This window comes from Onychomys torridus, chromosome 23 (genome assembly GCF_903995425.1).
Source record: "Onychomys torridus chromosome 23, mOncTor1.1, whole genome shotgun sequence".
Classification (NCBI taxonomy): Eukaryota; Metazoa; Chordata; class Mammalia; order Rodentia; family Cricetidae; genus Onychomys; species Onychomys torridus.
Window position 1 is genome coordinate 6537711 of NC_050465.1, and position 104227 is coordinate 6641937.

Here is a 104227-nt window from a genome sequence, read left to right on the forward strand (position 1 = left end):
TATTAATTATTTAAATAATACATTGGTTTTTCTGGCATTTAGAGTGTCCATGCTTTCTCTAGAGCTCCCCTCTGCACCACGTGGTTGCTTGTCTGCCGCATGTCTGCCGCACATCTGCCCGCTATGCCAGCCTCAATGGCGTGGATTTCTTCCTTCTCTCCTCCATTATCCTCCTCTGGGTGGCAGCTCAAATTTATAGCTGGCCTGCCCCAGGGTTTCCTTTAAACTCTAATAAAATTGTCCTTGGGCTTCCGTTTGAATGCATTCTTAAATTGTTTTATTAATGATTCATAGAACCCCAAGAAGAGACCCTGATTTCTCCTGTATCCAGAGGAAGGAAGGAAAGAAGGGAGGGAGAGAGGGAGGGAGGGAGGGAGGGAGGGAGGGAGGGAGGGAGGGAAGCCAATAGCATGGACTTCCCAAGACTTCTGAAATTTGCACAGCCTTTCATAGACATTACCTCATGTCACTCTTCAGAAAGCCCTCAGGGGACCATTCTGGACCAGAACCACAGCTATCAGAGAAGCTGGACAGTGTGTCTAGTGCAACAGAGCAAAGCGGGGGCGTGGAGCCAGGCTAGAGGCTCTCTCCTCTGCTAGATGCTAACGTCAGGCTGAGCCAATACCCCCTGTACCACAATCTCCCTTTTCCCTTCTGCCTTGCACCAGGGCCTGAAGCTCTAAGCCTGAAGGTTCTTCTGGTGCTCAAGACCACACGGCTGGTACACTGGGCAGACAAAGATGTAGGGGATTGAAGTCCCCTGAGCATTTCTATCAATAACAGGCCAGAGCTAGGAAATGAACAACCCACTGTCTTAGCCCTTGACACCACCACAGAATACCTAAGCAGCCACCAAGAGGCCCCCAGTAAGGAAGGCCACAGTGGCCATCTGCATATTTACTGTGGTGGTTTGAATGTAGTGGCCTCCATAATCTCATAGGGAGTGGCACTATTAGGAGGTGGGGTCTTGTTGGAGGAAGTATATCACTGGGGGTGTGGGCTTTGAGGTCTCTTGCTCCAGCTTTGCTTAGTGTGACAGGGTCCACTTTCTGGTGCCTTCTGATGAAGATGAGCCAGCGCCATGTCTGCCTGCTCCCCACCATGATAATAATGGACTGAACCTCTGAACTGTAAGGGAGCCACCTCAATTGTTTCCTTCACAAGAGTGGCTGTGGTCATGGTGTCTCTTCACAGCAATAAAAATCCTAAGACACACACCCTGCCTTACTGCTCCAGCCCCATTCTTCCTGAGACCACCTCCCAAATAAGTAACTTAAACTCCCTTTTTCTCTAAGTCCAGCTCTGAGGAATCCCAAGTTGGATTGCCCGTACATACTAGTAAACTGCTCATTCAAGGGCTGGGGATGTAGTTCCTTTGATGGAGCGCTTGCCTAGCAGACACCAAGCTCTGGTTCCATCCGCAGTGCTGCGTGCACATCTGCAATCCCAACACTCAGGAGGTTGGATCAGGGGGACCAGATGGTCAAAGTTATTGAGGTTAGCCTGGGATACATGAGACCTTATTTCAAAAAAGGAGGAAGGAGAGGGATGAGGAAGAGGAGGAAGAAGAGGGGGAGGAGGAAGAAGGGGAGGGTAGGGAGGAGGGGAAAGGAAGAGGTAACAACTGAGGCCAATCAAGCCGATGTGAGTAAATTTTCACATGCAAATACTAAGCAGGCCTGACATTGCTTCAGCTTCAGGAGATCTGGCACATTTGAGGCAATATGGCCATAGACAGATCTAACAAATTTTCTATAACAGGTAAATCATATGTGATGCCTATCAAGCCAGGACATCAGAGAGCAGTGCACAGCCACCCTGACCTCCCTTTCCCCTCCTCACACAGTTTCAGAGACAGATGTGGCTAGTAACCACAGACCCTTTCTCTGCAGCAGTGTCCCAGCTCCTGGGAGCGTGCCGAGACCTACGAGCCATGTCTATCCCCAGCAAAGTACACTGGGCATAGTGACAGGCGTGATTCTGGTTGCCATCTCCAGCCCATGGGCTCAACAGGCTCAAAAAGCCATCGGCAGATGTCCCTGTCATAAGTTCCCCAGGTCCCCAAAGGCTAATTTTCCCCTTTGCCAGAGCCACGTGTGTTGAAATGCACGCTCCAAAGCCCCTAGGTCGCTCAGCTACTCCGTGTAAGAGACAGAGATGCAGAATTCTGAGCCGTTAGCGTGGAACCTGGCCCACCTGGCTGAGTGGTAAGCTAAAAATAGGCATGACTCACTCTGGGCTGGGAGGGTGGACCACAGTTCCAGCAAGAGCACACCCTGCCCCCACCCCAGCACCACTTAAGGCAGCCAAGGAGCAGAAGCCCATGTGTACCCTATGTGCAGCCCAGCATGGGCAGGACACACAATGCACGTCTCTGGCACCGATCTTCTGTGAGTCACATGGTCAGGGAGGGCCCTGGGGCCGGCGCCTCACATTCTGCTGAGCATATCTGAATCCATCTGGCCAGGCGCTGGATCCTGCTTGGAGTCCCTGGATAAACACATCCCGTCACTTAGGAAAACAGAATTCGATTTTCCTTACTTGATGAAACAAACCTCTAGGGGGTAGTTATAAAATGTATGTTGGGTTAGGGGAGTGTGGGTTTGCTGGTTAACCGAAACAGGAAGCCTAGGGTCTTGGCACCACACAATACAGAGAAAGGTGTGTGAGGCAAAGCAAGAGGGAGAGAAAAGAGCCTCAGTGAATGTATGTTCACAATGGCCAGATACTACAGTTACAGATGCTCAGGCTTACTTGCTGGCTCAATTCCAAGGCTGTCTCCAAGGTGACTGTTTGGAGTTTGGGATGGATTTTCCCGTAGAAACTGCTCATTGACAGTAAAGTTAACCCCCTGATGGCTTTCGCCAACAGCCAAGGAACTGAATACACCATTGCTTCACTTTCCCAGGCCCTCTCACATCTACGTATCATCACTTCTGTGAGAAACTGATGCTCATGAATACAGCAAGGGATTCTCTCTTGTTCCTCTACAGCCCCAGCTCAATGGGCAGGTCATGGGTTCCCAGGGACAGGTGGTGGAGGAAGATGGCCTGAGCTAAGTGTGAAGGCCAGGCCACATCAAGCTCTGCTAAGACAGTGTTCCTGAGACTCTTCACCTGCACACAGTGCCGACTTGTGCTACTGTCCTTGGAATTATTAAGTGATAGAAAGTATACAGTGCCCAGGCAACAGTGCTTGACAAGTGCTGACCGTCAACTCTACTTTTTCCACAGAGGAGAGAATTCAAGGGGAGTTTCAACATGTCCCTAACTAAGGGATGAACCATTTTGTTCTTAATCTGATCATCATGCCTGATTTATGGCATTCTCTAACAAGGATCTAATGGTGGATGGAAGGGTGGATGGATGGATGAGTGAGAGGGTAGGTGGGTGGATGGATGAATGAATGAATGAGTGAGTGGGTGGGTAGATGAATGGGCAGATAAAAAGATGGACACATGGATGAAGATTATACACATCCAGTCTCCTGAGAGTTTAGTACCCTTCTCTTAGACCCATATCTTGTCTCCCTGCTGTGACAAAATATCTACCAATAATGACTTAAGGAATGAAGAGTAGATTTTGGATCACCATTGGGGGTGTACTCCATCATAGTAGGGAGTTATGGCTGCAGAGCTTGGACTGGTCACACTGGACCAGTCCCATTGCATCCGTAGTGAGGAAGCAGCAACTTACGAAGACTCAGGCTCAGCTCACTTTCTCCTTTTTGTTCAGTCTTTGACTCTGGCCCTACAGAACAGTGCTGTCCACTCCTAGGGTAGAGCTTCCCTCCTCATTAACCTGAGGCAGCTAGGATTATCTAATCCTTCACAGATGTGCTCAGGGGCTTGTTTCCATGGTGATTTTAGAGCCTGTCAAGCTGGAGATACTAGCCATCCCAGACTGCCTCCCAACTCCGCCAAGGGCCTTGAAGCAATTGAATCCCATCTACTGATCACAATTGTCTGACCTCTGGCTCTGTGGAGTCACCATTCTGCTCCAGCCCTTCTCTAGGTCTTTGCCTCACCACTGGTCCCCAGGGCCATGTCCATGGAGGTGGTTTCCATGGCTATCCCTCAATCCAATTATCTTTCCCCTCTAGTGTCCCTCTGAATGTCATTCTCCCATGAAGTTAGCTCTCATTTCCCCCGCATACCTCCAGCCTTGGTCTCTTATCTGAGAGGCAAAGTCAAGTTGAGTCTTCCTGAGGATTATTGTCATGCTCAGATCCCATCGGTACCTTAAGTCCAACCCCAGATGCCCTCTTGTTCGTGTTTACTGCCTCAGGCATTTCTGCTACTGCCCCTCCTTGGTCTGATATTGGTGACATTATTAAAGCCACTCCATGTAGTTAAAAGGGAGGTTTATTTTGTGGGGTAACTTACAAATGAAGGGATAGGTTGCAGGGTCTGGGAAAGGTATAGCGCAGTCCGGCGGTGTTCTCTGGAGAACTCTGCTCGGTCTACCTCCAGCGTCCCGGATCCCAGAACCAAGAGAAGCCTCTCCTCTGGATCCTGGGTCTTCTGCATCCTCTCTCAGCCCCGCCTTGTGGGCGTGACCATTACCAAAGCCTCAGTGGGGGTTGGAACTTCCAGGCCAAGGCTGGGATGGCTACCCACTACATCCTCCATTCCCTAATAACTGTCGTTCCCTCTCAATGGCAGGTTTGCAGGAGCCAAAGTCCCACCCCTTCCTTTCCTCTGATTCTCCCACCTAGTTAGTCAGGAAATGGAGGTGGCCATATTGTCCTGCCAGCCAGGGAATTCAAGTCTGTCCCCTGATGGCTCTAACTCACTAATCTCTTTATATGAAAAACAAAACAAGCAAAAAAACATTAACAGCATCACTGACAAGCTCCCCAGTCACAGCAGCCAACACATTGTTAGTGTCTCTTTCATGGTGCTGGTTGTCTATTGCGGCTGAAAACCACATCCATATTGAGTGGCTGAGAGCAGCCCTCACTCCGTCCCCTCCTGCGGTTCAGCTGGGAGGTATTCTGCTGCTTTTGGGTGTTGGCTGGAACAGTCATCCTGGGGACTTAGCAGAGCATCCGAGATGTCTCACACACATTTGAAAGCCTCCCATTGGGATCACTAAGCAGAGCATCAGTCCTCTCCTTGTTGTCTGGGCTTCTCTCTTCCCTGTGTGGTAGGTCAGAGCTTCCAAATAACGGAACAGCATCAGCTATAAACTCTGTGTCCGTAACTGAAACAGCGTCATTCCAGCCACATTCTATTGGTTCAAGGGGATAACTGAACAAGAGGAAGTTTCACAAGGCTGTGAGCATCAGGAGGTGTGGTTCATGGGGGCCACGCTTCAAGACTAGTTTCCATACTGTCTATACAGTCTTGAGCAGTCAGTAGCCTCTGCCATCCGTAGCCATCAATATTTCTAAATTGTGGTATTCAGAGTCATCCTGACGGAAGAAAGGAGAAGAGGGAAAGGGAGGGAGGGAGGGAGAGAAAGACAGAGACAGAGACAGAGAGAGAGTTAGTTTAAGTGTCTATTGAGAAGTAAAACATCACTTACACTCATTCCATTGGCCAAGACAAGTCACTTGACTACAGGAAGCCTTAGAGGTGAGACTGTGTTTACTCCTAGGTTGGCCTAAACTGTCTCTTGTCTGCTTCCTATTTCCCACACAGAAGTACAGCCAATATCAGTGAGCACAAGCAAGACCTTCACACCCTGTGAGTGAGTGTGGGCACTGGGCACCCTCTCCTGGAAGACAGTGTGCTTGACAGTTCTGTCAACTTGATACAACCTGAAGTCACCTGGGAAGAAAGTCCTGATGAGAAATTGTCAAGCCGTCCTGTGGGAGTGTCCGTGGAGAGTTGCCTGGATTGTTAAATGGTGTAGTAGGAAGAGCCAGTCCATTGTGGGTGGCACCATTCCCTAGGTAGGTTATCCTGAACAGTGTAAGAGAGGAGAAAGCTAGCTGAACATAACAAGTAGGCAAGCAAAGATGCATGCATTTTTCCTTCAGCTCTTGCCTGTTGGTTTGATGTGATCTGATGTCACTGCTCTACAGTGACAGACTAAAACTTGGAATTGCAAGCTTCTCCTAAGTTGCTTTCTGTCAGGATATTTCATCCCAGCAACAGAAATGAAGCTAGAACAGGCAGGATGGGCTCCCACCTTTGTGCTTGCCAGACTGAGCATGGGGACCACAAATGCCCAGGGACCTTCTGACTCTAAGATTCAGTAAGTATTACTCAGCCAGAGAAAAATAAAGGCTTAGTAACCTCTGGATACCAACTTCCCATCTTCGTTCCCAAGTTCTGTGGTGTTGGCTGAAGGGGAAGGAATTCATTCCAATCAAGGGTGGAGGCTGCTTGTGTGAGGGTGACTTGTATGAGGGCCACAGTTCCCACCTAGTTAAGGAGAACACACAGCGTCATTGTGGGTGGCATATTTGGTCACTGCAGGCAGGTTGATTGGCCACTCAGGGCAGGTCAATTGGTGCACTCTTTTTACAACATGGGGCCATATTAGAGCAAAGGCAGAGAAGCCACAGGCAAATCCAAGAACAACAAGACACTTGACATATAAGTGAAGGTGGAAAAGAGGAGGATTAACAGGCCAAAGGCACAGGAAATGACTCAGGATCAGATGCCCCAGGCCATCTAGGGCAAGGACATAGGAGTCCAATATGCCTGGATTTGGGCACTGACTCCATCATTTCCCAACCCTGGGCCTTCGTCATGTTTCTCTGAATATCACTTTTCTCATCTATAAAATCAGTCACATTAGCTTTCTCATGGGGCTCTTATGACCAAGAAAGAGGAGGTGCCAGGCTACCCGGAGATACTTAGTCAATATCTACATGGTGGCTGTTATGTGGGATGCTGAGGAAGTTGTGAGCAGATGTGTCCAGAGCGGATTAAGTCCTGAGTGAATGTGTACTGCTGAAATGGGAACAGACATGTTAAGGACCCCATGCCTCCAATCCATGGGAAATTGGCAAAGCCATATGGATCAGGCTCAAAAATTGGCAAAGCCTTCCTCTGGTCCAAGTATGAGTGCTTATAAATGATTGACTGGTGTGTGCAAAAGCTAGCAACTGCAGCTTCCTCCTCCCTGGGGGCTTACAGCCTGAAACTGCACCCACAGACACCTCCTACTGAGAATGGCTAAGTTCTTCCACATATGCTGTGCATAATAAACATGGCGAGGTGTTGGATCCCACCGAAGTTTCCTAGTGCCTTTACCCAGCAGGGCTGCATAAGAGGGTGATTGGGCCACAGGCCTGGGTACCAAGTGTTTGGAAGGTCTACACTTGGCTGTGTCTTGCAAAGGGGACGTCGTTTGCCCCTCCCCTTGGCATTATTATAAAAGCCCTTTTGAATGAAGTTCTGGGCTGGTGGGTTTTGACCCAGGCCCTCCCGAGGCTGTCCTGTGTTTCTGTCTTTCCTCTCGTTGTCTAGGCATCTCTTTCTATCTAAGTATTTCCCACTTCTCCCTGCTCAAGAGGACTCTGGATGTAAAAGTGGGGGGTTGGTCCCCCACAATGAAGTTCTATGTTATTATGCAGTATTGGGGTTGCTCTATCAAAGTCTGCGCAGCCCACCTAAACCCAGATTTTCCATAGGCATCTGTCTGTCTTTTCTTCATTCCCTCCCCATTCCCAGTCAGGTTTCTAGACCCAAGCAACAAAAAACACAGTCAACCTGTCAAATTATTCCCATGCCGTCCTCTGTTGGAAATCATAGTTAATGACGCAACAGCTCAATCCCGATGTATCATGGAACAGCCTCTTAGCTTTAGCCACGCCATTCTCTTCCATCATGTACCTGCCTCAAACCACATACCCCATCTAGATGCATGCCTTTGAGTTTGGCTGATTATGGGATGTTTATACAATCAACAAAGGAACTTGAGCAAGCTGAAGCCACCCCAGGAAGTACTGAGTCCAAGGAAATGGGAAGAGCTGAGACCAGAAGAGCAAGAGCCAAGAAGTTCCTGCAGAGGTGGGCTCAGTGGGGGTCATGCTTCATGTTCTGAGCGTCCCCAAGTCACTTAGAAGACAGCCTGGCTCAGCAGAGTGTGTGATCTGGGATTGTTGGAAGGCGGACAAGATTCGTACCTCTGATAATCGTCCTAAGCACCAGTGAGTTAGCGTTGTGTGGAACGGGAATGTATTTAATCTCTGAGGCTGTAGGTAGAGCCTGTTTGGTTTTGTGTCCAATGAAGCTTTGCTGAGCACACTGAAAACACTTGACTTTGCAGCTGCTACTGGAGAAACACAATAGGACCTCACTTCTAAAGAATCCATATTAAGCCAGCTAGTGGTGGCACGTACCTTTAATCCTCGGGAGACAGAGCCAGGCAGATCTCTGTGAGTTTGAGGCCAGCCTGGTCTGCAGAGAGAGATCCAGGACAGGCACCAAAACTACATGGAGAAATGTTGTCTCAAAAACCAAAAAAAAAAAAAAAAATCCATATTAAAGTTTTAGGCAAATAGATGTGGCCCTCAGATAAGGCAAATTGCAAACTGGATCATGGGTTAGCCTGTCCTGAGGAACACAGCTGTGAGATATCCAGAGGTAAGTGGATGAGTTCAGCATTCCAAGTCCAGATGTTCCCAGAAACCAGGAGGGAACAGTGAAGGATTCAGGACAATGTGGAGGGCACAGTGAACTAGGTCATGGTCACCCAACCACAGCAAGGAAGTTACAATGCCCCAAGCCTGTCATGCTAAATAATACATAATATACAAATAAAAGATGGACTTTTGTATTTTATGATGTGTTTCTCCCCACTCCTTCTCTCCCTCCCTCATCCCCCCTATCCACAACTTTTCCCAGGGTCTCATTATGTTCCCAGACTGTGCTTACACTTTTGGGCTCAAGCAATCCTCCTACCTCTGCCAGCCAAGTAGGTGGGTCTCTTACATACCACTATGCCCAGAGTCAGCTGTTTAAGCCTGAGTCGCTCACTAGGGAGTTGTAAGACAGTGGATGAGCCACACAGAATAGATCATGAATGGAAGCCTGCCATGGACACGGACCTCCAGTCCCATCATGATGGCAGACTGAGCAGAGGCGCTGTAGATGGGGTCCCATCACCCTAACTGCTGACGCTGTAAGGATAAAGAGGAGGCTGTTTGGTTGTGCTCCAGAGAAGAGAGGCAGGCAGACTCCTGCCCGTGTCCTCCGCGAAAGAGGAACATTCTAGTTATAGGTTTGGGTTTCACCGTTTTGAAATGTTTATCATGAAAATGTTCAAACTTATAGCCTTCAAGGAACCCTGCCTCTCCTCCGCTGGATTCGGCATGGACATTTCAGAGGCTTTTCTCTATCTCATGACCTTTCTCCAGCCTGCAGGCCAGGCACTAACCTATGCAGAATCCTGGGAGGTTCTAGTATATTAGTAGGATGAGAAACTGGGTGGTATCCTGGGATTCCCTCAGATTCACATTTGAGCTTTACTTCCCATGCTTGGCAGTGAAGGGAAAGCATTTCCAAACCATTGTCTTCTAGCTTCTGGGTGGGCTCAGACACACAGGCACTACGGGAGGTCTGGGGAAGACCAGTGAGGAAGACACTCTGACACACACACACACACACACACACACACACACACACACACAAGCACGCGCGCGCGCGCATATACACACACTCCCGCTCTCTCTTGTGTGTGTGGCTGGCTGGCTGTTTATCTGTCTGTCTCTCCCTCCCCCCCCCCCCCCTGCCTTCCCCCACTTTAGACAGCACTTCCTTCCACGGAAACACCTCTGCATCTTGGGCCTGTAGGTGACCTTCTGGGTCCTGACCTGTTGTCCCCCAGGCCTTGGCTACAATGAGTATCTAAGTGGCAGATGGTTTGGGTCCTTTGGGAAGCATGGCAGAGGCAGATCACTTGGGCAGAGATGTGTAGTGGACAGAGCCCATGAAAGAAGAAAGGGGAGCTGGTGTAGGGAGAGAGAAGGCTTCTGGTGGCACAGAGTCTCCCCTGGAGAGAGAGCCCCAGCCCATGATGCTGAGTGAGACAAGCAAGCAGCCCGGAGGAGCAGCTGCACCGGACAGAAGCCACCAGGCTCTGTCTGGCCCTTCTAGAGAAGCACTCTTGTGGAGCTGTCTGCAGAGAGGGCTGAGGCTCCCACATGGCAGCAGATGCTGAAGGCGCTGAAGCAGAGGCTGCCAGCCAACTCCCGCCTCCAGCTTTCCAGCATGTTCTTTTGGAAGAAAGATCTAAGTGGTGTTCCGCCATATCCGCCTCAGCAGACTCATCCTGGGGGGGAAGAAAACGCTGAAGTCACACATCTTGATTCCATCCTGAAGGAACTCCATGTGAGTGAGAAGTGAACAAGGGGGAGAGCGCTCGCCTTGGGATACTGATGTATATAATTTCAGTGCCAAAAGCCTCTTTGCTGTGGAAGTTTTTAAATAGCTGATGAGCCGCACGAGACCACAGCGGATGGGATCATTAGGGCCCAGCTGGGATGAGTTAAATTATCTACACAGGACAGGGAAATACTTAAAACAATAAATCTCCAGCGGTCGTCAGTGGAACATGGGAAAGTTTCCTCTAAAACTGCCATCAGTTACCTGCTCCCACACCGGGCCAAAACCTCCCACTTGGATTTTGGATAAACTATTCTTCCCAACTGGATGTGATTTACAAACAGTAAGATGCACTTGTTTGAAATGCCTAGCTCCTGACACTCTTGTATATCTGAGACTGCAAATGCTCTAAAATGCAAACCACCAAGACACTTCCTTCAGCCTAAGAGGTATTTGCAAATTCTGTGGCAGCCCTTCTTGACCCTAACCCCAGGCAGCCACACATCTAAACTGAAGATCAGATTCGCCCCTCTAGAGACTCATAAACACACAGCCATACTCTCTGACATCTTGTGTCTCCTTCACATGGGGCGATGTCTGTGGGGCTCACTCATCTGCTCTGCTAGCCCTCCTTTTGCTTTCTCTATTGCAACATAGCCTCCACTATAAACACGTGTGACAACGTGTTTGCCTGCTTACTCATTGACAGTCACTTGCTGGGTTTACACAAACACTGTGTACAAGTTTCATCTCTCCCAGAACCCACTTATATTTTAAGTTTTTTACTTTGTGGCAATTGTTAACTCATGTGTGGTAAATAACAGAGGAATCTACAAGCCTTTGGCCTGGTTTCTCTCAATGGCAATGTCTTACATAATACACAGCTGTGTGGTGTGTGTGTGTGTGTGTGTGTGTGTGTGTGTGTGTGCCTGTGTGCAACTATGTACCTGTGTGTGTGCCTGTGTGAAACTATGTACCTGTGTGTGTGTGACTGGGTGTCCAGGTATGTGTATGTGTGTGTGTGGGTGTGGATACGTCTGAGTGTCTGTATGCCTGGATGCATGTCTGTGTGTCTGTGTGTGTGTTTGGGTATGTGTCTGTGTGTGTGGTGTAAGTGTATGTGCCTGTATGTATGTGTCTCTGTGTGTGTGTCTGTGTGTGCTTGTTAGCAGTTTTATTGCAGGTGTAATTCATGTGAATACCACCTAAGTAAAGATAGTCACAAAGATCCTTTAAGGAACTTTATAGCTACTGCCACCTCTATCCTTGCTCATTAGTGGCCGGGAAGCTCTGTAAACCTCTGTGTCTTAGTTAGGTTACTATTGCTGGGATGAAACACTATGACCAAAATCAACTTGGGGAGGAAAGGGTTTATTTCACCCACAGTTCCATATAACAGCTTATCATCAAAAGTAGGGAAGGCAGGAACTCAGGCAGGGCAGGAACCTGGAGGCAGGGGCTGATGCAGAGGCCACAAAGGGATGCTACTTGCTCCCCATGGCTTGCCAGTCTGCTTTCTTATAGAACCCAGGACCACCAGCCCAGGGATGACACCACCCACAGTGGGCTGGGCCCTCCATATCAATCACTAATTAAGAAAAGTGCCTTGTAGACTTGCCTACAAGTCAGATCTTACGGAGGCATTTTCTTAATTGAGGTTCCCACCTCTCAGATGACTTTAGGGTTGTCAAGTTGACATAAAACAACCCAGGATGCTCTGTAAACTTTTCACTCCCTGAATGGAATCGTGAGCCATCTGTCTATCATGCCATCAAGCCCATCATTTTGATTGCTGTGGCCCTCGAGTAATTACTGCAGTTGCGTGGCACCCTAGGTCTCTTGGGCCCTTAAAGCCCATGCAGTAACTGAGCCAGCCAGAAGAGGGCACCAGATGCCTGAAGAAACCACCATCTAGCCTGTGGAGAACTGGCAGTTAAAGCCTGCATTCAGAAGAGGAGAAAACGGAATAGGCAGGAATCAGCAAGGTTGTTGACCCTGAGTCACTGGCTCTTCCGGTCTCCTTCCCCTAAGGATAAGCAGGCACCTGGTGAGAGTGGAGGGGGATGTTTGGTTGCAGGGAAGAAAACAGAAGTGAAGGGTGGCCTGGGCCAGGAGTGGAAAGAGCATCTCAAAAGACAGAATATTAGAGGTCCAAGGGACATGTCCTGATACCTGAAGGAGTCAAATGACTCTACTGAGAACCTAGCCCAGCATCACTAAATCAATGGCCTCCAGCCTCTCGGAGACCTCAGTATCCCGGCGGCCTTTGAGGGAAATCTGTGAAGGAAAGAGGCACGGAAGTCATACTTGCCTCAGACTAGCCTGGGGGGGGCGGGGGGGAGTCCTGCTCCACCACGTTCTGTCATAGGTTCTCTGGAAGGTCACAGCCTCCCTGAGCCTCAGGCCCTCCTCCATCAGTAAAGTACAATGTCAGAAGCGCCGGCTGCCCACAGGCCTGTTGTAGAGCTGAGGAGTCACAGAGGGGATGGCTAGTGCAGGGCCTCAGTGTGGGCCTGACAGCATCTCTGTATCATTGGAAGCCACTGTGAGCATCACAAGGTGGGGAACAACTCTCAGCTGGGACTGTAATACAGAGAGTGGGCTTTGCCTGATGAGGGGTGACTTCCCCACTCAAGGTTCTGGTTACTGCCCCTTGAGGCTCACTATCTCCTAGAGTCCAAGGTTCCTTCTCCACTCCTGAGGAGGCCTTTCTCTTAGGATTAACAACTGCCCATGTCTACAGTGTCTACCCCGAACTCACCTGATCTAGAATTAACAGTAGAGGCTCAGGACTCTTTATGTAATGGCAATTGCTGAGGCCAGACACGGGTGCTGAAAGCTTGACTGTAACCACGTGGTGCTGGGAAACCCTGATTCCCCCCACCCCCCGCCCCCAGACTCACTTTCTCCCCAAAATGCCAAGAGCCCAGATGGCCTATGGAGTGGCAGATGGCCTGGGGTGTAGTTGACAGCTCACACCATTGCTACTCTATAGAGCTTTTAGATGGCAGCCCTAACAAGCTAGGTCCTACCACCTCTGTCAATTGGCTATTTCAAAAGATACATGATAATGAAAGGCAGAAAATAAGATTCACTCGGTGTGGCTGGGGGGAGGAACAGATAAAGAGGTCTAGTGACCCCTAAAAGTCCATCTTCAGGCACTGTCGTGAGATTTAGGTTTAACCAGAGAGCAAGAAGCACACAGAAATAAGCAGTCCCGACCAAGGACAGTCGTCATTATCTGGGCTCCGGTCTCTCGAAGGGTGAGCTGACTAACTGCTCAAACTGAAGTCTCTTCCTAGGAAGTAATGTCCTCCCTCTGGCTGGCACTGGGGTCCCAGCCTTTTGCTTTTCCCAGCAAGTTCCTGGGAAATTCCTATTTCTTGGGGTTTTGTTTTAATAATCTGATAGCAGGGTGGCGGGGTAGGGGAGCATGAGTGTCTCTCTCTAGAATATCTACCCCCCCCTGCCAGGATGCGTACATGGCCAGCTGCTTTCTAATTAGGGACACATATAAAACCCCAAAGTCCCAAGAAATCCCAGGCCAGAAGTGCTCCTGCAGCCAGAAACTTCTGTTTACCTTTCTCTTCTCTCTTCTGCCTCCCTGACTCCAGCTGCCGGGGGGGCAATATCATCACCACCGGCCTTGGCCTCTGTCTTCTTACTGGGCTCAGCCAAAAGAAAGCCATGGTAGCCACCAGGTGTGGATGCACTGTGCCCCACAGCTCTATGGCAGCAGCCTCAGGGATACATTGTCCTGCCTCAGAACCTACGCCCTCCTCTGTTTTTCTGGCTTTAAGGTAGGTGGGTTTTGCTGTGGCCAGATGAACGGAGGGATCACCTCCCTCGCTTAGCCTTGCTATACCAAACCTTTGTCAGGAGTCCCAGGCTATGACTGGGATGCACAGACCAACCCCACCCCCACCCCAGGAGTCAAGCAGTGAACAGTCTTGGGCTCTGTCCTGCCGTGCGCTCTCTTCTGTGAGGGCTTGACTCCATCCTGCTCCATCAAGCTGGATACCAGAAAAGGAGGAAATCTCAGGGCATTCAGAAGGATGCCCCATTGGAAAACCCCTACGGTGGCTCTACCTCCCTCACAGCACCTACCCTCAACATCAACCTCCCTGCAGTGATGTACCTGCCATAGCATTGCCCGCAGTGACGCCCCTAGAGGCTGGCCTGTAGGGGCAGGACTTTCCCAGGGTCCAAGGCCCAGCCTTCCCAGCAGTAGCAGCTTAATGGTGAGATGGGGGCTTTCCTAGCCTTAGGTCCCCAGGGGCTGTATGTGGGTGGGTCCCTGCAGGCCTAGAGGTCCCATAGGAAGTGGGCTAGGGATCCTGGTGATGGGAAATCCCAGCATTCCACCCCTACAAGGGACTCCCCAAGCAAAGCTGGAATGGAACCAATGACTCAACAGTTCCTAGGCTCTGCAAAGCAGTCCCCTAGGCTGGCCAACAGCCAAGGCCAGGACATCAGGAGCGGAGTTTGTCTGTCTGTTTAATTTAGTATAGGGAGGAGGAGGAGAGGGAGAAGGGGGGAGGGGTGGAGGAAAGCAGCAGGGAGAGGAACAGAAGGGAATGGGGACAGAAGGGCAGGGGAACAGGGAGAACAAAACTGAGCACTAAGAAGTTTAGGGATGAGAACTGCTGAGTGGTAGCCCCAAGCTAGTAACCTGCTTATGACTTAGCGTGGCTTCATTTTGAAGCGCAGGGCAGAGACAAGGATGGGCCACCAGAACATAGGAACTAGGTTCCCCGATGAAGGTCTCCTAACAAAAGGCAACAGTGTCCCAGGAGTGGGTGGCCTGAACCCCAGTGTCTTCCCCCACCCTCCTGGGTGGGCTCCAGGCCACCACCGCGGGGACAGACAGGGCGGGCGCCCTGCACAGAAGCCGCAGCCCTGCCCTTCAGGCCTCGTGAGTCACTGTGGCTGGCTGCACACCAAGAGGCTTCCAGGGAAGCCAGGATGGGAAGGAGGGGGACACAGATATAGGGGGCCCTGGGAGAAGAGGGAGGCGGAGGGTGAGAGGCTAAAACATGACTTTGCTAAGAAAAGGTGTGTGTGTGGTTGAGGGGAAGGGGGTCCCTGAATTAAACACAGGAGACTGCACGGGGCTGGTTCCGGTCAGCTGACTGTGACAGGTGCCCGCCCTCCTGCCTGTGGGTGATGGTTTGGCACTGTGCCCCAGGTCCACCAGCTGTGATTCTGTCGCCCTCTCTGGGTATGAAGGAGTCCCAGCAGCTTTCATCCTGCCCAGGACTGGGTCCCTGAGGCCAGCCTGGGAAGAATCCCCTCTGTACAATCCCAGGAGGGCCCTGCCGATAAAAGGATGTCAATGGAGCCTGGTACTGGCTTACCTTCCTTGTAGGGAATGTCGGGGACCAGTCCTGCAGGGTGTCCCAGACCTTCATCTCTGTCACACAGGGAATGAAAGACTTTCAGGAAGGACTCAGGGATGGAGAGAAGAAAGTAAGCAAGAGAGAAGGGTAAGGATGCAATTGCAGCCTTCGGGAGGCTGAGGCAGGAGAATCACAAAAAGTATCTACAAGACAAATATCAATCCCTTGTGTCTTAGGCCAGGCGGGCAGGGGGAAGTTCTGTCTTCACACCTTTGCTTCCTGGGGACCGTTTTGGAAGAAACCACCTTACTTGACAGTTGTGAGCCTGACAAAACACAAAGGTCCACCTTCCTCCTACTCATCTCCATGGAGTCGGCTGCATTCACCTCCATGCCCACCTGACAGCGGCTTACACCGGCTGTTAATTTTATTCCCACAGCAAGGGGTTTAGAGATGGACTGTCTACTGAGAAGTCAGCTCGGTGATATAAGAGATGAGATGTTCAAACCTGTCTTTCCATTCAAGATCCTTAACTCGTTCTCCTGAGGGAGCCTTACACTTGTCTCCTCCTGGTTGCCAGACCCTTTCCAGAGCTCCAGACCCTATATGGTAATATATTGTGCACTCCAATAAAGCTTATCTGGGGATCAGAGGACAAAGCCAGCCACTAGATTAGACATAGAGGCCAGTGCACACATTTTTAATCCTATCACTCGGGAGGCAGAGATCTGTTTGGATCTCTGTGAGTTCAAGGCCACACTGAAAACAGAGTCAGGCAGTGGTGGCACACCTTTAATTCCAGGACTTGAGATCTCATGTCTTTGCTTCTTTACTTGGGAAAGACACACACCTTTAATCCCAAGAAGTAATATGGCAGGACACAGAAAGGTATATATAAGACATGAGGAAACAGGAAGTCGCTCTCTTGAGCCAAGGTTTTGTTAGAGGTAAGACATGGCTGGCTTTCTCTCTGATCTCTCATCTTTCACCCCAGTATCTGTCTCTGGGTTGTTTTTTTTTTAATTAATAAGACCATTTAGCAATTCAAGTTACACCCCTATCTCAGTTCTAGGCCAGAAGAAGCGAAAGAAACAGAATGGCAGAGAACTTTCTCCTAGTGAAGGGACTCTGTCCCCAGGGGCCTCTCTCCCCCACACCTTCACTATACAGAAATGGGTCCCATGTATCCCACTACAAGAGCAATGGAAACACCCAGATTTTCCTCCACTTGTATCCCTCTCCTGCATGGAACCGGGACTTGTTAGCTCAGAAGGGACATTGGTGGATGCTGCATGGTGCTATCCTGTGCTATGCCTTGCCTCCAAGGTAAAGCCTGAGATTTCTACTATGTAGACAGAGTAATTGAGGCACAGTATGACTGAAATTCTTCCCCAAGATGGCACAGCTAACAGGTGACACTTTGGCCTCCTGGCTTTAGGGGTTAATGATTGATTGCTTGATGGTTTGAAATTGGCTGTTGGGCTATTTTATGATATAGGTTTGTGAGGTGCATTCATGATAACTGCCATAAAGTCTGTGTTGGTGAGACCTTTCGCCACTATGACAAGAGCTGAGGAAATAATGTAAATAAGGGAAGATTTAGTTAGTGTGGCTCCAAGTTCCAGAAGTTTCTGTCCAGCCCCTTGACTCCATTGCTCCATGAGGCTGAGCTCTGTGGTGGGGAGAATGTTTTAAAGCCATTCACCTCGTAGACAGGAAACAGGGAGGCAGATGAACAGTGGCACCAGGTACCACTTTCCTCTGCTAGGCTCCGCCTCCTGACATTTCCCGAACCTCCTAGAATGGTGCCACCAGTTTGGGGCCAAGCTTTCAACAGATTGACATTTCATAGTCAAACTATGAGAAAATCTCTGTCATGATTCCAACATCTGGTGCATCTAAGCACTAGATCCTACTGACTGCCCCTTTTTGTCCAAATGTTGTCCTGCCTCTGGATACAACCAGTAACTTTGCCCTGTCTCCTGGTCATTGGGCTGTTGCATCAGAAGACTCGAGCTGAATAAATCTTCTGTACTAGCAGTCAGTTACCCTGTGTAGTGGTAGGTTAGGTTCTGATGTGTGCCTCACATCAATGACAACTTTCCCTTTGAGGATCTTGCCATGTTGTCTGTGTCTACTCTCTTACCTTATTCTCTTCCTTCTGGTGTTTTCTGAGGGGACAGAGGATACTCCCCTGGGCCACATATTGTCATTAGGTGAGTTTCTGGGGAGGGTCAGAAACCACTAGACCCTAGTCCTTTATGCCACTAAATGGAAGGCAGGGGGGCATATGGATTCCCCCATCTGTGAAGAGAGGAAACTGGACCCCCAAGCCAGGGTCTGAAGCAGGGCTAAGGTAGCCTGTTGCGGTCGCTGCCCATCATAGTCCCTCCCAAGTGGCTGAGGGACGTGGGGAATTCTTTGTGTCGCTTTCTATTGAGGTTGCTTCTAATTTTAAAATATTCTCTTAAAAACCACATAAACTCTTTGACTCAGATCACAATTCCAAATTTCAATTTTATTTTAGAGATACTACTCTAAGTGTGTAAGTAGAGGTGTGATTACATCTGTACCATATAAATCAGCATAAATACAGAATGTTGATAGGATGATATTTGTGGAAGAAGTATCTTAAAAATCATCTGTCCATCAGTAGACAGCTAGCAGTCATGCTGTGCATGTCCTGTAGTCATCCGACAGGATGACACAGATCTCTGCTGGCTATAGTGAATGTTGCCCAGGAGCTCACCACACGGCAGACTCCACTGTGTACTGCGTGTGCTGAATCCAAAGAACTCACCGCATTGATTTTGATGCCCCTCCACCAGGTGTGGACGAGCACTGAGCCTGACGGAGGCAGCCTGCCCAGGGTGAGGCAGCCAGAAAGTCACGCTTCTCCCAGGACCCCCAGTCAGACAGCTGCTTAACCACACACACACACACACACACACACACACACACACACACACTCACTGTGTGTGTGTCATACATTCAGTCCTGTGCACACATACACACAGAGTCATATACTCAGTCATACACACAGAGAGAGAGAGAGTCATATACTCAATCATGTGCACACAGAGAGAGTCACACTCAGTCATATGCACACACACCAAGAGAGTCACACTCAATCATATGCACACACAAGGGAGAGTCACACTCAATCATATGCACACACAGTCACACTCAGTCATATGCACACACACCAAGAGAGTCACACTCAATCATATGCACACACAAGGGAGAGTCACACTCAGTCATATGCACACACACCAAGAGAGTCACATTCAGTCATATGCACACACAAGGGAGAGTCACACTCAATCATATGCACACACAGTCACACTCAGTCATATGCACACACACCAAGAGAGTCAAACACTCAGTCATATGCACACAGAGAGAGTCACACTCAGTCATATGCACACAGAGAGAGTCACACTCAGTCATATGCACACACAGTCACACTCAGTCATATGCACACACAGTCACACTCAGTCATATGCACACACACCAAGAGAGTCACACTCAGTCATATGCACACACACAGAGTCAAACACTCAGCCATACACAGTCATATAATCAGCCATGCACACATGCACACAGTCATATACACAATCATATGCACACAGAGAGTCATACACTAAGTCATATGCAAACATACAGAGTCATATACTTAAGTCATGCACACACAGAGTCATATACTCAATCATATACACACATACATGCACACTCGTACACACAGAACAAGTCAGAAACGTCACATAAATCATCAATGACCATTGCTTTTAGAGACGGCTTGAGAGCAGAAGGAATTTGACCTTTTATTCTTCATATTCGGTGCCATAGATCTCCACTTTAATGTATACCACCTCGAATCCATCTAAAAGTTTTTAAGGTCTTTAATTTTTTAAAGATTTATATTATTGGTTATGAGCCTAGCCTTTAATGGCTGAGCCATCTACACAGAGAAACCCTGTCTCAAAAAAACAAAACAAAAAAAAAAAAAGATTTGTTTATTTATTTGTATTGTGTGTGTGGTGTTTTTCCTGCATGTGTATACATGTACCTCCTGCACGACCAGTGCCTGCAGAGACCAGAAGGGGGCGCCAGACAGATCCCAGATGACTGTGAGTTGTTGCCACGTGAGTGCTGGGAATGGAATCTGTGTCCTCTGTAAGAGCAACAAGTGCTCCTAAACACTGAGCCATCTCTCCAGCCTTGTTAATACTTTAAAAATCTAGTTCATGTAAGTGAACACGAAAGTAGAAAGAAACCTAAGTCTTCACAATCGTAATCCTAATGAAAGTATTAAGTTTTCACACAACAGCAAGGTGTACAGTAAGGACATTAGGACACAGGGACACTGCCTCTGCTGTGAAGGCTGCTGAGCGTGTGAGGTTCTGGGATCACACACACCAGCTGATAGTCATCGATAACAGCTCCACTCTTTTTTTTTTTTTTGGTTTTTCGAGACAGGGTTTCTCTGTGTAGCTTTGTGCCTTTCCTGGAACTCGCTCTGTAGACCAGGCTGGCCTCGAACTCACAAAGATCTGCCTGCCTCTGCCTCCCGAGTGCTGGGATTAAAGGCGTGCGCCACCACCCTGCTACAGCTCCACTCTTAACTTCAACCAACCCTCTGGAACACTGCCATCCCCACTACGCGCGCGCATGCACACACACACACACACACACACACACACACACACACACACACTATGTAGCTTTTGAAAGCTCTCTGCAGATGACCTCTATGACCTCTAAGGTTCCCTTTCCTCTCCTGCTGAGGGACAACAGACGATACTATCACATCTGTCCACCCTGCAGCTGTCTATTTTTTATGGCCCCGTCTCTATTTTTGCGGACACCGGAACTGAGTTGGAAAAGTTGTCCCTAAAGAACAGAGGTCACTGTTTGTTTGAGACAGGGTCTCTCTCTCTCTCTGTAGCTCAAGCTGGCCTGGCTGGAACTCAATCCTAGCACAGGTTGATCTGAAACTCTCAGCAATCCTCCTGCCTCTGCCTCCCAAGAGTTGGGTTTTGTGTGTGAAACACCACACACCTGACCAAGCATATTTCTTGTCTGATTGTTTCTAAATAGAGCCATGGAGAGCCAGGATAGAATGCTTAGATGCTGGGGGTGTGAGTCCTCTCAACATCCAGGGCAGTTCAGAAGGACTAGCTGGGCTAACCCCCTAAGGGCTAGGGAGGGCCGCTGGGCTAAAGAGAAGCTGGCTGGCCTTGAAGCTGCCAGAAGAGTACAAAATGCATTGGCTCTCATCCTCATCCTCATCTGGAGACCTTTTCCATTACCATGCCTCTCTACTCTTCTTGCAGATCTCTGGGTAGAGAGCAGCCGACCAGAGACCTACCTGACTTACTTCAGTAATTAAAGCCCACCTCCTTTCCTGATGGCTGGACTGCCATCACTGAGGGGTTTTCTGGGTCCATTTGCACCTGCAATCTGAGGCCCTGGGGGATGCCCAACTCTGCCTGGAAACGGTGAGCTCACGGTCTCACTGACTAGTTGGTGACTCTGGGTAGGGCGCTTTTCTGAGCCTCAGTGTCCTTATCTGTGGCGCCATCTCCTTGAAGAGTTAGAATGGGTATTGGAGGAACTGCAGGCTCCCCGAGGACGAGGACCCCTGCCTGCAGGTCCCTCCTCTGAGGGACCTGGGTGGAGTGGTAGAACTGTGCACAGGACTCTAAGGTGTGTGCTGGCTCTTCCCATCCTTCCCGCCCTGTCTCCCCCAGCCAGTTTGGGGGACAAGGAGGCTCTGTCCTCCACACTGCACTGGCGCCTCTTAGGAGGTCCCCTGGCTTCGGCTCTGGGCTCTGCGATTGGCCTGCCAGAGCACCCAGGGATGCACAACTCGGAGATCCCAGAGCTGGGCGGGACGGGGCAGTAGCCATGTGATCTGAGCTGGCGGCGAGCTGGGCAGGTCCTGTGCATAGCTGCCTGGCTCCTTGCACTTCGCTCACCCTGACCCAACACAGGCCTTGGTGCTTGGGGTTTATCTCCCAGGACCTAAGAGCAAGGAGCCAAAGCCAGAGGCTGAGAGTTCCCAGGAGAGGGGCTGGTGAGTGCACGGAACCTGGGGCTTGCAAGACACCTCCCCCCACCCCCCACCGCCCCTTCGTGAGAGGGAACCTGGCTCAGGGTGTAGCCCCACCCTCCAGCTTAGGACTGTGCTGGGGAGGAGAGAGCTCTTATTCAGCAAACCCCAATCTCTAGGCTTCTTCGGGATGCCTGGATCACAGTGGGCTAAATCCTTAGGGAGCCCTTTTGGTGCTTAACAGTTGGGTTTAATCAAAAGCCTCGTTTGAGGTAAAAAGCTGGCGTCCTGGGAGACTTGGACTGGAGCCCAGGGTGAGAGGCTGTTTGGAGAGAGACTTCCTCCTGGCTGCCCAGCTGGTCTTGATGGAGCAAGAGGAAAGAAAAAGATCTGAGTATGAAGGAGGCACCTGCCCTCCTCCAGACCACTGACAGCACCAGATTTAGTGGCATCTCCTCCCCCCCTCCCCAAGATGTGGAAAGAAAGGTGAGTGGGCTGTAGGCGTGGCTGTCATCTCCACCGTTTCCAAGCCTGAGGGAGCTGAGTCTCAGAGACCCAGGGAGATTTCACAGAGGGCACACCTGTATCCTACTGACTTGAACTAAAAACGCGGCTCTTGGCTTTCATCTGAAATGGGTTGGCAAGTTTACCTGTCCTGTTTCCGTGCTGTGTGGTTGTTCAAGTGTCTTTAGGAGGGCTTTGTGTGATAATGAGGGTTCAAGACTTCAGTAGATGCCCAGGCTATAAATTCTCAGGAAAAGGTTTGAGCTGAAAAGATCAGGAGTAGCTGGGCAGTGGGGCCGCTGGACCCCAGGCCTGATGGCTCCCTGCCGGGATGCATCATTTGACACCCATGCCCCAATTGATTACTGGGCCTTAGCAATACACAGCTTTCCTGGCCATGAGCACCGCCCCTGCCCAAGTCTCCAAGGTGTCACTTTATAGAATCAAGCAGCACCAGGCAGGGGAAGGGGAGATACACTCCTCCATCTCATCAGTGTCCCATCTCCATACCAGGGACCGCGGTAGCAGGTGCCTCATGGAACTGAGAACTTGATCCAGGTCTTCCTGATTGAAGCTTTAAAGGCTCTGAGAAGCTGCTGAGTACTGACGGGGGTGGTGAGGAAGCTGGAGAGAGGCAAAGAGGTGTGTGTGCCCTGGTCAAGTGTTTGAAGCACCTTTCAGGGCTCACTAGCATGTTCTTTTCAAAAGCAACTTCTGCAAGAAGATGCCTCCCACACACACATGTATGTACCCTGTACCCTATCGCCTTGGTGCCTCTTAAATCTAAGCTCCCAGCATCATGCTGGGTTAGAGATGACCAGAGAGGCCATGGAGCCCAGCCTTTCACGGTCGAGACAGGGAGCCTGAGATCTCGAGAAGAGGGACCAGTCTGCAGCAAAACGTGCTATGACTGAACTGGGCTGGAAGCCCCAGTGCAGACCCTGCAGTTGTACTTGGTTTAGCTCTTGCCACAGCCTGGACCAGAGGCTTTGCGTGTAGGTCAGACTCGATGGCCATGGGTAAGAAACCACTGAGAGCAGAGAGATCGAGCTAGAAGTGATGGTCAGAGCCTTCCCAGGGCTTTAACGGCATCTGGCACTTCTGAGGGGAAGCAAGGGCTTCTGGGGGGCAGAATGCTCATCCTATTTATGGAGGCTGGAGTCCCCAGGACCCGTGTGGTGTGAGCCCTGTCCACACACATAACCACACCCAGAAGCTCTGGAGACAGCCCCCAAGGGGTCATAGCTGGCACATCTGCTTACACTTTTATCAACAGGACCTGCCTGGCCCACACAACGGGTATCCCTGCCCCTGTCAGCTGGCATCTGCTGAGTTGTTTCCAGATTGTTTGCTCACAGTCACTGGTGTGCCAGCTTCTGGGCAGATGGCCCTAGAAGTAGATAAGCCAGGCCTTTGTCTACAAGTTCCCTTTCAATGTGACCGAAGCGTTAATTCAAATCTTTAATAGCTAAAGACATTCCCTTGAAACTCTGCGGTTGGCTCTGAGTGGTCCCCTTAGCTTTTATCTCTCCTTCCTGCTGGTCGCTCTTTCTGATGCCTCCCTGTCCCCCAATATAATCATTAAGTAACTGGGGACAGCTGGCATCTGGGTGACTTGAAATAGGATTAAAGCCACCACTGAGCATTGGAGCAGAGAGAACTTCAGAGTGTTTTGTGGCTCAGGAAGCTCGTGACTGGGTTATCAGCACAGACAAGGAACAGTCAGAGCCAGAGGCATCGTCCTGCCTTAACACACACCCATCCCCCCGCTGCCTAGCCAGACACAGGGCAGCCTGGCTCCTCCATGGGTCTGGCACATTCTCTGCCCCTCACTATTGCAAGTACAGATGTAGGAGCAGACTCATTCCTGAGGAGCAAGCCAAGCAGGGATGATAGATCACTGGCTTGCTGGAGACTGCAGACCATGCCTGACCAAGGGGCTGCCCTTTCACCTGCTTCAAGCGAGCATGTCCTATGCTGGCCTGGGCTGGGTGAAGCTCTCAGTGTGTCCTCAAAATGCCACTGACTTAGTTTGTGCAATTTGAAAATACTGGCATCCAACAAATTCTTCATTTGATTTTAGATTAATTTCTAGAAATAGTTATTTTAATCAAGCTTTATGCCCTGGCCTTGTATCAACTCACTAAATGGAGGGTCTTATTGTGGTAGGTAAAGACACATACCATGCTGGGGACACTGGCTCTCAGCCTCTAACTGTCCAATGATACACTCAACAAGTGTCGTCCTGTAGTAGTACCACCCTCCGAAGTTTCCATCAGACAGACTCGAAAATGCTCTCCCTAGAGCCTCCTGCACTCAGGGACATGGGACTCGATCCAAAAAAGGGCATCAGAGGAGAACTTCATAGGGCTTCCAAGCCGTAAGGTGCCAACACATTGTTCTTAGCTTAGCAATGGGTGTGTGTGTGTGTGTGTGTGTGTGTGTGTGTGTGTGTGTGTGTGTGTGCGCTTTCCAAACACTGAATTCCGCCCTTCCTGGATCTTGTAAGCAGAGCAAAGGGAACTCGGGATCATTCATAGCTCTTCCAAGATGTGCTTTGTTGAGACAGATTTCCCAACTCGGTGTGGGGCTCAGAGCTCCTGCCCCTCCACACGGCTTCCCTACATGTCTAGCAAGGATCTACCCTTGGCTTCACTGCTGATGGCCAGCCATGCTGTCCGAGCACCTATCTGGACCCTGCTCCTGCCTCATCCTGGCAGCATCCTAAGCAACAGGCGTTCAGACTTCTCTCAGGCTCAGCAAGCTCCTTTTCTGCCTCCTGGCTTCAGGCATCATTGGCATGTGACTAAGAAACCAAGTGACTCTCATTATGAAAAGCAAGCATCATAGGAAGAGAAATAGCCTCCACCTGGGCTGGAGGGGTGCATGTGGTAAGCTGTGGCCTCTGGATTTGGTACTGACATGTGTCAATATTGTTGTCCATCCACTTACTGGCACTGAGCATCCTCTGAGAAAATATAATGGCAAATATTATGAGGATTCCTTGATGATACCCATTACTTTGTATGCTAACCTGAAAAATTAATTTTTAAAAAAGAATTCAAGCTATGAGGATGAGAAAGAGGTGGCTTCTCCTCTGGCTTTCCCTTCACACTCAGGAGTTAAGTGCCCATGGTCTTTGACTTCTACTTCAGGAGGTGAGGGGGTGAGAGCCTTCAGCTGAGGGTCATGCTGCTCATCTGCTCCAAGAATAGAACTTGAGTGAATACGGTCCCGTAAGATGCTTGCTTTAAAATGATGAGAATTCAGAATGAATGAGCCCCAGTCACCCGTCCACTAAGAACTTCTTGTTCTGTTCTTTAGAAGCCAGACACCACGTGTTCTGAGGGGGGGGCGCCTGAAAAATGCACTGGCTCCGTGCGGCACTTTCTAGCCCATGCCAACCAGGCACCCTCTAAATACATTCCTCAAAATCACCACTGTGCTGGAGAGTGGGAATATTGAGGAGTGAGTGAAAAAATATTGAGACATTATCTTTCACCAATGTGAAGACCCAGAATGTCAGGGGGCTATTCTGGTTGGCAACCACACAGAAAGTTAGGGGGATTACTCTGCTTGGCAGTGGTGGACTCTGGAAATTCAGTTTAATAACATCTGCCTTCTTGTTATTAACCTGTTATTGCTCACTTTTCTCCTTGCTGTGGAAAAAATACCTGAACAAAGGCCACTCAAAGAAAGGTTTAGTTTCGTTCACAGTTTGAGGATGGCTTGGGGGGGAGGGGCATGTCAGTGACAGTGATTCCAGCTGTGGCAAGTGTGTGAGACAACTGGTCACATTGCACCCACAGCCAGGAAGCAGAGATGGATGCTCACACTGAGCTCAATTTCTCCTTTTGATTCAGTCCAGGACCCCAGCACGTGGGATGGTGCTGCCCACATTCAGGGTGGGTCTTCCTTCCTCCATTAACCCTCTCTAGAAATGCACCCACAGACATGCCCAGAGGTGTGTCTCCTAGGGGATTCCAAATCCAGTCAGGTTGACAATGAAGATTAATCGTCAGAGCCTTTTTTGTTGCTAGTTTTGAGGGTTGTTTTTTTTTTTTTTGTGAGACATACATATCTCACTATGTAGCCCAGACTAACCTCCAACCAGAGGTCCTCCTGCCTCAGCCAACTGCGTGCTGAGGCTATGGGCCATAATTAACCTCTGTGTGGCCAAATTAAAGTACTTCTCTGGCATAGAACCAGTTCTTCTCAAATGTTCATACTGACTGCTTCTGATGGTTTGGTGGCTCTGAAGGAGGGTGTATCTCAGAATTTGAAAGCAAGATGGAGACTTTCAGGTGGTTTGCAGGTTCCCCATGAGAGCACCTGATTGGTCCCTTTCTCTATCATTTCCAAGAAAATAGGTCAAATCCTTAAGGAGGACTTGCGAGGCTCTCCCATGCTATTCAACTCTCAGTCACCCAAAACAGGTCTTTCTGACATCTAAACACAGCCCTCTCAAGGACTATTTGGTTTCTGGAGCCAGCTGGACTAAGGGTTCCCCGGCATGACCTGCTGCAAACAGAGTTACTGTCCCCATGGAGCTTAACAGTCACATGACCTCACTGACCACTAGGAAGTATGAAGACACCTCAGAAGGGTGGAAGCAGGGAGTGACTAGCAAAGGAGTGGAGCCCACCGTGTGGTCAGAGACATCCTTGCCAGTTGTGCGCTCAGTGGAGACCCTTGAGGGAGGGTCCTCCACTGTCAGTGATGCCCAGATAGAGTGTCACATTGATATGACCTGTGAGAACCATGTGGCATCTCTATCCAAAAAGCCAGTATGAGAGCATCACTTCTCTGCTCATCAACACCATCCCCATCATTGGCCTGCCTCACAACCATTGCCCACCCTACAGTGATCCTATCACAGAGCACACAGACTGAATCTGTTAGTAACTACTAAATGAATCACACACACACACACACACACACACACACACACACACACACACACAGAGTATTGCCACCCACAGGGATCTGTGGACTATCTCAGTCCACTCTAATATGCTCACAACTGCCTGAGGAGCTAGCCAAAATGCAGCTTCCTGGACTGCAGGTCTGGGCAGAGCCTGAGAACCTTCATCCTACCCAACTTCTAAAGCAGGCTGCCAGTGTGAACCACACTAGGGTAATATCTCCAGGTTCTGCCATCTTTCGGTCTGACGTCTGAATTTTTCTTTCTGTGTCCATTGACACTGATATTAACAAGGATATAGGGTTTGGAGAACTTCAAAATCTGAAGTCTGAGTCTGTGTGAAGGTACATACATAATACATAATGTCAAAATCTGAAGTCTGAGTCTGAGTGAAGGTACATACATAATGCATAATGTCAAAACTCAGGAGGTTGAGGCAGGAGGATTGAGAGTTCATTCCAGTGTGGGTCACACAGCAAGACTTAAGCAAAATTAATTTATTTTATTTTGATTAATTTTGTTTCAATTAATTAATTAATCAAAACGCTGGTTTGACTTCCACTCCCTTGGGTCATCTAGAAACACAGCACACCAGTACACTCAAGGGCTTGCTTCTCTGACTGCAAGGGAACCATCCAGAATCCCGGGAGTTCTGGCTGTTGCCATTGTCAGGTGACCCTAACATGCACTGGGCACAAGAATTCCCACTGGGCAGTCCCTCAGCTGACCTCTTCCAGTGAGCAAAGTTGGCAGGCCCTAACCATCTTGCCCATTCAGGTGTTCTTCCTTTAGTCTCACTGTGAGCCCTGCATTAATATTTCTGGAGCAAGCACATTTGGCGTCATACTAGTATGACATTCCTATGGGGGTCTCTCTGCCATGTGACAACCCTAAGCAAGCAGGTCCCACCCCAGAAGACACAAATCTTTCAGATAATGAGGAATCATCTCACCTTTCCTATGGTGTTTGTTACTTGTTGTTATGAAAAAAGCAACTTAAGGAAGGAAAAAATTTATTGTTGGCTCAGAGTTGGAGGACACAGTCCATCATGTCTGGTGGCAGAAGTATGAAGCAGGTGGTCACAATGAGTCCACAGTCGTGATGAGGACAGAGATGAATGCTGTCAGCTCTCTTTCTCCTTTGTTTTTTCTTCAATGGGGGACCCCAACCTATGGGATGCTGCTGCCTACATCCAGGGTGGGTCTTTCCTCCTCAGCTAAACCTCTTGTAGATATACCCAGAGGTGTGTCTTCTAGATAATTTTAAATCCAGTCACATTGACAGTGGAAGTTAGCCATCATGCCTACATGGGGAGCCAGTCTGCAAAGCACCCCTGCCCTCGGAGACCAGCATTGTCAGCTCTGAAGGTCGTGGGTAATGGCCCTAGGGACTCAGAGATGGGCCAGACTTGACTTGCTTTCATCTTTTCTGAGCAAATGTAATGGGGAACCATTGGCACTCACCTCACGGTAGGGACAGTGAGGGTGGCTATCTATCAGCAAGAACTAATTCCCTTACACATCTTACTCCATTCCTTTAACTGTGCAAAATTTATTAAATGGCCCTAGCCCCAGACAGATATTCATCCATTTTTTTAAAACTCAGTGTACATACATCCTGAGGAATCCACGGGTGTTTTTATGATCTGCCTCATACTCTGTGACTTATTTGGTGTCCCTGGGACCTCCTAGAGTTGATTGGTTGTGATCCTGTGACTTTCCAGGTGTGGCCTGGATGAGGCGCAGAGATGGGGAAGAAACTGGACCTCTCCAAGCTCACAGATGAGGAGGCCAAGCATGTATGGGCCGTGCTGCAGCGGGATTTTGACCTCAGGAGAAGAGAAGAAGAAAGACTTGAGTAAGTGCCTGACTAAGCCACAGAGTTCAGACCCTCTGATGTCCCGAGCCGCTGTCACCTCAGGCGTCCTTGGTGGGTACATAGCCAGAGGTACAGGGTGAGCAGAATGGATGGCAAGCTATGATCTGGGAACTGACTTCCCTTTCAAGCTTGTGTTCCTCATCATGAAAACGAGGCTTTCTGTTCTCTGAAGAGATCCTTTGAGCTTGACTGGGCTTCTGGGTGCTGTCTCATGAGCCACGTGGTCCCGAGGCCCCACCCTGAAGAGAGAAAAGGAGCTAATGGGCTATGTGGACAATGTGGTCTGGCTCCGAATCACTGGACAGTAAGATGGAAGAGATTTCAGGCAGAGGCTGGCTACCATCCTGTTCAGTGATGTGAGGGGCACCCTTCTTCTTGGGTGACCCCAGCTTGTGTCCCTCATTCTCCCACCAACTGAGCCAAAATTTACTTCATTGCCTATACCTCCCTTGCCTCACTTCTGCCTCTGCCCACAAGGAAAGGTTATCAGTCTGCCTGGCAACTATTCTCTTCCTTCTGTGTCTTTTGTGGTCAGCTTACTGAGAAGAGGGGAGGAGACCCGGAGCAAAGACTGAGCAGAAGCAAAGGAAGGCAGCTAAGGGCCAGCCTGAAAAATTCAAGGGAAGGAGCAGACCACACAGGCTCTCGGGATTGTCACATAGAGGTCTTGGGGTTGGGGGACATGGCTCATCTGACCCCAGTGTTTAAAGCCAGGAGGAAAGAGTGTTGTAGAATGTTCCTGGGGTGGGAACTCAGATAAAGCCCAGAGAAATGGCTATCAGGCAAGGAAGAGCCTCTGGGTCCCAAAACAGAGCAAATCCAGGACAGATTGCCAAAGGCAAGCCCAGTTCAAGGCCGGCACACAGGAAGAGGCTCCAGTATTATGGTAAGGGGCCAATCAGCTCCATCATCTCTCCCTCCTGCCTTGCCCTGCCTGTCACCCCGGGGTCTTCATCGTGAATCAGTCCCATCTTGAGCCAGTTCCTTCACTACCACCCCTGCTTGGCTTGGGGCAAAGCCCATCTCTAGCACAGGCCTGATGCACACAACAGCCTGGACCCACTTTCCAAGCAACTGACATCCAAAACTAGCTCTCTTTCTGCCCAAGAGCAGGACTGGTACTTTGCCCGTCTCCAGAGCAGACCTGGTTGTGGCCAGCCTTTGTTTTAAATGAATGGAAACGTATGCCCTCATTCACACTGACATGCAAGGGAGAGGACTTGATTTTGCAGGGGGCAAAGTACAGGGTGCCAGGCAGGCACTACCTTCCCAGGGACTTGGGAGAGGGCAGGCCCCGCCTCCATCCCAAGTTTAGTGAAATTCGGAGAATTTTGCATGCCTCTGGATCACTCCCTTCTAACATCTGGCTCTCCTTATTCCACGCTCCTTTGGTCATTTCTCCCTGTGCGTGGGGGGGGGAAAAACACACTTCCCCTAGGGATTTTTGTTTTTCCTAAGCACTATTAAGTACTTCTAAGTACTCTTGGGATAGGAAGCATCTTGAGAGGATCTCCCCAGCTGGTGAGCTAGCCACAGTCGGGGTACCTGCCATTTGCACAGAATGAGCCAGCAGGGGTAGATGTAGCTGCCCCAGGATGCTGTGTCTCACAGCAGCTGTGGGACTAGGGAATTGGGTTTATTAAAATCCCAAATGCCTATCAGGTGAGGAGAGGCTGTGCACAGCGCTCACATCATAAAGGACAGGGCTGACATCTGCAAATAGACAGCGGTGGAAAGCCAGCTGCAAAATCACTGAGGCCTGAGTGGCTGCTCACTGGCTTTCACTGTGCAAACAGCCAGTTATAGCTGGCTACAGACCTGGTGGACAGTCATGTGGCAGAGAGTTGACGGAAAGATTTCTCATGGTTCTTCTTGAGGGTGGTGTTCGGTCATGTGTTCGCTGTCCTGGGAAGTCTACCGCTGCAGGGTAGCCCTGCTTTTCCCTGTGACTAGCCTGTTTGCAAGTCCAACCTGACCCCAGGAAGTAGCAGGGTACAGGGCATAGGTCCTGAGGAAGGTTGTGGGGAGCACAGTGAGGTCACAACAGGAGGCTTAGCTCTGCTCATACTGGGTGGGGCTGACTCTTTGAAAAGGCAAGATTGAAACAGGCCCAAAATCAAAACCAGGTTCTTGGTGGCAAAACTGGTTCAGCAAAGTGAGCTGGCTAAGATAAGAGTCACAATCCTTATGTCCCCCTGTTCTCTCCAGTAGTGTCTGTCATGCAGCAGCTGTGGCCAAAATCCATCTTGCAATTCACAGGCACAGCATACCTGTGATGTGCACTGTGATACTCACTTCTGGTCGGTGCTTGGGTGTAGCAGAGATCACCCTTCAGAGTAGAGGGACCCATGAGTAGTGTTCTTCCCTGCTTGTTCATGGGATAAAATACCCATCAGGTCTCCCTCACTGGCTGGTGTCAGGTGCTTTTGTGAGCAATCTGTCAATCACTCGAAGAACAAATTCATCCTGCACTGTTTAAATTTCTGCAAACCAGAGTGTGTTTGCAAACCTCACCCTGGTGCCTTCCACTGATGAAGAAGAAAGAAAGTACAGCCTGATGACATCACCATATTGCCCTCCCAGAGGCAGGTGACAGAAGCCACCACCCACATGTGGCTATTTGAATTCACGGAAGTTAAATAAGTAAGAATGTCAGGTCCTGGGTCTCCCTAGCCATTTTTCAAGTGTCCCCAAGCCATGAGCACACATTGTGGCTGCTTTTAACAATGAGCTTCATGATGGATTTCTTGGCATCCACTAAAAATAACTGTAAAAATAAACTGACACCTGACATGAGCAGCTCACAAGGCACTGTTGAGCAGAAAGAGCAAGTTGTGGAAGTGTAGTTTTTATCTTTAAATATATTATACATAATAATGGCAGGCTTCACACTCCCAGAGCCCTGTCTTGGGAGATTTTGTGTATTGATATCTGGCCTCTTCCGTTTCTGGCTCCTTTGCTGTTGATGTCTAGACTTGTCATATAGTCACCTTTGGAGGGTCCAGTACCCTGAGTTCAACCCTTCTCTGTTTTTGTTTTTTTTTTTTTTTTTTTTTGCCAGAGCTGAGGACCAAACCCAGGGCCTTACACTTGCTAGGCAAGTGCTCTACCACTGAGCTAAATCCCCAACCCCTCAACCCTTCTCTTTCTTCTCTGTGTATTCACTCCTCTGTGGCCATGTTCAGCCTTAAGGGGTTTGGTTTATTGTTTTGTTTGGGGGAAGGGTATTGTGTTGCACTGCTAAGGACTGGACCCAGGGCCTTACTCAGGCTACTTGACCACTGAAGTACATACCTGGCTATGCCCAAGGTCAAATGGCACTGCCCAGCCTGCAGTGGAGGGAATGTTGTGCAGACTAATTCCCAATGTGACAGCCATTCCTCCACTTCCATGGCTGTGAGTACTTGACAGGACTAATTCTTTGCCTGATTTTATTCTATATTTCTTAAATTTGTATGAATATGAGTGTTCCAGATGGATATGTGTACGTGTACCACCTGTGTGCAGTACCCATGGAGACCAGAAGAGGGCATTAGATCCCCTGGAATTGGAGTTGCGGACAGTTGTGAGCTGCTATGTGGGTGCTGGGAACAGAACCTGGGTCCTCTGCAAGTGCTCTTAATCACCAAGCTGTTTCTCCTGCCCATTTTATTTTATTTGGAACTTAAATAGCACCTATGGCCAGTGGTCAGTGGGTGTCACAGTAGGCCTCCACAGCAAGCCAAGACCCTTCTAAATTGTTGACTCAATGAACCCCTGTTTAGCCCTCAGATTGGACATCTGGTCAACAACTCATGATTTGTCTCCACCAAGACCTATCCCCATCTTAGTTACTGAAGTCAAGCTTCCAGGAGTCACATTTGTTCATCTCCCTTCTCATTCATGCACCCACAAGCCCATTAGAATACGGTACAACACCAGTTTACCGCCTTCAGTGCTAGCCCCAAGTCAGGCCACACCAACTGAGAGAGACTCCTGCCCCTCAGTCCTCCTCCTCCTGCTGCCCTCTTGTCCACCCCCCACAGACCCCAGTGTCGTGGCTTAAAAACTGGACTCCGGGTCATGTCACACTCTTTTTCTCTAAAGAACATTCCATCGTGCTTAACAAAGCAGCTGCCTTCTCACTGTGGCTCATGGGCCTCACTTCTGCCCACCGTGAGGTCCCACAGCCTCATGTGACAGCAGCTGCGTGGCTGGCTTGTTAGCCTCTTCTGTCCTGACTGCACAAGCTTGCTGTGTGTCACCAGTGTCTGTCACGGTTACTAGTGGGCTCTGCAGCCAGCAGGGTCACACAATGACACTTAAGCTCCAGCTGTGTAACCCCACTTCACCCCCAGGGGACCCTGTGATGTGGCTGCTGTTGTTCTGATTTGCAGAGGGGGAAGGGTGAGAAGGAGACAGGTTCCCCAGATGTGAGGAATGCCCCTTGAATGCTCATGAGGGGTCAACTAGCTGTGCTGCTTTATAGTATGATCCTCATCCCTTTTCCTCCAGCTAGAATAACTCCCAGCAATGTCTTGTAAAGTGGTCCACAGTGGCAGTGTCCAACCTGTTCAAGCTTCTCCGCCTACCTTCAAATAAGATCCAGACTTTGCATGTGGTGACTAGTTTTCTCTTTCTTCCTCCTCCTCTTCCTCCTCTTCCTCTCCTGCACCCTCTGTTCCTCTTTTCCCTTCTCTTACTTCTGATGGTGAACTCACTCTGTAGCTCAGGCTGGCCTCAAACTCAGGATCCTCCTGCCTCAGCCTCCTCAGTGCTGGGTTTATAGGAGTACGATACCATGCCCAGCTCAGTTTTCTGTCTTTTCAGTCATGTTTAATCTATTAGCTACACACACACACACACACACACACACACACACACACACACACACTGAATACGTACACACACACACCACACACACACACACACACGCCATACTCTGAGTTTTCCTGGCTATGTCCCGCTGACCTTTGGATCAAGGTTCCTTTCTCCTGTTTCCCTGAGTTGAGAGAGAATTCCAGAGAAGTGTTTCTTATCTTCCATGCATCCCAGATTCACGTGTGTCACCTGGGGCTTTAAAAAGCTTTAAGGACAGAAAATATAATCACATGTTTTTATTTTTATGCTATACAAACACAGTATTGCCAGAGCAAACCTTGGAGGGTACACCCAGTTACCCTCCACGTGTTAGCCCCTCCCTCCTGGCACACCCCCATCTGGACCTCAATGGCCTGGTGTACAAAGAAAGAAAATTGAGAGCTTGTGCCCTGGTCTTGCCTCATGCGCGAATATTTAGAATCCTCTCAACATCTGTCTCTCCATGTGTAAGGCTCCGATGCTCAGCTGAGGCTGTGGTGGAAAGCGTGGATGGTCCTAAACCCAGGAAGAGCAGCCAGCTGATGAACTGCCAGCCTCAGTGACTCATGTCCTTGAGAAGGGAGTAACTGAAGTATGCTTAAATGCCACATCCTGTCCAAAGGACACAGCCCACTGATCAAATATTAGACCTGCTAACCTTCCCAAAGGCAAATAGGTGGTAGTGTGGCAGTTTTGATCTCTGCAAATACACAGGAATTCCTGAGATAATCCGTGAAAGACCTGTGGCACACACGGGCTCATTTAAAAATCAGCAGAACGAACTGGAGAGACAGCTGAGCAGTTAGGAGCACTTGTTGCTCTTCTAGAGGAACTGGGTTTGATTCCCAGCACCCACATGGTGGCTCACAACCATCTATAACTCCAGATCCAGGGGATCCGATGCCCTCTTTTGGCCTCTGTGGGCACCAAGCATGCATAATGGTACACAGACATACACAGAGGTAAAACATCCATACATACAAAATAAAGCTAAAATTAAAAACCAGGAGACAAATAAGGAGACTGAAGTCACCCTTAGCTGGTTCGTCATCCCTGAAGACAAGCAGATCCAAGGCTGCAAAGAACAATGGCTGAAACCGGAAGTGAGCTGCATGTGCCGGGGCTGGAGGGTAGCTCTGGTGTGGGATGGCCAGTGGGATTCTCCGCTGCTCTGCTGTCTCTTGCGCTCACGCATCACCCCCTGCATCGTCCCCAGTGTGTTCCTTACCACCTTGGCTGTTCCCTTCCCAGAGCCTCAGGAAGGCTGCCACACTCATTCCCACACATTCCTGACCCTGGTTCCTACCTCCTCCTCAGGTCTCTGCTTCCACCATTTACCCTTTCGTTTCCCATGCGTCCAGCAGCAGTCTCTGATGGTCATGCTGCCTTTGAGCGACACATTACCATCATCAGGTCCTGCTTTGGGTTACCTCTTCATTCACCGAGGCTGGGGTAAGGGGCATGTCTTCATGCTGCTTACAGAAGTGGTAAGCAGTCTGCGTTTTGCTCTTGAGACTCAGTTCCACTTGGCTGGGAGTTCTCTATGACCCTTCCAGTGTGCAGACCCAGCTCTTTTTCTGATTCTTTTCTCTGGCTGGGAGGGTTTTCTGTGTATGTCCTTGTGACCTTGTGGTCACCATCACAGTGTGCAAAGGAAAGGCTGGTCTCATGCTTTTCATCTAATCTTAGGCCTGAGTCCTCAACTCTTACACCAGAAAACTGAATTCTGGTGGCTTCTGGTCTCCCAGCCTCTTGCATGACCTCCTCTCCTGGCACCATCTTCTCCTCACGAGTCTCCTTCCCTAGCTTAGACCAGACCAACAATGGGGACTCTAAGGAAGTTTGGGTCATATGTCCTTCACAGTAACACAGGCCACGAGACCTAGATACCATACACTGTCCACTGGCTTCTGTGCCAATGGTCCTGGCTGGATGTGGGGTTGTGGATAGTGTCTGCCATGAAGATCCCTACCATGAAGATCTCACACCAGCCCTACATCTTTGCTAGTCAGTACCCTGGCCACTCAGTACCTTTCATGGGTCTGATAGGTATTCTCTAAGGACCACGGGGATACCAGATACCAGAGCCCATCCCCCTGATGTCTGGACACAAGTGCCAGTGTCCCCCCTCTCCTTGCACTGTTGGACCCGTAGCCATGGCCCCAGCAAGGCAGATCCTCAGTGTGGTGCAGGGTAGACCCCACACCCTCTCTTTGGCCCTCCCTTCTTTGGTTACTCTTGGCATCCTTGCCTCTTCTTGCCTGGGTTCCCCCAACACAACCCCTAGGTCTGACTCCACAACCCATCCTCTTCACTCCACCCTATTCCCTGTCTGAGAAGCTGCTCTTCCCTCATTCCCATCTTCTCCCCAGTGACTGAGCCTTCCTGACAGCAGGCTCTCCCGTCCCCCCCCCCGCTCCCCGCCCACCAGCCCCGACTTTAATTGCCCACGCTGCAGAGACACCCAGGATCCACATCCCTCTCCTACTCCATCATCTCCTCTCCCCAGCCTCCGCTCTGCAGCTGAAGCCTTGTTCTCTGTGCTCTGCCTCCATCTTCTCCCTCAGCCATTGCTTCGCTCAGCATTCTGGGAGAGAGCGAGCACCTGGAAAATCAGCTGTCACTCAGTCTCTGGCATGGGGATCCCTTTCCATGCTTACATTATTGAGAGCCCCCAAAGTTATTTTTTATGAGCCTCATATCATAACACTTGGCATTCTAGAGCACAAAACTGGTTTTTGTAAAATGTTTGTTCATTTAAAAATAATAGCTAGGCGTCGTGGCACACACCTTTAATCCCAGAACTCCAGTAGCAAAGACAGGTGAATCTCCATGAGTTCAGGGCCACCCTGGTCTACATAATGAGTTCCAGAGCCACATAGTGAAAACTTGTCTCTAAAATTAATAATTAATAGCAATAAACCACTTATATTCTAATACATTTATAATTTTTAATAACTTTTTTTTTTTCAAAACAAAACCACACGTGAGAATGGTGTTGGTCTATAGATTTGAAAATTGATCCAATGCTGGCTATAACAGAAGATAAAGGCGGCCTCATCTTGCCTCTGTACGCTGGGTGCTATGGTAGGTGTTTGGGGAGACACAGAAGAAAATCCACCCTTGTGTATATCAGTGTCTGCAAAATGGAAGAGCAGGTTTTTGTTTTTATTCTCTCTCTCTCTCTCTCTCTCTCTCTCTCTCTCTCTCTCTCTCTCTCTCTCTCTGTGTGTGTGTGTGTGTGTGTGTGTCTGTCTGTCTGTCTGTCTGTCTGTCTCTGCTCTGCCTCTCTCTCTGTCTCTGCTCTACCTTTCTCTGTGTGTCTCTCTGTCTGTGTGTGTGTGTGTGTGTGTGTGTGTGTGTGTGTCTGTCTGTCTGTCTGTCTCTGCTCTACCTCTCTCTGTGTGTCTCTCTCTGTCTCTCTCTCTCTCTTTCTCTCTCTGTCTCTCTCTCTGTCTCTCTCTCTCTGTCTCTCTCTCTCTCTGTCTCTCTCTCTCTCTCTGTGTGTGTGTGTGTGTGTGTGTGTGTGTGTGTGTGTGTGTGTGTAAGGTCTTTCTATGTAATCTAGGATGGTCTCCAGCCACAGAGATCTGGGATTACTGGTGTGTGCCACTACATACAGTTGGAGGAAATGACTTGCTTTTGGGGGGATTTTTTTTTTTTTTTTGGTAAATCTGGACATTAAATTTGGCCACTCCTTATAGTTTCTTGAGGGTTGGTTGTGATGTGGGCTCTAAAACCTTATTGATGAGCTTTTCATTCTGACATCCAGTCTGTCCTGGAGAGAGTCTTCTAACTGTAATTTTTAAAACATAGCCTTTGAAAAACATGGCTTCCCTGAGTTGTTCAGATCTTCAAATGGTACCGTGTCCCTTCGACAGAAGGAAACTGAGTCACACTGCCCTACTATTCTTAGAAGTGTGAAAGCTAGAAACTGTCGCTCTTGTGGGAGAGGACAAGAGTTTTCTAAAGTTCTTCTTTGTGTTTGAAACCTTCATTTTTCTTGTGGTCAGTAATCAGTCTTTTTTCTTGAAGTTGCTGGTTTGCGTCATTCATTTTGGAGAAAATATCTGGCCCCAGACACCTCCCCAGACGATTGATGCTCCAGCTTAGGTGATATGCCCAGCAGCTGACACGTGTCTCCTGATCCCCCAGCATGGCATCTCTTTGGTTCTCTCTTCCTGTTCTCCAGCTAGAAACTGAAATGGGAATAGTGCATTTTCCCAAATTCAACACCTGAAATACATCTGTTTCCAGCTCCCTCCCCAAGTCCAGGCTGTCTTCACATTCTGGTTACCACTTGCTTCAAATATCTGCACCTTCTTCCTGCTGAGCTGACCCCAGGATTCTATTTCCCTTTGGGAGGGAGATGGAGGGGTCTGAAGGAGGGGTGGCCCATAGCTTCCCTGGTTGGTATAGATAGGCAATAGCAGCAGTAGAGGGGGCCCTTCCCAGCTGGCTCCAGAGGTCCTATGGCTCTGTTTGAAGCAAGGTGCCTTGTGGGCATGGCTTTATCCTCACTGTGCTGTGGATCAATACCAGTATTGCTCCAAGTTTCTGGCCACTGCTTGCCCTCTTTTTCTTGGCTTTCAGAGTATGACCACAAGTCTTGAGTGTAACAACAACTCTAGCTTGGGTTAAATTTGACATAAAACTAGCCAGCACAATTGACCCCTTGTCAACTTGACAAACACATCACTGTTAAGCCATAACCTTTCCTTTCTTGTCCTTCCCCAAGATCAAGCATTAATATCAACATTACAATAAAACATTTCAAATTTTAAAAGTCCCACTGTCTTTAAAAATTCAAACACTTAAAAAAAATCAATATTTTTAACATAGCCTGTCCCTTTCAAGATCCGGTCTTTTAAAGGTCTCTCAATCCTGGGTTCCTGTAAAATCAAAAATACTTCCTTACTTCATGAAGAAAGAACCAGGACACAATCAAAATCTGAACAAAGTAAAACCAACTCCAAAAAGTATCAATAGCTCAATGTCCAGTTATTTGGGATTCATTCATGATCTGGGCTCCTCCACTAGGCCTGGGTCACTTCTCCAGCTCTGCCTCTGCAGCACACATGGCTTGCCTTCCAGGCTCTGCCTAGCTCCACTGCTGCTGCTCATGGTGTTTGTCCCATGGTCCTAGCATCTCCAAAACGCTGGGGACTCTGCTGCCACTGGGCTGCACTTTCACCAATAGCCTCCCCTGGGCTCTCTTCATGATTCCAAGCCTCAGTTTCTCTATGTGACCCCTTTGATCCTGGGCCTTCAACTGCTACTGAGGCTGTACCTCCACCAATGGCCTCTCCTGACCTCTCACAGTGCCAAGCCTCAGCTGCTCTCCACGACCCCTTCATGCCTTCAAAACCAGTACTGCCTGGGCGACTCTTACACTACCAAGTTCATCTGCCAGTGCAAGGTAAAACCTTGGCTGCCTCCGAAACCAGCTTTTGTGTGCTGACTCTCAGGAAACACTTCCCAGAAGATTTCACCTCAACAATGTTGGTCTCTTCTTAAATCACTGCTAATTTACCAGTTCTAGCTGATTGGCATCGAGTATCCCAGCAAAGCAAAGGTTCCACTTTAGTAGTTTTGGTGTAGCTGATTCCTAAGCCCCAACTAACCAGAACTACATAGTCTTATTTCAAAAAACTAATTCCCCACCCCCATAGTCTTTAAACTTCCCTCTGAACTTCCCTCCACAATCCAGGCCTCCATCTTTTGCATTTTCCTCTCCATTCTTATCTTCCAAGTGCCTACAGAACGGCTCACTGAGCTCTCAAGACTCGATGGCTTTTCTAGTCCAAAGTTCCAAAGTCCTTCCACAATCCTCCCCAAAACATGGTCAGGTCTGTCACAACAATGCATTCCCCCACTCCTGGTACCAACTTGTCTTTGTTAGGGTTACTCTTTCTGTGATGAAACACCATGACCAAAGAAACTTGGGGAGGAAAGGGTTTATTTGGCTTACACTTCCACAGCACTGTTCATGATCGAAGGAAGTCAGGACAGGAACTCAAGCATGGCAGGATCCTTGATGCAGGAGCTGATGCAGAAACCATGGATGGGCGCTGCTTACTGGCTTGCTCCCCATGGCTTTCTCAGCCTGCTTCCTTGTAGAACTCAAAACCACCAGCCCAGGGGAAGCATCACCCACAATGGGCTGGGCCCTTCCCTATCAATCACTAATTAAGAAAATGCCTTAGAGCTGGATCTTATGAATCCTTATGGATCTTAAGGTTTCCTCCTCTAGGATAACTCAAGCATGTGTCAAGTTGACATAAAACTAGCCAGCACAAGCAGCTAGTCACTCTTGTTCAGAAATGATGTATTCCAATGTCTGAAATGGTGGATGGAGCCAGGCCTGTGGACACTGTGTCTCTTCCCATAGGTCCATACCTGAGACACAGTTGAGCTTATAGACTAGGTACAGGAAGAGAGTAACAGCAATGTAGATGAACAGTCTTATTGAATAAGAAACACAGAGCCAATTGCAGAGTTAAAAGCCCAGGAGGTCAGAGCAATAGCTGAGAGCTAAAAATCCCTTTCTCACCCTTCACTGCCACTGCCGTCCTTCCCCTCAGCAAGAGACCTACTTCCTGGGTCTGTCCTTTTATTGACTTTCTGTTCTGCCTTCTCATTGGCTGTAAACCCAACCACATGACCTCCTCGTCACTGCCTGTCTGTACAGACCTCCAGGTCTTCTATGGTTGGTATTGAGATTAAAGGCGTGTGTCTCCATGCTGGCTGTGTCCTTGAACACACAGAGATCCGCCTAGCTCTGCCTCCCAAGTGCGGGGATCCACCACCACCCAGCTTCTGCTGTGGCTTGCTGTTAGCTCTGACCCCCAGGCAACTTTATTTATTAACATACAAATAAAATCACATTTCAGTACAAATAAAATGTCACCATACAGCACAGCTAAAAATAGAATAGAATGATTATAAAAACACATCACAAGAACTATAAAAATTAAATATGAAAAAAATCAGCGATCAGTAAGTAGGCAAATGAACTCAATAGAGATCTCTCAGAAGAACTACCAACACAGTAGATACTTGAAAAGGGTGATCAGCATCGCCTGAGGGGGGAATAGAGGGGAGGGAGCCAGTTGAGAACAAAGTATGACACATGTATGAGGATGCCATGATGAAGCCCAGTGCTTTGTAGTCTAATTTAAAATGTATAATCTCTCTCTCTCTCTCTCTCTCTCTCTCTCTCTCTCTCTCTCTCTCTCTCTCTCTCTCTCTCTCCCCCATACACACACTTCTTCCACTTCAAGCCAGATGTAACCTCCCAGCACCCCTCACACACACACCCATACTGGGGTGTCCCCACAGAAACTGAAAACTTGAAAGTCCTCAGAAGACAGTGGACCCAGTGTCTCGCTAATTTTTCTCACTAAGGACAGATTACTGTTAAACTAAAAATTTTGTTTGGCAGGTAGTCTGTGAAACTCAGAACAAAAGGGGTACATTCATTAGGAGCTGGGGTACATCTTCCAGTCCATTGCAGCTGGTTCCACTTGGCAGGCTTGCCAGGAAGCTGTGTTATTTTTAATCAGATGGTCTTGAAGAACGGGTTCCTCTCCTGGGACTTCCGGGTGGGTGCAGGGTGATTCCTGTCTGGAGACTTTCCAAGCCAAGCACCTTGGTCAGGCTCTGCAGGAACAATCCTGGGACCTTATCTTGGGTCTTTCTGGAAGACACCCAAAACCACTTGTTGAGAAAATGTCACCTGGCCTGGCCTTGGGATTCTCTGATCCACAAGAGAGGGGATAGGGTACAATCATAATGCCACAGCAACGCTTAAGGGCAGTGCCATTTCTGTGAAAATCACAGGTTTCGACTCTAGCCTACCAAAATTGTGTATGATTAAGCCCGACCTATTCGTCCCCTCCAGAAAGAAGGCAAGCGGGCGCTCTGCTGATGGTCAGGATGCCCAAGAGTGCCCTCCATCAGCTTGGGCCACTATCTCCTGCATATGAAAGTGCCCCGTGTGTGTGTGTGTGTGTGTGTGTGTGTGTGTGTGTGTGTGTGTCTTTGCACACACTGTGTGCACTCACGCATCTGATGTAGAAACAGGCATCTGATGTATTTCTTGTTCCTGCATTTCCCCCAGGGGACTGAAGGGCAAGATACAGAAGGAGAGCTCGAAGAGAGAGCTGCTGTCCGACACAGCCCACCTGAACGAGACCCACTGTGCCCGCTGCCTGCAGCCCTATCGGCTCCTGGTGAACAGCAGACGCCAGTGCCGAGAGTGTGGCCTCTTCGTCTGCAAAAGCTGCAGCCACGTCCACCCAGAAGAGCAGGGCTGGCTCTGTGACCCCTGCCGCTTGGCCAGGTGAGCCTGGAGGCAGAGCGTCCCTCCTGGTGTCTGAGCCTGGTGTGTCCCTTTGGTGGGGCTGGCCGGGGACGGGGGAAGACACTGCCTCAGGCCTGCACTCTTCTCCCTGCAGAGTGGTGAAGATTGGCTCGCTGGAGTGGTACTACCAGCACGTGAGGACTCGGTTCAAGCGCTTCGGGAGTGCCAAAGTGATCCGGTCCCTCTGTGGGCGGCTGCAGGGCGGAGGTAAGGGGAGGACTTGGCCTGGGGATGTGCCAGGCATGCTTTAATGGTGATGAACCCTTAAGAGTGTGGCTTCTGTGCGAGAGAGACTTCTGGAGCATTCGGTCATGTTCCAGGCCCCTGGGGTTTCCAGCTTGCTGTAAACATCCCCAATATTTGAAGTCATTGTTTTATGTGAATCTTATCTTTCTAAAATGTCACACCATGTTGAGGACTCATAGCTAGGGAGCTGTCTGTCACTTAGAAGTTGACAGCGGTTCGCCTTAGCCATCTTGAGAGCTGTGGGAATGAAGGCTTCCTGCCTGCAAAAACCTGCCACTCTCAAAACTGTGCCTATAAGCGCCAGGAGGTGGCGCTGTGGGACAACAAAAACAACATAGAGGCCCTTGCTTGCAGGAAGTCCCAGCAACCCAGCTGAGGCAGATGTCTGCTGGTGATCCCAAAGCTTCCTTCTCCCCTGCTGGGCTCCTGTAAACAGAGCAGGGCAAGGCGCAGTCAGAAGAGGGCACGCTCTCCTATTTTATTCTTTTTAAGATTTTTATTTTATTTTATGTACCTCGCTGTTTTGCCTGTATGTATGTCTGTGAAGGTGCCAGATCCCCTAGAACTGGAGTTACAGACAGTTGTGAGCTGCCATGTGGGTGCTCGGAATTGAACCCCGGGTCCTCTGCAAGAGCAGTCAGTCAGTCAATCCTCTTAACCCCTGAGCCCCCTCTCTAGCCCCCAGTATTTTAAAACTAACCGTGTGTGTGTGTGTGTGTGTGTGTGTGTGTGTGTGTGTGTGTGTCCATGGATGTTAGAGAAGCTTGTCTGAACACCTGGAACTAGAGTTACAGGTGCCTGGGGATCCCACACCACCACCCAGTGTAGGTGTTGGGAACTGAACCCAGATCCTCTGCATGAACAGTACGATGACACCAACCTACCGGAGGGGACTTCTTAAAAGAAAAAACCAACTGAAGGAGCAAAGTTACTGTTCTGAGAGCTGACCCAGCCCTGCCATGGTGTCATTGCAGACCTCCCCAGTGAGGCTTGTTTCCAGGCCCCATGGGCTCTTCAGGAGCAGCCTCCATGTGAGAAAGGGAAGGACAATCACTTGTTGCTGGGTACCCAGACATCCCCTCCTTCCCAAAGCCCTGTGTTTGCACGCAGGTTTTCCTGGCAGATGGCAGGGTTTACTTGCTGTAACAGTGAGGCCTCAGCTGTCTTCCTTTTTGTTTTCTTCTCCCAGTCAAGTGAGGTTAGGCCATCCCTGATCTGTGGCAGGACCATGGGAACCCTTTAGACTTGTGTAACATGATTGATCAGACAGGTGACTAAGTATCGCTGGGACCTGTGTCCTCAGTGTAGAGAGAAGTCAGAAGCCATATCTAAAAGGATCTTGAAGGCTGGAGGGGGGTGCTTAGCTTTTATGTCACCCCAAGAAGTCAGCTTATACCTCTACACCCTGCATGCTTGCTTCTGCTTACATAGACCCCTCCCCTTCTGCCGCCCTGCAAAGGCGTCTCTGCCCACCAAAGGTGTCTCTGCCCACCATACTCCCTGCAGGCTCAGATTGAGACTGAGCAGGCATGGATGGTAGAGGAAAGAGAAAATCAAATTGTGAGCCTCCCCAGGCCCATGATGCTGGAGCCCAGCAAGTACAAGGCAGGAAGCTGGTCCCTCCAGGATCTTCATAGGCAGCAGAGCCACAGGCAGGATGAAGGATAAAAGTATTTGGTAAACTGACCAGGGGTCACTGTGAATTAGGACACACCCTGGGGAACCAGAGCCATTCGGGAGAACTCGGCCTCACTTTTAAACAGGTCCCATTGTGTTCGAAATACCCAAAAGGGATGGTATACAGGGTTCCTGGATGGAATGAAGGATGGATGGATGATGGGTGGATGGATGGATGGATGGATGGAGTGGATGGAATGGATGGAAGGATGGTCCAATGGGACAGATAAATGGGTACGTGGCAGTGAACAGGTGCTTGGCTGGGTGGATGGGGTAGGTGGATATAAACAGAAAGAAAGAAAAGGAGAGAGGGAGGGTGTCTAGTGACTTTTCTATTACTGCAAAGACACCATCTTATAGAAGAGTTTATTGGGGGTTATAATTTCAGAGGTTTGAGCCTATGACCATCATGGGTGGGAAACCATGACAGCAGGCAGGCAGGCAGGCATGGCGCTGGAGCAGTAGCTGAGAACTCACATCTGGAGATACAATCACGAGGGCCAAGAAGGGATGGCACTCATTTCTGAAGACCCCAAAGCCCACCCCAGTGACACACCTCCTCCACTGAGGCCACGCCTCCTAATCCTTCCCAAATAGTTCCACCCACTAGAGACCAAGTGTTCAAATATATGAGCTTATGGGGGCCGTTCTCATTCAAACCACCACAGATAGGCAGTTGGCAGGTAAGTGGAAGGATGAATAGAGACACAGTTAAGTGCTCTCCCTCCCTGTCCAGCCCTCCAAGGGTGGAGCCATGCACCTGTGTATTGCAGGTGGATCTGAGCCAAGCTTGGGGGAAGGCAGTGGAGACAGTGAACAGACAGATGAGGATGGAGACCTGGATGTGGAGGCCCAGGCACAGCCCCTCAACAGCAAAGTAAGTCTTCCCCTGGCACTGTCTCTCTTCCCAAATCCCATACCTCTCCTGCCCATCCTCATGCCTCTGAGCTCACTTATACCTCCTCCTAGCCAGCCCATAACTCAAGGGCCTGCATTTCTCCCCTACTCCCACCCCATACCTACCTGGGAACCTCTGTGCCCTCAATGGCTCCTCATCCCCAGCGAGGGACTCCCTCCTTCCTGAGCTCCTCCGTTCTTGAGCCCCCCCCCTCCTGACGCCCTCCCTCCTAAGCACGGGAGCCCAGCGTTCACTTCAGAGCTGCAAAACTCCAAGGAACAGATGGACAAATCCCACTGCCAGGCCTGACCTAACTAACTGGAGTTCTGGGGCACCCGGGTGCTGTGACAGAGGGTGCGCAGGAAGACACCTGTGTTCCGATAGCTCAAGGCACCCGCGTGAGAGTGGCCCTTGCACCTTGCAGACTGTGGGACTTGTCTTTATAAGTGGTTGTTTCTCTTCTCATGTATCTTTTCAATTATTTTTGGTGGTGGAGGCGGGCCAGGCAGCGCCTTGGTTTGGGGACTGGATGGCAGTGATGAGTCAGAGGGAGAAGGAAGTGGGCTGGAGAGTGTGAGCTTGGCCTTGAACCCTTTGAAGGTGACAGGGCTGTAGAATCAGATCTGAGAAATGCTCCAGGGACACACGATCATCTTTTGCACAAGATATGACTCACACCATTTGCTGCGCTGACAGAATACAACCCAGCCAGTGTCTAGAACATTCTACATAAAACATAGATTTAAAGGGTCAGAGTAATTGTATTGAGGGGTGGTAGTTGTAAAGAAATGTTTATATAATGGTTTAATGGCATGGTCCCCTTTCTCCACCCCACAGTCAGTGAGCTACATATACCCAGAGTCCCAGGAAGCCTTCGGTGTGGGGTGCCGTCAGCGCTGCAGTAGCCCCCACCCGAGGAGTACCTGGCAGGCCAAGAACCCTCTTTCCTTACAGCACAGCTAGGCCATGGGTACCGTGTTACTGCTGATGGGGTAGACAGTGAGGACTCCTCGGCCCCTTGCCACCTCAGGGCTCCTTTGGGTCAGTTTCTAGCTAGAGGTGGGTGCCCTTGCGGGAGGCTGCTGACTGTCTGGAGGCTGAGTGTAAGGTGGGGGTCTGACCAGTCTTGCTCATCCTTACTCCCGAGAAGAAAAAGCCGCCTGCTCTCCTTCAGTGACGTGGACTTTGAGGAAGACCCAGAACACTCGATGCAGCCCTGCAGCCATACTCTGGGCCTGTCCTCAGTCCCGGAGTCTGCACACAGCCTGCAGGTCAGTGCACTCTGGCATCTGCCCACACACCCACCCCTATTCCTTTTAGGAACCTGAGCAGAGGGGCAGGTGCTTAGGCCTCTGCTGGGGTTGTGCTTGGGGTCACAGTGCCGTATAGTTGGTCCCGATAGGCTCTCAAGACGGGAAACAATTGGTGACAGGATGTGGGAGAATATGATTCAGACACTTCACCTCCTCCCAAGGTCAGGATAATGAGCAAACACTTGGAGAGGTTGGGGCAGGCAGGAACTAAGACCAGGCAGGTGAGTTGGGGTCTTGGGGTGTGAGGATTGGTGCTCAGCCTAGAAATAAGGACGTGGGAGGGCAGAATGGACAATGGCATCCTGCAAGGAGCCAGACAGGCCCCAGCATTGAGCTGCACCTGTGCCTTACCGGGACATCATGCACTTCATTGCTCAAACTAGGCTGGTCTTGTGAGTGAAATGCCTGCTCTTGCTACACTCTGTTCATTAGCCATGTGACCTTGGTCCTTGGAAACTCTTTGCAACCTTATCCACTCATTTGGAAGAAGGCTGGTAACTTCTGCCTTTCAGGGTTGGTTCTGAGATGAGGGTCCATGCCCAGCATGCATGAGACGTGCAGATAGGCAGTTAAAAAAAAAAAAAAAAAAAAGCTGTGAACACAAGAGGTAGCACAAGACCAGGCAGGTCCCATTTTGTTATGAACCCTTCAGTAGCTCTGGGCTCAGGTAGTGATGAGCTGAGCTAGGTAGGGTTGGGCCTTCTGACCCCCGTGGAAGGAGAGGACAAAGAGCAGGGGCCATAGAAGCCAGCCTCTAGGAGAACATTGGGCCATAGGCCCTGCTCCTCCAACTCCCCCACCCCAGAACCCATGCCATTCCACCAGCCAACTTGAAACTATAGAGATGCTGAGGCAGCGGCTTCTGGGATCCCTCGATACCTAGATCCTTTGGGGGCAGTGGCACCATGCAGACCCCTCAGCCTGGGGGCAATCTGCTCAGGAAACCTCACCTCCACCCTTTGACCCTATGACTATCCAGGACTGCTAAATAGACACAGTAACCATGTCTTCTCTCCCAAGAAAGAAGTAAAATCTTCACAGAATGCTTTCATGGCTTCAACCCTAGTGAGCCTGAGCTCCTAGCTACTCAGAAATACTTCTGTCTCCTGTCTGGTGCCTGGGCACAATGTCCCAGGGAACCCTAGTGTCATAGACGTGCAACAGAAGGGTAGTAAATGCTCTTGGCACAGTGTTTGAAAATAGAAATGAACGGCACACTGCCAGAGCAGATGGCTGTCTGGTGTTCAGTCAGTAACATTGGGAACGGCCAAGGCTGACAGCTCATGTGCTCAGTCCCTCTCAGGTGAGCCCTACTCTGAGGATACCACCTCCCTGGAGCCTGAGGGCCTGGAGGATACCAATACAGGGCCTTGGGGTGTCACCATGGTCCAGAAGAGCAGCCACACAGCCCCTTGCCCTCCGGAGAGGATGCTCACACTGAGCTGGACCTGCCCAGAGCACCCTGCAAGAGGGCCCTAGGGACCACATCTATGCCTGGTAGGTACCTACCTAGCCAACCCTCTTTTCTGAGGGACTCTGGGGCTAGGAGTCCCTAAGAAGCCCAGTCTTTCCCCCTAGTTTACATTGACAGACTGGCTAATTCTTTCAGTGTGGTTGTCCTTCAGCAAACCTCCTCCTGGGTCCAGTGCTTCCCTGTAATAGCTGGAAATACCAAAGAAAGAAGCTGAGCTTTCCCCCAGTCCACTGCCGCTGGTATAGGGTAGGGACATGTCAGTTTCCCCTCAAAATGGCGACAGCCCCACCAAGTCCAAAGCTTCACTGGAAGAACAGCAGAGCAGGTCCCACCTAGGGGTCTATGGCTACTCATCAGGAGACAAGAGCAAGAGAAGGAAACAGATTCCATTTAGATTTTATCAGATAGTCCTAAGCTTTCCAAGTGGAATCCCCGAGGATGCCTCTTCCTGTGCACGAGGGTGCCCGTGTGCCGGGTTCAGCAGTTCAGACATGGATAAAATTAGCAGAAATGAGGTCACAGCGGCATCCACGTCTTCCATCCCCACACGTGCAGCTGCTGCAGGGAGACTTGTCCACTCCTGCCTCCTTGCTGTGGGTCCTTAGAAACTATATAACCTCATGCCCCTTGCAGTGATTGGGGTCCTGGGGATAGAAGTGGGGTTCCACTTGTTTGTGTCGGAATTGAACCCGGGTCCTCTGCAAGAGCAGTCAGTCAGTCAATCCTCTTAACCCCTGAGGCCCCCTCTCTAGCCCCAGTATTTAAAACTAACCGTGTGTGTGTGTGGGTTGTGTGGTGTGTGTGTGTGTGTGTGTGTGTGTCCATGGATGTTAGAGAAGCTTGTCTGAACACCTGGAACTAGAGTTACAGTGGCCTGGGGATCCCACACCACCACCCAGTGTAGGGTGTTGGGAACTGACCCAGATCCTCTGCATGAACAGTACGATGACACCAACCTACCGGAGGGGACTTCTTAAAAGAAAAAACCAACTGAAGGAGCAAAGTTACTGTTCTGAGAGCTGACCCAGCCCTGCAATGGTGTCATTGCAGACCTCCCAGTGAGGCTTGTTTCCAGGCCCCATGGGCTCTTCAGGAGCAGCCTCCATGTGAGAAAGGGAAGGACAATCACTTGTTGCTGGGTACCCAGACATCCCTCCTTCCCAAAGCCCTGTGTTTGCACGCAGGTTTTTCCTGGCAGATGGCAGGGTTTACTTGCTGTAACAGTGAGGCCTCAGCTGTCTTCCTTTTTGTTTTCTCTCCAGTCAAGTGAGGTTAGGCCACTCCTGATCTGTGGCAGGACCATGGGAACCCTTTAGACTTGTGGTAACATGATTGATCAGACAGGTGACTAAGTATCGCTGGGACCTGTGTCCTCAGTGTAGAGAGAAGTCAGAAGCCATTATCTAAAAGGATCTTGAAGGCTGGAGGGGGTGCTTTAGCTTTTATGTCACCCCAAGAGTCAGCTTATACCTCTACACCCTGCATGCTTGCTTCTGCTTACATAGACCCTCCCCTTCTGCCGCCCTGCAAAGGCGTCTCTGCCCACCAAAGGTGTCTCTGCCCACCATACTCCCTGCAGGCTCAGATTGAGACTGAGCAGCGCATGGATGGTAGAGGAAAGAGAAAATCAAATTGTGAGCCTCCCAGGCCCATGATGCTGGAGCCCAGCAAGTACAGGCAGGAAGCTGGTCCTCCAGGATCTTCATAGGCAGCAGAGCCACAGGCGGATGAAGGATAAAAGTATTTGTAAACTGACCAGGGTCACTGTGAATTAGGACACACCCTGGGGAACCAGAGCCATCTGAGAACTGGCTCACTTTAGAACAGTCCATTGCTGTTCTAAATGCCAAAGGGATGGTATACAGGGTTCCTGGATGGATGGAGGATGGATGGATGGATGGATGGATGGATGGATGGATGGATGGATGGATGGTGGTGGTGGGTGGGTGGATGGATGGGTGGGTGGGTGGGTGGGTGGGTGGATGGATGGATGGATGGATGGATGGATGGGTGGGTGGTGGATGGATGGGTGGGTGGGTGGGTGGTGGGTGGGTGGGGTGGATGGATGGGTGGGTGGATGGATGGGTGGATGGGTGGTGGATGGGTGGTGGGTGGATGAGGATGGATGGATGGATGGATGGATGGATGGATGGATGGGTGGATGGATGGTGGGTGAGTGGATGGATGGATGGATGGATGGATGGATGGATGGATGGATGGGTGGATGGATGGATGATGGATGATGGATGGATGGACGGACAGATAAATGGGTACATGGCAGTGAACAGGTGCTTGGCTGGGTGGATGGGTGGTGGATATAAACAGAAGAAAAGAAAGGAGAGAGGGAGGGTGTCTTAGTGACTTTTCTATTACTGCAAAGACACCATCTTATAGAAGAGTTTATTGGGGGCTTTAATTTCAGAGGTTTGAGCCTATGACCATCTGGTGGAAACCATGACAGCAGGCAGGCAGGCAGGCATGGCGCTGGAGCAGTACGTGAGAATCACATCTGGAGATACAACCACGAGGCCAAGAGGGGTAACTAGGAATGGCACTCATCTTCTGAAACCCCAAGCCCACCCCCAGTGACACACCTCCTCCACTGAGGCCAGCCTCCTAATCCTTCCCAAATAGTTCCACCCACTAGAGACCAAGTGTTCAAAATATGAGCTTATGGGGCCGTTCTCATTCAAACCACCACAGATAGGCAGTTGGCAGGTAAGTGGAAGGATGAATAGAGACACAGTTAAGTGCTCTCCCTCCCTGTCCAGCCCTCCAAGGGTGGAGCCATGCACCTGTGTATTGCAGGTGGATCTGAGCCAAGCTTGGGGGAAGGCAGTGGAGACAGTGAACAGACAGATGAGGATGGAGACCTGGATGTGGAGGCCCAGGCACAGCCCTCAACAGCAAAGTAAGTCTTCCCCTGGCACTGTCTCTCTCCCAAATCCCATACCTCTCCTGCCCATCCTCATGCTCTGAGCTCACTTATACCTCCTCCTAGCCAGCCCATAACTCAAGGGCCTGCATTTCTCCCCTACTCCCACCCATACCTACCTGGGAACCTCTGTGCCCTCAATGGCTCCTCATCCCCAGCGAGGGACTCCCTCCTTCCTGAGCTCCTCCGTTCTTGAGCCCCCCCCCCTCCTGACGCCCTCCCTCCTAAGCACGGGAGCCCAGCGTTCACTTCAGAGCTGCAAAACTCCAAGGAACAAGATGGACAAATCCCACTGCCAGGCCTGACCTAACTAACTGGAGTTCTGGGCACCGGGTGCTGTGACAGAGGGTGCGCAGGAAGACACCTGTGTTCCGATAGCTCAAGGCACCGCGTGAGAGTGGCCTTGCACCTTGCAGACTGTGGGACTTGTCTTTATAAGTGGTTGTTTTCTTCTCATGTATCTTTTCAATTATTTTTGGTGGTGGAGGCGGGCCAGGCAGCGCCTTGGTTGGGGACTGGATGGCAGTGATGAGTCAGAGGGAGAAGGAAGTGGGCTGGAGAGTGTGAGCTTGGCCTTGACCCTTGAAGGTGACAGGGCTGTAGAATCAGATCTGAAGAAATGCTCCAGGGACACACACGATCATCTTTTGCACAAGATATGACTCACACCATTTGCTGCGCTGACAGAATACAACCCAGCCAGTGTCTAGAACATTCTACATAAAACATAGTTTAAAGGGTCAGAGTAATTGTATTGAGGGGTGGTAGTTGTAAAGAAATGTTTATATAATGGTTTAATGGCATGGTCCCCTTTCTCCACCCCACAGTCAGGGAGCTACATATACCCAGAGTCCCAGGAAGCCTTCGGTGTGGGGTGCCGTCAGCGCTGCAGTAGAGCCCCCACCCGAGGAGTACCTGGCAGGCCAAGACCCTCTTTCCTTAGGTTGGTATTGAGATTAAAGGCGTGTGTCTCCATGCTGGCTGTGTCCTTGAACACACAGAGATCGCCTAGCTCTGCCTCCCAAGTGCGGGGATCCACCACCACCCAGCTTCTGCTGTGGCTTGCTGTTAGCTCTGACCCCAGGCAACTTTATTTATTAACATACAAATAAAATCACATTTCAGTACAAATAAAATGTCACCATACAGCACAGCTAAAAATAGAATAGAATGTTTATAAAAACACATCACAAGAACTATAAAAATTAAATATGAAAAAAAATCAGCGATCAGTAAGTAGGCAAATGAACTCAATAGAGATCTCTCAGAAGAACTACCAACACAGTAGATACTTGAAAAGGGTGATCAGCATCGCCTGAGGGGGGAATAGAGGGGAGGGAGCCAGTTGAGAACAAAGTATGACACTGTATGAGGATGCCATGATGAAGCCCAGTGCTTTGTAGTCTAATTTAAATGTATAATCTCTCTCTCTCTCTCTCTCTCTCTCTCTCTCTCTCTCTCTCTCTCTCTCTCTCTCTCTCCCCATACACACACTTCTTCCACTTCAAGCCAGATGTAACCTCCCAGCACCCCTCACACACACACCCATACTGGGGTGTCCCCACAGAAACTGAAAACTTGAAAGTCCTCAGAAGACAGTGGACCCAGTGTCTCGCTAATTTTTCTCACTAAGGACAGATTACTGTTAAACTAAAAATTTTGTTTGGCAGGTAGTCTGTGAAACTCAGAACAAAAGGGGTACATTCATTAGGAGCTGGGGTACATCTTCCAGTCCATTGCAGCTGGTTCCACTTGGCAGGCTTGCCAGGAAGCTGTGTTATTTTTAATCAGATGGTCTTGAAGAACGGGTTCCTCTCCTGGGACTTCCGGGTGGGTGCAGGGTGATTCCTGTCTGGAGACTTTCCAAGCCAAGCACCTTGGTCAGGCTCTGCAGGAACAATCCTGGGACCTTATCTGGGTCTTTCTGGAAGACACCCAAACCACTTGTTGAGAAAATGTCACCTGGCCTGGCCTTGGGATTCTCTGATCCACAAGAGAGGGGATAGGGTACAATCATAATGCCACAGCAACGCTTAAGGCAGTGCCATTTCTGTGAAAATCACAGGTTTCGACTCTAGCCTACCAAAATTGTGTATGATTAAGCCCCGACCTATTCGTCCCCTCCAGAAAGAAGGCAAGCGGGCGCTCTGCTGATGGTCAGGATGCCCAAGAGTGCCTCCATCAGCTTGGGCCACTATCTCCTGCATATGAAAGTGCCCCGTGTGTGTGGTGTGTGTGTGTGTGTGTGTGTGTGTGTGTGTGTGTCTTTGCACACACTGTGTGCACTCACGCATCTGATGTAGAAACAGGCATCTGATGTATTTCTTGTTCCTGCATTTCCCCCAGGGGACTGAAGGGCAAGATACAGAAGGAGAGCTCGAAGAGAGAGCTGCTGTCCGACACAGCCCACCTGAACGAGACCCACTGTGCCCGCTGCCTGCAGCCCTATCGGCTCCTGGTGAACAGCAGACGCCAGTGCCGAGAGTGTGGCCTCTTCGTCTGCAAAAGCTGCAGCCACGTCCACCCAGAAGAGCAGGGCTGGCTCTGTGACCCCTGCCGCTTGGCCAGGTGAGCCTGGAGGCAGAGCGTCCCTCCTGGTGTCTGAGCCTGGTGTGTCCCTTTGGTGGGGCTGGCCGGGGACGGGGGAAGACACTGGCCTCAGGCCTGCACTCTTTTCCCTGCAGAGTGGTGAAGATTGGCTCGCTGGAGTGGTACTACCAGCACGTGAGGACTCGGTTCAAGCGCTTCGGGAGTGCCAAAGTGATCCGGTCCCTCTGTGGGCGGCTGCAGGGCGGAGGTAAGGGGAGGACTTGGCCTGGTGATGTGCCAGGCATGCTTTAATGGTGATGAACCCTTAAGAGTGTGGCTTCTGTGCGAGAGAGACTTCTGGAGCATTCGGTCATGTTCCAGGCCCCTGGGGTTTCCAGCTTGCTGTAAACATCCCCAATATTTGAAGTCATTGTTTTATGTGAATCTTATCTTTCTAAAATGTCACACCATGTTGAGGACTCATAGCTAGGGAGCTGTCTGTCACTTAGAAGTTGACAGCGGTTCGCCTTAGCCATCTTGAGAGCTGTGGGAATGAAGGCTTCCTGCCTGCAAAAACCTGCCACTCTCAAAACTGTGCCTATAAGCGCCAGGAGGTGGCGCTGTGGGACAACAAAAACAACATAGAGGCCCTTGCTTGCAGGAAGTCCCAGCAACCCAGCTGAGGCAGACATCTGCTGGTGATCCCAAAGCTTCCTTCTCCCCTGCTGGGCTCCTGTAAACAGAGCAGGGCAAGGCGCAGTCAGAAGAGGGCACACTCTCCTATTTTATTCTTTTTAAGATTTTTATTTTATTTTATGTACCTCGCTGTTTTGCCTGTATGTATGTCTGTGAAGGTGCCAGATCCCCTAGAACTGGAGTTACAGACAGTTGTGAGCTGCCATGTGGGTGCTGGGAATTGAACCCCGGGTCCTCTGGAAGAGCAGTCAGTCAGTCAGTCCTCTTAACCCCTGAGCCCCCTCTCTAGCCCCCAGTATTTTAAAACTAACCGTGTGTGTGAGTGTGTGTGTGTGTGTGTGTGTGTGTGTGTGTGTGTGTCCATGGATGTTAGAGAAGCTCGTCTGAACACCTGGAACTAGAGTTACAGGTGCCTGGGGATCCCACACCACCACCCAGTGTAGGTGTTGGGGAACTGAACCCAGATCCTCTGCATGAACAGTATGATGACACCAACCTACTGGAGGGGACTTCTTAAAAGAAGAAACCAACTGAAGGAGCAAAGTTACTGTTCTGAGAGCTGACCCAGGCCTGCCATGGTGTCATTGCAGACCTCCCCAGTGAGGCCTGTTTCCAGGCCCCATGGGCTCTTCAGGAGCAGCCTCCATGTGAGAAAGGGAAGGACAATCACTTGTTGCTGGGTACCCAGACATCCCCTCCTTCCCAAAGCCCTGTGTTTGCACGCAGGTTTTCCTGGCAGATGGCAGGGTTTACTTGCTGTAACAGTGAGGCCTCAGCTGTCTTCCTTTTTGTTTTCTTCTCCCAGTCAAGTGAGGTCAGGCCATCCCTGATCTGTGGCAGGACCATGGGAACCCTTTAGACTTGTGTAACATGATTGATCAGACAGGTGACTAAGTATCGCTGGGACCTGTGTCCTCAGTGTAGAGAGAAGTCAGAAGTCATATCTAAAAGGATCCTGAAGGCTGGAGGGGGGTGCTTAGCTTTTATGTCACCCCAAGAAGTCAGCTTATACCTCTACACCCTGCATGCTTGCTTCTGCTTACATAGACCCCTCCCCTTCTGCCGCCTTGCAAAGGCGTCTCTGCCCACCAAAGGTGTCTCTGCCCACCATGCTCCCTGCAGGCTCAGATTGAGACTGAGCAGGCATGGATGGTAGAGGGAAAGAGAAAAATCAAATTGTGAGCCTCCCAGGCCCATGATGCTGGAGCCCAGCAGTACAAGGCAGGAAGCTGGTCCCTCCAGGATCTTCATAGGCAGCAGAGCCACAGGCAGGATGAAGGATAAAAGTATTTGTAAACTGACCAGGGTCACTGTGAATTAGGACACACCCTGGGGAACCAGAGCCATCTGAGAACTGGCTCACTTTAGAACAGTCCATTGCTGTTCTAAATGCCAAAGGGATGGTATACAGGGTTCCTGGATGGATGGAGGATGGATGGATGGATGGATGGATGGATGGGTGGATGGATGGATGGATGGATGGATGGATGGATGGACGGACAGATAAATGGGTACATGGCAGTGAACAGGTGCTTGGCTGGGTGGATGGGTAGGTGGATATAAACAGAAGAAAGAAAGGAGAGAGGGAGGGTGTCTTAGTGACTTTTCTATTACTGCAAAGACACCATCTTATAGAAGAGTTTATTGGGGGCTTATAATTTCAGAGGTTTTGAGCCTATGACCATCATGGTGGAAACCATGACAGCAGGCAGGCAGGCAGGCATGGCGCTGGAGCAGTAGCTGAGAACTCACATCTGGAGATACAACCACGAGGCCAAGAGGGGGTAACTAGGAATGGCACTCATCTTCTGAAACCCCAAAGCCCACCCCCAGTGACACACCTCCTCCACTGAGGCCACGCCTCCTAATCCTTCCCAAATAGTTCCACCCACTAGAGACCAAGTGTTCAAATATATGAGCTTATGGGGGCCGTTCTCATTCAAACCACCACAGATAGGCAGTTGGCAGGTAAGTGGAAGGATGAATAGAGACACAGTTAAGTGGTCTCCCTCCCTGTCCAGCCCTCCAAGGGTGGAGCCATGTGCCTGTGTATTGCAGGTGGGTCTGAGCCAAGCTTGGGGGAAGGCAGTGGAGACAGTGAACAGACAGATGAGGATGGAGACCTGGATGTGGAGGCCCAGGCACAGCCCCTCAACAGCAAAGTAAGTCTTCCCCTGGCACTGTCTCTCTTCCCAAATCCCATACCTCTCCTGCCCATCCTCATGCCTCTGAGCTCACTTATACCTCCTCCTAGCCAGCCCATAACTCAAGGGCCTGCATTTCTCCCCTATTCCCACCCCATACCTACCTGGGAACCTCTGTGCCCTCAATGGCTCCTCATCCTCAGCGAGGGACTCCCTCCTTCCTGAGCTCCTCCGTTCTTGAGCCCCCCCCCTCCTGACGCCCTCCCTCCTAAGCACGGGAGCCCAGCGTTTACTTCAGAGCTGCAAAACTCCAAGGAACAGATGGACAAATCCCACTGCCAGGGCTGACCTGACTAACTGGAGTTCTGGGGCACCCGGGTGCTGTGACAGAGGGTGCGCAGGAAGACACCTGTGTTCCGATAGCTCAAGGCACCCGCGTGAGAGTGGCCCTTGCACCTTGCAGACTGTGGGACTTGTCTTTATAAGTGGTTGTTTCTCTTCTCGTGTATCTTTTCAATTATTTTTGGTGGTGGAGGCGGGCCAGGCAGCGCCTTGGTTTGGGGACTGGATGGCAGTGATGAGTCAGAGGGAGAAGGAAGTGGGCTGGAGAGTGTGAGCTTGGCCTTGAACCCTTTGAAGGTGACAGGGCTGTAGAATCAGATCTGAGAAATGCTCCAGGGACACACGATCATCTTTTGCACAAGATATGACTCACACCATTTGCTGCGCTGACAGAATACAACCCAGCCAGTGTCTAGAACATTCTACATAAAACATAGATTTAAAGGGTCAGAGTAATTGTATTGAGGGGTGGTAGTTGTAAAGAAATGTTTATATAATGGTTTAATGGCATGGTCCCCTTTCTCCACCCCACAGTCAGTGAGCTACATATACCCAGAGTCCCAGGAAGCCTTCTGTGTGGGGTGCCCTCAGCGCTGCAGCAGCCCCCACCTGAAGAGTACCTGGCAGGCCAAGAACTCTCTTTCCTTACAGCACAGCTAGGCCATGGGTACTGTGTTACTTCTGATGGGGTAGACAGTGAGGACTCCTCGGCCCCTTGCCACCTCAGGGCTCCTTTGGGTCAGTTTCTAGCTAGAGGTGGGTGCCCTTGCGGGAGGCTGCTGACTGTCTGGAGGCTGAGTGTAAGGTGGGGGTCTGACCAGTCTTGCTCATCTTACTCCCGAGAAGAAAAAGCGCCTGCTCTCCTTCAGTGACGTGGACTTTGAGGAAGACCCAGAACACTCGATGCAGCCCTGCAGCCATACTCTGGGCCTGTCCTCAGTCCCGGAGTCTGCACACAGCCTGCAGGTCAGTGCACTCTGGCATCTGCCCACACACCCACCCCTATTCCTTTTAGGAACCTGAGCAGAGGGGCAGGTGCTTAGGCCTCGGCTGGAGTTGTGCTTGGGGTCACAGTGCCGTATAGTTGGTCCCGATAGGCTCTCAAGACGGGAAACAATTGGTGACAGGATGTGGGAGAATATGATTCAGACACTTCACCTCCTCCCAAGGTCAGGATAATGAGCAAACACTTGGAGAGGTTGGGGCAGGCAGGAACTAAGACCAGGCAGGTGAGTTGGGGTCTTGGGGTGTGAGGATTGGTGCTCAGCCTAGAAATAAGGACTTGGGAGGGCAGAATGGACAATGGCATCCTGCAAGGAGCCAGACAGGCCCCAGCATTGAGCTGCACCTGTGCCTTACCGGGACATCATGCACTTCATTGCTCAAACTAGGCTGGTCTTGTGAGTGAAATGCCTGCTCTTGCTACACTCTGTTCATTAGCCATGTGACCTTGGTCCTTGGAAACTCTTTGCAACCTTATCCACTCATTTGGAAGAAGGCTGGTAACTTCTGCCTTTCAGGGTTGGTTCTGAGATGAGGGTCCATGCCCAGCATGCATGAGACGTGCAGATAGGCAGTTAAAAAAAAAAAAAAAAAAAAAAAAAAAAAGCTGTGAACACAAGAGGTAGCACAAGACCAGGCAGGTCCCATTTTGTTATGAACCCTTCAGTAGCTCTGGGCTCAGGTAGTGATGAGCTGAGCTAGGTAGGGTTGGGCCTTTTGCCCCCCGTGGAAGGAGAGGACAAAGAGCAGGGGCCATAGAAGCCAGCCTCTAGGGGAACATTGGGCCATAGGCCCTGCTCCTCCAACTCCCCCACCCCAGAACCCATGCCACTCCACCAGCCAACGTGAAACTATAGAGATGCTGAGGCAGCGGCTTCTGGGATCCCTCGATACCTAGATCCTTTGGGGGCAGTGGCACCATGCAGACCCCTCAGCCTGGGGGCAATCTGCTCAGGAAACCTCACCTCCACCCTTTGACCCTATGACTATCCAGGACTGCTAAATAGACACAGTAACCATGTCTTCTCTCCCAAGAAAGAAGTAAAATCTTCACAGAATGCTTTCATGGCTTCAACCCTAGTGAGCCTGAGCTCCTAGCTACTCAGAAATACTTCTGTCTCCTGTCTGGTGCCTGGGCACAATGTCCCAGGGAACCCTAGTGTCATAGACGTGCAACAGAAGGGTAGTAAATGCTCTTGGCACAGTGTTTGAAAATAGAAATGAACGGCACACTGCCAGAGCAGATGGCTGTCTGGTGTTCAGTCAGTAACATTGGAACGGCCAAGGCTGACAGCTCATGTGCTCAGTCCCTCTCAGGTGAGCCCTACTCTGAGGATACCACCTCCCTGGAGCCTGAGGGCCTGGAGGATACCAATACAGGGCCCTTGGGGTGTCACCATGGTCCAGAAGAGCAGCCACACAGCCCCTTGCCCTCCGGAGAGGATGCTCACACTGAGCTGGACCTGCCCAGAGCACCCTGCAAGAGGGCCCTAGGGACCACATCTATGCCTGGTAGGTACCTACCTAGCCAACCTCTTTTCTGAGGGACTCTGGGGCTAGGAGTCCCTAAGAAGCCAGTCTTTCCCCCTAGTTTACATTGACAGACTGGCTAATTCTTTCAGTGTGGTTGTCCTTCAGCAAACCTCCTCCTGGGTCCAGTGCTTCCCTGTAATAGCTGGAAATACCAAGAAAGAAGCTGAGCTTTCCCCCAGTCCACTGCCGCTGGTATAGGGTAGGGACATGTCAGTTTCCTCAAAATGGCGACAGCCCCACCAAGTCCAAAGCTTCACTGGAAGAACAGCAGAGCAGGTCCCACCTAGGGGTCTATGGCTACTCATCAGGAGACAAAGAGCAAGAGAAGGAAACAGATTCCATTAGATTTTATCAGATAGTCTAGCTTTCCAAGTGGAATCCCGAGGATGCCTCTTCCTGTGCACGAGGGTGCCCGTGTGCCGGGTTCAGCAGTTCAGACATGGATAAAATTAGCAGAAATGAGGTCACAACGGCAGCCACGTCTTCCATCCCCACACATGCAGCTGCTGCAGGGAGACTTGTCCACTGCTGCCTCCTTGCTGTGGGTCCTTAGAGACTATATAACCTCATGCCCCTTGCAGTGATTGGGGTCCTGGGGATAGAAGTGGGGTTCCACTTGTTTTCAAAACTGTGAATGAGTAATCCTGCCCAGTGACTTTATATTCCTTCCCATGATGGCGTGACGCTGGAGCATGTGGAAGAGACAAGCCAGGGACAAAAAACCCAGCAATGCCATGCAAAGGCCCTTTTCTTTAGGAGGTTCTGAGAGTGGAGCCAGGCAGCAGCTCTCAATGGTGCGCACAAAAGACTTTCCACACGGCATCTCTTAGATGAGGAGAAGGGGCATCACAGTGGAGGTGATGAGAAAGCAGTGTCAGGGTATGGCCACCTCTTCTCTTGATGGAGCAGACTGTCTCCAAGATCAGGACATGATGATATGGTATGCTGCCAGGTCATATGGCTTTCGTGCCCCCATTGTCCTTGCTAGGAAAAGCAGTGATTTCTAGGTTACCCTGAAGTTGTAGGGACTAAATGAGATTGTCACATGTGTTGATAAATCATCACCAAATGAGCAATGACAAGTGTGATCTCACAGGAAGTCAGAGTATGGGCTGCTGGGTTTGGGGTATCCTTGGCACAGGGTCTCCCAGGCTGTGTTGAAGGGGCTGCAATGTCACTCAAGCAGTTTCTGGGCAGGATTCATAGCACAGGGTGCAACCTGCTGAGCATCAGACACAGGCAACTTTCTGGAGGGGGCCACTGCATACCTCCTCCCTGGTCCCTCTGTTGTTATGTGAGGTGCCATTTGGGCCAAGCAGATGTGGTGGGTAATTGTTGGTAAGAAACAATGTGATGGGATCACCTCACCCTATGGCTCAGAAAGAATCATTCAAGCCACTCTGCAGAGGACTCTCACCCACAAAACTTGAAAAATGATCAGTAGTGGCCATGGTGGTGTGGAAAAGGTTTGCAAAGCTACACCCTGCCCCATACATGTATGAAATCTGGTGCTATTGCAATTTAGGATTTAGGATTATACTATATCTACCCTCCTCAACTCTCAAGCCCCATGCCACCAGCCCATCCAAGCTGGCAGAGGCCTCTTTCCTGAAGGAGTGTGTAGGATCCACAGTCCTATAACCCAAGAATCTTCTCCCAAACCCTCATGGAATGTGGCTATGGCTCCCTTTGCCTCATTGGAGCAAACATGTCCCTTCACTCCAAATCCAACCCTTTCTTTCTCCAAAGGGATAGATAATGTCAAAGGCAAACAGCTCCCCTCACAGTACCTGGCTGACGTGGACACCTCTGATGAAGACAGTCTCCGGGATCCCAGGGCAGCCTCCCAGTATTCCAAGAGGAAGGCCCGGGCAGTGCCTGACACTCAGGTAATGGGGTTGGAGAGAATTCCACCTTTGTGCTTCTCTGGATGGATTCTTTTTTCCTCTTTCACACCACATTACTTTAGAGAAGTTGAAATTTTTAGCACATTCAGACATGAAATTGCCTATATCATAAGATATGTCCATAGATAAGCCTTATTGAAGTGGATTTGTATAACGTAAAGTTGACACTTAAGTATTCCAGTTCCTCAAAATGGGAAAGAAAGAAGCAAAGAAAGAAAGAAAGAAAGGAAGGAAGGAAGGAAGGAAGGAAGGAAGGAAGGGAGGGAGGGAGACAGAGACAGAGAGAGAGAGAGAGAGAGAGAGAGAGAGAGAGAGAGAGAGAAAGAAAGAAAGAAAGAAAGAAAGAAAGAAAGAAAGGAAGGAAAAGAAAAAAGAAAAAAAGTCATGTGCAGTGGCTAATCACATGACTTGAGAGACAGAAGAAGAATCTCAAGTTCAAAGCCAGCTTAGGCTACATATCCAGAATCTGTCTGCAAGAAGAAATTAAAAATATAGCTACCACCTGGTTCTTCTGTGATAACACACAGAACTATAATTAATTTTGATTAGCTGGTCACCAAGATTGAAAGCAGAGCCCCCCAAGAGACAGCCATGTAATCTGTATTGATTTAGCCAGAGAAGAACCTGTGTCCCCACCCACCCACACACACACACTCCCACACCCCCACACACTCACACACCCACACACCCTGACACACTCACACACCCCCACACACTCACACACCCCACACACCACACCCCCATCTTTAAGACAAGAGATAGATTTCCTTGTTAAAGCAAGGTTTAGGCCGCATTCAACCTGCTCCTTCCTGCAGGGGATGGTGACATTTGCATTTCAAAAAGGCCGTGTCCAGAGTTCTGAGCCGAGACAGGACTTATTAATCTGCTATGAAGGTTTACATACAATGAATGGATAGAGGAGGGAATTCTGAAACGAGAGCCTGGGAGGAATCCCCACCCCAGGCTGGAGACAGGGCCCAGGGCCTCAAGCATGCTAGTGAGTTCTCTAACACTGAGTCACACTCAGCCCCAGCCCTTGGATTTGTGAGGCAGGCTCTCTCTTTGCAGCTCAGGCTGGTCTCAAGTTTGCCATCCTCCTGCCTCACTCAGCCTGTAGATGACTGGGCTTATTAAATAAGAAATACAGAGCCAATTGCAGAGTTAAAAGCCAAGAGGTCAGAGCAATAGCCGAGAGCTGAGACTTAAAACCTCCTTACCCTTCCTGACACTGCTTCCTTCCTCCCCGCAAGAGAGCTACTTCCTGTGTGCCTGTCCTTTTTATAGACTTTCTGTTCTGCCTTCTCATTGGTTGTAAACCCAACCACATGACCTCCTCATCACTGCCTGTCTGTACAGACCTCCAGGTCTTCTATGGTTGGTATTGAGATTAAAGGTGTGTGTCTCCTTGCTGGCTGTGTCCTTGAATCACACAGAGATCTGCCTGTCATGTGATCTGGATTAAAGTCATGTACCACCACCACCTAGCTTCTGCTATGGCTTGCTATTAGCTCTGACCCCAGGCAACTTTATTTATTAACATACAAATAAAATTACATTTCAGTACAAATAAAATATCACCATATCAGGCTCTCAAGGGCTGGGCTACAGTGTCCCTGCCACACCCAGGTCTTTTATTTTCCACAGGGAAAATGAGACTGCTCGTCTCCCTCCTGTGTTTGCCTCCATCTTGGCAAAATGGGAGACTCCAGCCCTGCGGTCCCTTGGGAGACCCTTTGTGCTATGGGCTTGTCTTCAAAGTACCAGAGGCTCCAGCCACCAGTCAGAAACCAGAGTTGGCTGTGTTCCTTGTGTGTCTCACTGGCTTGGTGGTCCTCACTTCTCCACAGGGCCTAGCTACAGCTAGGGCCTCATCAGAAAGCCATGCTGAGCCCTCTGAGTGAACTACCCAATCTGTTATTTTGCTGGCCCCTCCCAGACTCTGCCTTCCTCTTCAGCCCCAGCTTCCCAGCCTCCTTAGCTTAGCTTATTCACTCCATGTGGCATTCGCAATGACAGTACTGGCACTGAGTGCCTCTTCCTCTCTCCAAGTCCCCACCTGTGCCTCCTGGGCCAGCAGACAAAGGCCATGTGCTGAGAGACCTACTGAGACACTGATCTTTGCCACCATAGCAAACACCAAATGGGCCAGGCCATATGAACCCAGTCAATGGCTGCCCACCGAGGGCCAGCATGGGCAGAGGACTCACAGACACTTGGGTTAACATTTCCAGTGAGCAGTCTTCCTTCACTGCAAGTCCTCAGTGCTGTGGTAATTACCCACCAACAATGGCAGCCTCCCACCCTGTACGCATCACTTCCCTCTCATAAGGCCGGGCAAGCAGTAAATGAGATAATTCAGGACAGAGAGGACGCCTGCAAGGAAGCAAAGCAAAGAGGAATTGATTTTCTGGGCTCTGTCTGGGAGCTAATAGACGAGCTGACTCAAGAGTCTGGTGACTCAAAGAATTAGGGAGCTGTGCTTTGGGTCACAATTGACCCAGGGCTCCTGCTTCCTAATGATTTTGGTCACCGTGTCCAGCTTAATGTACACCTTCCTGTGCTGATCAGCCAGGACAGTGACAGGGGCTGCCCACTGACAGACACAGTCACTGCTTTCAGATGCCTTGGTGTCTGGTTGGGTTTCTCATCTCTCTCCTACATGGTCATCCACCCCACTTACCTCCTCTCTTGGTCCCAGTGCCCTTGGTGTTAGAAAGGAGTTGTTTCATAGTTAACCTCCAGGGCCATGTCAGAGCCGGACTTGAGAGGAGGAAGACATCTATGCTGGTAGGAGATGCAGTGAGACCCTCTTCTATAACCAGACCACTGCTCTTCTTCCTCTGCTGCAGATCTTGGAGTTGAATAAGCGCATGTCAGCTGTGGAGCACCTGCTGGTCCACTTGGAGAATGTAGTCCTGCCACCCTCAGCCCAGGTAACTCTGTGGGCTATGCAAAGTCATCCTACAGCCTCCTATTAAGGGTGGTTAAAGTCACAACTATAACTTCAGGGCAAGTGTCTCAGAGATCTTGCAGCTGATTGATGCACAGTGTCCCAAAGATGGATAGATGAGGTTTCCTACATAGCCCACCCACGTGAAGCCATCTGTGGCTGATAACAAGGTGCTCCAGTATGGGTAGGTATCGCCAAAACTGCAGTGAGATGAATCTTCACCCAGCTGTAGACACCATCGGTGCTGAAGCAGGACCAGCATCCTTAGCCTGCACTGCCTCAGTGAAGAAACTCTGACTCTCATACCTCTTACCCATCCTTAAGTCAAGGGCAGCCCAGGATAAATGCACAGCAACCAGCAGGCAGTGGTTACATCATTCTTGGTAGTTACTTTCTGGTCCCTTCGTGATCCAACTCCACTCGACGTCACAATGGCACTTACAAGACCTGTGGCCAAAGTACATCATGTTGGAGAGTAGCTTCGGGCAGCAAATACACGGCCGGGGTCTGGTATCCAAAGCCAGCCTGAGACACACACGCATGTGGGCTTTCTTGGACTTTTTTTTTTTTTACCAGCTGGAGCAAACAGATATTCTAAGTCCTTAAAATCTCATCTAAGACAAAGAGACAAGCCCCCATGCAGGCTGCCTCCTTTGATCTGAACTCAAGAAGACTTATCTATGAAGGATGACACCATGAAGTCACCACACGCTGCCAGCAACATCCTGCAACTTGCTGTTGGCCTGAGGGGGTTAGTCCCTGTTGCAAAAGTGACATGAAGATATGGTGTGACGCCTCCACCTTGTCCCTGGATTCACAAGCACTGGAAATTATGAGGGTCTTCGTTGCTATGCAAATCTATGATAGACCCCAAAGTCCTATAGGAACACAGAACATCTAGGTAGTGCTGAGAGAACACTGTTGTGGCACACCTCAGCCTCACAAAGAGAGAGTGCAGAGAACCAGGACCCTTGTCCTCAGCCACATGAGCCCCAGCCAGACTAATGGCTGAAGTTTAGGTACATGGACAGAGGACCAGAGCTGGGGAAGAAATGGAAGGGCCGTGGGCTCAGTGAGGATAGGAGAAGTGGAAGGAGGAGGTGCCCTCCACATATGAGCACACCCCCAAAGAAAGCTCAATGTCTTGTTCAAACCCTGTGGTCTGATGGGTCATCCTTAAAAGAGAAAGATGTTCTGCCTCGTACTACAACATGGGTCAACCAGGAGAACTTAGGCTAAGTGAAATGAGCTGCCCCACCGAAAGCAGACCATTGCTTGTATCAGGAGCCCAGCAAGGTTAGATTCAGGGAGACAGAAAGGAGCGTGATAGATGCCTAGGACTGTGAGAAGGTTGGAGAAGTTCAATGGGGACCGAGTCTCAGTATAGCAAGAGGGTGAGTCCTATGGGGAGAGGGTGGTGCTGGGTGCAGGATGAGAATCTGAGTAGCTGTGTACCTTAAAATGGTGGAGGTGGTAGATTTCATATGCCTATATTGCCTAGGTGAACATTTTAGGGGCTGAGGGGGCAGGGCAAAGTATGGGTCTTAAATGGGGATGAACGCTGGAGTCCTCTCAGGCTGGCCCACCTCCCAAAGCTGCCTCTGAGCCCCTTGCCCGGCCCTGTCAGGAACCAGCTGTGGAATCACACTCCAGGGCAGACACAGAGGAGAAGGCTCTCAGGAAGAGGCTGGAGGAACTGACCAGCAACATCAGTGATCCCGGCACCTCATCAGAAGATGAGATCAAGCCAGATGGCACTCTCCATGCGGTATCTCCAGAGGTGAGGTCTTGCTTACAGTCCCAGACAAAGGGCAGGGCAAGAGGGACAGTCCCAGGTAGCCATCCACCTTTCAGGGAGGCAGCTAAGTAGCTACAGGTTTGGGGGGGCTTGAGAAGACCACCTGTTCACCTGAAGAGGTTGGAGACCAACCGTGGGAAGTCAGCGGTGAGGCAGCAGCCTATGATCTGCTTCATGGATGACCAGTGTTACCCTTCTTGTCCCTAGGTGTGCACAGACACAGGACCCCTAGAGACCCAGGGAAGGAGCCCTCAGGGCCCCGGGAACCCTACTCGGACTACAAAGAGCACAGATAAGGAACTGTCGGAGATGGAGGACAGAGTGGCCCTGGCAGCCTCTGAAGTTCAGCAGTCTGAGAGCGAGGTAGCCTCATCTCCCCTGGATAGAATGTCCCCAGAGATGACATTGTCCTGGTGATGGGGCCCAGTCAGAGGTCTGAGAACCCAACAGCCCACCTACGGGCTCACAAAGGCCTCCCTGGCAGCCAGGAGTGGGGGCAGAGTACAAGCTTAGGGATTCTTCCTGCCTCTCTGCTCCTTGATCAACATGGGGAGTGAAGGCGAGCTTTTCATCCATGAAAAAGATACATATTGTCACTACCTCCCATCATATGAGTAGAGCCTGGACACAGGCTGAGAAGTTAGGACAGTGGGGCTCACAACTGGATGTGGCAGAGGGTTCTCGTAAGCCTGAGTAGTGACTACAGAGCAGGGGCTTGCAGGAGAAATACATCAACAGTGCACAGGTCCAGGCCAAGTGTGGACAGGCCTTCCAGGGACAGCCGGGGACTGCAGTGGCCTCCCCCTGGAGTCTGGTAAAGAAGAGAGGTCTGCTTCCAGGCTATGGGGACAACCAGTGTCCCTACCTTCATCAGCCAATGGTTGCCAGTGTCCAAGGAAGGGAGGTGTGAGCCAGCGCCACTCACGTCCAAGGGGCAAGGCAGGCCCAGGTCTTTTCTTCAAGGGTTCCCTTCTAAAATGTGGCTGACAGCCAGGCAGTGGTGGTGCACGCCTTTAATCTCAGCACTCGGGAGGCAGAGCCAGGCGGATCTCTGTGAGTTCGAGGCCAGCCTGGTCTCCAAAGCGAGTTCCAGGAAAGGCGCAAAGCTACACAGAGAAACCCTGTCTCAAAAAACAAACAAACAAAAAAAAATGTGGCTGACCTGGGTAGGTCACATAGGAGGCAGCTGCGAGGACCTGAGCCCAAGTCCGTGCCTCTGTGGAGCTTAGTCTTTGTGAGAGGAAATATAACAAAAAGGGAAAACCAATCAAATCATTACATCATGAAATAGCTGTGGGGACGGTATGGAGGCTTATCACACAGAGTGCACAGGGAAGGATGCTTAGAGAACGTGGTGGGAGGAACACTGAAGAGCTCCAACACAGAAGCTCTCGGGCAGTGCTTCCCAACCTGTGGGTCACGACCCCCTGGGAGGGTCACATATCAGACGTCCTGCATCGCAGATATTCACATTACAATTCCTAACAGTAGCAAAATTACAGCTACGAAGTAACAACAGAATAATCCTCTGGCTGGGGGTCACCACAGCATGAGGAACTGTATTAAAGGGTCGCAGCATGAGGAAGGTGGAAGCCCGAGGGGATGGAAGTCCAGGCAGAGATAATGGAGTTGTGCAAAGGCACTGGGGAGGTGTCGAACTTAGTAAGCTCAGGGACTGGCTGGGAGACTCAAGACCCAAGCACAGTGATGGGGAAGTGGAGCGGAAAGTTCCAGAGGATGGTGGATGGAGGACCCTGGGGACCACAGAGACAAACTGAAGGAGGTGACTGGTGGTGTGATTCGGCGACACAGCCCATGGTTAGCATGTGCAAGGCCCGGAGTTCAGTTCCTAATTCCACGATACAAAGCAATGCAGGAGGAAGCAGCTAACTTGGTTTCTGCATCTAGATGCTTCCTCTGGCTCCTGTGGGAAGAGCGACCAGAGATGAGAACAGGACAAGGGTGGTTCTGGTGGTGGCAGGAGGGAGGAGTGGCCAGGTCAGGATTAGTGCAAGCTGACCCTGATCCCCGCCCCCCGACACATCATCGTTCTAGTGGGAGCCAGCCTTCCAGATGTGCCTCCAGAAGGTGCACAGCACCCCGAGACATCCTTCAAGACTCTCACAACCAGGCAGGGAGAGAGAGAGGATCTGAGATGGGATGCTGAGCGGCATCTGTCTGTCTGTCTGTCTTCTGTCATGTCTGTCATCTGTCCCTCTCTTTTCTAGGTCTCAGACATCGAGTCCAGGATTGCAGCCCTGAGGGCAGCGGGGCTCACTGTGAAACCCTCAGGAAAACCCCGGAGAAAGTCAAACATCCCAGTGAGTTGAGTGAAGGTGTGGGTCACCAAGCCTGTGTCCCCCAGGACTTCCTCAGTAGCCCACAGTGCCCCCCTAGGACCTCCCAGTAACCCACGGAGTAAAAGCCCTGATTTTCCTGAGGCTGCCAATCATGTTTCCCACAGCCAGTGGGTGAGCTGGACCCATACAGGAGATTTTTTAATCATGTATTACTTTGATCTGAATAAACTCCTTATAGCCTGGGGAGACCGGAGATCTAAAAGTGCCTGGCATACAAGCATGATAGCCTGAGTTCAATCCCCAGAACTTGTAAACACAGAAGAAGAAGAAAAAAAAAAAAGTATCAGGCGTGGTGGTGCTGGTGTACACTTATAAGCTCAGGGCTGGGGAAGCAGCTAAGGAAGAGATCTGGGGCTCACTGGCCAGCCACCTAAGCCTACTTGGTGAGCTTTGGGGTGGTGCCACTCAAGCCTATTTGGTGAGCTATGGGTAAGAGACCCTATCTCGAAAAAATAAAATAAAATGGTGGCTAGCATCTGAGGAGTGGCACCCAAGGTCCTCTGGCCTACACATACAGTGTCCACACATGCATGCATACACACAGCTGCCATGTGGAACCCAGCCACTACGTGGTCAAACCTCATCTGGTGATGGAGAACGTGATTACACTGCCATTTTGAGATGGGTGTGGCTAGAGTAGCGGAAGGGAAGGCTCTTATGGTGGTGACCAGAGCCTCGCATCCTTCCCCAAGTCCACTCAGAGGCTTCAGATGGAGCAATGGTGGGTGGGGGTGTTGCGGTATGACCTGAAGCACCCCTGGGTAGGGTTAGTGATTAAATTCTTTTTTTTTTTTTTTTTTTGAGCTGAGGATTGAACCCAGGGCCTTGTGCTTGCTAGGTAAGCGCTGTACCACTGAGCTAAATCCCCAACCCGGTAATTAAATTCTTACTGCCCAGTCAATGTGGTGTTTCAGATTTAAAAATAAAATTATATATATAAAGTGACTTTCACATGTATGTAAGCATCCCCCATGTGACCTCAAGTCCATACTATGGCAAGAAACTGCTTGTTGGTATCTAAAACAGAAAGTGTGTTTTAATTTGCCGAGTCCACGGCCATGTCTTCTGGTTTTCCCATCATTACAGTAGCTGCACTTCAAACTACTAGTGGTCCAGGCTGCTAAGGCCGTAGCCTGGGGGTAAATTGTTTCCCCCAGACAATGGCTCCTTGCTGCCTCTAAAGGTAGTTCTAACTAAATCTCTATCGTCTATAAAACTCGAGATTCAAAGGCTAGGGTGAAAACCTGTGAGCTTAGAGAGTCCAGGTAGCAGCTGACCAACTTTCTCTCTTCTTTGGTGTCCCAGAAGCCACTTCCTTCCACCCCACCCCAACTAAAACAACCCACACTAAGCTCCTCCCTTTTACTGCCTGTCAGCCAGTTGCTAACCCCGCCTCTCTGAGCCCAGGTTAATTCTACTTAATTAACGCAAATGCAACACATCTTTACATCATTAACAAATGTAGCACGGCTTTCTTTGCCCGGTTAAACAAATATTCCACAGCTTTGTCTAGACTCCCAGGTGGTATTGAGGGGACGAGGTGGTGGCATCATGCTCTGTGCCAGCATGCTTGACCAGCATCTACAAGGACCTCTGCCCTGCATTGTGCCAACCCTGCTCGACTCCCACTCTGGGTGTCAGGGTTCAACAAGGTGACAGTAACACATAGCTCTTCCTTGGTCTCCAGATCTTTCTTCCCCGGGTGACGGAGAGACTTGACAAGATCCCAAAGGATCCACCTGCAGACCCTGAGGACCAAGCCAACGAGCCCAAGGTACGCTCCACCACCACCTTCCAAGGCAACGTCTCAGAAGAGCAAGTGCTGAGGCAGAGTGTGGAGAGAGACCCAGCAGCTCAGCTATGCCTTAAGGGTCCACAAATGGGGGGTGTTAGGGTAGCACCTGCTGGGGAAACTCCAGAGAGCCCACAAGATGCAGAGATGGGGACACAGGTGCGAGGAACTTCTGTCAAGCACACCCAGGCTCCTTGGCTCGGTTCTTTCAGCAGCTCTGGGAACAGGGATGTCACACCCCACGTATCCTACTCAGGGGCAAAGTAGCTGGGGCTTTTATCTCTCCGTACATATCAGCCTCGGGTAAGGGTCTTGCCAGAGTCACACGTATTTCCAGATACTTCTGCCACCCAGCTCAGGCATAGCAGCCTGTCACCTGTCCTCTGTCTGACAGTCACATTGCTGGTTATTGGGAATGAAAACCCACAGGAGCCACTGTATGGGAAAATGGCCCCAGGATTCAAACAGCACAGGAAGACACTCTGATGGGGTGTGAGTGGAGGAGAGGCCTGGGAGGAGAAAGTTCCATGTGTCTAGGGGATATTAGGAACAGGACTGGGATGTTGTCTCCAGGCCTGCTCCAGGCCCTGCCCATCCTGGCACAGGTACCCACTGAGTGCCAGAGGGCAAGTCCAGCCACTTGTCAGCTTATCAGTTCCAAGTGCTGTTGGTTTCTGTCTACCCTTTACCTGTGTTACAGATCCTGCTTGGGTGGGCAATGACACCTTGTGATGTTGGCACATGAACCCCATTCAGGGAGGTGGCTGTCTGGCCAAGGTCAAATGTGTGGGAATGACAGCAGGGTGGTGACTGAACCCTGGGTCCTGACATCCATGGGATTCCCATGAATTCCCAAGAAGGCCAGCCTGCAGGCTCCAAGCTCTGCCAGCAGGATCTGCTGCTACACACGGGAGTAGCCCTGACACTGGGGAATGTTTCCATGGCAATTGGGCCAATTGCTCTCTCCACTCCTGACAAGGTCAGACAGAGAATGGATTTCTTAGCATGTTGTAGAGAGGTGGTCCCGTGGAAAGGAGCCATAGGGAGACAATTTACATCTGTGAGTGGGTGTGTTACAGAGGAAGAGAGTGGCATTCACTGAGGATGAGTTCTAGCATGCACTAGTAAGCAATAGCACTGAGATTCAAACCCAGGTCCCTGTACTCTTTCCAATCCACCAGCCAAAGCAGGCAGTTCCCTGGCCCACATAGGCACTGGCACATAATTTACAGATAGTGTGCATTTCCATATTAGGAGTTCGAATATTTGACAGAGAATGGAAAACAGGTGACCTTGGTAGTTAAAATCAGAATAAAAAGAAGTCTCAAAGTAGTTCAAATTACACTTTCGGAACACGCAGAGATGTTCTCTTCCTCCTAGGTGACAGCCGAGCCCTGTCTCCTGAGGAGGAAGTATTCCCCCAGCGGTCAAGGTAAGAACCACCTGTTCCCCTGCCTGCCTCAACACTACTGAGAAATGAGCTCAGGGGAGGACACAGCCAGGCAGGCTCTGCACACTCCTCTCTCATCCATGGTACGCACGCTAGGCCCTGTCACTGTAGAACACCAGGAAAGGTGTCGCTCTAAGCAAGTGCAGACGGTGCTGGTAGTGCCCATGGTTCCATGGTTTGGGTATAAACAGTCCCTATGGAAAGCACAGACTATCAGGCAGTTAGAAGACCTTGAGGTCTCCGTGGTGACGAGGACATCAGCTTTGTCCTGGGCTTATGGAAGTGTACCAGTGACTCTTCTATCACTGTGAAAATTCCTGTTGAGAAACTCAAAGGAATGAAGGTTTATTCTGGCTTGAGTTCAGAGGGTCGAGTCTCAGCTTCCCCCATGCCCTCAGGTAGCACACTGGGGTGGTGGGAGTATATGGCAGAGGAGGGTCCTTACCTCCTGCCAGGTGGGAAGCAAAGCCCAGGAAGAGACATCTTTGCATCCACTGAGGTCCCAGCACAAATCTGGCTCACTTGAAGATCAGGGCTGGTACCCTAGGCCCTCGCAGTCAGGGCTAACTTAGAGAGGGGTCGATGAGGGGCTGCTGTTGGAATGTTGAGGCTTCTGGAACACCATGGTTTAATCTTACAGGGCAGTTTCTGCCAACCTCCAAACACAGGAGTGTGCAACAAGAAGACAGAGGTGAGCCCAAGTCCTCTTTGTGGCTGTCTTCAAGAACAGACTGGGTCTTGCCCAGAGGCCGCTCACACTCAGCCCAAGGCCAGAGCATCCCACTGCCAGGCTGTTGCAGGCCCTGAGTGCCCCTTTCTAGTTCTTTCCTACCACCACCTCAGTGCCAGCATGTAGGCTAGACGGCTTATCACTGGGTCTTCTGGCGGCGTGACCCCATGGCAGGTCCTCGGGCTCAATCCATAGGCCTGCAAAGCCAGCTGAATCCTCTCCACGGTGCTATGATCCTTGGAAGAGCTCTGTCAGGCAGGGCTTAATTCTGGGGATGGAATGTTCATATGCACCCTCCTGGGAATGGATAACGTCACAACTGTGCGTCTATAAGTCAGCTCTCAAAAACAAAAGGGAGAGGGAGGAGAACAGAGGGGAGGGAAAGGCAGAGGGGGGAGGTGGAGGGAGGGAGAAAGGGAAGGGAAGAGAAGGGGAGGGGAGGGGAGGGAAAGGGAGAGAGGGGAAGAGGGGGAAGGAGGGAGAAAGGGAAGAGAAGAGAAGGGAGGGAAGGGAGGGGAGGGGAGGGGAGGGGAGGGGAGGGGAGGGAGGGGAGGGGAGGGAGGGGAGGGGAGGGGAGGGGAGAGGCACAGACCTGATGTGTAGCAATCACTGAATATGGGTCCAGGAAGACTGTCAGGTCTCTGGAGTACTGTGAGTCGAGCCCACTCCCTCAGTCAGGAAACTCCCCCTGAGCCATGCAGGTATAGGTTTTTGTCCAGCCCCTTCACCTAAACACAAACAGTTGGTTAAGGCTGGAGGCCAAACCCCTCAACTCTGCAGCCACAGTCCTAAAAGACTTCTGCTCTGAGGACCAGAGTCCCAGCACCCTTCCCCTCAGGTCCCTTGTCCTGTCACAGAGTTACATGACAGATGACACATGTGCCCCTGGCCCAAGTGCCCTAAGTCTCCTGTTATTCCAGGGCCACGGAGAAAAAGGCACAAACTCCAGCTCCCGCAACCTAAATACTTTGGCCCCGCCTCCTTGCTCGCTGGCCCCACCCTTTTCCTATTGGCCCTGCCTCCTTTCTCGCTGGCCCCACCCTTTTCCCATTGGCCCCGCCTCCTTTCTCGCTGGCACTACCCTTTTTCCCATTGGCCCTGCCTACTTTCTTAGCAGCCCTGGCTCTTAAAAGAGATAGAAGCATTCTGAACTGGTATTCACACAACCACTGAGTGCTCTTTGCAGAGTGTGAAACCTCCTCAACAGAAGACATGTCCACGTTGATGGTGCGGTGCCGTGCAGTGTCTGAGGTAGAGAAGAACTCTTTTTGATTGGTCTTTGGCTGATTAAGCACCTCCCCTCTGTTTTCCCAAAGGCATAGATGGTGGTTCTTTTGATCGGAAATCAGTGTACCGTGGCTCTCTGACACAGAGGAACCCTAACGGGAAGAGAGGGACGGCCAGCCACATCTTCGCGGTAATGTCTCCTCTCTCCACGTGACCTGTCAGCTTCTCGTTTTGATACTGAGTCTTAGATGAGAGAGAAAGAGAGGTGGGAGCTGGGGGTAAGCATCAATCTGTAAAAGGAGAACTGAAGACATTTCTTTAAAGCACCCGAGAACAGCAAGCAGGAAGATGGCAGAAACACTCAGCACCCAGTTCCCAAGGGGCAGGCTCAGCTCTGGGAAGGGGTCGCGAACCAGAAGCTACAAGGCTGCTCTCCGGCGAGCCCTCAGGCCAGGCAGGGCCACTAGATACAGAGGGTGGACCCTGAAGACCCCCATTTGACCCCTGAGGCCCTCAGTTCAGCAACATGAGCACTGGACACAAGAACAGTTGTGAACTGCCTTAGGCCTCCGCACTGAGTCAGGAGCATGCCCAGCAGTTCCGCTCAAACACGACACTGTGACCTGTCAGACAACAAGGTTGTGGCCCTCATCTCTGGAGATACTCCTGGTGACGGTGACAATCAAGGCCTAAACACACTTAGTGTTAGTCCGGTTTTCATGACTGTAATGAAATGCACTAGGCAGGCAGGCTACTTACAGAGAAAATAGGTTTACCTGACTCACAGTTCTGCAGAGTTCAAGGACATAATGCCAGCATCACTTCTTAGCAGATGCTCATAATGGTGGGAATATCTGTGAGGAGAGATCATTTCACCAGACACAGAGCAAGGAACATTCCAGAGGAATAGGGGCCAGATGCAGACTTTTAAAAAGTGTGTGTCTATGTGAGGGTGTGTGTCTGTGTGAGTATATGCCAGGACGTGCCATGTGTGTGGGCGTAGTAGGAATCTTAACAGGTCTTATTAATAAGAACAAACCTGAGGCCAGTTATAGGGGTGAATGCTGGAAGATCAGAGAAACAGAACAAGACACCTCACCTCGCCAGTTCCTCAGCTGGTCTTGTTTCCTCAGACTGCAAGCTTCTGAGTCCTCATCCAGAATGAATCTCAGCTGAACTGTGTTGCTCCAAAGCCTGAATGCTTAACCAGCCAAATGCTGAACCAGCCAAATGCTTAACTAGTTTCTGGTCTTCACGCCTTATATATCTTTCTGCTTTCTGCCGTCACTCCCTGGGATTAAAGGCTGGATTTCTGGGATTAAAGGCGTGTGTCACCATGCCTGGCAGTTTCTAATGTGGCCTTGAACTCAGAGATCCAGAGGGATTTCTGCCTCTGGAATGCTAGGATTAAAGGCGTGTGCTACCACTGCCTATACTCATGTTTCATATTGTGGCCGTCCTGTTCTCTGACCCCATATAAGTTTGTTAGCCTGCACAATATTTTTGGGAACACAATACCACATGTGGGCACCAGCAAAAAGGCCATTGGATCCCCTGGAGCTGGGGGTACAGCTGGTTTTTTTTCCACGTGAGTGTGGGTGCTGAGAACCAAACTCAGGTCTTCTGGAAGAGCAGGAAGTACTCTCAAACATTGAGCCGTCTCCCCAAGCCCCAAGAAAATGTCTTTAATCCTTTCCAAAGGCATGCCCCCAATGACCTACAGAGCTCCCACTAAGCCCTGCCTATCAAGGTCCATCACCACACTGGGACCAAACCTCCAATATATGAACCCTGAGGGACACCCTATATCCAAGCTATGCCAACCCCTGCCCCCGAATCTCTCCCTCCCCCTATTTTACCAACCCAGTACACTGTCCAATGTCTACCTCAGCTTACTTCTGGTTTCATGAATGAGCAGAGATCTGTCTGGCTCAATTCTTCAAACCTTGTCCAAGGAGACTGAGCTCCAGGTTTATTCTTAAAAAATTGCCTTGGGCTAGAGGTGTAGCTTGATGGAAGGCTGTCTGCTCAGCATGCACAGGGCCCTGGAGTTGGTCACCCATGACACAGGGAAGGCAGTAGTTCTCTTGGGATGGTCGAAGTATTGATTTAAAATGTATGTCTGAGTCTTCCTGCTATCTAGGCTAGATTTAATTAATGACTGCCAGGGAAGGGTATTTCAATGCATAGCATCAAGGATGGCCTCAGGCATTGTCCTCTGCATGAGGCCCCTCACAACAGCATTCTGCACAGGCCATATGTCACGCTCATAGCTCATGACAACACTGTTTCTTTAAATCTTGGATCCCAAATGGAACCTCCTCCAAGGACAGGTCTCCATGTACCAGTGAGCTCTTTGCTGTTGCTTAGAATTTAATGTGTGCTCAGCAATCGAGTTTTCGCTGAATTCTATAACCAGCACCAACCCTAATCAGTCCATGTAGGCATCACATGATGAAATGGTGCACCCCTCAAGCCCCCAACTAGCCCTTCTTCTGCCACTAAGTAGGTGCTTTGGCCTGGATGCCCTGAACCCTTTCCAGGAGAGGGGACCTCTGTGTCCTGGGAACCGCTGCTAACACTGTTCCCTGTGTTCTATATACTCATGAGCAGAATGGGACTGAGTAAGATAATCCAGGGCATCTTCTAAATTTCCTCCCCCATCTCTGGAAGAGCTGCAGCAGGAGCAGAAACCACAGTTGAGTAGAGGTGGCGGCCAGGCAGGCTTGTGGCCAGGCTCCAGAGAAAGCTTCCCCACAGGAGCTCAATGAACCCGCCACACCCTGCAAGCTCCTCTTCCTCAAAAGACAGAATGAAGCCAGTACCCCGGTCCATCCTCTCAGTGTATAGACCCTACTGGGGAGTCCACACAAATCATGGCCTCTCACGGTCATGAACTCCATGTTTAAAGGCCAGCATGTCACAAGATAGAGACGCAGAAATAGTAGGAAGATGTACATTCACAAGGTTGGGGACCTCGCCTTTGCAGGAGTCTGCATGCACACCGCAGCCAGTGGTAGGGCAGGATGCCCTATACTCCACTGAGGCCAGGAATGAGTCTGACCCTTATAGCTGGGGGTGGTCATCTCTCAAGGAGAGCTGAGGACAAAAAAAGGGCATGCCTGCCAATTAAATCTTAACTGTCTTGAAATCAAGCTCCCTGTCATTGAAAGCTCTGGAGTGTCAAATGTTTTCCATGCACACAGTGAAAACAGAGTTACAGAAAAGTTAAAATAAACAAGCCAATCATGGTGGTGCACGCCTTTAATCCCAGCACTCAGGAGGCAGAGGCAGGTGGATCTCTGTGAGTTCGAGGCCAGCCTGGGCTACAGAGTGAGTTCCAGGACAGCCAGGGCTGTGTAGAAAGACCCTGTATTGAAAGACAAAAACAAAAAAAGCAACCAAGGGATCAACTAAGGCTGGTACAAACACAAGCAACTGAGAGTGTGTGCACATGTGAATACACAGAACCGGGGGCTTGCCAGTGTACCAGTGTACTGAGTGTACATTCACATGCCTGAGATTGGGTCTATGTGTATTCACACCCACATATGTTTTTCTTCATACATATCTATATCTGTGTCTATGTGTGTATCCATGTGTCATGTACACGCTGGTGTGTATGTCTGTGCATGCCCACATGGGTGTCAGTGTACATGCCTCTGTGTGTGTCTGTGTGTACAGCACATGTCTCTCTGTATATACATACATTAGATCTATGGTGTATATATCTGTGTGTGTCAACATGTGTGTACATACGTATATCTAAGTATGTGTCTATATCCCCACCTGTGTAAACACCTATATATGTATATGTTTCTCTTACATCTGTATCTGTCACATAATTGTGAATAGTTTTTTTTACATCTGTGTGTAGACTTTGCACATGAACCCATGTGCACACCTAAATGAATGTGTGTGTTTGTGCTCTGCAGAAACCCGTGATGGCCCAGCAGCCCTAAAAGGGGACACACGGACACAGAAGAGTACCACAAAGCACCCCCAACTGTTTCTTCCCCACGGCTATCACATCCCCACGGCCATCGCGTCCCCACGGGCTCTGTGCCTCTTGATGCTCACAGTTGCTTGTCATCACCATCCCAGTGAGAAATAAGAAGAACAAGTGTCCACTTGTGACATAGCAAGTTCTCAGACTTCCAGCTGTCACCAGGCCACTGACCAGAGCCAGGGTGCCTGCCAGCCTCTGACCCAGGAGATACAAGCTGATGTGATTTTATCCTTGGATGATGCTATCAGGACACCCAGATCCCCTTTCGCTGTGATCCTTTAGCCCCGTCTCTTGGCTTCATTGAGCCACATTCACGGATGGAATGGAGGCCCTGAGCATGTTCACGTTCCTGACTGTGAGGGAAAGAGACAGATACAAGAGTGTCTGTGGGCATGATGGGAGAAAGTGCAGTTACAGACAGTGAATGAGGGGGCTAGATTCCTCACTCACCCACACAGACCTTGTTCTTCACATTTCCTTGTGGGTCACAGACAGGAGCCCTAACCCCGACCCCCACCCCAGAGTTTCCGCCACCATAACCACCAACTGCAGGACCACATTGAGGCCAAGCCTCTAACACAGGCCCTGGGGGTATACTACACAGGGACCTCACTTTCAAGACAGCTCATGCTTTACACTTAGGTTTGTAGCTCACACAAATGACGGCTTTGGAATTCGTCAAGAATTCAGGTTCTCCACACCAAGTGCATCAGAACCAATCTTGTTCGTGATTGCATAGTCTGCTCTTCACAGCCTTCCTGACACCCTAGGGAGACAGTCTCCTACACCCAGAGCTGCCTCTTCCCATCAGCTTGTGTCACAGCCTAGGAGTATAGAGGACACACAGGCCAGAGCCACAAACAGCCTAGTGTACTCTGAGAATGAACTTCAGGAAGAAATCTCTTACTTGTTCAAAGACCCACATCTCAGGGGTCCCACGTTCATTTCCCGTGTCCTTCTAGCAAATACTGCAACCTAAGCCAATCGCACCCACAGGAAATGTGCCCTCCTGGGTTTCAGAGGACGAAAGTCCGATTGAGGTGTCTGTGGGATTTGCAGTTCTGAGGGTAGGTGCCTCTTCCTCCTTCTGGGATTGCCTCCATCCCAGTCCACCTTGACATCAGTCCCCAACTTCACCTTCATGCCTGCCCCCTTGCCTCATGTGATTCTGAAGGGCTGCCCTCTTGCCAGGACACCATTTGTTGCATGTAGGGCCACCTTTACCCAGTATGCTCGCCTCAGTTTACCCAGTATGCTTGCCTCAGTCAACACACTTTCAAAGACCCCACTTCCATAGATGACTGTCTCCTGAAGTTCTAGGTGGGTGTGAACTGGGGAGATACTGTCTGACCCATTACAGAGCATGAGAGTTCAAAGACCTCAAAGCTTTGCAGTGTACCCCCAAACAGTGGGGTCCTCATCACTGCTGAAAGCTAGAGGAAGACCAAGAGGTGAGGCCTTGGCCAGGGCGTCCTGTTCAAATGGGGTTCCATTTACTGCAAGGAGCAGAAATCCATCGAGCATGGGGAAAGACACAGGGCTTTCTCCTGCAACCCAGGGACACAAGCCATCCAGCTTCAGGGAGTCAAGGGGGAGGCACACCCTCACAGACTCTGCCTCTCCCTCTCCACACTCCACATGCCAGCCTCCCACCCCCACCCCCATCCCCGCTTTTCATTTTGTCTGTCAACTGTCCAGAATTCCAGCCGATGTTCCATGGTCACGGTCCCTTCAGCTATAACTCTGACTGTTCTCCTCTGCCAGCCACAACTCACTATCCCAGACCCCAGGGCAGTTACTTAGGGCCATGTGCAGTCTCAGTGCTGGTCACCTCTAGCAGGCCTCTGCTGGATGACTAAGCCCTCTGCTGTGCCCAAAGCTAGTTCAACAGTCCTTGCTTGGTTCTCCTGTCCTGGGATCCACGGCCCGTCAATAAGATGAGGGTAAAACTCCTTGATCTCTGTGGTCAAACCCTCTGGGCATCCCACTTCTCAGCTCTGAAGTACCCCAGCCAGGCCTGCAGCTGGGGTTCTGTGGAGTACTACAAGAGCAGCACAGGCCACACTCCCCCTGTGCCTTGCCACCTGCCTTTGGAACATCACCAGCCATCCAAAGCGTCCCTCAATTCCACAGATCCTTTGCCTGGTGCCATCAAGTAAGGGGTGAGGAGGAGACTGGAGACTGGGCTGAGACCAAGATCCTTGTGCTGTCTCCCACCCCGCCTGCTGGCTCCTATAGGACCCTCAGAGGGGCATTATGTCCATACTACACTTTGATAAAGCCACCTGCTAAAAGGATCCATGATCCCACACAGAGAGAGACAGAGACAGACAGACAGACAGACCCAGCCCCACAATGATGATCAGGACACTCACTCCCACTCCCAAGGTCTCACAGAAGTCCTGTTGGGCCCTATGACTAAGTACACATCTGGGAAAATCTCCCACAAGACCCACCCCCAAGACAGGAGCATGCCCCCACCGTGGCTGTTCTCAAAACGGTGGGAGGCTGGGCTAACACTAATGCTAATGCCCGATCTATCCACAGATGGAACCAAAGCACCAAGCAAATGTTTAAAGCTCCCCGTGACCCTAATCTACAGGCTATGCCATCCTCCTAGAGTTCCTTACCATACCCACCTCCTACCAAATCTTCCAACGAGCCCACTGGCTAGAGCCCTCTGCTAAGGAAAAGGCAGCCATGCCTTGAGAACACAGATGTTGCATTGACCGAGTCCCCAAAGGGTTGGGTGGCAGCCTGAAGCTTTTCCTACACATCTGGTGGAGGCCAGGAAATGATGATCCCAGGGAGTCCACCTGCTTTGTCTCTTCTCATACATAGTTCCTTCGAGAATGTTCTATTGTACTTAAATGATATTTCATATAATCTGTTGATATTGGTGGTGATGGGTCCAAGATATTTTCAACAGCATAGATCTACAGGTACTTTAACAATTCCAGGCTGTGATGGTAAGAAGAATGAGGCTCAGCACCTGTGAACAGAATGAGTCTACCCAACAGGTGCAGGAAACTCACCAGAAGGCACACCTGGAGTGAAAACACTAGCCTTTGCACATTATCTGGGCTCTTTTCTCTCTTTTTAAGTGCACTAATTTTTTTTCTCATTACTTGTAAATTTCCTTTACAGCAAAATAAACTTGCTTTTTAGAAGTTTTGTATGTGTGAGGTATGGCGTATGTACACATTTATGTGGGGACCCTGTGCACATGTGCGTAGACACCAGAGATCAATGCCAGGTATCTTTCTCAATCATTTCTCCAAGTTCTTTTGAATGTAGAGGTCGTCAATTTGGCTAAGTTGACTGGTCAATGAGCCTTGGGGCTCTTCTGTCTCTGCTATGCCTCAGCAGTGCGATTATAGCTAGAACACTGCCGAGTACCACCTTTAACTTTCTTTATAACAAAAGAAGCTCTCTCTGTTTTCATTTTTTTGTTTTGTTTTATTGGAACAGGTTGGTCTTGAAGTCATAGCCACCCTCCTGCTTCACTTTCCTGAGTGCTGGGATTACAGTTGTATACCACAACACCAGTCTTCTCTTTGTTTTATAAATAAACAAATAAATAAATAAATAAACTTGGTGTGTTCTAAGTCATAGACTCAGGATGGAATAGAGGAAATGTGTCTAAAGACCCCGTGTGTGGATAAGCAAACTGAGGGGATAGCCAGAATAGGAAGCACCCACCTGGGTGTGAGGGACTTCCTGGCCACCATTCCAGGAAGCCATGGCTCAGGTGAGGCAGGAAAGGAGGAGAAGAGCGTTCAGAACAGGCCATATTTCAGTTCCATGGCCGCCTCCCATTGAGAGGATGGGTGGACGCGTAACTGCAGAGTCTGCCCAAAGGCGAGCGTGAAGAGGGGCGGTTAATGTGTTTTAAAGCCACTTGGCCCAAATGAAATTATATAATTCAGGAAGGAACAAATCACACCGCTGGTGAGAGTTTTTTGGGTTTTTTTTTTTTTCTTTTTTTTCAAGGTAAAAAGAAAGGAAAGCAAAAAGACGAAGTGTCTTGATGAGGGAGGAGACGCAATTGGGGACTGCTGGCTATAAGCAAAGACGCCATCTCAAGGAGGGGCTGGGGGCGTCCATTGCCTCCTTGTTGGCCTATAAAAGGTGAGCAGGCAGGCAGGCATCACCTCACACCCAGGCAGCCTTGTCGCTACACTCAAGGGACAGCAGGTGAGTAGCTTGGCAGTGCTGGGGCGGGGGGGGGGGGGGGGTGTGCTATGACTGCCAGCAAGTCTTTTCTCTGCCATGCTCCCCCAGGTGCGGAGACCAAGCAGGACAAGCAGAGAGAGCTACCCACGGTGTGGGGTCCAAGATCACACCCACTCCTAGGGGCTCTGACACTGAAGGGCTGTCCATGACGAAGGGCAGGTGGAGGCGTCCCACTGAGGGACACCTTCTCAAGCAGAGCCCAGAAGACACACTGAGCAGAAAGGTCTGCTGTGCTCCAGAAAGTGGGTGCTTGGAGCTCAGGAATCAGGGTCAACTAGCATTCTGGGTATCCATCACCTAGCCTGAGTGGATGAAGTCTCTATAATGATTCATGGTGGCACCTCCATTTCCTCTAGCTGGGGCTCCCCTGCCCTGTATGGGACACCCCAGCAATGCTGTGAAGAGGAAGGAGTGGGCGTTTTAAAGAATTGTGATGGACAGATCTTTCTGTGCGGTCAAGAGGGGCTGGGAAGTCAAGGTCAGCTAAAGTGTCTTCCTTGAAGCATTTGAGGCCCTAGAGCATCTTCTAATGGGATCTGAAATGTCAGGGGTGCAGACAAGGAGGGGTGCTCCAGCAGAGTACTCCTTCCCACACACAGCATCCGCCCTCTTCTCTGTTACTCAAAAGGGCTGTGAGGAGAAGCAGGTGCCACACACTCATTCTGGAGTCTCAGCAAACTAGGTCTGAAGTTATAGGATACTGTGGGGGCGGTGGAGTGTGTACTCACTAAGGATAGAGGATGCTAAGTGTCCTCCATGGCCTGCCTGTCTCTCAATGTCAGGAGATCCTGGGGCAAGTGTGGAGGAGATCCTGGGGCAGTGAAGTCCCAAACTCCCAAACCCTTAACTACCTCTGAGGTGGAGCAAATTCTTCCCCCACCTCTGCTGTCCCGAGGCCTTCCCATAAAACTGCTTCCCACCAAGACCTGGGTGCCTACCTCCTGGCTCCTCACACAGATGGACAGACAGGCCCAAGAATGTCCCAAGGCAGCCACCTGTTCACAGCTCACACACCTCTCTCCTGAGAAGTGTGGCTTTGTGCACCAAACACATGCATTTGTATATCTCATGTGCACACACATGTACCAAATACACATGCGCGTCTGCACACACAACCTAGGGTCCCAGCTTTGTGCAGACAACTTACTCTTACACCTCAACCCCCAGGCTACACCATCCCCTGTGAGATCCCATCTCCAGGGCATCATCGAGGAAGCCAGAAGCATGGCAACTCTGAGGGCGTGGCTTCTGTGCCTGCTGCTGTTAGCCTTGGTCTTCCCAGGAGCTTCCAGCCGAGCCCACCAGCACTCCATGGAGACACGCAGTAAGTGCCAGGCTTGTGGTGGGCAGCCTCTCCCGCCCTCCCCTCCATACCCTCCCTAGATGCCTTGAGTGCTCAGCACCTGAGTGGGGGCTTGACCATCTCCTAAGCCAAAGCTTCCTTGCCATGTGCTCACTCTAGAGGCTGACCTCTTGGTAATAAGATCCTATTGAATGGTCCTCCCCAGATTGGTTTGTCCTCGCTATGCCCCTACCCATCTTGGCTGGGTCCCTTAAGAACTTGGAGGGGGCGTGGAATGGAGTGGGGCAGGAAGAGAATGTCGTTCCTGGTGTACATCTAAATTAATTTCCCAAAGCCATACCACTAACCAGATAACACCCTGGCCAGTTTCATCAGGTTGGGTGCCAACATGGCCTGGTGCCCTGGTTCCCATCAGCTTAGGGGTTCAGTGTGGAAGACACGGCACCTGTGTGCCGTGTATCCCATATGCTGCTCTGGATCCTTCCTTTCCAGCCCCTGACATCAATCCAGCCTGGTACACAGGCCGTGGGATCAGGCCTGTGGGCCGCTTCGGCAGGAGGAGGGCAGCCCTGAGGGATGGCACCGTGCCCGGCCTGCGGTGCCGGCTAAGCTGCCTCCCGCTGGATGGAGGTGCCACGTTCTCTCAGCACTGACCACAGCCGAGCTCCTGAAGACAGTGATGCTGAGCCCGAGAGCATCCTTCCTCTCCCTGCAGAGCCTCCCCCACCCCTCTCTTCTCTGCTTTCCTTTAATCTAATAAAAGTGCTGCCTTCTTCACTGTCCACCTGTAGCTGTGTGATAACAAAGATGTTTTCTTGCTGCGGACTGGATCTCAGCTGGACCACCAGACTGAGGGAGAACGGGGTGAAGGTACTCAGGATAAGTGGGATTCGGTGAGTGGCAGACAGCCACAGACACGAGAGTATGTTGTGAAGCTGCTGCAATTTTACTCAGACCAAGCAGTGAATTTTATACAGTTACTTGAGGAAACACGGCAATTGGCCAGTAGGGTGACAGACATAGAATCAACAATGTAGTTACACACTTTTCTCAGAATGATTAACAGATCTCATGAGTATAGCCTTTACTTTTTCTTTTGTGTTTCCTCATCCGGACAGAGAACATTACGGCCCTAGCTGTAGTTTTCCTTCTACACCTTTGTTCTGTATCAAAATTAAACCCTTTCCATCATTGTTCTAACCATGGTTTCAATTGTGTGAAAATATTTTAACCTTTGCCTGTGGGTGAGAACGCACCAGGGGGTTCGGTACCTAGCTAATCTTTCCATGAACTGTAACTTATGCCATTCTGTTTTCATACCATTATGATTCACCCATCAGTTCCCATGTACGTCATAAGCTCCCGTAAAAGGTAATGGCTCTAAATAATTGTTGTATCTAAGATTAAAGTTAGGGGGTTGCCACCATCAACCCTTGATGAGAAACTCTATTTGTCCCTGAATAATTCTTGTAGGAATGACTAATTCCTGTAACTGCTTCCTCGCAGCTGCTGTCGGCTGCGCATGTTGATTGCCTGTGAGTGCCTGAACCTTTACTTTCATTCTCTCTTTGCTAGAATCTTCGTCCTTCTGAATCATAAGTTCTTTCTGCTCTAAATCATTCATGAATTCCCCCAAACTTTAGGGACCCTCTTGAACTGTTTGTCTAAGAGCTTGAATCATAGGTGGGGGTATTGAAGCCACTTTTGAGGAATCATTACTCTCTTTATGGGGCACATCAGGAACATTAAGAGTTAACTTCTTGGAATTAATACACAAGGAAACAGCAATAATCACAGCTGCAAAGAGAAGAAGGCAGAGTGCCAGCCAGCCTCTGCAAGCAGATCTGCGTGGTTCCGTGTAGCCTGGCACCTTGATTCAGGCAGATTGATGAGGGGTCGCCGGGGGCATAGACCCGAGGGCCGCGAGCCCCCCTTTCCCACGTAACTACCTTATCCAAGGCATTTGTCACACGGGCGACACTGTCGTAGGCGTGGCATTTTCTCTCGTGGGAGGTTAGCCAGGAAAGAAGCTCAGAGCCCAGTAGCCTCTTTGGAAAGAAAAGGCTCCGACTTGCCCCCAAAACAGCTGAGACACCCTCCTTACCAGGCCCTGAGGAGCTTGGCCTGATCCCCTAATAACCCAAATTGATGGGAGGAAGGGGATGTTGATATCAGTGTTCCTGTAAATTCTTGTTCCCCCAAAGCCACACCACTGCCCAGAAACGGGGTGCCCCTTCCTTGGTCACTTGATCCCACAAGCTCCCACCCACCCAAGCTACCCTGAACGCATACTCAGCTTGCACACTGCATAAGGCTCGGGGGACCACACACTACAGTATATAAGATACTTGGTCCCAAAGAAAGGCAGCATAACTCCCCTGGTGTGACCCATGTCCTCCTCTTAGCATATTTCCAAGACTAACTTTTAGAGCTATTTTGGGTTTGCTGCAAAAATTAGAAGATATAGAGATGGTCCTAGGAGCTCCATCCCCAGAGCACCATTCCCAGCACCCTTCAGGACAAAGAACATTCACTACAGCCCAGGAAGCTCATAGTGCCATTGTCCAGAACCTGTGCCGTCCGTTGGGTTCGTGTTCAGTACTACGTCTGCTGTCTGGGCAAATGCATTACTTGACTCCACCAGTACAGTAACACATGGTGTCCCTCACCACCCTGAACATACCCTGTTCCTTGTCCCTTTGCAGAATCCTGACAGCCACTAACACATGTGGTCACATCACCCTCCTTCCTGCTTAGAGGAAAATCCCCAGGAGACTTTACCCCAACCATTTTGATCCTATAAGCCCCTTTTAAGTCGCATGGGGTGTCTTTATACCCAAACTTTGGACTTTGGACTTGGGTAACTGAGTCAGAGTAAGGGGGATGCCAACACAACACAACCAGTGTCCTTGGCAAAGGGGGACACTCAGGCAGGAGCTTCATGGGAAGCTGGGGCAGCGATGAGATTCGCCTGCACAGAGGAGCGCCAGTGGCCTCTAGCAGCCCCACCGGCCAAGTGCAGAACGCTGAGCTGGTCTTCTCCCAGCTCAGAAAGTGCCATCCTACCCACAGACCATCTTGGCCCTCAGCCGGGGGTCCGCTGTCTAAGCTGTTCTGCTCAGGCTGTGCTCAGGGCCTCTGCTGTGTGACTGTTGCCTAGGGAGACATGCCATCTGCCCTTCGGTTCTTTCCACTCCCTGTACATCTTCCAAAACCACTTGCATCTGGGGCAAAATGCCATGCAGCTGAGGGGGGGGGTGACACAGGGAGTGCCTGGATCTCAGATGAAGGTCTAATGACCCTCCCCACCCCCCCCCCTTCTATGCAGGCTGGATCTTGTTGACAGTTCCCTGCAGGTAACAGTCACGGCTCTTAGGGTAATAGTAATAGCTTCTGTCTTGGAGGACTATCTCCCACAGCTGTTCTCCAGGAACGGACCATCTCCTTATTTAGAAAGATGAATGGAGGCATATTCATTTTTTCCACAGTCTTGGAACAGGTTTAAAACATGCAAGAAATTCCAAAAGATGTTGTAATGACTATCCTGCCCACCTGGACTCATCAGCTAGCCTGTGTGCTGTCTTCCCCCTTCCACTCTGTGTCCCAGAATCACCTGAACTGGGTGGTGAGCTGCAGACATTGTCTGTCCCCAAATAGTTCAGCATGTTTCTCACAAGAATAAGACAAGATGCAAGCCTGGAAAAGTCAGTAATTACGTGTGTGTGTGTGTGTGTGTGTGTGTGTGTGTGTGTGTGTGTGTGCCTGTGCCTGTGCCCTATTTTTCTTAGTCCCTGATCTTATTTCTTATTGCTGCCTTTAGTCATAACATTGACCTTCTGAAGCACCCAGTGAACTGTTCTTTAAAATGATCCATGCCGATTGTCCCCCTGGTGGTGTGCCTGGCTCTGCTCCTGCACTTACTGTCATAGAAAAGGACCCGGGCCTTAGCTGGACACTGTGCTCCACTGTCCAAAGGCCCTGGGTCCTCTGATGGCATCCTGGGTCCCTCCTTGACTTGCTAACCTTGACCCTGAGCTTGGGACCCTGCCTCTCAGCCATAAGAGATTTCTCCAGTGTAGTTCCAGGACATCCCTGAGTTTCACCTACCTGGTGGGGAGGAGGCAAGAAGCTGCATGGTACCAGATCTGTCCAGTCTTGGGCTTTCTAGTGGAGTGTGTCAAAGGGAGCATTGCTCACCAGTCAAGATAGAGAGGTGATTGACAATCAAACAAACAAGCACCCTACAAATCTCCCTGGTGTTTCCTCACTTCCTGCTTCCTCAAAGCAATGACTTTGCTCTTAAGAGCTAGCTGCACCTGAGTCTCTCTAGGCACTTGGGACAGAGCATTTGCCTTGGGTGGTACTGGAACACCACCTAGTGGTCATAGGTGACCAGGGCCTCTCATCACCTCTAGGAGGGGCTTGCCTGCTTGCTGGATGATTCCCCAGGCCTGATGGAGACTTTGAAGATGGAGGGGGACAGCCTGGGATGCCGGAATATTCACTTCCCCTATTTTACTTGGAGAGCATCATCATGTGGTCACTGTCCATCTTCTCTAGAATCAGAAAAGCAGATGTACAGCCATCAACAAGCTTCACTAGGAAGCAGGCCAGGGAAGGGTGGGAGGGACTCTTTCAAGCAGCACATGACATTTCCTTGGTGATCACGAGAACAAGCCTTTCAGTGCCGGACTCACATCGGTCAAGTGGCCACAGGAGTTTCCTCTAGGTCAGGTCGGAACTACATCAGTACCCAAAAAGTCAGGGTTGTTTCCTGGCCCCAGAACTGAAGCTGGAACCCTCCAGGAGTGCAGTGGACCCAGGATGTTCTCTCCAGTCCCCACCCAGGCAAGGCTCTCTCTGGACTGAGCCCCACTTGAAGCGTGAAGGCAGGAAGCTGGGGTGGTTCTTTCCAGGCAAAGCCAATGAGAGCAGAGGGCACACCCCAGGCACAGACAAGCCCCTGGCCAGCCTGAGCTCACTTTGCTGAGAAGTGGGAGTAAAGTGGGAAAGAGGATGTCCCGTTTGTCTGTTTGCACTTACAGTGGACACAGCGGGGCCACCTTCCTCAGTGAGGTAACCGTGTTCCGCTTGGTGGTGTTCTCAGGGGTTTCTTCCATTCTGTTCATTTTGTTTGTTTGTTTTGTCTTTGTTTGTGTTTTCACTATGCAGCCCAGAACAGGCTTGTGGTTCTCCTGAATCAACCTTGTGTGTCTTGGGATTAGAGGCCGATATCACCATACCCAATAACGGTGTCTCATTGTTCAGACTCAGCAGCTTATCACACTCCTAGAAGCAAAAACAAAACAACACCAAAAAAAACAAAAAAACAAAAACAAAAAACAAAAACAAACAAACAAAAAAGCTCTGCGCCCCAAATGGCCACATTTGAAATACCTCCATCTTGTCATAGCACATGTCAAGAGAGAGACCCTCTGGGGCTTTCCTCCCTAGACAAGGGCCTGGACCTGGGTTTCTCTGTAAGGATGAGAACTCTGAATGCAGATAACACAATCACCATCAGGAGAGACAGCCTACACAGACCAATGCCCATGCCCCCCCTTGTTACACTTGCCCCATGAGCCCTCACCATGTCTAATGCCCACAAACCAGTCTAATGTGTGCAGAAAGACTAAATAGTGTGACTTGTCAGGCTGGGGGTCCTAGTGCAACATTGTGAAGTGGTCAGATTGTCGAGACATTTAATATTTAGAGAGAAGGATGCATAGACAATATGGTGGAGGCTCTGGAGCCTGGGCAACACTAGATAGGACCCTGGCTCTGTCCATCCACAGCTGGAAGAAGGACACTCCCATCTCAGCCACTCCTGGGTCACCTCACTGAGACCCACCACTTTGGGCTCATCTCTCCATTTTTTTTCCTTGCACATATACCTTTCTCAGCCCCCCTCTCCCCTGACAAGTCCCAGAACTAAGGTGGTCCAGTTATGGACCAGCTGCCCCAGGATGAAACATCTGTCTTCCCATCATCACATAGATCAAAGAATGTTTCCAGTTCATGCTTCTTCTCTGCTTCATTTAACTCTTCTGTGTTGGTAACAAGGCAGCTGAATGGGACAGCCCAGGGCTCAGCTTTGGCAAGCAGTTATCAATGATGGAAGCCAACTTCTGGAAGCCTCGGTCATAATCCATCTTCAACAGAGACTATGAATGGACAAAGAGCCTCCAGCCTCGTTCTGAAGATCCTGCTCGGGCTGAGGACCCTCGGAGGCCCAGGCTGAGATGTCCTCCACATGCTCTCCCGTGGTGGCAGCATCTGTATCATCTATCGTGCACAGCACTGGCTCTGCCTGACAGCAGGTCCCTGGTTCAGAACCACAGCCTCAGCTTCCTGTGAGCCGCTGTTCCCTCTGTCTCCTGCTCTCTGCAGTAGCTCCTGGGCTGTGGAAAACAGGGGTTTGTTGGGGAGGGAATCCCGGGCCCCAGAACCCTAACCCAAGCACTCCACCACTGTTCCTCACGACCCTCCCAATCCCAGGAGCACCAGAAGGTCCCGGGGAAGGGGCCAGTGGAGAGCTCCCACACTCCAGTGGGGCGCCATCACTCACCCACAGTGCTGAAGACCTCAGACACCTGGGAGTTCAGCTTGGCTGAGGTTTCCATGAATAGCAGGCTTCTGCTCTCTGCAAATTCCTTCCCTTCCTGAAGGAGAAAGTCACTGTGTTTAAAGAGAGTCCCCCCAAGGATACCTGGTTGGCTCACAAGAAACTGGGATATGCCTACAATCCCAGCACTCAGGAAGCTTGGGCAGAAAGACTGAGTTCCAGGCCAGCCTTGAACACATAAGACCCTGCCTCAAAACAAAAGAAGACTGGGTATGCTCGTTTGCATGTGTGTGCACACACTCTTCACACACACCTCCCCATATACACACTCCCTGTGTACCTATGTGTATACACACCTCCTAAATGAATCTCCAACCAAAAGGGAAACTATGATGGAATCTCCTGTGTGTACTTCTGCACACATGAGTGTCTATGCATGTGGGTTTGCATGTAGAGGTATTAACATGTCTGACTTTGGAGGCATATGTGTATTTGTGCTTATGAAGAGTGTATTCATCTAGCATAACTCTGCAGGTGTGTGAGCATGTGTGTTTATGAAGTATGAGCATATATATGGGTAGAGGGATCATGGGTGTGCATTCAAGTGCAAGTATGTAGGTGGGTACATGAAGCACAGGGTGAGAGTGTGTGTGCATGTGTGTGTGTGTGTGTGTGTGTGTGTGTGTGTGTGCGCGCGCGCGTGCATGCTTGTTTCAAGGTCTCAAAAGCCCTCAAGTCCACAGAGACAACGACTTCCTCCTGCTGCTTGCCACCATGTGGTACCTGGAAGGTCACTTCTCGCTCCTCATCGAGATCCGTTTTGTTGCCAACCAGCATCACCACCACCTCTCCTGGCTGGAATTCCTTCTCCAGGTCCTCCAGCCACTGTTGAGCCTTGTGAAAGGAATCCTAAAGAGACAGAAGAGAAACCATGTTGGAGTTCTCCTTGCTGAGCCAGAAGAGCAAAGCAGTGTCCCTTGAGGGACTACATCGAGGCCTTTCCCCAGAATGCAATGCCAAGAGACTGCTCTGGTCCTCTGGGAGGGCAGCCAGGATGGGCTGACCCTGGTAGAGGAGGGCTATGCAACCCGGCAGCATACCAGAGAGCCAGGGATGTGGAGGTCACAGAGCATTTGGGGTCAGGACCTCCACTCTGGACACCATTTTGTGCAGGAGAGTTTGAGGGAACTGTCATCACCCCAACCCAGTTCCTAACTGCAGCTTCTCATAAGCTAGGTGGGAGGACTCCACCCTGTGTCCTTTAGCACCCTTCTCCTGATCTCTGGCATCAAGGCTGATGTGGGGACCCCTTTCTCCACATTCCTGTACCTGTGATCAACACATACTTTCTGGGTGCACGGCAACTGTTTATCTGAGACCCTCTCCCAGGCTTCTTGTACCCAGTATGTCTTCCTGCCTCCTACCAGTATGACTGGTCCCCCCTTCCCTACCTCCTGTGAGAGGCTCCGGGACAGCAAGCTCACCCTGCCCTAGGCCAGGCTGGACACACAGACATGTAAGTCCAGTTCTTCAGTGTCATTTCCACGCACACTCTGTGTTCTGCACCCCTGGTGACACAAGATGGATGGCCTATGGCGTAGGCTGGGTCTGTAACAGCCCCTTACCATCTCAGCAGCATACCAGCACCAGGGATGGTGGTGCTGTGGGGTAAGGGGTGTGCCAGGAGACTGCAGAGAAACAGGGCCTAACTTTGGGCATGAGGGTTGCCAAGAGGGATTCCTGAATGAGGTGAGTAGTATGGGCTTAACAGTCCCTTTTTGTTGGTGTGGAAGTTCCCGTAAAACATGGTACCAGTCCTGTTTTCTCGCCATTACTGCAGTAAACAGTGCAGTTGCCTGGGGGAAGGAGGCGGGGCCCACCCTACCTTCCGAGTGATGTCATACACCAGGAGCGCAGCATTGGCACCCCTGAAGTAGAGGTGGCAGACGCTGTGGTACTTCTCCTGGCCAGCTGTGTCCCAGATCTCAAGCTTCAGAGATGAGGAGGCAACATCCACCACCTTCGTGAAGAACGCACCTGTAGTGAAGAGGCCAATGAGTGTTTGCTGGGGATAAGATGGTCATCCATGGCTCCTAGTGTGTCATGGCAGTCTATGGTCAGCAGCCCAGCGAGAGGCAGCTAGGCACATGCTGGTGGAGGCTGAGTGAATGCCTGTTCTGGAAGCTGGGGCTTCCCTATAAAGCAAAGCGCCGCTGGCAACTACTTCATGTCCCTTAGGTTTCCACTTGGGGTGGAGCTAAACTGTTGAGGTGAAGTGAAAGACCCTGAGCTAAGAATGACATGGAAGGGACTCCGGCAATGAATAATCTGACATGTCCCTGCAGTGTCCAGTGGTGCATGACCTCTAAGGATCCTTGTGCCTCAGTCCCTCAGGCCCATGGGCCACTCAGCCGCCCATCCCATTCTGAAGCCACCCTCGGTCACCAGAAGCCAGCCTCCTCAGCTTCCCTCCCCTGATGGCTCCTTTGCTGCTGTCTTCTCTTCTGCACCTAGAAATCTCTTGGGAGTTACTTAATTCTGCAACCATCAGCCCAGGGAGCACTCACTGTGCTCCCCACCTTCTCCTGAGTGCTCTGTGCAGCTCCCGGGGCCTCCTTTCCCCACTCAGGCACCTGCCTAAGCAACCATAGAGACTGACTCCAACCCCTTCACGTAACACGCAATCCACCTTTACCTTAATACTTTTTCTTGAGCTTTGCTTTCCAACACTGAATTTTTATTCTGAACTATGTGTCTATGTGTAGGTGTTGGGTGGGTTTGGGCACATGTGCACGGTGCCTATAGAGACAAGAAGAGAACATTGGATCCTCTGGAGCTGGAGTTAGAGATGGTTATGAGCTGTCTACTGTGGGGGGTGGGAATAGAACTCAGGTCTTCTGGAAGAGCAGCATGTGTCCTTAACTGCTGAACCATCTCTCCCACCCTGGTGTGATTTTTAAATAGTCATGTAATGGTACCAAAAACTCCTATGTCAAATGTGGGAGCTCCTAGAGGATCTGGAAGGCAAGAGCCAGGGGGATTCAGGGAGCCCAGGACATGGAGGGTCAGCAGAGGCCAAAGGCTTCACTCGGAGTCACTTCCCCGACAGACTCAAGGCAGGTATGGGCCAACTGGGGAGACTCTGGCAGACAGACCTCCGTGGGTGAAATGAAACTTCCAGCCCAAGGACACTGAATAAGTATCCTGGGGCTGGTATGACAATGACCACAGAGCAGCTTAAAATAGGAAATCCATTCTTACAGTTCTAGAAGCCAGAGGTCCCAAGTCAAGCTGTGGACAAATTCCTTCTCATGGCTCTAGGGGAGAACCCATTCCCACCTCTCTCCAGCTTCTAGGGACTCCAACAACCTCTAGTGTTCCTTGGCTATGGATTTACCACCCCATCTGACCTCTGGCCTCACCTGATATTCTAGTTAGCTCCAAATGTCAACTTGACACAGCCTAGAGTCATTTGAAAGAGTCTCAACAGAGAGCCTCCCCAGATCAGATTGGCCTGTGGCCATGTCTATAAGGGATGGTCTTGACTGATGATTGACATGAGAGGGCCCAGCCCACTGTGAGGGCTACTATCCCTAAGCAGGAAGTTCTGGGCTGTCTAAAAAAACAAGCTGAGGGGCTGGAGAGATGGCTAAGTGGCCAAGAACACTGGTTTCCCTTTCAGAGGCCCAGAGTTTGATTCCCAGTATCCATATAGTAACTAACAACCATCTGTAACTCCAGTTCCAGAGTCTTCAATGTGATGCATGGACATACATGTAGTCAAAATATCATACACATAAATTTAAAATAAAAATATTTTTTTTAAAAAGGAAGCTGAGCGGGCTGGAGAGATGGTTAAGAGCACTGACTGTTCTTCCAGAGGTCCTGAGTTCAATTCCCAGCCACCACATGGTGGCTCACAACCATCTATAATGAAATCTGGTGCCCTCTTCTGGTGGGCAGGCATACATGCAGACAGAACACTGTGTATATAATAAATAAATCTTTAAAAAAAATAAAAAGGAAGCTGAGCATGAGCCTAAGAGAGAGCCAGAGATCAAGCCAGCAAGCAGCATCCTCCATGGTTCCTGCCTCCAGGTCCTGCCTGAGCTCCTTCGGTAATGGATTGTGATCTGGAGGGGTAAGCCAAATGAGCCCCTCCCTGCCCCAAGTTGCTTTTGTCACTGTGTTTCATCACAGCAACAGAAATGAAGCTACTGCACCCGCCTCCCCTCACTAATCCTGCACCCTCGCCTCCTCTCTTGAGAATGATAGTCATGGAATCGGAAGACCCAAGTCCAAGGTGTTCTCATCTCCACAGAAGGCATCACAATCCACAGGCCTGTGAGTTGGGGTGTGGTCATCTCTGGGGGCACATTTCCATCCACTTTGGAAGGAGCAGAGATGGGGCTGGACAGAACTTTCTGGAAAAATACAGATTCTCTCTGGCAACTGGAGCCACATCTCAGCAGACACTGACATAGGCTGTGTCCATGAACATGAGGTCTGACTAAACTGCTCTTCACACAAAGCAGCAGCCTCCATGTGGAGTGCAGGACACAGGACGCCCAGCTCACACGGCTACTGCTGGGCACTGACCCTCCAATGCAGCTGGCACGCCAATGCAGGTGAAGGCCTCCAGTGGCCTTGGACACAGATGCCTCTGAGCTCCATGGGCCTTGACAACTTGCTTAAACTTCCACTATCTCGTTTTCCTCCTGTTTAACATGACCCAATGTTTCCCTCCCCCAGAGTGGTCATAAAACCCTGAGAGAAGACACATGTAATGTCAGGTCTGTCATAGCAACTTCTACTTCTTCTTCCTGTCTCCTTTGCACCCCCTGGACTGTTACCATAGAAACATTAATGTTTAGTCCACACTCTGGTCTGTTTGTTCTCACTTCAGACCATGTTTCTGGCTCTGGAGTCAATTGGGGATATTCTGATAGACGTTGTCTTGTTGTCTCGGAGGCTGGTAAGACAGCTCAGTAGGTAAGAGCACTTTCTGCCTAAATATAAGGACCAAAGTTCAATTCTCAGCACCCACATAAAAAACAAGGCACAGGGGCTGGAGAGATGGCTCGGAGGTTAAGAGCACTGGCTGCTCTTCCAGAGGTCCTGAGTTCAATTCCCAGCACCCACATGGTGGCTCACAACCATCTGTAATGAGATCTGGCGCCCTCTTCTGGCCTGCATGCATACACGCAGACAGAACACTGTACACATAATACATAAATAAATCTTTTTTAAAAAAGCAAGGCACAGCCTCATGGAGCTCTGGAATCTCAGCATTGTGGGGTGAGGGTGGGGAGCCAGTGGTGGGGAAGAAGCGGGGATAGGAGGATCACTTACTGCTAGCCTAGCTCTAGGTTCAGTGAGAGGCCCTCTCTCAAGAGAATAAAGGTACAGAGTGACAGAGCAGGACACTAGACATCCTACTGCGGCCTCTGTGTGGGCATGCACCATGCACATATGTACATATGTGCACACATCCTATACATACACACACAGAAAGGGAGACTAGAAGGGAGGGAGGGAGGGGAGCAGGGAGGGAGGGAGAAAAGAAGGGAAGCAGGGAGGGAGGCAGGGAGGGAGGGGGAGAGCCAAGCATCACATGGGTGTAAAACTCAGATCTGCCTTCTCCATTGACAATCTTTGTTTCCCCCATTTTCCTTTTCCAGTTTAAACACGGTGGCTAGGAGTCCTCAGTGTCAAATCCCAGCAGATGTGCAAGGGCAGCATGGCTTCCCACTCAAGCTATAACCCATCAGCCAGTGCTGAGATGTTTACACAAGAGAGCTGAGCCTTCCTGGAGAGAAGGGCGGTGTCATCCCATCAGACCTGGCTGCACAGAGTGGCAATCCCTGCGGCAGTGAGTTCTGGGGGAGAGATGAGTGGATGCATTAATAAGATGCAGCATGAAAGGAGAGACCCAAGTCTCCAGACACTGAGGACAAAGTTTCCTGTCACTTCTGGCAGTATCTCTTGGTCCTGGCAAGGCTGTTGCACCCAGGAAGTCACAGCGGCTGTGGATGCCTCCATAAGATGAAGGGAGTCAGCATCCCAGCATGAATGGGGGATGCTCAGGAGGCCTCCCTCTCTCTGGGAGCTATTGGAAATAGATGGTTGCTGGGGGAAGAAGAAAGGTTTTCTTCAGGGATATGGCCCCTGGTAAATTGCTCATTCTTCAGGAGATGGACCTACACTCATGTGCTTAAGGGCAACACTAACTGGCCTCAGTGGGTTACCCAAAAGAAGAGGAAGAGAAAGATGACCTGAAGTTAGGTTGTGGTGTGGGACTTCTGGAGGAGTTGGAAGGGGGAGTGGGGGAGTGGGTGGGTGGGTTTGGGGTGGGGATGAAATTCTCAAAGAATAAAATTCAAATATTATATGCCTTTTTTATGTATACAGGTGCTATGTCTGCATGTATGCCTGCAGACCAGGAGAGGGCATCAGATTGTGAGCTGCCATGTGGGTGCTGGGAATTGAACTCAGGACCTCTTGGAGAGCAGCCAGTGCTCTTAACCACTGAGCCATATCTCCAACCCTACATGTCTTCTAACAGAGCAGAGTGACTCAGTGAAAGAGAATGTAATTAGAGATGAACTCATCAGGGCAGAAGCAGACTTCGTGTCTCCTGATCACTGCTGTCCAGCAGCCCACACACATCAGAAGTGCAGCAAAGCGAGAGAGAGGCTCCACCTGCTGCCCAGCGTGTGACCTCAAAAACCAGTCAGTTTCAACATCCACTAATGGCAGTAGCTAAAAGCAAAGGCATCTGGAGGGTCATTTAGCTTTGCCCTGGCTTTCTAAGGACTGTCAAGGTGTCTTTTAAAAACTAGTTTCCAGGGCTGGAAAGCAGCTCATGGTAGAGCGCTTGCCTCATATGCGTAAGTTCATTCCCAGCAGAGAGCCTCGGCACGAGGGACCCCTCCTACCCACCCCACCCCCTGATCACACCACAGCTCATTCTCTCTGACTGGGCTCCTGGAGGCAGGACCATCCACTTAGGGAGCTAAGGAAACCGTGATGGGTATTGAATAACAAAAATGAGAGGCATAGGGTGTGGGGGTTGTTCTCTAACCTGTTCGTGCTCCAAATTAAAGCATGCCATGTATGATGGCACACACTTGTCATCACAGCACATGAGAAGCATGTGGATGGAGAGTTCTGGGCCAGCCTGAGCTACACAGTGAGACCTTGTCTCACATACATACATACAGCAAAGCGCACAGAGAGGCTTCCCCTCTCTTCCCTTATAGCATCCCCAGCCCCAGCCCAGACCCAGTGGACCAAATCCAAGTGGAAAGGGGGTCAGTCTTTAATGTCGATGAATTGAAGACAGTGTGAAGTTAGAGCTACAATTATAAGGATGCAGTAAGAATCCGGAAAAGCTGAGGGAAGCCTAGGTACATGATGTCGGGCATAGAGCAAGTTCTCAATAGGGAGCTTGATTAGCTGGCTGGAGGACAGCTGGAAAGGAGGCCCTCCTCAGGCTACCCTCACTGCCAGGCCCCCACACTCAAGCCTTCTAGGACCAGAACCTCCACCCCTGATCTACACACACACCAATGCCAGCCGGGCAGAAGCCTGACCCCTAGTGAAGGTTGTTTACATGCACTTCCAGAATAGTGTGCCTGCCTGCCCTTGATGGACAGCCAGCCCCTTCCTGCAATCCCGGCACACCCAGCCTTGGGTTTCAGGACAGGGGCCATCCTGAAGTGGGCCACATTCCCATCTGCCCCTGCCAGGGCTCTCCTCACTTACACCCCACAGTCGGCAAGACGCTGCTGAAGTTCTGCTTCATGTACCGAAGGACCAGGCTGGTCTTGCCCACAGAACTGCTTCCAAGAAGAACCAGTTTGCTCACGTAGCGCTGGCCAGAAGTAGTGCTGGCCTGTGGCAGCCCACCAGCCTGCGCCATGGCCTACAAACAACCACAGAAGTCTGAGGAGGGTGGAAAACCTCAGCAAAGTCCAACACACACAACGTGCATGCCTGTGCCCACACACACACACACACACACACACACTGGGGTGGGGGTGAAGGGGTCTGCTTCCTAGATAGAATGCAGACACCTTGAACAGAGCCCCAAAGGCAGCTGTGCTGGGAAACTGATGCATGAGAAGGCCTGTGGACCCTCACTCAATGGCCTCCACCAGCATCACACGGGCTTTTCATCCTAATTCACTCACCCTGCTTCTCACTGCTTCCAAGCACCCAAGAGAGGTCAAAAGCACCTGAGCACCTCTCGGTTGTCCCTGATGTTTCCAAATCAACCCGTGAAAGAGGGATTTAAAATAAAAAAGCCACCCTCACTATCAACATCCCAGACTCCCCAGACCCCCAGACTTCAGACCCCAGGTCACCCAGACCAGACTCCAGGCCTCCCCAGCTCCAGACCCCCAACCTCTCAGACCCCCAGGCCCCCCAGACCCCCCAGATCTTCCAGACCCCCCAGGCCCCCCAGACCCTCCAGCTCCCCCAGAACCCCCAGGCCTCCCCAGGCCCCCCAACCTCCCAGACCCCCCAGCTCCCCAGACCCCCCAGATCCCAACCTCCCAGACCCCCAGGCCTCCCAGGCCCCCCAGATTTCCAGATACCCCAGCTCCCCAACCCTCCAGACCCCTCAACCTCCCAGACCCCCCAGGCCCCCCAACCTCCCAGACCCCCCAGCTCCCCCAGCTCCCCCAGACCCCCCAACCTCCCAGGCCCCCCAGACTCCCCAGATCTCCCCAGACACCCCAGGCCCCCCAGACATCCCAGGCCCCCCAGACCCTCCCAGCTCCCCCAGACCCCCCAGACACCTCAGGACCCCCAGATCCCCCCAGGCACCCCCAGGCACCCCCAGGCCCAAGCATGTGCAGCTCTCTTCCTATCAGCATCAGCCTACGCGCCCCAAGAGTGGCCAGTCCCTTTCCCCTCTTATCCTCTGTTTTCCAGTTAAAACTTCGCTCTGCAGTGGGAGGCAGGTGATCTCCCTAGGACCAGGATGGTGAGGCACACCTACAATCCCAGTGTGCCAGAAGCTGAGGCCGGAGGGTGCCAAGTTTGAGACCTGTCTGGTCTACACAGTAAGACTCTATTAAACAAGAGGGAGGAGGGGATGAAGGGAGGGAGGGAGGGAGAAAGAGAGGGGAGGGAGAGAGGTGGGGTGGGGGATTATCTGGGTCCTTTCTGTTGTCTCTGAGGCCTCAGAGCCCAGACAGTGTTTAATGGCAGCAGCTTCCAGGCAGCAGCAGATGCAGGAGCTGCGTCCCGGTGCTCACTCCCACAGTAACTCCCAAGCTCCAAAGAAAACCTCCACACAGATCCGTGAGCTCTCTCTTTTTTTGGGGGGGTGGGGTAGGGTGTTTGTTTGTTTGTTTTTCCTGAGACAGAGTTTCTCTGTGTAACAACCTTGGTTGTCCTGGAACTCGCTTGGTAAACCAGGCTGGCCTCAACCTCACAGAGATCCTCCTGCCTCCGCCTCCCGAGTGCTGGGATTAAAGGCATGCGCCACTATACCTGACACTTTCCTTTACAACCCATGAGTGAAAACATCAGGTTTCTTGTGCCCCCGCCTACTGCTGGCAACCTCTCTGTGTCATCCTGACTACGGATATGCCTGTGAGCTCTGGATAGGGTTGTCCTGGCTACGGATATGCCTGTGAGCTCTGGATAGGGTTGTCCTGGGCAACAAATATTCCTGTGAGCTCTGCATGGGTTTGTCCTGGCTACAGATATTCCTGTGAGCTCTGGATAGGGTTGCCCTGGCTATAAATATTCCTGTGAGCTCTGGATGGGGTTGTCCTGGCTACGGAGATGCCTGTGATCTCTGGATAGGGTTGTCCTGGCTACGGATATTCCTGTGAGCTCTGGATGGGGTTGTCCTGGCTACGGATATTCCTGTGAGCTCTGGATGGGGTTGTGGTTCAGGACTGAGGTCTGTCTCATCTCATGTAGACAGCACAGGGCAGGACGTTTTTTGAGTGTGGTGTGCACACCTCATAGAAGGCAGATAATATCTGGTTTTCTCTTTTTAATGTTTACAGTCATTAGGGTCCCCTGCCCGGGTCTGCCGTGTCACAAATAGAATGAAAAAATGTTGAGGCCGTGGGTCATCCCTGGTGTTTGTTATCTGGACCACTTCTAGGAATGTCCCCTAATTACTGTCTACACCCATTATGGGTGGCTAGTCTCTCAAATAAAGCCTTTCTCCCACTACAGTGGGCAAAGGATGGGTGGAAACCGAGGAAGGGTAAAGGGAAGACAGACAGGAACCACAACACAGACCACTTGAGACTGTGGTAACCTAAGAACAGGGCACTGCATAGAACCAGGTCTCTCACAGAGTCCTTTACCAAGGAGCAGTGGTAGAGAGAAAGGCTGGAGCCCAAGAGAGAAGGCTCCAGGGTCCCTCTGCCCCTGGAAAGGAGCTCAGGCCAGCATCCCAGGCTTGGGGCCCGTCCCAGGCTTGGGGCCCATTCCAGGGACCTCTAGCGTTTCCCCATGTATTGGTTGCAGGGCAGGATCAGAAAACTAAACAACTAAATTCCCTATTTAAAGCTTTTTACAATCCTGTTCACCCACGTGGTGGTGTGAATAAAAATGCCCCCCATAGGCCCACAGGGAGTGGTACTGTTAGGAGATGTGGCCTTGTTGAAGTAGGTGTGGTTTTGTTGGAGGAAGTCAATGTCACTGTGGGGGTGGACTTTGAAGTCTCAGAAGCTCAAGCCAAGCCTAGTGGCTCACTGTCTCTTCCTGCTGCCTGGGCTCCTTTTCCAGCATCACATCCGCCTGCATGCCGCCATGCTTCCTGCTATGATGATAATGAACTAAACTTCTGAACTGTAAGCAAGTCACCCCCAATTAAATGTTTTTCTTTATAATAGAATTGTGTAACACAAATCTTAGGTGGTCTTATAATAATAATAAAAAAAAACCTGAGCCAGATATTGGGGTGAAAGTTGAAAGATCAGAGAAGCAGAGCAAGCCACAGCCAACTCCTCAGCCGATCCTGTTTCCTCAGACTGAAAGCCTCTGAGTCCTCACCAGAAAGGATCCCAGCTGAACTGCCTTAGTTCCTGTTTCCTCACACCTTATATACCCTTCTCTCCCCTACTGTCATTTCCTGGGCTTAAAGGCTCATGTGCTTCCCAGTACTGGGATTAAAGGTGTGAGCCACCACTGTCTGGCTCTATTTCCAGTGTGGCCTTGAACTCACAGAGATCCAGAAGTATCTCTGCCTCCCAAGTGATAGGTTTAAGGGTATGTGCCTCCATTGCCTGACCTCTAAGTCTAATTTTAGTGGTTGGCCCTGTCCTCTGATCCTCAGGCAAGTTTATTAGAGTATACAATAGATCATTACAGAGTTGCCATGGTCATGATGCCTCTTCACAGTAATAAAACCCTAACTAAGACAACCCAACATCACAAAAGTTAATTAACTTTAGAATACAGATGACCAAAGCCTGAAGCTAAGTCCAAGAGCCACGGCTAGAGTTGCCTGTGTTTCTTCAGGTGTGGCAACAACGCCTAGCACATAGTAGGTGCTCATTATGCACCTAAGCAATGGAGTGTAGTGGGTGGATACATGGGTGGGTGAATAAGTCTATGGGTGGGTAGACAGATGATACGTGGAAAGATGAGCTGCACGTACAGGTGCATAGATGGGGATGAGTGAACACATGAGTGGATGATAGGTAAGTGGGTAAATCGATAGGTGGATAGATAGGTGGTTAAGTGGATAGGTGATTGGTTGGAGTGGATGGATGGGTCAGTCAGTTGACTGAAGGGTGGTTGGACAGGATGAACACTTTACCCAGCACCTGTGTTTTGAAATCTCTGACTGAACTGAGAGAATGAGACAGAAAGACAGACAGAGAGACAGAGAGAGAAAGAGAGAGAGCAAGCAGTCAGCCTCCAGGATGACATGTGCAGCCACCACCCAGAGACTCCACCCTTTGAGCCTAAGGGCAAGCCAGAGTCCAGAATCCTGAGTAGGGACCAGGAGAGACAAGCTGTCTTGGAGTTCAGGCACTGCCAGGAGCCATCCACCAACTCCACACCGAACAGGTCAGGTCTCTTCCTCACTAAAGATCTGGTCCTACTCACTGCCACCAGAGTCGGTCGGTACAACACTCGTCAGCAACAGCCTCCTGCCTGATGTCACACCTCTCACCCCAGCTCCTCTACCATGTCTCCACCTCCGACAACCAACAACATAGACCGTAGGCCTGCCATCATGGGGCCTCACTCCCTGTTTCCCCTTGGTTGAAGCGGTCTTGGCGTGTAAATAAGTAGGCCTATATTATCAGTGGCTCGGCTCTCTCACTGGATTGTCACCAAGACCCCGAAACTGGATTGCCTTCAGTGAGCATGTCATAGCCACTGAGGGAACAGGTGCTCAATCTCTCCTGAAAGAACCCGGAAGTAGGTCCACAGATTCTGACTGGATCAATGTGCTTTCTGCTGCCCACCCCACCCCCAACCCCCACCTGGGCTCCCATGCCAGTCACACTCCCATTGCATATGCTGGTTGGAAAAGTGCCCAGTGTACTTGCAGAAAGGCACACAGTGGTGCCAAGAGGCACCTTCACGGGTCACTGTGGGGCCAACCTGTACATGGCTCAGATAGGGCTGTAGAGGGTGCAGCTGCCAGGGCCCTCCAGAGAGACACACAGTGGCTCCTACACAAAGACACCTGCCAAAGCTGAGCAGGAAGCCTAAGGGGCCGGCACAACCTCCATGGGACAGAGGCCCAGCAGCTTTTCCAAGGCCAAGGCACAGAATGCGGAGCTGGAGCCTGCTGTTCGTATGTTCTCAGGGACTCCCGAAGCACTAGCTTAGTCCTAGCTGCTATAGGGTGGCAGGATGTGCCACCAGCCTCAGGAATGGTACAGGGGAACCCTGCCTTTGCACCTCCAAATCAATGTTGATGTGTTGCCGTAAGCCTGTCATCCCAGCACTCCGAAGCAGGGGGTTGCTGCAAGTTTCAAGCCTTTCTGGGCTATGTAGCAAGACCCTATCTCAACAACAACAACAAACATCTAAATAAATAATCACTCAGCCTTAATGATCATATACTCCATCCTAAAATCATAAAACGTGTTCATAACATCAAATGCAGTGTCCACACAGCTCTGACAGATTACTACAATCACCTCACTTTAATGCTTCATTTCCCTATTAATGGATTTTTTTCTGGTATTAATTACTTTTTTCTGTGATAGATAAAACCACAGTAGATGTTTTTCTGAGTAACTGTGTGTTGCAAACTTCCAATAACAGCAGCAAGAATTCTCTGTATGGAGAAAAGGGTGGAAGTGTGGTATCTGCCCCCTCCTCTAGAATCTAGATCTTTCTGAAGGCAGTGGCGGCCGGGCTATAACTAGGACTCTTTTCTCATCCTCAGCTAGCACAAGCCTGACTCTCATCCACCAAAGAAAAAACATTCAAGGAAGGAGGGAGTCCAGGGAGGCTGCACCCCATCCTCCTTGCCCAGATCCTCAAAGCTGTTCATTCTTGACACTCTGAACTGCAGAACAATGCCGCATTTGATATGAGAGAAAAAGCAAGCCACAGATGAGAAGGGAGTTTTGGAAGAAAGTCTGCCAAGCTCTTCTGTTATTGCTTGAGCCTCTGCTGCCATCAGAAAAGGCCTCCTTAGAAAGCGCCTCCTCACAATGGCAGTTTACGTTCAAGGAAAATTCAAATGGAATTTCCTTCCCAGAGTATGACCTCGAGAGCCACCCGTGATCCAAACAAGGACACGGTTGGCCCAGGACAAACACAAGGAGTGTATTGTTTCAGCTCTGCCTCTGATTAAGCTCCTGGGAACACAGGGCTCCACACCTGCATGCATGTGTACACACACACACACACACACACACACACACACACACACACACCCCACTCTGCAAAGTACAGTTAAAACAATGACTCACCTGTTCACTTTGAGGAAATTCAACAGACCATCATCCCACAGGACCCCAGCTGGCTCCCCCACTTCCCTTCTCCTCCCTGCTGGCTATGCTTCCCTTAGGTGCTAGATGGACTGGTCAGGGGTCTTCCGGGGCAGGATGGGAGGAGCTGTGTACCACTGGACAACCAGTGCAGAGAAAAGGAAGTAGAAAGGCCGCCTCCTGCCAAGGCCCCAGCCTGCAGGTCAGGCCTCTCTACTCTTCCTGTAAACCCCAGGGCGAAGTCCTCACATGATCATGTGATCACCTGGGACAGAGAAGGCTAGAAGTCACATTCTGGTTCTCTCTCGCCTCACCCAGCTGCAGCCCAGAATGTCACCCATTTCCGTGTCTTACCTGTCACGGCTCCTTACACCCGAAAGCATCACAGACTTGGACAACAGCTCTTAGGTTGCTTGAGCTCACTTCTTAACTCTTTATACACACAGCTCAGGTATGGGGCAGCATCCCAGGTGGGCAGGGCCAGGGGCCAGAGCCTGGGAACGGTGTGCCCTGGGGCAGGTAATTGCCTAGGTAGGGCTAGAGAATTAATTCCCAGAAGGAGAAACTCTAGGCTGAAGGAAGATGGAGATCAGGTCTACTGGAGTCGGTCACCCATGAATCCTAGGTAAATAGTTATTCTCTCTGTGCTCGGAACTCACCTTGATTTCTAGCTTGGGTTCCCCAAGCATGGAGCAATGGCGAATTCAGCACCATGAACAGGAGCGTAGCTGTCTCGGGTTCCCAAGAGGCTTTCCAACAGTCCCTGACCACATCAGAGATTGAATAGAGGGCCAAGGACATGACATCTAAGCAGTCCCAGACAGGTGTGGTCCTGTCCATCACTGACCCATCCTCAATGGAGCTGCAGGCTCTCTCTCTCTCTCTCTCTCTCTCTCTCTCTCTCTCTCTCTCTCTCATGTGTGTGTGTGTGTGTGTGTGTGTGTGTGTGTGTGTGTGTGTGTATTTGGTTTTTGGT

At 50.5% G+C, this 104227-nt stretch overlaps 3 protein-coding genes across 3 annotated transcripts; 2 read left to right on the forward strand and 1 right to left on the reverse strand.

The window, feature by feature from the left end:
• The first annotated feature begins 21562 nt into the window (after window positions 1-21562).
• On the forward strand, window positions 21563-78341 carry Mlph (melanophilin). Its single transcript, XM_036172730.1, has 16 exons — window positions 21563-21703; window positions 28831-28964; window positions 41947-42168; window positions 42284-42396; window positions 44886-44989; window positions 57290-57409; window positions 58753-58957; window positions 60728-60867; window positions 63735-63818; window positions 65463-65615; window positions 65841-65996; window positions 67862-67954; window positions 69681-69767; window positions 71166-71217; window positions 73282-73382; window positions 77128-78341. The coding sequence occupies exons 2-16, from the start codon at window positions 28855-28857 to the stop codon at window positions 77152-77154; spliced, it is 1767 nt and encodes a 588-aa protein (XP_036028623.1). The 5' UTR covers window positions 21563-21703; window positions 28831-28854; the 3' UTR covers window positions 77155-78341.
• A 4320-nt stretch (window positions 78342-82661) lies between these two features.
• Window positions 82662-83393, forward strand: Prlh (prolactin releasing hormone). Its single transcript, XM_036173667.1, has 2 exons — window positions 82662-82761; window positions 83233-83393. The coding sequence occupies exons 1-2, from the start codon at window positions 82662-82664 to the stop codon at window positions 83391-83393; spliced, it is 261 nt and encodes an 86-aa protein (XP_036029560.1).
• A 5632-nt stretch (window positions 83394-89025) lies between these two features.
• On the reverse strand, window positions 89026-101740 carry Rab17 (RAB17, member RAS oncogene family). Its single transcript, XM_036172766.1, has 6 exons — window positions 101593-101740; window positions 97073-97232; window positions 91191-91342; window positions 90089-90214; window positions 89309-89402; window positions 89026-89141 (listed from the first exon to the last, which is right to left on the reverse strand). The coding sequence occupies exons 2-6, from the start codon at window positions 97227-97229 to the stop codon at window positions 89026-89028; spliced, it is 645 nt and encodes a 214-aa protein (XP_036028659.1). The 5' UTR covers window positions 97230-97232; window positions 101593-101740.
• Between the last annotated feature and the right edge of the window lie 2487 nt (window positions 101741-104227).

Excerpts from the sequence above, each read along its gene's own strand:
- Mlph (XM_036172730.1), top strand. The coding sequence starts at position 28,855 with ATGGGGAAGAAACTGGACCTCTCCAAGCTCACAGATGAGGAGGCCAAG. Across the intron at positions 28,965-41,946 it reads AGAGAAGAAGAAAGACTTGA|GGGACTGAAGGGCAAGATAC; the intron begins GTAAGTGCCTGA and ends CATTTCCCCCAG. Across the intron at positions 57,410-58,752 it reads AGTCTGCACACAGCCTGCAG|TCCCTCTCAGGTGAGCCCTA; the intron begins GTCAGTGCACTC and ends TCATGTGCTCAG.
- Prlh (XM_036173667.1), top strand. The coding sequence starts at position 82,662 with ATGGCAACTCTGAGGGCGTGGCTTCTGTGCCTGCTGCTGTTAGCCTTG. Across the intron at positions 82,762-83,232 it reads GCACTCCATGGAGACACGCA|CCCCTGACATCAATCCAGCC; the intron begins GTAAGTGCCAGG and ends CTTCCTTTCCAG.
- Rab17 (XM_036172766.1), bottom strand. The coding sequence starts at position 97,229 with ATGGCGCAGGCTGGTGGGCTGCCACAGGCCAGCACTACTTCTGGCCAG. Across the intron at positions 90,215-91,190 it reads TGTATGACATCACTCGGAAG|GATTCCTTTCACAAGGCTCA; the intron begins GTAGGGTGGGCC and ends CTGTCTCTTTAG. Across the intron at positions 89,403-90,088 it reads AGCGAGAAGTGACCTTCCAG|GAAGGGAAGGAATTTGCAGA; the intron begins GTACCACATGGT and ends TTTCTCCTTCAG.